Source organism: Mytilus trossulus, chromosome 8, assembly GCF_036588685.1.
Source record: "Mytilus trossulus isolate FHL-02 chromosome 8, PNRI_Mtr1.1.1.hap1, whole genome shotgun sequence".
NCBI classification, from domain to species: Eukaryota; Metazoa; Mollusca; class Bivalvia; order Mytilida; family Mytilidae; genus Mytilus; species Mytilus trossulus.
In genome coordinates this window covers 55,042,158-55,186,336 of record NC_086380.1, presented here as the reverse complement: position 1 = coordinate 55,186,336, position 144,179 = coordinate 55,042,158, and the positions used below count along the sequence as shown (strand labels likewise).

At 32.2% G+C, this 144,179-nt stretch overlaps 1 protein-coding gene and 1 long non-coding RNA gene across 2 annotated transcripts; both read left to right on the top strand.

Moving 5' to 3' along the window:
• Positions 1–38,546: 38,546 nt before the first annotated feature.
• LOC134681986 (uncharacterized) lies at positions 38,547–41,255 on the top strand. Its single transcript, XR_010100743.1, has 2 exons — positions 38,547–38,738; positions 41,080–41,255. It is a non-coding gene; the product is annotated as an uncharacterized LOC134681986 (long non-coding RNA).
• Positions 41,256–79,234: 37,979 nt separating this feature from the next.
• On the top strand, positions 79,235–139,211 carry LOC134727776 (uncharacterized). The gene is made up of 11 exons (XM_063592164.1): positions 79,235–79,348; positions 79,695–79,832; positions 81,085–81,263; positions 82,889–82,958; positions 83,816–84,139; positions 126,724–127,035; positions 129,122–129,157; positions 133,939–133,983; positions 135,007–138,255; positions 138,304–138,552; positions 138,799–139,211. Exons 1-11 carry the CDS (start codon positions 79,249–79,251, stop codon positions 139,209–139,211), a joined length of 5,115 nt encoding a protein of 1,704 aa, XP_063448234.1. The 5' UTR covers positions 79,235–79,248.
• The last annotated feature ends 4,968 nt before the right edge of the window (positions 139,212–144,179 follow it).

Here is a 144,179-nt window from a genome sequence, read left to right as displayed (position 1 = left end):
GGAGGAATCTTTGACCGTCAACCCTTTCTTGTTTTTGAGATGTATGAGCCATCTGTATTTAGAAAACACATCAATTATACATAGAATGATTTAAATCCTTTGTTATCACGATAAAATGAACTCATATCAACAACATCGGCAGTTCAAATCTCATCTACACCTCAAACGATCACACGTCCTTTCTTGAATAGACGTCGAACGGGTTTATGTAATTCTTCTGCTAATTGATCTGTCCAAAGATTTTTTTGTATGTCCCAAACCAAATCGTATTTTAGTACCGATGAGAGGTTTAACGATACCACGATCTATTTTTTTTTCTCTCTCATGGTTGGATTGTTAATGGAATCTAATTGTAAGAACATATTTTTATCACACATAGAATTACGTGTTGGTGTTTTATCTGAATTGAGTCGTTGATGTAACTTTGTTCCAGGTCCCGTAAACTGATGTCCCGAAAGATGCATTTCTACGGGTAGATGGTGAATGAGTTTGTTTATAAAACCTTTACCGGTAGACCTTACAAACTGGGATATGTTTTATCCACAAACGGCGCAGATTCAACCTTTTCGTTGTCGTCCGTTGCTAGTAATCTTTTCGTAGAGACCCTTCGTTGCCATAGTACTTTTACATTTCAAACAATAGATGTCATTTATTTAAATAAGTGGATGTTGAAGATATCTCATACAATATAACGATTGTGAAAAGAAAGAATCACTTCCTTCTTCCACAGCGTTCGATTCGAGGACTGAGTATTGGTAAGTCAGACTGTGGTAAAACAACAATACTCAACAACTTTCTCCTTAGATTACGATTGATAGCATGTGTTTTCATCAACCCATCTATTAACTTTTGCAACACGCATTAGAAAAAGGATACACCAACAAGGACATAATATGTAGTGGTTATTCGTTAAAGGAAAATGCCCTCACTCTTTAATCGATGTTGTAAAAGACTCGTGGCCTTCTTTTATGAACAAGGAGACGAGGAACCAGACCCTCGACAACTGAACTCCCATCGTAAAAACTAAATGGTGTTTGATGATTTAATGTTAATGGTTACTAGTAAGTAAACTTTTAACTTCCACGTCAAACGATTCATGAGAATAGTAGCTTTATCTGCTTATTTTCACAAGACACTAAAAATCTTGAACACATTCATCACGATCATTGCTTAGATATCAGATTTGAGGAGTTTAAGACATTGTGCAATCACTGTTGAGAAAGGCCTTACGGATTTGTGACCATCGATCTGACTAGCCCTAAGAAAAAGAGGAAATACAGATTTAAATTAAAAGACTTCTATGTCACTTAATAATAAAGAAGATTTAAATTAAAAGACTTATATGTAACTTAATAATAAAGCAGGTTTAAATATGAAGACTTCTATGTCACTAAATAATAAAGCAGGTTTAAATTAGAAGACTTCTATGTCACTTAATAATAAAGAAGATTTAAATTAGAAGAATTCTATGTCACTTAATAATAGAGAAGATTTAAATTAAAAGACTTCTATGTCACTTAATAATAAAGCAGGTTTAAATTAAAAGACTTCTATGTCACTTAATAATAAAGCAGGTTTAAATTAGAAGACTTCTATGTCACTCAATAATAAAGAAGATTTAAATTAGAAGAATTCTATGTCACTTAATAATAGAGAAGATTTAAATTAAAAGACTTCTACGTCACTTAATAATGAAGAATGGATAATATACCTGAAAATTTTAAACCTTACGTTGAACTGTTTAGTAGTAGTAGTAATAGAAGTAGTAGTAGTAGTAGTAGTAGTAGTAGTAGTAGTAGTAGTAGTAGTAGTAGTAGTAGTAGAAGTAGTAGCAGTAACACTGATGATGTGTGCGATCATACCTTTGTACCGTTTGACGACAGAGTAAAATAATGTGTAAGATGTAGTGTTGAACAAATCTACAATCGACTTAGTTATGGTGATGACTATAAGTGTTGGAATTTAGGTAAAACTTTACACAAGTCAAAACACCCACCTCAACAACCACAATGCACTTCTTCGAACAGAGGACATCTATGCACTCATCCGTGTCAAACCAAGACCTATGCCTCAGACATATAAAACTTAAAGGTGTGTCCACAAAGCCTCAGCAACCAAAATGCAGTGTGACGCAGTGTAAAAATGAATGTTATCCTAACCAAAACATTTGCTTTGATCACATAGATCCTAAACCTAGGAATTGGATCTGGTAAATGACACCTTGTTATTTCCATCAACTCAACGCTCAACGCTAAAAATGTTTAAGCTTAACAACGTTCAATGTTAAACGCTAAACAACTTTCAACGCTTAACGCTGAACAACGTTTAACGCTAAACAACGTTCAGCGCTCAACGCTGAACAACGTTCAACGCTCTAAATAAATGACGTTCATTAGCATTACCGATCCTAAACAACGTGAAGCTCATGCTAAGTAGTTGCTAGATGTTAAACGTAGCATTCAAGCTAACAACTTACAACAACGATTGGATAAACAAGGATTGAGTCGTGACCTAAACATGTTTTTTTAAACCAGTCGTAGAAGCACATGAGAAAACGGCTTCTAAAATCACCAAAACGATTGAAGATCTCCAAACGATCCTACCTGCATTGCCTCCTCAGGTTGTAAACCCATTACCACCTTCTGAAGTTGTAAATCCACTTATGAAGATGATTTCTTTGTGGATGAAGTAAGGTATAAAGGAACTCCTGGTTTATGGGAACTTATGGTCATGAAAGAACCAGTTAATTATGAGCCTGATGATTTGAATTACTATGCTACATTCAAAAAAAGTACTCTTGCCATGTATACAGATAACTCAACCCTTTCAAAAACTCCTAAATCGAATAAATGGTATAAATGGGAAAATATTGTCTCACGCATTTAAAAGCTAGATAAGTATGGTAATGGATTAAAAACCGTATTTCTACCCTCAAACTTTGTTCAACTCCTCGATCGATTGAAGTTGTGTGCTGCTTCCTATCAAGCTGGGAACAGTGGTTTACGTAACGAAATTGTAGTCATTAAAAAGGGTGGCTTCATCAACAGCAAAGATTACAATCAAGCTCATCGTAACCTTCTATAAAATAAATGTTAACCATTAAGAAAAAAGTAAAATCACAAAAATACTGAACTCTGAGGAAAATTCAAAAAGGAAAGTCCGTATTCAAATGGCAAAATGAAAAGCTCAAACACATCAAACGATTGGATAACAACTGTCATATTCCTAACTTGGTACAGGCATTTTCGTATGTATACACTGGTAGATTGAACCTGGTTTTATAGCTAGCTTAACCTCTCATTTGTATGATAGTCGCATCAAATTACATTATATTGACAACGATGAGTGAACAAAACAAACCGACACAATAAGTAAAAATGTCAAAAATAGGGGTAAAGCAGTCAACATTGTGTTATCATCTCAAATTTTTAGAACTGATACACACATAAATATGTGCTTGGTGGTCGAGGTCTGTTTGACACAATCGCCAATTAAGCTGGACGCATGTTAAAGACCTTGCGGAGTAATGCCATGACTGCTGCCACCAATGCTACTCTTGAAGGTTATGAAAAAGGAGCTACCAAAGCTGTGGATCATGTGATTCATAAAGTAGGTAAAAAACCCAAAACAAAGACTCTTCATCAGCAAGCCCGTTTTAACAACATCAATTTATCCTCTTAAAGCAAAAAGTTGAACAATATCATTTCAGGCAATGGTATTGCAACCATTCACGACTTCGTCAATCGTTATAAATAAATGAAGGACATACTTAGTTTTACAGAACCTTTGTCTTTTGATGAAAGTATTCAGGAATATCAAGTCCATGAATATTAACTCCAAACTGGAGCATCCTAAAATAATTCCGGTGCTAAAATAAGAATCAACATCAAAACCCAGGATCTGTTTGTCCATCCGGCTGATAGTTATCTTTTAGTGGAAGGACGACTTTTAAAGAATGACAACCCAGCATATGCTGATGCAGATTTAGTGTCCCTTGTTAACAATGGTATCATGTTTCTGTTTTAAAAAAGCATATAAACTCTCCGGTCAACAGATTGAATACATTAATGATCCAGGTATAGCGACTACCATGTTAGGGTTGTTGACGTATCTCGATGATTTTAGTAAATCTCAAGGTATAAATCAATTGTGGTTTAAAGATTCAACCACGGATGCCAAAGCTGATAATACTGGTTTCATAGCGAGACGTGATTACATTATTACTAAACCTGACATCAAAGGAACATTCTCATTTACTATACCTTTAAAATATATTTTTAGTTTTGCATTAGACAATACCAAATCATCTATGGGTTTAAACTCACACTGGTAAATTCAAAATGAGGATTAAACTTTGTAAAATCATATTTACGATCTTCGTAAAGTTCTTTAAAAGCTTTAGAATCAAAATGATGAAAAAATGTGGAATCATATTTAAATGTATCACAAAAATCATCACTTTCTAACAACCATTCAAAAGTGTTTAACACTTGCATAGCTGCCATAATTATCATACATAACATGTTTTTATTGTCATTCATTTTATAATTTATGTTTCATGTGATAAATGTTTTGAATAAAGGTATGATTCACATGAATTCTTGTTATTGTTTAAGTACATTTTCTAAATTAATTAAACAAATACAAGTGTTATGTTAGTTCTAAACGGAAAACCTGCATCTAATGTTAGTAAATAATTTAGTTGCCACCCTGTAAAGTAATGAGGTTAAAGTTCTGTATACCATTTTTCACCCGTTTCTTCATCATAATTAATATCACCATACGATGGTTAATAACATGTGGTGTTAAAAACAAAAAAGGTTTTTGTAGACTCATAATGGTGAAAAGGTGAATTTTCTGTAATTAGATAAAAATGGAAAGTTATGACATGTATAATAGAGTAAAAATTCATAAAAAGTAGAGTTATATAATACTGCATCAGTATCATCTTTTAATAATCATTGAAATGCGTTTAACACTATTGCCATAGTTAGTTTATTTTACTTTCTTTCTTTCTTTTTATTATCATTTTTTTATATTGTAACCAAATCGTAAGAAAAATACTCCTTCCCTTGTTTTCACAAAAAGTATTTTACTCTTACCAAATTTATCATCTACTTACACTTCCGAAATTTATAACATACACCAGTTGGAAGGTTCTTCCATTTCAATGTTTCTTCATTTTGTTCTTATACTTTCTCTTCCAAAGCACTAATACTCATAAAATCATTATCACAAGAAGCCATCATATAATACTATACTATTCATGCCTTTTTTGTTATTTTTTTCAATTTTAACTCTTCCTCCTATTCGGACTTTTTTTTTAATAATGTGACGTCATCATCAAAATGCTATACACTTCCTGTTTTTAACCATTTCAGGTTAAACTACTTCCGGTATAAAAGGCATGCGTAAATAAAACTACTTCCCGTTTAAACCCACTCTTGTTTTTTTTCTCGTGAGAATTACCATCGTTGACTCATGTCAAATCTATTCTATACTAAACATGCTATTTACAAAAAATGTACTTTCAGCTGCATTAAGCAAAAGGTCAATACAAATATTCTTCTGCGTTGTTAAGATCACTTTGTGACATAATATCTGTAAGATATATAATTTCAATTTCCGTATTTTATATTGTCTGTTTTGATATGAAAACGCGATGAAATTAAATTAGATCGAATGATTGTGTTATCAAGATTGGCTTAAATGTATTAATACTTACAAATATAGTAAAGCCTGCAAAGAACTTAAATAAAATTGAGAATGGAAATGGGGAATGTGTCAAAGAGAAAACAAGCCGACCAAAATAAAAAAACACAACAGCAGAAGGTCACCAACCGGTCTACAATGTAGCGAGAAATTCCCGCACCCGGAGGCGTCCTTGTATATTTCAAATGAATAACTTGGATGGAGAGTTGACTCATTGGCACGCATTCCAAATCCTTCTATATCTAACATCTAAGTTTTTAATTAAAAATTAAAAACTTGCAGCCAATGCAAATGATTTTCTGTCATGCGACATTTTATTTGTGGAAGGAAATTGTTGACATTTTAGTTTCCGTACATAAATAAATAATATTTAGATATACATGATTCATAAAAGCCATCAACGTAATCTATTCTCATGAAATCCAGGGGAAAATTGACAGCCAGGAAATGATTTAAAATATTGTCATGTATGACAATTTAAATATATCTAATGCATGTATGTGTTATGTGATAAGTCCTTAAACGATTCATATCTAAAAGTATTTAGATAGATTTATTATATAGATAGATATTAAACTATAATAATGATAATAAATATTTGTTTGTTAGTTCGTTGTTTTACTTTATTATTATTGACATTTTTCCAAAATATAGTTTGTTTTCATACAGCTACATGGAACATGCAACACAGCTACATGCAAGTTATAAAGAGAACAATAACAACTTGATTTTTAATTGCTAGCAACAACAGATGACACCCTCGTTCCCCATTGCCAGGTGAACAGCAGCCATTTTGAAATTTCTAAAGTCAAAGAGCGCATGAACAGATATCTATCAACATTGTTGTAAAGTTTCATCACATTTGAGCATTTTGAAACTTTTGAAATTTGTGTTGTTTCCATGGAAACAGCGGCCATTTTTGAAATTCCAAAGTCGAATACCAACTCTTGATGTGCAACTAAACATGTCTGTAAATTTTCTGAAAGTTTATAGCATTTTGAAAATTTTGGACATTTCTGCTGTTATCATGGTAACAGTGACAATTTCCCTAATTCCATAGACACCTAACACATTGGCACTTGGAAAGGAGTATACCATTAAAGTTCAATAGTTTGATATACCATGCTAAGAGTTTAAATACTACTTTAAGATTTTTCCCATGGGGTTTAATGCTAAACATATTTAGTTTCCATGGCAATATAGTAATTCCAAAGATTCCCAAAATCATCTTTAACCTGTGTATGTTGGACACCGACAATATATAAAAATATGATGATTTTCAGTTCAGGAATTTTCAAATTATTCAATATTAAAAACCCAATAAATAGTTTACATTTGTTCTGTTTCTTTGGTAAAGGCGGTAATCTTGCACATTCCAAAGTCAGGTGCACAACTTCACATGGTGGTCCATATTATTATATCAATCAACATTGGTCCATTGAATTCCAAGACAAAATGTGTGGAAGAATAAAAATAACTAGAATTGCCATTGTAAGCAATAGATGATGTCACCCTTCCCCCATTGCCACTAAGCGGCAGCCATTTCAAACCAACTTAACAGTGAATACAGATCTATGAATTGCAATATATCTTTACATTTCTGCAGTCCTTGGCAACGGCAGCCATTCTGGAAATTCCAAAGTCAAAAGTCTTATGTATACATGCCAGTTAACAATAAAATCAAGTATCATTAAGTATGGAGCATTTTAAAAATATTTTAAATTTGTGCAGTTTCGATGGCAACGGTGGCCATTTTGGAAAATCCAACTTCAAAAATCTAATGCAAACTTGACAATCAACAATCCTTTAAGTTTCAATAATTTTAGAGCATTTCGAAATATTTGATTTTTTTTACATTTTGGCAGGTTCCTATGGTAACAGAGACCATTCCAAAATTTGATAACAGGTGCCACAAAGCAAAAAAAAAAGAAAACATACACAAGTTTAATTTAAAAGGGATGATGTGTTTTATGAATACAAATACATTTTTTATAGTTTGTTTTATACAAAAAATAAAAATAGAAAAGAAAGTACGACGAAGAAGAAGTAATGAATCACTCAGTCCGTTGATTTATTACAAAAAAAAAATTGAACGATTTTGAGTTGACAGTAAAAAAATTCAATAATAAAAAAACAAAAAAATCGGGAAAATTTCCTGAATTTTTCATTGTACTAATCAACTCAAAATCGTTCAATTTTTTTTTTGTCGAGTTTTTGAATTTCCGGATCGGCGCAGAAATCTACTTCCGTTTCCGGTCTTGTTTACATGAGACTTTGAATAAAATGTATGAAAAAGGAACTAATACTAATTCGTTTAAAAAAAATTGTTTGTTATTAAAATAACGTTACATGATGACAGCGTGTCTTTGTTTACATTGAATATGACGACATAACTTAAATAACGTCAAAACTAAAATCCCTAACAACAGAACCAAAATCGGAAACTTTACGGTATTTCCGTTTTTCTCTTTAACATTGTTGATTTAAAAAAAAACATAGACTTCGTCCCCATTCACAGGTAATTCCTGCCTCATATTACTGTTGATGTTGTCAGTTTTATTTACTTCCTCTTTTTTGAGATCGATAATTTCCTTATAATATTATTTATGAAATTCGACGAAAAAGAAGCAGACAAAAACTTTTGTTATTCAATTGGTGACAACATATACATTGATGACGGTAAATATGTTTGTAAAAAAATCAAGAACTTTTGTTCAATTTAGGATGCATTATAGTTGGAAGTGTCATGTTTATTTTTATAATGTATCATGAAGTTGTGAAAACACCAAATTGAAACCTAAAATACGTGTTAATAATGATATGTAAGTAACACAATTGAATGAGAGTTCATTGAGTAAAATGTATGTTGTTTTTCGTTTTTTATTTGTTACATAAATCAGGCCGCTTGTTTCTCGTCTAAATTGTTTCTTATTTGGTCATTGTTGGGCTTTATATGGCTTTGTATGTTATTTTTGATTGCTAATTGTTATAGGTATGGTGACTTTTAGTCACAAGCGTGTACACAATTTTGTCTTTGGTATACATTTATCTCAATGACAATCACATATTATTTCCTTACTTCACATGGACATGTACAATTGTAAGCTGAGCTGAATATTCCATGTAATAATCGTTTCTCTCAAATAAAAAATGTCGCAGCTAATAGTATGTAACTTATCAAACCTGATATTCATTTAAAAAAAAAGGCTATTTTTTTTTATACTTTCAGGAAAAGAAGATTAAACATTTTTTTAGAAATTGACGAACTATCTATTTTCTGATGTTCTGAAAAAACGGTTATTGACTACAACTTCAAAATGATTGATAAGTTGAAATAACATATAGATTAAAGGCGTTTATAAGCATCTAAACAAGACTATAATCTTTGATTTAAGGAATGTCAATGCAGTCCTTTAAAGGAATGATTTTTCCATACTTAGAATTGATAACTTCTTTGGTAACAACGGTAGTGTAAATTTTGAAATTAAGTTTATCTTATACATGTTGTGAAAGCTGAATGATTAATACCCGAGCTCGTGATTATAGAGCTATATAAGTCTAAGTTTTTGAAAATCCTACTTATATAAGAATGATCGGTATAAAGTTATGCTTCTAGCATCAAATAGTACGAATGCTAATTTTCATAGCCATATGAAATTAATTGTAATTGATTTAACGTTTCTATTCCGATTTAACGTTGCGGCCTATTTTTTCGTCTATCTTTGATCTTCTGATGAGTATGTTTCCCATTTTGATAACTGCACATTACACGTGTACAAATTAGGTTCAATTATGGAAAACGTTTTATATTGGTTCACTTACTTGAAAGTTCAATAATCCAAATTTCATCAGATCCCCATCCAGTCATTATTACTACTCCCTGTATAAGTACTTGAATAAAAACTGTCCCTTCTATCCCTGTTTCTGTTCCAACGGCAGAGACTTTGACAAGGTGTATTGTTCCGTCAAGTTTCCATCGTATCTCAAATGTGCTTTTCTCCGTACAGCCTCAAATATCAGGTCTTGACATAATAAGATGGTTAACATCATTATACTTTCGACGCAAAGATGAGTTTGTTACTTGATTCACCGATACAAATTTCATAAAAGTGATGTGACTTCAGAATAATGGCAGAAGACAAAAAAATAAAGGCGTCATGACAAGCTTCAATTTCAAACCTGAAGAAGGTTTTTTACTGAGGGAAAACACTGTAGTCCGATAGACTGGTGAAGTCATCAAAACCATTTGTTTTTTTAAACGATTCAGTTTTTCCACTATTCAAGGTTTCAATTCGAATTTCGTCTACAATTCAAAAGAAACATCGTCAGATGTAAAACCATTTTAAATAACCAGAAGTCAAAATAATACGATATTCCCGTGCTTGCATTTCCTATCATGATTTATCTTGATTGAGGGTTGCTGCTCACAAGGAATCTATCTATTAAACCAAGAGTTCCAAATGGTGAAGTTGAAATCATCCCTTCGTACATTTTACGGACCCCATCACGAATGATTATGGAATAACCGTTTCACAAATGTTATGAAATATGCTCATTACGTCGTAACTACAATCCATTTCCTTTTCATGAATAAACTTCCGAATAATAATAAAAAGAAGACGTGGTATGATTTCCAATGAGACAACTGTCCACAAAAGACCAAAATGACACAAATATTAACAACTATAGGTCACCGTTTACCGGATTCGATATCACTTAAGCAACATGACGGGTGCCTCATGTGGAGCAGTATCTGTTTACCCTTCCGGATCATCTAAACCGAGTTTGCATTCGCATATTTTACCTAACTACGAGGGAACATCCGATTATGGTAAACAAAATACTTTGAAACTTTATAGCAACCTAAAATCATGAATTAAATTATGAACATAAAACCAACTGATGATACACAAACTCCTATTAAAAAAAATGTTTAACTGAAGATAGATATAGGAAGGTGTGGTGTAAGTGCCAATGAGACAACTCTCCATCCAAATAACAATTTAAAAATTAAACCATTATAGGTTAAAGTACGGCCTTCAACACGGAGCATTGGCTCACACCGAACAACAAGCTATAAAGGGCCCCAAAATTACTAGTGTAAAACCATTCAAACGGGAAAACCAACGGTCTAATCTATATAAACAAAACGAGAAACCAGAAACACGTATATATTACATAAACAAACGACAACTACTGTACATCAGATTCCTGACTTAGGACAGGTGCAAACATTTGCAGCGGGATTAAACGTTTTAATGGGCCCAAACCTTCTCCCTTTTTCTGAAACAATAGCATAACATCACAACATAGAAAAACATACGAGAAAATATCAATTGGCAGACTTAACTCCCACAAAAGTCATCTAAAACGCATACTAAGAATGAATGTGCCTCTATTATATTTAAAAAGTGTTGTAAATATTTATAAATACATATTATCAATATTACATAATTGGTTATATTAATAATGAATGTCCACCAAAATAAGGAATGAAGCAGTATTTACTCAGGTTTTCTTTTGTGGGACAGCTCTATGAAAATATGTTTCTGCGTCTTCGAAAGGGGAATGAATCAATACAATTAGATAATGAGGATTTTTCTAGTTCTTTATCATTTCATGTTATAGACTTAAAATAAATGTTTTATTATCACTTTATCTGTATTAGAAACATATGTCTTCGTCAAAGTACATAAACATTAATAAAAAAAAATCAATACTAATAATGACTACAATAGTACTATTTGAAATTCTTTGTTTTGGTAATGAAATACCAGTACATATACATGTAACAACTTACTTACCACCATAAACATACATCTTAAATAATGTAAAAACGAACTAGTTAACATTTTCGATGGCGATTCGTGGCCTCATACATCTAACAAAGTCCTCCTTTTCTTTAAAATACAATGAAACATTAAAAAATAATGCTTTGCATCAAAATTCCCCTTGGAATATGTACTAAATGGCCTATCTATATTATTCATTATATCTGTAGTTTTGATACAATTTAGGTTTGAAAAGTTCGTAAAAAATGACTACAGAAGGGTACATAAACCTTAAAATTATGTGCAAATAGTTATCAAAGATGCCAGGATTATAATTTAGTATTCCAGAAGCGCGTTTCTTCTACCTAAGACTCATCAGTGATGTTCATATCAAAATATTATGAAGCCAAACAAGTACAAATTTTCAAGTGCATTGAGGATCCAAAACAACGATTACGTTATGTGCAAATGATATTACGTTATGTGCAAATACCCTTAACATTATGTGCAAACAACGATTACGCTATGTGCAAATGCGTATTACATTATGTCAAAATGCCTATTACATTATGTCAAAATGCCTATTACATTATGTCTAAACATCTTTTACATTAGGTGCAAAAACCTTTACGTTATGTCTAAACAACAGTTACGTTATGTGCAAACACCTATTAGGTTCTGGTAAACGCTTTTTTGAAACAGATTAAAACAAAACGCATCAGTGATATTTACTTTGAAAATAATTTTTTTTTATAAGTTTTAGCTTTCTAAATGGCTTGGCATGCCTTAAAACCAGGTTCAACCCACCACTTTTATTCCCCTTTAAAAGTGTCCTGTACCAAGTCAGGAAGATGGACATTGTTATAATATTGTTCGTTTCTGTTTTCTCTTATTTTTGAGATAAGACGTGGCACGGTACTTATCTATCCCATATTCATGTATTTGGTTTTGATGTTATATTTGTTATTCTCGTGGTGTATTGTCTGTTGCTTGGTCCGTTTCTGTGTGCTGTTGCGTTTCGGTGTTGTGTCGTTGTTCTCCTCTTATATTTAATGCGTTTCCTTCAGTTTTGGTTTGTTGCCCCGATTTTGTTTTTTGTCCATGGATTTATGAGTTTTGAACAGCGGTATACTACTGTTGCCTTTATTTCTGAACTACTTCGCTGTATTCATTTTCAAGGTAATGCCCATTGGATGCTGCATGTGAACTGAAGGTAATATGTGTGCATCGCGTTGTCGATTTAGTATTGGAAATGTAGAAGTTGTATATATTGTTTGATATAAAAAGGTAAAATAGATATTTGATTTTTTGTTCTGCTTAAAGAGTGTTTGTCAACATCCGTTCTTTTTTATATTTTCTTCACTTTACTTGTTCAACATTAAAATATTTACAAATATTAAGACACGATTCTCGAGTTGTGTCTCTCCGAAGGTGGGCCTAGATTGATAAAGTCATAAAATATATTTAATGCATTTTTTAAAACATTGTACAGGAACATTTTTAGCAAACATTGCAGATTAGCAATGCAAAGTAGACGTATTAATTGTTGATATTTCAATTTTCAATTTCAGTGTGTAATATATGCATAATAAAACGGCCATGAATTAATAACATTTGATCTTAAATGTAATATACAATTATGGCCCGTTGAAGAGGTGAATATCCAAAAGTGTCAACACGAGGAGGTTATTCCAATGAGGGCGAAGCCCGAAGTAAAATAAATTTTAAGGGTTGACAATTTTGGATATTCATCGATTCTAATTAAGAGGCTACATTTTTTTTTTAATTATACCGAACTAACAACGGGGGGCATTTTGAACACTTTCTTTATTTTTTACATAATAAACACAAGCTCACGTTTGAAAATATCTCCGGAAAATACATTTGTGTTCTAGAATTTCCTGGATGTACAATAAAGGTAGATTTTTTTTGTAAAATATCAATGGCCCTGAAAAGGACCGTTTATAAGAGAAATCATCGGCTGAAGGCACTCTTCATTTTTAAAGCCTTATTTCCCCGTCTCTCACGTATAACGTGAACGCTGCAATCTTGTTTATTTACGTGTGTGACGTCATTTTCACAGGAGGTAACTAGAGTGCAAATTTACACACTAAAAAAGTTATTCGCCGGTGAATAATATAGTAATTCACCGCTGGTGTAAAATTTGAGGGTTATTCGTCCTCTCTTGCAATTAAATGAAAATTAACCGAATTATTCCATGCCACATGATAAGATGTTATCCAATACAATTGTTTGCAATATATGTAAGGTATAATAATACACATTGGTAATTTTCCATTTGATGGCTTAATATCCTCAGAAGAGAATAGTCTGTAATTATTTATCTCCTTTAAGCCAATAGTTGTAGCTGAATATCAGCCACATCATGAAGCAACCAAACAGATATTATATGTGAAAAGTAATTATATCAAGATGGTGTGTATATCGGCTAAAACTGAAAGTTCTGCCTTGTTATTCTGACTTATTCGAAACATTTAAACAAAGCCTACATGTAAAAAAAAGTGCAAAGTACAGAAAAGTGTGTTACAGCATGCGGAGAAATATCTTAAGAACGTTTGCAGTCTCCCATGCAGAGTTATCTGTCTTTGTTCCCTATCTCTGCGTGGGACATTGAATGTTTTACTGGAAAATATGAAGCCCACTCAAATTTTATCTATTAGAAAAATCAAATTATTACAGAAGAGTGCACTTGCACAGCACTATAATTAATATAATACAATAGAATAATATACAAATGAGTGAAAATTATATATACATGTAACTATAATTTACAAATATTAAAATAATGTATAACAAAAAATAGAGTTTACTGATTTGTATTACTTCTACGATGAGGTTGAGTTTATCATCAATGCACAGAACAATATAGATCTGTACCTTAACAGCACTTTCAGGTAAAGGGATTTGATTTACTTTTCTGAGACAAGTGCTTGTGACCATCTTCACGAACTTGCGGTCATCCGATCTTTAATACTTCAGCACCTTGATTCATATCTTAAACATACAGATTTTTTGATTTAGTTAAGTCTGCCAATTGATTTTTTATTGTAAGTTTTTCTATGTTGTGATGTTATACTATTGTTTCAGAAAAAGGGAGAAGGTTTGGATCCATTAAAACGTTTAATCCCGCTGCAAATGTTTGCACCTGTCCTAAGTCAGGAATCTGATGTACAGTAGTTGTCGTTTGTTTATGTAATATATACGTGTTTCTGGTTTCTCGTTTTGTTTATATAGATTAGACCGTTAGTTTTCCCGTTTGAATGGTTTTACACTAGTAATTTTGGGGCCCTTTATAGCTTGTTGTTCGGTGTGAGCCAAGGCTCCGTGTTGAAAGCCGTACTTTAACCTATAATGGTTTACTTTTTAAATTGTTATTTGGATGGAGAGTTGTCTTATTGGCACTCACACCACATCTTCCTATATCAAGATGTTCTCAAAAAGTATTTAAACATAACAAGGGTTTTATAAATTTTTTTACTTATCTCTTATTATCCTTATTGATCTTGATTCATTTGGAGAATTCCAATCGTATCATTGACATACTGCACATTTAGATATTTTTGAAAACTGAGAGTCGGCTGGAAATTGTTTCATGGTGCTTTAAACGGATGAACAAAATGGTACCGAAATTCCAACAATACAAAACATGACAAGTTAACTTTCTTGATTTATACTTTGTTATAATCAGTAGCAGGAAAATTACAGAAAAATGTAAGCATCCCCTTTCGTGCTAAAGTCTTTCACAGTTTTCTTTTCGTTAGATATTTGATTTTTATAAAGAGTTTTGACTTAATAAGTTACGTCGATTTCAAGGCGAACAAGATTGCATCAATTCAAGATTATTTCTACACTTTAAGGATAATTTGGATTGAATCATATGAATTTTATGCATTGCTACCTTTTCATAAAAAAAAACAAAACTTCTCGTTTAATCAGTAGCCGAGAAAAGGAGGACTGATATATCTAAAAATGGCAATACTAAACGGAAACTGTCAAACCATATTTTAAAATGATAACATTTAGACCCAATAGGATATATTTGTATGAAATTATATATGTTTTAAAATTAGAATTCTCAGAATAATGATGTGCAGCAAATCCCTTTAAAGAACAATTGGCTTAATTGTGAGTTTACTGATTTGTATCACTTCTATTACTCAATTTATTTCCCTTGACTGGGCGGAGTTTAACCGGTTCGCTCATAATAAACTAGTCCATCTATAGATAGGTATTTTAGAATAAACTCATAAATGAAGTGTCCAGTTATTCTTTTGTAAATTTCTTTGATGGCACTGATAGGTGATTAGAAATCAGTAATAATTATAACGGCAATCATCCTTATCACACACATCTTCAAATAGACTGTCCTTATGCAAATTAAAACGTAAGCTCCGCCCGATCAGTTGAAATAACATAAGTAATACGATGAGGTTGAATTTGTCATTCACGCACAGAAAAAAATATAGATCTGTACTTTAACAACACTTTCAAGTGAAGAAATTTGATTTACTTTTCTGAAACAAGTGCTTGTGACCATCAATTAGGACTTGCGGTCATCCGATGTTCAGTACTCCAGTACATTGTTTCATATCTTTTACATACAGATGTTCCCAAAAAGTAATTAAACATAACAAGGGTTTTATATTTTTTACAAATCTTTTATTATCCTGATTTATCTAGATTCTTTTTGAGAATTCAAATTGTATCAATGACATACTGCACATTTAAAAAAAAATTAAAACTGGGAATTAGCTGGAAATTGTTTCATGTTGCTTAAAACGGATGAACCAGAGGGTTCCGAAATTCCAACAATACAAAACATGACAAGTTAACTTTCTTGATTTATAATCAGTAGCAGGAAAAAATTAAGCATTCTCTTTCGTGCAAAAGTCTTGCACAGTTTTTTTTCGCTAAATATTTGATTTTTAAAAGAATTTTGTCTAAATAAGTAACGTCGATTTCAAAGCGAACAAGATTGCATCAATTCAAAAATTGTTTCCTCAGTTTGAGGATAATTTGGATTGAATCATATGAGCTTCATGCCTCGCTACCTATTTATAAAAAAAGCCACGTATCGCTTTAACAGCAGCCGAGCAAAGGGAAACGATATAACAACAAATGGCAATATTTAACGGAAACAGTCAAAACATATTTCAGAATGATAACATTTAGACCCAATAGAATATATTTGTTTGAAATTTTATATCTTTAAAAATAAGAATTCTCAGAAATGAATAATGATTTTCAGCATATCCCTTTTATGAACATTTCGCTTGATTGTATATTTAGCTATATTAATCGAACCATTCGCGTTCATAGCTAACGCATTGAAGCTTACCGTTTATACCGTATACGTATATCCCGCAATAATATTCATTAAATTTATGACTTTCCGTTCAAAAAATAAGTTGATTTTTCTAATTTAAACGACGCTGCTCGTTGAAATATTGAACTAAAAGAAAAATTCATTTCAACAACTGTGGAATTATGTATTGATTATAAATGTAGATTGTCGGAAAACGTTTTATTCATTTCTACGAGCTTTAGAAACAGGACGAAAAGCGAGACTTGCATTTCTGAAATTCAAAGGGAAAATTATGTTATGATGACCATTTTAGAAACGAAACTATTTATTTATTTTTACAGACAACACACGAAACGATATGCACATTACTTATAAAAATCAATGATGGAAGAAAACAGTAACAATTGACTAGATATGTATTGTTTTGTATCGTTTTTTGGTGACACGGTTCGAAAAGTTACCGGACCAAATACGGATAAATTAAAGTACTTATCTTGGGTTTCAAGTTGCGGGGTTAAATTTCGAGTAATTTCAGTGAAGGTGAAACAAGGCTAATAACTTTTCAATCAGAAGTAATATGTGAATGCGTCATTTTTTCTGGATTACAAAGAAGATGTGGTATTATTTCTAATGAGACAACTTTCTACAAAATACCAAACACAGACATTAACATCTAGATGTCACCGTACGGCCTTCAACAAATAGCAAAGCCCATACCGCATGGTCAAGTGTGATTGTTTATTTTCGATATTTTTTCTCTATAAGTTGGCAAGAGCAATGAATAACCCTTGCAAAATGTAGCTTCCATGGAACAATCCCTTTTTTCGCTGGTGAAAACCCGACAAATTTGAAGCATTCATAGAATAACCCTATTATTCAACGGTGAATAACCATTGTCGTACTCAATGATCAGGACTTCCTATAAAGTATGACGTCACTTAATGTCAGATGACCAAAAAAAAATCTGACAACGGCCAGATTAGACGTCAATAAAGGGATGAAGTTCCAAGTCTTAACAAGACATGACAAATCATCTAGTGTCGACGATATATTTAAAGTTTGTGAACGGCCTTTTCAGGGGTATCTGTATTCAACAGAAAGTATCTTCCTGTGTTGTGCATACGCGAAATGTTAAAAGACACAACATATGTTCTAACGTAAGTGTTTTGACAATCTGTAAATATATTTGACATTTAATGGTAATATGTTCGTTTGGTTTAATAAAACAAAAAGGCCTTTGATACGAGGATTATCCAGAATGGTCAACCCAAGTAAGGATTTTTCCACAAGGGCTGTATTAGGTGATTATTCAGTGAAGATTCTGCTCATAACGGAATTGTTTTACATCAATTTGAATATTCATTAAAACTTATATACATTGTAAAAGATCAACCGAAGCTTTGCTCCGCAATATGCATCAAATATTCTAACGAATCAATGACTGGAATGATAAAAAGTTCTTCTAGATATTTCCCCTCCTGTTGAGTCTGCTAGACAATAGAGAGCACCAACCATATATCCCTTGATAGTTTGCTGGTCGGTGTCAACAAAGGCTCCGTGTTGAAGATTGTATTTTGACGTAAAATGATTACTTGCACAAATTGTGACTTTGATGTAAAGTTGTCTGATTGGCACTCATACTACATTTCTTATATCTATAGTACATAGCTCATAAAAAGTAGTAAGATGTTCAAATATCTTAAATGGACGAAATTAAACCAGTTGTCTTGAAATGTCTAGTCTGGCTGTATTATCACTGTACCGTACATTTGGGTACCTTCCTATGTTTCGTGGCATGCTTTGTGTACTGATTTCAGTACAAGAACCACTATTAATATCTATAATTTTTAGGTATTTGACATGTTGTATTACAAGTTCTTTTTGAGTAGCGACTAAATGGGATTTGCACAAAAATAAATGCATGATTTTAGGAACTGATAGGTTGAAAATTAAGTTTTTATGAACAGATTGTTTAAAGAGAAAAAATATAATGATGTGTTGTTACCACATGGGGAATATGAAAGTTTTTGTGTTATTGATATTGTTATTTTCTTCAGTACATCGAAATTTTCCGCTAAGACTTTATTTAGATTAAGACAATCTGAGCATGAATTTATTGAATATTGTGTTAAAATGTTGGATTCGTCGATGTGTTGTCCTTCATTTACAAGCTTAGCATTATACATCGTTCAACATTTTGTATATAATGACCAACCGGAACGGGTGGACTGATCGATGACTTGTCCTACAGACACACGTTCACATTCATTGGTTTCCTCATTAAAGTGGACTCCATGACAAGCACTATTTGGTGAACATTTAAACAAACATGCAATTCTGCTGCGCTTTACTGATATCGGAAGTAAGTTCATACTACCGAACGTTGAAGGAACTCCACAAAAAAGTCCGCCAAACATTTCTAGAGGATACAAAAATAGACCACGTTAGAATTAAATACTTACAGTAATTTTTTATGTATATGCTTTAATATGTGTTTACTTCTGAAAGTGTTTCGATGCTAAAAAGGAATAACAACGGCGAGGAATTTCATCTAACTAATTAATATTGTGTTAAGAAAAAGGCTGCAATGAGCTTGTGTCGATCGTTTTGCGACAATCTATAATTTGAAGATAACAAACATGTTGGTTGAAATAATCATTTAAATCTGTTTGTCAAAGTTCTGATGAATAGAAGGCATTTTATGTTATCCAGGTATATGCGTCTTTCTCATATAATGTTTATTGGGTTAGCAAATGAACTTGACGAATAACTTGTTGAAAAATCATTCACATGTTGATTATAAAATGGACGTTAACAATAGATTGTATGAGTATTTACTAATCATGTTGTTTTTCGTTTGTTTTTTTTCTACATAAATCAGGCCGTCAGATTGTTCGCATGATTTAAAAAAAAAATCTTTTTCATAGTAGGGATTTTGTGGCTTTCTATGTTAATCGGGTTTTAATCATTGTCGAATATACATATATATATATATATATATATATATATACAAAAGTTTTAAATACGTTCTAAAAATTAAAACACTTCAGACTATACGCCCTAATGATAGAACCACTGACAGTCTCAGTTTCTTAATAATTCTGGTACATATTTTATCTTGAATATTATTTATTATACAAACAGAACGAAAGTAGCTTTGCTAATCAATCAACCAATCAATATGTGAGAATATTACCGACTACATTCCAACGTCAAATAAGTAAGATGAAGATGATTTGACTTATCGTTTCCTTTTTATTTTCAGTGTAGTATCTATACAGCGAACGAAACGTTTCATTTTCTTTTTAATTTCAGTGTATTATCTATTCATCCAACATACTCAAATGCACTACATTAAATTACTTTATCTCGTTTTTAAGACACATTTAATAATTTGCATAATTTGTCATACACAACATTCAGTTGATAAGAAAACATAAGATTGGTTTACTTACTCGCAGATTCAAAAATCCAAATGCCGTCGGATCCCCATGCAGTCATGATCCCGACCCCCTGAATGAGTAATGGGGTAGAATCTTTCATGTCTATTATTGTTTCCATCCCAACTGCTGACTCTTTGGCGAGATGTATTGTTCCTTCCTTTGACCATCTTATTTCAAATGTGCTTTTCCCTGTGCAGCCCAAAATGTCAGGTGTTGAAATCTTGAATGGGTTAGCATCATTATATTTTCGACGTATATATGTCTCTTGATTATTTGATCCACCGAGACATATTTCATAAAAGTCATGTGACTCAAGGTCAATTGCAGCAGATAAAAGAATAAAGGCGTCATGACAAGTTTCAATGGTAAACCTGACGAACTCTTTTTCTGAGGGAAAAATATGGTAATCGGATAGGCTTGTGTAGTCCTCAAAAATATGTTGATTCGTATTCGAATCAGTGTTTCCCGCGTTCAGGGTTCTGATTCGAATTTCATCTACAATTAAAAACTCTTAATGTGTAAGAACGGTTTTCAAAAATACTATGAAATAAGTAGATGCACAATTAGTGTTCGATAATTATAATGTATAATATACACGCATAGGAAGATGTGTTATAAGTGCAAGTGAGACAATTCTAAATTTACGTCACAGTAAAGGTAAAAGTCAATGTACTGTCTTCAACACGGAGCCTTGGTTCACACCAAAAAGCAAGATATAAAGGGCTCCAAAACATTACTAGTGTAAATCCTTTTAATAGGTAAATCAAACTGTCTAATCAATATAAAAAACCGAGAAATGAGAAACATTTATAAACAACACCAACAAACGACAACAACTGAACATCATATTGCTGAATTACACCTTTTGAATATACTAAACCGTCTTTATAACATGAAACAATAGTATAACATCACAACTTAGAAAGATGCATTATCAAATATCAATTTGAATGGCTTCACTCAATCAAAAGACGTTGTAACATATACATTGAACGCATAAAAGAGGGACTAAAGATACCCAACGGACAGTCAAACTCATAAATCTAAAACTAACTGACAACGCCATGGCTAAGAACGAAAAAGGCAAAAAACAAAAGGCTTTAAATGAAATGCAGGCAGGAGCAGAAAATGGTTCGTAGCTAAAAGTGTCATTCGAACAAAGAAACGGAAATAAAATAAAACGAAAGATTCAAGTCCCAAACAGTTTCAATCATTGGGTGTGGAGGTTACCAAATTATGTAAATCAATGCGAACAAGAGGGCTAAAGGATAAGATGATCTTGGTCCATAGATGAGCTAACCAGTGTTCGGAACTACAATACGTACGCCGGAAAAGCTTTGTGCGATAATTAAAATGTCTTGATTTATTACTGTTTTTGACATTTTGAAAGTACCATTCAATTATAAGCATTTTGTTTCGTTATATCAACATGATCAAGTAGCGATACTTTTCTTTTATTCAGCGGCTTGAGATGAACCTGCTATGTAATAAAAATACACAATATCAGTAATTTTCTTGTGCCTACAATATTAACCTTCTGCAACATGATAGGCAAAAAATAAAACCGATTGGTCCCAACTTGGTCCTGAGTGGAAAAGAAGCGTATTACATGACTTGGTGTTGTGAGCAATTTCTAAGGTGTGATATGACAAAAACGAGTTACTAGTATATTTGATAACATAAATTGGATCCTACTTATTAACCCCATCAGTGACTCCAATTTGTTTCTCCTAAAATTCCAAAATAAGTAAAATTCATTTTAACCAAAATTTCTATGATTTATTATTAGTAGACCAACTTTAAAAGTGAGATTTCCCATTTCTCCCAGCCACCCTGTATATTTTCTGATCCCATATACTATTTGCTAATATAAGCGAATGATTAACCTCTTTGGTTAGACCTGAGCAGGAATAAAAACCCGATCAGTCAAATATGAGGCTAGCATGCTAGCCACTATACCTCTACAAATATGATTCCAACCCAAGACCGTCGCATTTAGCTTGTATAAGCAACGTCAAATAAGCCCATCGCACTTCAGCGTATCCACGAATACACTTCAGCGTTTCTTACAACAAGTAAGCGTCACAATGTCACTATCGCACTTCAGCTTTTTCACCAACGCACTTCAGCGTAGACTATCGCACTTCAGCGTGACCATCGTTAAGGAGTACCATCGCAGTTCCAATTCCTACATATATAATCAAGATTTCTCTAAATACTTATCATACATGTCACCCGCAATCAAAATTTACAACAACTCATTATAACGATTATGACCAATCTTTCATCGCCAAATATAATCATTTATGATCACGAATTTAATACGACATGAACTACTAAAAAAAAACATAAAATTATCTCAAATTTACTTCTTAATCAAGTATCATCAAATTCGCTAAAATGAGTTGGTGACTGATTTCTGAAACTTTTGTTCCCAAATGTAACAGTACACTTTTTTTTTGTTAAGGAATGAATGCGAAAGGCTGTGCGGCGTTTTACATTTGATATCGCTTTATACATGTTATAGCAAAAACATTTAATAATGAAAGTTTTTAGCAAATTTATTGGACCATAATTTGCATGAAATACTTGTCAAAAATGAAATTAAAATATGATAATAAAGATATTTATAAGATAACTATAAATAATGAATTGTTTTTATCAGATTCCTGTCAATAAACTCATCAATTATACCAGGATTAAAATGCGTGTTTCATCTACAAATTCACTGAAATACAGCATTCTGGCGAAAATTCAAAACAGAAAGTCACTAATCAGATGGCAAAATAAAAAAGCTCAAAAGAATCATCAGTGACACTCGATTCAAAAAAAGGAAAAAAAAAGAAGCCGAAAAAAGTACGAAGCCGGAGAGCATAAAATATAATGTATGTCAAATACAACCAGGTAAAGTCTTCCTAAGATAGAAAGGCCTAATTATTTCATTTTTTTGTGTGAACAGTCAATTATTGTTTACTTCTATACCAATGATAATTTCTGGCACAACACTGAATATGGAAAATCACTTACCACCATATGCATATACATGAAACACGATAACTATTATAAAAACAATATTCTTCGTCATATTTTGTAGAGCAAATGTATGGCTTATAAATCTCATCTCCTAAAAAATGTATTTACACGGAATATTTGTTATGTATAATTGATAACGATGACGTAGAAAAGATTCAATTAAAAATATATTAATATTGTTCCGATTTCAAAATTCCGATTTCAAAATATAATATTTCGATGGTTTATTTTTCAATTAAATATTTGTTATCCTTTTAATTTTGACAAAGAAGATACATATAATGTTAGATTTTGTTAATTTAGTTATTACTTGTGAACACTCTAGGTTATATCCGCTATTACATGAGCAAATATCAAAATGACTAGTCATATATTGTTTAGCGCAAAAAAGCTTTTAACATTTAAAACTGCATAATTATTAACAATATGATAATACAATTTGAAATAATTTTTAAAACAATTTCCAGGCGTCGAGACAAATACTAGTAAAAGTATTGATTGTATCGACTTAAACTTTTGTTTCAATTCGATATTAAAATGTATAGAATCTTCAAATTCTAAGATTTTTATTGAACAAAATCAATTAAAAACATTAATTTCGAGATTAAACACCAAAATAAACAGAAACTAATAAACTGACACAAACTATATAGATCTAAAATGTTTTGACGTGTTTTAGTAACGTATGCGTCGATTAAATACGGGTAATTCATTTTCATTTGCATTTGAAAAACAAATGATTGTCATACTGTTATAAACTCGTACTGTAGCAAACCCTGTAATTTTTGGAAATTTTCAAATCTTACTTTTTGCATTTGTGATGCATGTAACTAGTTTAAGATTAGTGAACACATTTTCTACAATTGTGATTTTGAGATGATATTTTATTTTTATTTTGTCCACTGTTTATTTTTTAGCACAGATAAATCAGTCATAATCAAAGCTTTATACAATTTTATCGAAATTGATTTCTTAATAATTTTCATTCCTATTATCATCTCAATCATTCACGAGCCTGTTTGGTTTCAACATTAGTTAAGAAAGTTAAATTACAAAAAAAAATACTGAACCCCGAGGAAAGTTCAAAACGGAGAGTCCCTTAGTAAATGACAAAATCAAAAGTTTAAACACGTCAAACGAAATAATAACAAGATCTGTCATATTCCTGACTTGATACAGGCTATCTTATTTAGAAAAAGGTGGATCAAACTTGGTTTTATAGCGATACACATCTTACTTGTATGACAGTTGCATCAATATCCATTATATTGAGACCGATGTGTGAACAATACAAACATACATCTTCTTTTCCATTACACTAAATAAGTTGTGATACATGTCTGAAGGAGCACAAACAATTCAATAACGACATATTCCAATAAAATACTTTTGAAGTAAAGGTATCGAGAGTTTACTACATATTATTCAGTTCTCATTTTTTGTTTTAGGAAGCTGGCTTGTCATGTTTTTTTTTTGTCAGATTGTCGGAATCCTCTGGTCCATTTGAATGCCTTGAACAAATTTGCCCGGTGTCCCCCATTTTTCTTTTTGAAATTCTTTAACATGTATAATAATAAGCCATCTTTATTAATTCCTCATCAATATAAACTAGTGTTTTGAAAGTTAATTACTTTGAAACAGAGTTCACTTAACACTGGAACAAATGGTACATATTTAAGATGAATTGTTGTGTTGGAAATGTTGCGATATGTTTAATGATCACATGGATCGATTATTCATACTCTACTCGTACGTATCTTGTTGAAAAATGTATTTATGTTGATTTTCTCCTGTTATGACCTCCATTGTTTTGTATTGCTTGTATATATGTAATTATTGTTTTCCTCTTGTTACATGTATGTTGGTGTCTCAGTGATCAAATAAAGTTGTAAGTTTATGAAAAATTAGGTTGAACATCGATACTATATTTAAAAACAAAATCTATCAGGTTGTTCTTATAAACTATTTATTAGTGCGATTCAATGCTAAAGTGGAGTTTGAACTTGAAGAAGTGCGCATTTTTGAACTGATCGAACCTAATTAAAACATACTTAATTCATTGATAAACTTTCAGATTTTCAAATTATTATAACTTAAGCAAATTCACGAAACGTTTGGATTATAATGTGTCAACTTCTTCTTCAACTAAACTCTCGTGAAGAGATGGCAATCATTTATATTGAATACGTTTAACATTTTTTACACATACGTGGGATGTATTTCATTTAAATGCTTGCCATTTGTATGTGTAACTCATATATATTTCTTTCTAATTTATTAATATGTTTAGTAATGTTTAATTATACAGTTCTCAGTGTCTTTTTATGTATATTAAAATAAATAGGTCTCCTTTTCTCCCCCCCCCCCCCTAATATATCTATACTATGATTAGGAGGTCACAAATAATTAAAAACCATTAACATTCGATTTGATGTTTTTATTTTTTAGAACAAAGTCATAGGTATCACACAAATAAAAAAAAACACTCTGCAAAAAAGGGATAGCATTTTATTTTCTTAGTCACAAAGGTCGAATTAAATAAACTTTAATATTTTTCCATGTAAAAATACAATAATAAACGAACGCTATAATTTCATCTTTTACAATTTAAACTTATCTATTTTTTTTCACTTGTACAGAAGATAAAACCTCCAATAACATGAATAAGCAATGTTTACCAATGTTTTAAACAATAAGGCTAGACTAGGTTTAACATTTTGTATAGAATGACCAATCCTGACGACCGATGGTTTGGATTATCTGTCCACCAGACACAAGCTCGCAATCATGTGTTTCCTTATTAAAGTTGACTCCAAGGCAAGCACGGTTCGGAGAACATATGGACACGCAAATGATTCTACTGCGTTTAATTGAGGTTGAAAGTAACATCATATTACCATATGTAGTAGGTATACCACAGAAACGTCCGATAAGGAAAGCTAAAAAATGAAATGATACACCTTTACATGATTGCATTGATTTCCTCTTACCATACATATAACGTTTTGGTAAAATATTTTTTTTTTATAGATCCTTAATTTTCTTTCAAATATTCGGATATGAGGTTCATAAGAAAGATAACCTGATAGTCTCGTTTTAATGTTTTTCATATGAAATAAACCAAAATCATTAATAAAAGAGGGACGAAAGAAACCAAAGGGACAGTCAAACTCGTAAATCTAAAACAAACTGACAACGCCATGGCTAAAAATGAAAACGACATACAGAAAAACAATAGTACACATAACACAACATAGAAAACTAAAGAATAAACAATACGAACCCCACCAAAAACTAGGGGTGATCTCAGGTGCTCCGGAAGGGTAAGCAGATCCTGCTCCACATGCGGCACCCGTCGTGTTGCTTATGTGATTACAAATCCGGTAAAGAGTCTAATTCGGTAGGTCAAATTCTTGAAAGGGGAGGGGATTGTAGTTACGACGTAAGGAACATATCCGATATCATTTGTGAAACGGTTATTCCATAACGGTCAACCAACTCGTAATAAACTATCCTTATTTCTCTTATACAGATTAGTATAGGCCTACCATAATACATAACGAATTGTTTTACACCCGTCAATGAAGACAACAACGTATATGCTCTATTTTTGATTGAGTTCTTCCAGTCACTGAACAATATACAGCTGATGGTGATGTTATAAACCGATCATTGTGAACCAAAACACGCTGATTAACTTATATACGTTAGAGAATACCAACAATTGAAGGTTTGGCACTGATACTTTATAACTTACTCGAACTCGATGAATTAATGATACAATTATACAAATTAGTTAACTTACACGGATATTCTATAGTCCAAAGTCCGTCGGCTCCCCATCCAGTCATGATTCCGACACCATGTATAGGTATTGGGTTGGGATCTGTCCATGTCATTACTACTTCCGTTCCGCCATTAGTTTCTTTAAGAAGTGTTAGTTCTCCGTTGAATGTCCATTTCAAAGTTATTGTCCGTTTTTCAGTGCAGTTTAAAATTTCTGGTGTAAAAATAAAAAGAGTGTTCCCAGTGTTGTACTTCCGACGAAAGCTGGACGCTGTGTTATCTGTTCCACCGATACAAATTTCATAAAAGTCTTGCGACTGTAGATTGACTACAGATGATAGCAGAATGAATGCATCATGACAAGCTTCGACTCCAAACCTGAACATCTTGTTCTGTGACGGATACAAGTGGTATTCGGACAGATTTGTGTAATAATTAAAAACATCTGGTGTTGAATCAGCATCAATATTACCACTGTTAAAGGTTTGTATTAATATTGCATCTGCACCATTTGCTGGAATTATATATCAATTTAAAGGAGAACAGTAAGTTCAGTAAGACCTTTTTGGTTCTACAAATAGCAGTCTGTAAATAAATGTTTCAAACTTTTAGCTATTCATTGGAAAGAAGAGTACTTCTGCTATATAAATATGATCTTTTTTTGACAATACAATTGACATATTTCTGGTACTAACTGCGTGCAATCAGTTAACTTACTGAAATTTACACAATTTAAACATTTCAGTGTAATTTTCGAGTTTCCGTTTTTAATGAATTTGGTAATTTTTACTATTCAAATATAACAATATAAGTTGTATTTGATGATGATATATACCATATGTAATGCTTAAGGATACACACGGGTCAATATCATTTTTCACAAAAAAAACCATCTGAAAAGTGAGATTTTTCGGCATATTTGATAGATTTGTCCTATCTACGCTTGAATCGGACCACTTTGAATTACTACATCTTTCGTCAGACGAACCATGCAAAAATCGGCCCATACCAGACCTACTAATTTCCCAAATATAATAATATTCATTGAACTTGTTTCGGCTTTTAATTGATTTGACTGTAGCTAAACTGATGAATATGTCTTCTTGAAAATTAATAAACATCTTGTTTCCTGATGATTTTTATCAAGACAAACACATTGATACTTAATTTACCTTGCGAAGGGCAGATTTCATTGTTAGAATAAGATGTATTTAAAGTCATTTAAGCAGGATATATCTCTTTGGTATACTTAATCCGTCATTATGGAAACCCGATATAGTATCCAAACATCGAAAAGTGTCATAATTAAAGTTGTGTATCATATGTTGTTTTGATTTGTCTTTGATGACATTGTTACTCTCAATGAAACAGAGACAAATTTGCATTTAGTGACGCATGAGACGTCCCCATTGAAAATTCAAAAACTTCATAATATATTGAAACTCATATGAAAGTGGGGCGAGAGATTATAGCTGTACATTTAATCGTTGTATTTTGTCTTACTATATGCAGAATCTGACGAAAACTAATGTTTTTTAAACATCAACATAACATATCCAATGCATTTTCAAATCAAGTCTCCAAAAAACCATTAACAACTGTAGTGTTAAACTCGGAATAGTCTGAAATAAAAATATTGAAAAACAAATACCAGCATATTTTACTATTACAACCATAGCATTTGCACTAAATAATTTGTATTATAACCATTAAGTTTAACTTAACACAAACGTCTAAAACACGTATACGTTAAACTTTTTAATTCTTTTTTTTTTTCTGAAAAGAGATGATTGTCGGCACTAAATGGTCATACTCCCTAAAACTCCGTCGACAAATGAAATGTATATGCATCCTTATCAAGTAATAACTATTAACCAATTAGTGGCAAACAAAGATGAAGAACATGTATATGTAACATTTGCAAATTCTACAAAAAAAAACTTACCACTATAAATAAACAACAGAAGTAACTTGATCGAAACAAAATAAGCAGTCATTTGAAACTTGAACATTTCTCTTTCTAGAAAAAACAATCTATTCGTAACCATGCATATTCGTTCTATAAGAACTATTTATTTTTCATAAGCAGTTGTTACCATGACGAAAAAATCGAATATTCCCAATACAAATTTAATTGATGGCTCTTATGTTTTGTTTTCAATGTATACAAATGAGATGTAAAAAGTATTATCCTATTGTAAAAAAAAAATATATATCCATATAAAATATAAATTCAAAAAAACGCATCTATTTAATTATTACTTTTAATATTTTCTTCTTTTGACACTACAGAAACACACCTGAACGTTTGAACTTTTAACTATGTATATAACTTATCGTTTCATAGTGTGACATAGCTTTAATTTTCAAATCTATACTTATGCTAATAACCAGTTGATAACATTATACTTAAATCTTTAATAATACCTTTCAAGTAATAATTTGCAATAATTTGAATTTGAAGTTGATCGATTGAATATCAGTGTTGTTTTCATATCTATAACCGATTATTCTGAAAGAAAGAACAAATAAGTATTGTCATTCATATATTGTCGCTAAAACAAGCAAACAGAGCAAATAACAAGCCCCTGTTAGAAAATATATTTATATAAAAAAAGCGAAAAACGCGGCAAATGAACGTCATAGAAGTTATTGTATCCAAGCGATGTAATTGTTGGTTCAATGTTGTAATTATTCCAATGAAAAAGGCCGTAAAGGCCGAAACGTATGGAAATTTGTCTTATAGTTTTTATTATGCAATCATTCAGAGACTTTACATATTTTTAATTTTTGAGAAAAGATGTCAATCGTTGCGATGATACATTCACCAAATAATATCGTATGCAGTACAAAAAAATTAAGCCCACGATCAATACTTTGATTTTCTTAATTTTTTCTTCATTTTCTGTAATACAATACTGATGTCAGTGGGAACAAGTGTATGCATAACAACTCAATATGTTGTCATTCGTGATATTTCCAATAAAAAAGTACCACGTTTTGTGTTTTTAAGGAAAAAAACTCTTTGTTGTCAACAAAACTATCAGTCTATAATCCTGAACGTGAATTTAATGCCTTGGTAAAATATAACTTCTGCCGCAATTATTTGCATAAATCATCTACCTCTTCCGTATTGTCAGATTGTCTGATTGATAAACTCAATTGAAATAAGTCATACTACTTATAATCGATGAGTTTTGTCCTTACATCTTTCTCATTAATTTACATGGGTCTCTCTCGTGAATAAAACTGATTACGGCGTCCCTTCGTTGAACTATTATTCGGTATTGTTGATTAGAAAGCTGTCTGATTTGAGATATGCTCTTGTTGTGTTGAATATCTATTTGCACTTACCGATGTAAATTTAAATAACAGCATAGTTAAGATTTCCATAATTAAGTAAAAATAGATCTTCAACGCACTAAGAGCATATCTCAAACCTAATTAGCAGTATAATGACTTCCGGTAACATGGCGATTGCATGAAGTGGTGTTTTTCTACTCTCCGTCTTTTTTTAAATTTGTTGAAAACACAGTTGATAAACACGATTGATGATTATGTCCGGTTTTTCTTTAAAAAAAACTCTCGAGATACCAAAGGAGCGTATGTTCCAGGCAGTGCATAGGCTACCAGGAAAGGATTGCATGTCAGTAAATATTGACCCTGCGCTTCCAATAAGAACTCGATTTTCAGCTGAAACTGTACTTCTTTTACTAAGAAGTATTGCAAAAAAATCTTAAACTAGAATTGAAAGTTCATATGCACCCCAATGTTTTTCAAAGGTCAAAATATAAGGCTGTGCGGCATATTTTCAACGTTTATATGCCTTGAACTTCTCAGATTACCATCAATTTCAAAGTAAACAATATACACATGTTTACTTATTGGTAACATTCCCATGTTATGTTTCTGTGAAATGGATCTCAGAGAGCATAATTGGGAACCAGTATGTAAACAAAATAAATGTCCTATGAATATTCAAGATCTCCCCAAAAGAGGAGTGTTTTCAAAAACAGCTGTATTTACAAAGTGCAAACTTTAATAGTCTAATTGTTCGAGACAAAGTTTTGGCTACTGGAACAAAATTACTACGTGAAAGTGGTTATAATGGCATGCCCGATGTGCCGCCGTCTGTTGCAAAACTACGATTTAATCTTTTTAAGAAAAATCGTGCATTTCCTTCATCTGAACAGAGAAAAGTTCACATAGTATAAATTACAAATATATTCGTTTCTTATGCTGAAAAAAAAGAGATCATCATAGACTTTTTAGCAGACCTTCTCATCTTAAAAAAACAACAACTTTTATTACTCACTTGACTGAGCGGAGTTTAACCGATTCCTTCAAAATAAACCAGTCCATCTATAGATGGGTGTTTTAGGATAAACTCATCAATGAAGTGTCCTGTCATTATTTTGTAATTCCTTTTTTCAAACAAAACTCATTAGAACATTCAAAGTACATTTTGTTAAGTTCTATTTTATGTAATTACTTTGTTTTTTTTTTGTTTTTTTGCCATTGTGTATTTTTAAAACATCTCTCAACTCTATGTTGTTAAATTATAGGTCCTGGTGAATCAGCACATGGTTTATTTGCATATTAGGTAGCCCAGGTAGGCATGCGCAAATAAACCGGATGTTTTGACTCAAGCTATTCAGACAAAAACACTGATAGATCCATTACAGTAATATTGCAAACTCTAAACTAAAGAAATACATAATATGTGCATTTCACGAGTATTAAGACAAAATGTATTCCAGATACGTACCCTTTTTGAACATTTTATTTGATAGGTGACAATAGTTTTCATAAGTTTTAAACGTAGTCACTGGTGGTCTATCATAAAACGCACATGTCATCAGCCTGAACAGGTCATGATATACACATCATCACATGTTTTTTTTTTCCTTCTTAATCAAGAGTCTGACATATAAATAACATGACACTAAAGAGTATTCAAAAACTGTAGTGTCTTAAAAGAAACGTGTCAACCTGAGAGACAAGACATAATCAAATAATTATCTGCTCTCCACAAAAAATGGGAACCCCTGTCAAAAAAAGAAAATAATTTAAACTTCTGACCCTGAAATCAAACACTATAAAAATTTAACTGGGAAATAAATTTAAATCTAAACTTAAGGTTAACAAATCGTTCTTTTAGGGGAATGGAGAGAAAAAGCCAAACAATTAATTGTTTTATAGATACAACTAGAATTTGTTTACACAAATGGCTGGGGAAGAAGGAAACCTACTGTATCTAATTAGTTTGTTTTTTTTAATTTGAATTGTATTACCATATCGTGAAACGGGAGAATTTTGGTAGTTATTGTTTGAATTATTGGGAAAAAAAAACACTTTTATGTCACTTTAATTCCCTATTTATCTGTATTTTATTTTTTTGTATTGCTCTGAATATGTTTATTGACTGTAGAAATTAAGAACATCTATCCATCACATTTGTTAGCGATCTAAAATACGGGTAGTTTGAACATTGGTTGCAAATTTGGTGGGTTTCGTGTTGCAGATTTTTACATTTCTATGTTGTGCAATGTGTACTACTGTTTGTTTTTCTATTGTTTTTCCTTTTTAGTCATAGCGTTGTCAGTTTTATTTTTCTATTGATGAGTTTGACTGTCCCTTTTGTATCTTTCGTCTCTCTTTTGCAGAGGCCTGTCTACTGATAAAATAAAAATGAAGAGATATATGAAGTAAATGTAGAGAAAACTATGATATGGTTTTCTTGGTAGTTTCTCATTGTAAAAAATAACTTGAAAAGTATTGGCAGGCAGATTGGGGGCATACCAATAATATTTTGGTCGCATACATCGAGCAGTATGGGTGTGGCGATCTTGTTTTGAAGCAATTTTTTTTGACATTTTTAGACAGAAAGTGGATCAATACGGGAAGTATGCAAGTCTAGATATAACATTTATAATCATAGAATGACAATAGCAGTATATGGACACAACACGGCAACAGTAGTATACCGCTGTTCAAAATTTCATAAATCGATACAGAAAAAAACCAATCTGGGTTACAAACTAAAACTGAGGTAAAATTAAGAGAACTACGACACAACAGACACAAACCATTTTTTAATGAAATACTCAAAATATAAGTTGTGTAGTTTCTATAATAGCAGACAATTCTTCTAATAAAAGTTCATTTTAAATCAATTTAGAACTTTGTTTACTTTTTATTCAATAATGATAAAGGAATACACAAATGTGAAAATTTTGACTGAAGTTTTCTATTTGTATTATAACATGAATACCAATAACTTTAAAATGACACTAATTGTTTAAGATTTTTTTCAGTTTATGTATGAAGATGACTTGGAGGCAATGGTGTTTTATCTAGCCTAACTGAAATTTATAACAGAAAGTAATCAGAGAAAAAGAGTTACCACCTGAGATCACCGCTGGTTTTTGGTTGGGTTCGTGTTGTTTATTCTTTAGTTTTCAATGTTGTGTCATGTAAACTATTGTCGTTTTCATGTATAGCCATGGCGTTGTCAGTTTATTTTCGATTTATGAGTTTGACTGTCCATCTGGTATCCTTCGTCCCTCATTTGTTTCTTTGAAGATCAACACATACAAGGAAATTTTCAAACAATTTGTGACCATATATGGTGATAGTTTTAGATCCTTGTCACATGCAACTTTTGAAATGCAGCAATTGTGACAACACAAGACAGGATTACATTGCTGTCAAAACTATCTAAAGAACATTAAAGACAAAAAATAAATAAATGTATAACATCAGAGGAAATGTCTTTGCACTTATTACTTGAAGGATCAACACACAAATGAAATGTTCATATCATTATGCATCATGTGCAGTAGTTGAGATTTGTTTGTATATTTACATAAAACATTAAAACATTGAACTGAGTGAGATATAATACAAACATCATATGTGGTACATGCGTGTACTTCCTGGTTTATATTTATATATATTATAATTCACCACATTTTACATGAATATAGGAATATTTTTTGCATGCAACATAAATAATTTAAAAGACAAGTTTAGGAATAAAAAAATACAACATTATTATATGAAAACCAGCAGGGTGATATTTGTCTATATTTATTATGGACCATGGAAACCAGCAAGAAAGTATTGTTTGCATTGTGATAAGGATTATCAGTTATATGCAATGTTTTTGGTTTTAATTGTAGAAACCTAATTGAAATGGATGAAAAAATTTCATTTGTTTCATTGAAATTTTGAAATAGACATGTTTGTATTTGATAGGCAAATAATACACATTATGAAACCAAGGCTTTCTCATGTATACATCTTTATTGAATAAACAAATAGTTAAAAAAAAAACGAAATTTCTTTTTTTGTAATGACTTTTTCTATGAGTATTTACTGTTTTATACTAAAGACTATAACTAATAAAGGATAACATTGAGTATGGAAATGGGTAATGTGTCAAAGAGACAACAACCCGACCAAAGAAAGAAAAAAAAAACAGCAGAAGGTCACCAACAGGTCTTGTATGTTTAACAAATGAACAAGCTCTAGAAATTCGTTTTAACAGCTGGTAAAGTTTAAAAAAGACCCATTCACACCTGTAATGTGACAGTTTCTGATCCTGACAATTCAGTGAACTAAATAAAATGTTTAAAAATAAAAACATTGAAAAAACTTTAACTGGACTGAGCAGATTAATAATTCTTATGAAACATGAGTTTGAAAGAAGTTGTTTCATACTTTTAATTTCAAGCACTAGTGTTTTTTGCCTATCAGGAATTTTAGAAATACTGGTTCGTCGTCTATGATCATCTCGTTATTTTACTATCCCAAACCGTGGTAATGTTCAAGTCGTTAAAACCCAATGATAATCAAATTCAAATTAGTAAACAAGAAAATTGTATTAGCTATCGGCTCATATAAGTATGGACTCGTCAAAGATACCCTAAATTTTGAATATACGCATATGTGCAGTTAGAAGTGAACATTGGCTTACGATAGCTCTTACAACGTATTACGTAATAGTGCCCCCTCCTTTCCTCTTCAAAGACTATACACGGTGGTTCTTTAAAGATTTATAAACATCTCAAGTATAACAATGAAAATAATAACATTATTTAATGTCCTTAATATGTCTACTTCTAGTACAAAACTATCAAAATGTCGATTATTTCTCTCCCATCATTTTTATATCGAAAAAGGGAATAAACGATCTACATCAATGCAGTGTTAAATGTCGCGGCTTAAGTATTTGAATACCATTTATCCATATGATAATTCACATTGGCACACCCCGTTAACATTTATTGAACTCTGAAAAACTTTGCATACTTATTCTTGTGAAGCTCATGAATATCAAGATTGCTGTTTTTATTTTTTAAAAGAAATATAACATTTTAAAAAATGACAAGATAGTTGACTTTTGCTATGGCCAAAGTTTGATGTCACTTCTGTTATTTTTTATTATAAAAAAGGCAAATTAAAGAAGCAGAATACATAACATCTTTTTCGACTAAACAAAACTTTATTTTCATTTATTTGTTTAGTTCTTTGGGGTGCGCCAGGCTCTTGCAATTGAACGTTCACATGTCATTTTAGAATGATGACCGTCACCATGGTAAGTAGGTGGGGGTCTTGAGACACAAGAAATTAAAACTTTGGATACTATGCGGGATGATAAAAATAAATTCTGGATATAAACACAGAAGTTGTATACATAAACCGACATTGTTTGTTCATTTACTTTAAAATATCTTGAAACCATTTGTTTTTCAATAGTGAATATTTTGTAAGGTATTTATATTTCGCGATGGTGTATTGCTATTGCTTTGTTTGGATTTGTTTGCTTTTTGGCCTTAAATGTTTGTCCTGAATATTTTTTTTTAACTATATATTTGCATTGAGGTATCGCAGATCAAATTTATTCGTTCATAATGGGTTAATTTATGTTTCTTGATTGAGTTAAGCCTTCCAATTAATATTTTATCGTGTGTTTTTCTATGTGGTGATGTTATACTATTGATTCGGAAAAAGCGACAAGGTATGGTACCATTATAATAACGTGCAATCCCGCTGTAAATGTTTGCACTTGTCCGAAGTCAGGAATCTGATTAACAGTAGTTTTTCGTTTGTTTATGTTATTCATACGTGCTTCTCGTCTCTTTTTTTTTATATATATATTAGACCATTGGTTTTCCCGTTTGAAAGGGTTTACACTAGTGATTTTGGGGCCCTTAATAGCTGTTTGTTCTTTGTTATCGACGGTTTCGTGTTGAATGCGTACATTGACCTATAATTGTTTAGTTTTATAAATTGTTATTTGGATGGAGAGAGACATTCCTGGATCTACCATATGTCGATACCTGTATTCGACATTGCACAAGGTCCTGTTTGCATATGATTGTTTTGCCTTCTTTATAATCAATTCATTGGCTTTTTTATATGTACTGATTAATTAGTAAGTCTCAGATGCAGGATTCTGTTATAAGTTGAAAGTGGCTTTGAACTAGCTCTCAAGTACTGTGCGTACTGTCAAAAGTTTGCCAAATAAACTAAAGTTCAATTTCCTGATGGGATATAAAAGTAGGGACTCTGTAGGAACGTCACGTTGAAAAACCTATATCTGCCGCAATGCATTTTTCGCATTTGCAACGTTTTTGTAACTGCAAAATAAACAACTTTTCCCTCACTGTAAAAAATAAATAAAAATAGCTTGAGAAACTACAGTATCTGCGCTTTTTAATTCAGTAATAATATTTTTTTTTTTTTTTTTTTTTTTATTTTTTTTTTTTTTTTTTTAAATTTCCTTTTTTTTATCTTTATTATAATTTCACTTCTATATACATATCACAGATTACAATTACACATATATCAAACATTTATGTCAATTATTGTCATTTTCCCTGAAAAGAAAAAAACAACAACAACAAATCGCTCATTTACTCTAAGTCAACAGCTCGCTCATTTACTCAATTCAACAAATCGCTCATTTACTCAACTCAACAAATCGCTCATTTACTCTAAGTCATCAAATTCTCATATACCAAACTGATTATATTAATGTCACTTTTTTAATCAATCTATCCTATGATAAACTAATTGTATGAATATACTTCCTTTTTTTTAAATTTTCTTTTTTATATATAAAACAATAAAATAGCCTTTGAACTATTACAAGAAAAAAATACACAAAATGTTAGCATACGCAAATGTTATATTTAACTAATATTTTTAAGTCCTAACAAAAATAGGTTGGTTTCCAAACCTAAGTTTTGATACATAATAAACAATATAATTAAAGAGTTAATTCACGCATGAAACGGATCTTGGTTTTTCCCCAAATAACTGTTCATTCCAAAAAACACCACGGACAAAGTTTGTGAACTTCCGCGTATCTTTCTAATTTCGGAACATGAAAAACATAACTACTTATTTCTTCATCGTCCGTTTTTCTCAAATCTTTATATCTATTAATATAATACATTGTGTCTTCATAACCTGATTTGTTCGTATCAAGATTCACATGATATATTTTCTTCTTTGTTGTATTACAAATAACTAATGTATCTCTCTTTTTAATTTTTCCTAACACGATATCACCTTCTGGTCGTCTATTAAACACTATTTTCTGATAGTGGCTGTCATTACATGGACTGTTCCCGGTTATTATCGATTTGGATGCGACTGTTTTTATTTCGTCATCTATTTCTACATGTTCACATTCCTTTATATTTGTGTGTACACTTTGTTTTTGAACTTCCACACTCGTTCCATATATCGAACAACGACACACTCTTTTTTCTGGTGGCGATTCATGATTGTTTTTATTGATTGACTTATTAATAGACACTCGTACCGGGTGAGTAATTTTCGTAACCGGTCTAATGTTTACTTTTTCGGGGGTTACCAGCGGGATATCTACCTTGTCGATTTGTTGATTTTCATCACTTGATTCGCTCATATCTTCCTCTGAACTATCAGTATCTATATCACTAGTATCTATATCATCGTCGTTATGTAAATTTTCTTTCTTATCTTGCCACGTTTTTAACCGTTTAGTGTCCCTGGCTTTACTTGATTTCGACTTGTGTTTTACACCTTTGTTTGTATTCACATATTCACCTCTGGTCCAAATCAACGAAATTCTCATTTTATCACCTAAGTAATTCGAATTCCAATTAAAATGTTCATATTCGTCTACAATACTGTTAATAAGCGCAACTAATGGTTTTGGTAATTTCTCCATTACAATATCCCTCTTCGTACCTCAATATTTACACATGAAGAAGTAAAGTTCACTCAAATATCAAATTAAGGCATTATTTTTGCAAAAATGTCAGTAATAAAACTTACATTACTGTTATGAAAGCGTTTTTAACTATTCCGGCTGGTAATATCCAAATCCAATAGAAAAATATAACTTCAAAACAGGACAAGCAAAATATACGTCTATATCCGTTAAAGGTGTACTCGACTTTTTTTCAGTAATAATCTTATATTTCAACGTGTATATTAGCTTGCAGTAAATCTTTGAACTACGATAAGAGTTGCCGTAAACGTCAGTTTTCAGCTATCGAGACAGACAAATGCTAACCCTTTCCGTTCCTCGCGCTATTTATAGAAAGGTAAACAGACAACGAAAATTGACACACAAATGCAGAAATAAACCAGGAATCTGATTTTGTAAGTATCTCGAGTAAAATTGTAGAAGAAGGTAAGGAATTATAGATATTTACGACATTTTATTAATGTTTTTGCCAAAAATAAGTGTTATTTCTAAAAATAACGGGGGGATCCATACTTTTCCAAAATCCAGAATATTTTCTCCGTAAAATCATGTTGGATATGTGTTGATCTATTCTACATGAGCAAGGCGCGACCCTGGTAAAGATGGTATGTTTCGTCTAAAAAAAGGAGAAAAAAGATAGCCGTGAACGTTCACGACGTTACAAACCACATGAAATATTTTCTCATTGGAATTATAAAATCGGCGCTCCGTAGAAGTGCCTTCCTATTTTACAACTTTGATATCGGTGATTAACAATTATTTTCTATTTAATACTGTGTTTCAATTTCTTCACGAAGAAAAATATAGTATTATACTCTTCACACTGATAATCACTCACTCGCAATCACTCGAGGATAACTATTATCGACAGTGTAGAATTTCTGTTGGTTTGCAATTCAGACATATGGGTTAATTCCCTTTCCAGGTAAAACTATTGAGGCACTTTGCGGGATAATAAATAAAAATAGCTTTATTCAGAGTCGGCAGGACAATTAAAGCTATATAGTTCCATATATTTGTTAACTACCATAATATAATTCCCAATGAACTGCATTATATAATAGATGACAGAAGGCGTAATGTTTATATTATTTGCTAGGCAAATCAGAGAAAAGAATATAATTATGTAAATTGTCAAATAACAATTTAATATTAAGAAGTATTTTTTTTTTATTATTATTTTCTTGTTTGTAATTAATATGTACCGAAGGGCCCTTTAATTATTAATAGAATTATTTTTTTTATTTGATTTGTAGTTCAAAAATTGTAAAAATATTTATTATAAAAAGGAAGATGTGGTATGATTGCCAATGAGATAACTCTCCCAACTAAGTTAAGAGACACAGAAATTAAAAACTATAGGTCACTGTATAGCCTTCAATAATGAGCAAAGCATGTACCGCGGCATAGAAAGCTATAAAGGGCATTGAAAAGACAATGTAATTAAACGAGAAAACTAACGACCTAATTTGTGTACAAAATGAACAAATTCAAACATGTATGTCATAGACAAACGACAACTATACTGAATAACAGGCTCCTGACTTGGGACAGGTACGTACATACAGAATGTGGCGGTTTTTAATATTTTAGCTGGATCTTAAGTCCTTTTGCTTCCATTTGATATCGATAATTTATTGAAAAAACATATAATATGTCTCAATATATTTGAGTTAGATAAATTATTGATAAATAAATGTGACCAAATTTACAATGGCAATTGCTGGTAATCATTTGATACCTCTGTTGCATAGATTTATATTTGAAGTACAACAGTGACCATCAAAATTACAAACTTATTAATTAAAAGCAGCAACCTTTCCCGTAAATACATTTAATTTAAAGAACATTTGTAAAGGATCAAATCAAAGAAATTGCACATATGTAAATTAAAAATATGCATGACACAAACTTTATTTCTCCTCCCAATAAGTTTAAATTACCTTGATTTCAATCGTTCCATTAGTATTAAAACCCACTATAGAGAGTGAGGTGTCTTCTGACTGTGTTGGGTGTATAAATACGCAGAAACGACCAGTGGGGATGGAGACTTAATTTAATTATAATGCATTAGGTTGAAACTGATTTGCTTTCTGAATTAAAAAAAATCTTTGCAATGACTCATGCCAGCCATGTTGTTGTTCTCTAACAAGCAAACCTCAGGCCAATTGACAACATAACATCAGCATGTACTCAACCACACATGGTTGAAGCCAGGCATATAAGCAAAAAAAAAACATAATTCTACAAGGTACATGTAAATAGGATTTTTAAATGTCTGAAATATTTTTGGTATTTAAACCTTTTTATGAAAGTAGGTTAATTAAATACATTGTCATATTGACAAAGTTACATCATATCAGTTTGCAACTACAGAAAACTATACTGGACATTGTTTTTAAATTTTGTATTCATCAGATCTAAACAGTATTTCATATATTTGTTTTGAATCCTCCTGAATATAATGAAATATTTGCCACTTGACATTAATCAACCAATCTATATCTTTGATCATCCTGAATATAATGAAATATTTGTGACTGGACATTAGTTAACAAATCTATATCTTTGATCCTCCTGACTATAATGAAATACTTGCCACTGGGCATTCATCAACCGATCTCCTATTCTTTACAAGGAAGATTCTCCTTTCTTTGTTTTCATATTATAAAATGAAAAAGAGTTTATATAGGTATAGAACAAATGGTTTTTATTTCTACTATTTTATACTTTCAGGCTGTGAAACAACTGCTGAGCAATAAGATGGAACTAGCTGTTTGATGGTGTTTGATGAAGGATTTTTTTTATTCAGACTTAATTAAGAACATTTTGAAAAATTAGTCTGTCTTGTCTTTGTACTTGTTACATAAAGCCAACGTAAAAAAACCCAAAATAAAGCATTCTATTCTTGATCTTTTATTATGATTTAATCTTTTCTTGGCTAACATGGCATTCACGATCTATGGATAATATAAGAAGATGTTGTATGAGTGCCAATGAGACAACCTTCCATCCAAGTCACAATTTGCAAAAAAGAAAAACCATTATAGATCTTAGTACTGTCTTTAACACGGAGCTGAAGTAGACTGACACTGAACAGTAAGCTTCAATCGCTTTAATGAATGTGACCTACAGAATTGTACTATTCGCTGGATTTGTTATAGCATGAGCAACACGATGAGTGCCACACGTGGAGCAGGATATTCTTACTTTTCCGGAGCACCTGAGACCCCAAGTTTTTGATGGTGTTCGTGTTGCTTATTCTTTAGTTTTTTATGTTGTGTCATGTGTACGATTGTTTGTCTGTTTATCTTTGACTGTTCCTCTGGTATTTTTCGCCCTTCTTCTTTAAAAGGCCCTAAAATATGACTAATATAAAACCATTCAAAATTGCATTTATATTAAAATTTTTCCTTTTGCACTGCTATAAGACCTGCTCCATTATGATGGGTTGGGGTTCAGAGGGGTACAATTCCTAAATTCCGAGTTTACTTTTGTCCATCTCGATTTCCAGGGCCTTATTTGACAATATCTCATCTCAAAATCCCGATAAAATTACATGTTTTTATATTTTTTGGAAACTACATTGATTGATGAATGTGCACTGTTCAAAGCAACCAGTCTGAGTGTCTGTTGTAAAGATTCCCTGTATCTTAAATAAGTTTTCCAGTTTGAGCTAAAAAAAAAGGTAAAAAATGTTCGTCGGTTACTTGATAGTGCATTGTACACGTTATTACTCTTCGTAACTCTGCAACTTTTGTTGAACTAGTCTGCAGCCAGGATACAATGTCAATAGATATAGGATGATTTATATTTTTTTTTTATATAAAGTCTTTTTAGCTCTGTGTTATCGTTGATCACCGCAGTGACGGATCCAAGCGGAGGATTCTGGGGGTTGGAACCCCCCTCCTTTTTTGGACGATCAATGCATTTAAATTGGGACATATAGACCGTTGGTTTTCCCGTTTGAATGGTTTTACACTAGTAATTTTGGGGCCCTTTATAGCTTGTTGTTCGGTGTGAGCCAAAACTCCGTGTTGAAGGCCGTACTTTTAACCTATAATGGTTTAATTTTTAAATTGTTATTTGGATGGAGAGTTGTCTCATTGGCACTCACACCACATCTTCCTATATCTATATATATATAGTTGGAATCCTCACGCCCTCCCTTGTCCTAGTTTAGGAACCCATCTTTTTAAAATTACTGGATCCGCCCCTGCATGCATGGCGAACAGTAACTGACATTATTCTGTATATAACTTTGTGGAGTGCTTTGAAACAAGATTGTGTAACGCCAAAATCAAACACATTTTTGGGGATTAACGTCAGAAGCTTTGGGAGAGTTACTTTTATAACAATACGAATACCCGATGAATGAAAACCCTGATTTACTGGACGTATATACACATAAATCCAGAATTAATTACATTATATTATACTTCGTTTCCGAAATCGGAAGTTAAAAAAAGTGGTCCGACCCCCCCCCCCCCCCCCCCCCTTTTTTTCCCTCCCCCTTTTCTCTTTTATGTTCTCCAGTTTTAAATGCTTATTTGTTTTGTCATTTCCACCAAATCAGTTACAATCAACAACAAACTTTAAGTAATAAAATAAAAATTGTCCTGCTAAATATGTTCAGTTTTAGTCAAATCTATTTTTTCCAGTTTTACAATCTAAATACTATTATCTCTGTTTATTTCCTTTTTTAATCATTTGAAAAAGCTGATAACGACAACATAAGCTTTAGTAAACAGAAAAAATACTTTTAAAGACAATGTATCTAAGTTATCAACATGTTTACACTTTTTGTACATGTATATTCAGTTGGCATTAAGGATAATCGGGATGAAGAAACTTTGGCAGAAAAAAATTGTATTGTCATCAAATTCCGACACGTGCTAGGGGTCAAAGGTCAAATGATTTTCTGAAACTATGTACGTTAAATTTCTTCTGCCATATGGTACATTCAAATAATACATTGATATTAATTACGAAATACTCCTATAAAAATCCCACAGAGTCCCTAATAAAAGTACCTGGTCCCTTCCACTCTGTATAGTATTTCTATTTGTATCTATCTGCTGAGTTAATACAAAAAAATAGATTTAATACGATTGCAAATGAGACAACTCTATACAGGAGACCAAAATGACACATAAATTAACAATTATATGTCGCCAAACATCGTTCAGCATCAATGAGCAAAACTCATTGATCTTGTGTGGATAGTTGTCTTATTGGCAATGATACCATATCTTCTTTTTGATATCATACCACATATTAGATGACCTAAAATGGCAATGCAAAACATTTTTAACGAGAACAGCTACGACTCAATTTAAGTACAAAAAATGAGAAAAAATATATCCGCTAACATGTTTAACTCTGCCGTATTAAGTACTAGTACTATATATACATATATGTGTAACTGGATTGATGGTATTTGTTAATCAGTGACATATTTGTACTAAATACAATGATGTTAGGGGTATTATATGATGTCTTATTTAAGTTAATCAAGTAATAGGTTTTTTTTATTAAAAAAAAAATATTAAAGTAGAAATCATCACTTTATAACTTTTCCTGACACCATCACGAAAATCGGATATGCTCCGTAAGCGTTTCTACAATCACGTTCCCTTTTCAAGAATGTGACCTACTGAGTTAGACTATTTACAGGCTTTGTTTTAGCATGAGCAATGCGAAGGGTTAAACATGTCAAAATGAATCTGCTTAGCCTTTCACTTGAGATCACCTGCACTTTTTGGTTGGGTTCGTGTTACTGCAATACCCCTATAGGCGATTTTTCACATATTGTATCTGTTTATTGTGTTCATTCATTTTTGTCAATATTGGAGAGCGTCAGCGCTATCAAACCAAGTTTAATCCTCGATTTACTACATTTAAAAATGCCTGTACCAAGTCAGGTATCTGACGGTTGTTGTCCATTCGTTTGATATGTTTCATATTTCTATTTTGCCATTTGATTAAGGACTCCTCATTTTAAATTTTCCTTGGAGTTGATAATTTTTTCGATTTTTGTTTTTGCATTTTTTTTTAATTATCATACTCTTCGACGACATTACATTAATTGAAAAGCGGAGTTTTATGATTTTTAAGAAAGTGATATAAGGCCGGTATTATGTAAATTATGGTAATACTTTCCAGTTAAATGACGAATATTCGCTATCAATGAGATTTTTAAAATAATGATATTAATTGCCTCTGGATATTTATTCAATCCAAATTTAAAGAACAATACATAAATCTACATTATAGCAAGGCAAACTTTATAAATTATATTGCTCCATCTTCATGAATATTTCCGAATAATCTATAAAAGAGGGACCAAAGATACCAAAGGGACAGTCAAACTCGTAAATCTAAAACAAACTGACAACGCCATGGCTAAAAATGAAAAAGACAAACAGAAAAACAATAGTACATTTGACACAACATCGAAAACTAAAGAATAAACAACACGAACCCCACCCAAAACTAGGGGTCATCTCAGGTGCTCAGAAAGGGTAAGTATAATACATTGGATTTGCCTATAATAAATCCAATATTATATCTGTTTTTATATATCTTCATTTTGTAAATTATTTGGTCTTTCATTATCTCAATGTAATGGGTTGGTTTTTTTCCTCGTTATGAGGGTAATTAATTCTAGTATCTATATCTTTATGATTTTATGTTCTCAAAGTAACGATTAAAAACATCTGCAGCAACGTTTTTTAGGTTGAACCAAACAGATATATACCTTGCAATTGAGAGACCATCAATACCCGTTGTTTTATTAGGTTTTTATACATTCCTCTATTGTCAGGTTTCCGTCTCTTTTACGTTTACCTTATTACTTACAATGTTCTATATTTTTCTACCTAACTTCTATTTTAAACAGATCCCACACACATGACACAATTGCTTTGCTATTTCTATTTCCTTTTTTCTTTATCCTGTCTATCTAAGTATTTATTTATAGTTTTTATGATTTCTCGTTAAGAATACTGTTCTTAAATTTGAAATATTATTTTCTTTAGTTTCATTGACAATGATGAATTTTTAATATAATCATTAAGTAATGTGAATATTGAAATATAGCATTAGTTTCATCAGTGTTGAATATTCTTGGTCTCACATCTAGACTATTTAGAAAATAATCATGTTACTAGCTACCTTTTCATTTTTATTCCATGTATTTTGCATACAATTTTAGTATATTGTTCTCCAGATACCAGAAAGGTTTTCCTTTTCAAACAAAGAGTTTCGCTTTTTTTACTTATTTTTGTTGATCTTTTAATTCTTCTATCATTCATAATCAATTCAATTAATATCCCCATCTATGATAATTATAACAAGACATTTGAATCACACTGAAGGCTTAACTAAAGCTTTGTTAAATAATATATTCCTATATTCACATGTGTTAGGGCAAAAAGGTTCACAAAAGTGGATATATATTTGTCAATTTCTGTGTAAATAAAAACTGTTCTGCATACTCGATCTACATATTTGATCTACATATTCATCAATGGCATCCAGCTTATATTTTTTGTTTTGTGTAAATCGAAACACTCTTAGTCAGTGTATTTTTAAAACCCTATTATACTTTTCCTGAAATTATATGTGTATTGCATTATCAAAAACAATCTGTTTTTTCTTAAAAACATAATGTTGCTTTTCTGTAGTTTGACCCACATTTTCTTCATAGGTTCATTTTCTCATATTGATGTCTCTTACCGGAGAACAAAAAGTTTAGTCAACAAGTGTAAATCAGAACAATACAAAACCCCGTTCGTAAAAAAAACGCACAATAAGTCCCCATTAGAAACCACCAACTTTCATGTCATAAAACAGTTATTAACTTTGAAAAACATATATATTTGACATTAGACCTATGACCTGTAAGTTATATAATTTAAACGATTTTTCTGTATTCTAGATATATATCTTATGAATTAAACAAGCAACAGGGAGTATAATGCTAAACATATAGGGTCATCATGGTTTACATTGTTTTATGGCCTCTATTTACAAGACAATGTCTTTGCTTTATAATATGAAATAGTTCAATCAATATTTACCGATATTTATAAATTATAACATTGATTCAGGACAGACCTGTTTTAACACTCTGTAAAGAATGACCAATTCTGACGATTGAACTTATGAATAATCTGTCCAACAGACACAAACTCGCATTCATTCGTTTTCTTATTAAAGTTGATTCCAAGACAATCACGGTTCAGTGAACATTCGAACAAACAATTCATTCGACTGAGACTAATTGAAGTAGAAAGTAACACCATTTTACCGTATGTTGTAGGAATACCACAATAACGTCCAATAAGGAAAGCTGAAATAAAAAACAGAACACCTTTAAAGTAATGACATTGATAAAATATGACTACACATATACTTTTTTTGTTTAGGTTTACATTGTGTAGTCAGTACTTCGGTGTTGACATATATATTAATTTTATGGTTACTTTTATATTTTCTATTTGCTAAATTATGAATTATTCCAAATACTTAGGATTGTTTTGTATCTCAGGCATATATCATTTGAGCCCTATGAAGCACAACTTTTAAATTGTTGGCATATATTGGGAGAAATCTTGAGTTTTCCTATATTCCGTCTGCAATTACACAGTTATTGAAAGGAAATATATTATTTTAGTCCTATTTAGCACAATTTTGTACTTGTTTTTTGTTACAATTTTAATCTGAGCGTCACTGAGGAGTGTTATACACACAAAACGCGCGTCTTGCGTATCAGCTTAATAACCTAGTACATTTGATAACTCATCAAATATTTCTTTGGTCAAACAAATTCAACTACATTGTATTTCTTGTTTTATAGATCTTCACTATAATCATTTTTAATCATTTGCTTGAAGTGTGAGAGCATTTGAATTCGAAATTAAACTGATTTTTGATGTTCCACTTTGAATATTTTTTTTCTTCAATTTTTGTTATATACATTATGAATCAATAATGCAATCTTATTTTGAATGGATCAGCTTACATGAATGTTCTAAAGTCCAAAGTCCATCTGCTCCCCATCCAGTCATGATTCCGACACCATGTATGGGTATTGGGTTGGGATCTGTCCATTTCATTACTATTTCCATTCCGCCAGTGGTTTCTTTAAGAAGGGTTATTTCTCCATTGAGCATCCATCTCACGATCAGTGTTCTTTGTTCAGTACAGTTTAAAATATCAATTGTATTAATCTGGTGAACGTTCCCAGTGTTGTATTTACGACGGATATTTGTCACTTTGTTGTTTGATCCACCAATACAAATTTCATAAAAGTCTTGAGACTGTAGGTTGACTGCAGATGATAAGAGGATAAATGCATCATTACAAGCCACTCTAAACCTCATCAACTGGTTTCGGGACGGGAACAAGTAGTATTCCGACAGGTTTGTATAGTAATCAAAAACATCTGGTGTTGAATAAGCATCGATATTCCCACTGTTGAATGTTTGTATTAATACTTCATGTGTACAATATACTGGAATTACAAAAATAGTTATTTTCTTTTTTTGATATTCTTTAAAGAATGTGTTCTAGTGTTCATTTTGCTCGAGCAAATTCGACGAATGAGTTATCTAAATATACTGATTTTCGTTTAGCTTATGCTATTGATAAACACTAAAAAATATTCAATTATAATTTAGGAACTATAAATGATATATTTATTTTAATATAAAATATGTTGACGAAATCTTTGTACTGTATTATATACTAGTGCCTACAAAGAATGAAATTAAAATGTGTCCTTTTTCACTTTCGATACTTCATATCTGGGCGTCACTGGTGAGTCTTGTGTGGACAAGACGCGTTTTTGGCGTATTGAATTTTAAACCTGATGCTTTTTATTATCTATTAATCATGCTTTTCTTTGTCTAATATGTTCTCCTTTTTATTTGTATTGTAGTCCTGTAATATTATGTTCTCATTTCAATGTTATATTTAACTTTGCCATTAAAGTGCGAGGTTTGGGATGCCATAAAACCAGGTTCAACCCACCACTTTTATTCCCCTTTAAAAGTGTCCTGTACCAAGTCAGGAAGATGGCCATTGTTATAATATTGTTCGTTTCTGTGTGTGTTGCATTTTAACGTTGAGTCGTTTGTATTTTCTCTTATTTTTGAGGTATTGAGATAAGACGTGGCACGGTACTAGTCTATCCCAAAATCATGTATTTGGTTTTGATGCTATATGTGTTATTCTCGTGATGTTTTGTCTGTTGCCTGGTCCATTTCTGTGTGTGTTGCGTTTCGGTGTTGTGTCGTTGTTCTCCTCTTATATTTAATGCGTTTCCTTCGGTTTTAGTTTGTAACCCCGATTTTGTTTTTGTCCATGGATTTATGAGATTTGAACAGCGGTATACTACTGTTGCCTTTATTATTCATACGCTTTGATATTGTTCCAATTGAATGTACTAACGTTTTGTAATTAAAAAAAAAGGTAGTATGAAAGATACGGAAAAGGGACCAGAGCACATTGAAATGTTTCTAAAATAATATCTATTATTCTAAAGAATAATGATGTTTTTAATCCAAGGCAGGAACATAGCCGTATTTGTTACAACCTTTTTGGAATTATTAGTCCCCTTTGACGTTGTACTTGTTTTGACTTTCAAACTTTTTAGATCTGAGCGTCACTGGTTAGTCGTGTATGGACGAAACGCATTTCTTGCGTAATCAAATTAAATCTTGAAACTTTTGTTAGCAATCATTTGTGTGTGTTTCTGTCCTAATGTTTCTCCCATTTATTTGTATTGCAATAGTTTTTTGTTCGCTTGGTGTGTTTAAGCATTTGATTTTGTCATTTGATCTAGAATATTTCCTTTTAAAATTTCATCGTTCAGTACTTTTGTGAAGTTACTTTTCAATTAAAACCTCATGAAAATTGAAAAGCAAACCAAAAAAGAATAAGCAAGTGTGATGAGTTGCAGGTAATATGCCGACATATTGTGCTTTGCCAACAAAATTTTAAATTTTAAAAAGATGTAAACATTAAGACCAAGTAATTAAGTTTGACTGTTTCTTTGGTATCTTATGTTACACTTTTGTGGTATTGAAAAACCATGATGTTTTATAATGTTTAAGTAATACAGAAATTAAGTTGTTCAAATCATAAACAATGATAAATATTTCAAATACACAACCTAATCGAACAATCAAACTAAATGATTGTAACAAAGAAACGTCATCATCTAAAAATTGACAATTAACAATTGGAAAATATACAAAACAAATAATCTCTTACCAGTAATCATTCTTAAAATCAGGTTTATTTAAAGTTGATTTAGCAGTATACATCTCTTTAATGTGAATACCGAATTCGTCATCAGTGAGAGCCATTTCAAATGCAATTATTTGCATGTCTTATTAAAGTTTTGTATTAGATGTTGATTTGATGGATCTTTACTGAGTTTATACATTAGTAGTCATAAATTCAGGACAATACAAAACAGATTCGCAAAAAATGACGCACGATAAATCCTCATTCGAAATCCACTCCTTTATGATATTTGTAATCTCTAATACAAACTTTTAAAAAAACAGCTATAATGTAAAATTCACAAGGAGAACAGTTATAGTATCAAAAGATTTTCTAATGACATAGTTATTTGTTTTGTAATTACTAATTTGAAATAGTTTTAAATTATATACACATTATAAAGAAAAATCTTTTTATTTGCAAAATCATAACTTTCTGTTTTAACATAAACCTATTACAAACGACAAATGAACATTTTTCTCAGAGGATTTGTTTTGTTGGAATCTTGACAATCTGCAATGAACAAATTTGTTTACCAAACAATATAAATATCCAAACTTTGAAGTATAACAATAATGTTGTTTGCATCAAACATATAAAAAGGCATAAAATATAAACACAAACTTCACAATCCCACTAACAAAAAACTTAATGAAAATAGTTCATATTTTACGCCAAATATTAATTTGTCGTCAAATTGATCAATGTTTTCATCTTGATTTATTTAATAAATCACATGTAGATTCATCCTTTGGGATTAATTCATCTGATATAAAAGAAAACTTACCACTATCACGACTATGAATATACAAGACAAGTAACATGCTGTAAACAGAAAACACTTTCATTTTTTTTTATCTCGAGCAGTTCTTATTCCAAAATATAATCTACTCATATTCTTACTTATTTTTAATACACATTTTATTGTTGATGCATACCAATTTCCATGACAAAAAAAATGAATAATGATTTTTTTGGTAATTAATGGTTTTAAGATTAGGTCATAAGACAAATTAAATGTTTACCATGTTTACAGTATTGCCATTATTTATCAATTATTTACAACTTAATATTTACAGAAGGTATGAATTCAAACAAAACGTTTTTATTTGACTGTTCTTTTTATTTCGGTTTGTGTTTTTGACATAGTGCAAAAATCTTTAATTTAAAGTTTCAATTATGTATTCCACTTATCCTATCGCAATTCGGTATATTTAAATTTATAACTGGTAATTGCACCTTCTTAGTATTTATTAAAAAATTATCTTGAAGTGTATCGATTTTGAGTGTTGTTTTCAAATCCAACAAACGATCAGTTAATCGGAGGGAAAGTAGGTATTGTCATACTCCTAATCAATATACCCACCTATTTCAAACTAAACCAATCTTAAAATTTAAAATAGAACTTTCAAAATAGGCTTTCAAGAGGTTGTATAACTCCCCTAATTCTACTTTAAACATATATTTAATTTTGTAAATTGAGTAGTATTCTCTATAAGGTATAATATGAAATGATCTTGAAAGACAGTACAGCAACAAAGTACAAATGTTGACCTTTGTCAGTATCTCATTAAGTGCATTCAAAGCATTACTTGTTTACATTTAGGAATTTTTAAGAATTTACATGGTATTGAATGTTAAACCACCTCCTTGCTGAAGCCTACTTAGACGTCAGATAAAGAACAAAGTAACAAACAATTGTCTTCACCTTATTAGAAACAATAAAAAAGACGATTTGGTAAGAATGCCAATGAGACAGTCATCTTTTAATTCACAATTGATTTAAAGACACATTTCATGTTAAATAACGGCCTTCTACAATTTGCCTTGTTGTTTTTACATACATTCATCTGTTCTTTAGAAGACACTTTGATTAGTGTAAGCATTGTGAATATGTCCTTTGATTGCACCAAGCCCACCATTTGGGCGGCCTTTTATACTAAAAAAACTATAACAAAGCAGAAACACAAATTGGAACGCATTTCATGAGAAACTTTCATGCAATGTTCGACTTCACTCCTATCAGTAATACGCATAGACTTATTTAAAAGAATAACTGTAAATTTTAAAAGGTTATACATTCACTATCAGGTCTTCCTAATTAGCATTTGTCCATTTGGTTTTAGTAAATTATTTTATATAATAATTTATCATTTCAATCTTATGAATTGCATTTTGTATACTATATGTTTGTACTATTATTTCATTCTGTGTACTAATCTGTGTACAGTAGTTTTAAAGAATATAATTGTCTTCTTTTGTGGTCCATATATTCAAACCTTTTTTGTAATTACCATAACTCAGTTTCGTAACTGGCTTTCTTGGAAGATAAATCAGTAACAAAGTAAAAAATTCTTGGTTATCACCTCCTACAGAACATACATATGATGATTGGTTGAAATCGATTAAATTTTTTTTTTTTATGAAGAAGACATTAGTTTAAACATATTTCCCTATAGTGTTAGATATTAAACGCCTGTCCTCCTGTTGTCCATCTTACATCGACAACAAAGAAGCAACGCTTTATCGACACCTAATGATAAATAATTACTCCAAGTATTTCTATAAGTAGCAGTTGTATGCATTTATCATATGGTCGTATGTTAAATTATGTCCCCTCCTAATAGTCATCTAGGATTATGGTCCAGTTACAAGGTAATACATCTTGGTCAGCATATAAGTAGACACTTTTCTGTTATGTTTGGTTTCATTCGTTTCAATAGTTCGTTTGAAGGAAAAATTGTGTGTTTTACACCCTAGGGCATATGTCAAACCTCCTCTCGCTGCTGGCAGCCACCTTAGATGACGAACCGGATACAATGTGAAAACAATTTGGCAACTCCTCAGAAATCATCCATGCCTTGTTTTTTTTAATTTGATAGTGATATGAAAAGACTTTTGTATGCGTTGGTCATACTGTCCTTTGTTAAATGGAGTGCTCCTATGGAAACGATCTTAGGTGATGGATCAGCTTCAAATTAAAAACACTTGGTCTGCTAAAAGGAGGGGAAATGAACAGGGCCATACTAAAGCTAAATCAAAACATTGTGGACACTGTCACTCCATATAAAAAATAAGCCATGTTGTACCATAAAAACCCAGACTTTAACCAACGATTACCACTGTATTAGTGGATCCTGAATGAAGATTATGATGGCAGATTTAGACCCCTTTTTTATAAGAATAAAATCTCTGACTATTTACACAACCTTAACCGTCTTTGCAGAACGTTTTATTATTTTGGGTCTCAATGCTGTTCAACTTTGTTTGGCTTTATAACTATTATGATCTGAGAGTCACTAGAGAGTCTTACATAGCCGAAACGTAAGTCTGGCGTATAAAATGACAATCCTGGTTCCTTTTTTTTTTTATTGAATGGCATTTTCAAACTACAGTCTCCTCTCTTTATGCCAGAAAATATACCAAATTTCTTGCATTGTCATGTTTTTACTTTTACTGAAATTGTTATCTATAAGGCTTACTCGACGATTTTCTGAATTAGTTAATATAGTATGTGAATATTCTACTTAAGAAAATGACTATACCAAGTCAAATTATGATAGTTGTGTTACATTCGTTTGGTGTGTTTGAGCTCTTGGTTTTGACGACTGATAATGGCCTATTTGTTTGAAGGTTTCTTGTAGTGATTATTATTGTGAAGTGCTTTCTGTGAAGAAACTTTATGAGTGTTTGTCTTTTATGAAATTTGAACTGTAGTTTTTTTTTATGATTCATTTGTTTACTAAAATAATGAATTAGCGTTTGTTCTCACGTATACGTATATAAAACCCAACTGCAGAGCAATTGCTGACAATCGTGAATTCGAAAATATTAAAAATGTCAGCATTTTGATTTTGCCAATTGATAACAGACTTTCTTTTTTGAAGTTCGATTCTTTTTTTTTTATTAAAGGGAGTTGTTAACTTGATGGCAAAGCGATTGAAGCAAAAAAAAAACAAAAAAAAACAGGGAAAATCAGTTTTAATTCATATGTTTGGATATACGACATTTCAACTGTAACAATTAGTTTGGTGTTTTTCTTAAATTTATAAAATTCATTTTTTAAAAATGCATTCTTAAGGCAATAGTTACTGTTTTGAATAAGAAACATTACTTCTTGTTTAAGTTTCAGAAACAGGAGCGCATGTTTTAATATTTTATTTCAGATTTAAATTCTTCTGTTATAAGGTAAAAGGGACAAGTTTACACATAACACATTCCATCTGCTTTATTTTTTGATTTTTTTTTAAAGAAAGTACCAAGTCTTTTGATTATATGTCTACATTACCAAGTTTAAGAACACACACTCTTTTTTTAATTTGTTTCATTTTTATAATGATGATATCACAATGATATTATCATAATGAAACTGAATATAATGTAATGTTTTGTAGATATGGACGAAAGATACCAGAGGAACAGCCAACTCATAAATCGAAAATAAACTGACAACGCCATATCCAAAGATGAAAATGACAAACAGATAAACAAAAGTACACATATCACAACAAGGCAAACTAAAGGATAAACAACACGAACTTCACTAGACACTATGGGTGATTTCAGGTGTTCCAGAAGGATGAGCAGATCCTGCTCCACATGTAGCACCCGTCGTGTTGCTTATATAATACAAATCCGGTAAATAGTCCAACTCGGATAACTTCTGTCTTCATTTTATTTTTAATAAATCATTCCAATAACGAAATGATGTACTTCTTTAGTAATTCCAGATTGATAACATTCAGTCAAAATAAGCAATACTGCTTATTTACAATGAAATTATTTGCCCTTTAATCCTTCTGATAAACTTGATAAACCTGTGTCGATCTCTCAAATTTACTTTAGATATAATTCATTAGCTAACTGCGTCCCTTCGGCGAACTTATATACATCGTTATTTAGATAAAGTGGCAAGCTGAAGTCGATTCGTTTTAAGAGATGTTTTAGCTGCGCTGAAGACATTTGTTTGGCATTTTCTTTTCTTCAAACAGATCGTGATCTCCTTGACATATATCTCGTTTCCATTCTAAATTACATTTATTAGATTCTATATAATTAAAAATGAATTCGGAAGGTGTGGTGATTCTGCATTACATACGAACACAATTATATAGATGTTGACTGGTAGGCCGAACACTTACTAATATAAAGATCTCCGCAACGTTTTTAATTTTCCAGTAAATGTTTGTAGATCTATAATGGTTTACTTTATAATATGCCCTTAGCTTTTTCTGCATTCTTTTTACATGGGTTACACTCTCCAGAGTATAATAAAGTATATTGGTGCTCAACGTCGAAATCCGTACAGTATATACACTAAACCGTTGGTTTTCCCGTTTAAATGGTTTTACACTAGACATTCATGGGGCATTTTATAGCTTGCAGGTCGGTGTCTAAATGATTTATTTTGTATGGTAGTAATATATACTGCAGATGCTAATTAGTGCCCCTATGACTATGAAAAATTACTTAGTAAGGAATATCCATACATAGTATATGTTCCTGATCAGCACATGACTACATTGAACGATGATGTATTTTAATGATGTATTTGTTAAATCAAGGATGTTTATTATGCTAATTAATCGACTTATTGCAAAGGTGTGTGATTTCATTCATTTTCGCTGGTATCAAATTTACTGGTTAGCTACAAACTTCTATATTTAATATCCGATTTCGTGGTTTTGCCAATCACTGCATACAAAGCCTCGTAAAATTATATCATTCGTTAAACATTTGAGTTGATGATTAAACTATATCCATGCAACAAACGACAATTGCTGATGTGAAAATGGGAAATCAAGTTTTCTTTGCCGATGTATCTTAACATCAATATATATTTTACTGTATACATATGTATAGTACGTTATTTTGTTATCATTCACCCATTTGTTTCGTTTTTAAAACTTTAGCTAGAAAATTGAGTCTCAATTATTTTTTTTATACTCAAAAGCAGTAGAATAGTTGTGCAAGCATGTTTTAATTATCTGTTATTGACCGTTTACGGACATTATAGTATTAACATGTTTATTTGGTTTTTTTTTTAAATAAAAAATGGCAACAGTAGAATACAGCTTTTGAAATTATTTATAAATCAATTGAGAATAAACTGTTCGAGTGACAAACAAAATCTCACGGAAACGCATTAAATACAGGAGGAGAACTACGACAAAACAGGAAACATATCACTAAGATGTAATGCACACAGAAACCAACTGTAATATAACAATGGCAATTTTCCACACTTGGTACAGGACATTTTAAGAAGAGAAATGGTAGGTTGAATCTGTTTTTTTGGCATGCTGCCAAACCTCCCAATCTTAAGGCAAAGTTACAAAATAACATAAAAATGACAACATTACATAACAGGACTACCATAAATAAATTGGAGAACATATAAGACAGAGAAACACACATATAATAGATAGATAATTTACCAATCCATAGAGAAAAAGTCGACGATAGACGATTGCGTCAAGTCTTTCGTTGTCTGTGAGAACACTAGAAAGAATTCATTCCTTACCAAACAAATCGGAACTTGTTGACTGGTGGCTATCAAAATAAATAACTAAATCCGATTTTTCATTTTTAAATAGTTCAACTTTTACCTAAAATTATAATAATACCATACTGCATTTTAATGTGCGTATTGTTATGTGTTTACTTTTCTACATTGGTTAGAGGTATAGGGGGAGGGTTGAGAACATGTTTAACCCCGCCGCATTTTCACGCCTGTCCCAAGGCAGGAGCCTCTGGCCTTTGTTAGTCTCGTTTTATTTTAATTTTAGTTTCTTGTGTCCAATTTGGAAATTAGTATGGCGTTCATTATCACTGAACTAGTATATATATGTTTAGGGGCCAGCTGAAGGACGCCTCCGGGTGCAGGAATTTCCCGCTATATTGAAAACCTGTTTGTGATCTTCTGCTGTTGTTTTTTTTATTTGGTCGGGTTGTTGTCTCTTTGACACATTCCCCATTTCCATTCTCAATTCTAATAAATAAAAATTCACGAATAACTTAAGGTTTGGTGAATCTATGGGATGCATTTGTCCCACCAAACGTTAAAAACAAAAAAGGAACATTTGAATTGCCTCATATTTTGACAGAAATGACAATAAGGAACTGATACTGAAATCATCAGTGATTGGTAGATTCTGCTTGATTGTTTGTTCTTAGGATAACGGCGTTTATGTATCAGGTATGGTGACCACGATTCTGCATTCTTTTCTTTTGTGACATGACATTATAAGACTTATCAAGAAAATTGTACTTACGTCATTTTTGTATTTTTTGCAATGACGGTCTAAGATTATAATTTTGTTATTCGTATGATATTTGGCGGCTCTATTTTTGCATTTTTCTTTGTCATTATGATTATATAGTTCAAATACTAACAATGTTTTTTCTTTCCAATTTCTTGTCATATTTATTGTTTGCAGATGACGAATTCCGAAGTATTTGTGGCAAATAAGTAATGGCTATTTTTTTTGCATAGTTTTATTCCGTCTTCACACCAAACACCATGTACAGTAAACTTGTTCATAATTATTTTAATGTTATGAACACTAGTTTCACATTTAATTATTTGTTCACATCTATATACCTAACTCAATCACTTGAACAAAATATTTGTTAACACTTGTAAACTATTTCTCATTTAGGTACATAGAAACAAATGCAAATGCAAATGTTTTTTGAAACAACTTATATTGAACAGGATCTACTTACCCTGCCGGAGCACCTGCGATCACCCCTCGTTTTTTGGTGGGGTTAGTGTTGTTATTCTTTAGTTTTCTATGTTGTGTCATGTGTACTATTGTTTGTCTGTTTGTCCTTTTTTCATTTTTAGTCATGGTTTTGTCAGTTTATTTTCAATTATGAATTTGACTGTCCCTTTGGTTTCTTTCATCCCTCTTTTGTAGCAATTAAGGAACGAACATTTGCTTTCAAAAGGGGAGGGGTTGTTATGCTTTTTCCTTTAAACAGATTCTAATCTACAATTTGTAAAAAACAAATGATCAAAGAGATGACAAAAACAAATTTCTAAACATAGATTTTGATTTTCGACATACATAATAGTGTTAAACATTGAAAAAATGTCGATTAGTCGTGTCGAAAAAACTAAAAACAAAGATTTAGGCGAAAAAAAATTGACTGAGAAAAAACCATAGGTAGCATGTGTACCCTTTCGGTGTGTGACATTTATGAAAGTCACTTGATGATTGACAGTAGTTTGAATATACTAAAGATGTAACGATTACGCATTAGAAAACGTAGGTTGCAGCAGCGTGTTTACAGACGAAGAAAAAAGATTGAGATGTTTTAAAACAATAGTTCATTTCTATCTTTTTTTTTCAGTTGATCAAATGGCATTTCTCATGTTTCTTCTCCGATGAATATTTAGGAAAGACTTATTAAAACATAAAAGATTTTCGACAAATCAAAGGTTATCAACAAGTAAAGTCGGGACAAATTTTGCATATATACGCATACATTCGCATACACACACTATTTTTTAAAGGTATATATAATAACGAGATGATGATTTGAGGAAACATTTTTGTGTTTTTCTCAATTCTTTAGTTTTCCTTTAATGCAACTATTGCGACCCCAAACTCTGAGCAATGACCCAATACTACAATGTAGTTCCTTCATAACAACTACAGTTTTAGTTTGTAACCCGGCTTTGTTTTTTCAATTGATTTATCAACTGTAAACAGTGCTACTGTTGCCTTATTTTGGTATTTAAACAACAGTTCGTACATTGCAAATAAACTATTGTTTCTGCATTTTAACATACCTGAGATACTAGGTAAACAATTTACCGCTATTTATGAGTAAATCGTTGTTTTAGTAAATACCAGTTGCAAATATTTATGTGTTTGTCCAGTTGATTCGGAAGATCTCTTTAAATGAACTATGTGTTCGGCAATGATGCTGCTTTGAGTCTTGATTAAAGGTTAATAAAGTGTTCTATTTTTTTTTCTATAAAAATTAATTATATCAAGTTTAGACAAATATTTCTGTAAAGAACTTCATTAATAATTGTTATAAATTTCAATAATAATAAACATGATAAATATAGTTTCTGCATTAAATATACATGGTAAAAATCATGTTCTACATATTTAGTTTTGTGTACACTTAATCATTATAACCCTACATTAACTATTGACTATATGTAGAGAAAACATGATTTAAACTACTTGTAAACTTTTGATTTTCCCATTTGATTAGGAACTTTTCGTTTTTAATTTCCATCGGAGTTCGTTATTTTTGTTATTTTATTTTTTACATTAAGGCTTATTTGTTCTTATCTAACCTTCACATGAAAGTCAAAAGTACCCTGGTAAACGGGAACATAAGTGAGAATAATCGTTTACTGTACACTTTCCACCGTTTAAACAAGGATCACCAAAGCACAGTGTTTCTATAAAAAAAAAGTGTGCGTCATTCAGTGTATTTCACTTAAAAACAAAAATCCGACCACATTAAAACATTTATTAATTTTCTGCAATAATTGTTTGTTTTTCTTTTTATTTATTTGTGTTTTTTTTACTAGCAGTAAGTTTTAAGTTAAAACTTAAACAGATATCTGCGGAGAAATTCATTACGGACATCTTAATTAAAGGTTAACACAGAAACACAACACACAGAACCGAGCTACAATACAAAAATGGCCAACACAATTTATATAAGTGCCAAGTGGTGAAGTAGAAATCATTTCAGCGTAAAGTTTACTCACGCCATCAGGAGTTGGTTGACCGTTATGAATATCCGTTTCACAGATGATATCAGATATGTTTCTCATGTCTTAACTACCATCCCGTTCCCTTTTCACAAATGTGACCAATCTAATTAGACTATCTACTTTGTTGTTAATCAGTCGTTTAACATGTTTGAGCTTCCGTTTTCCTTTTGATTACGGACTTTCCGTTTTTAATTTTCCTCTGAGTTCGGTATTTGTTGTAAATTTACTTTTAACATAAATGCTTATTTGTTATATTCTAACCTTCACATGAAAGTCCAGTGTAGCCGGGTAATCGGGAACATAAGTGAGACGATCCGCTTACTGTTCACTTCCCGCCGTTTAACAAAGGTCAATACGCTGTGCTGCACTGCCTCTAGACTTCTGCAACATATACATGATTTTTACTGATTTAAACAAGTCCCACCGTTTCAAAAAGGATTACCAAAGCACGGTGTTTCTGAAAATTCACAAGTATGCGTCCTTTATTGTATTTCACTTTAAACAATAAATCCGATTAAATAAATTCATTTATTAATTATCTGCACTGAGTATAGTTGTTTTTTTAAATTTTTATTTGCTTGTTTTTCCGAGCAGTACTCCAGTTTACGGCTGTTTGAAATTCATAAACCGATTGAGAAAGAAAACAGATCTTGGTTACACACTAAAGCTTACGGAAACACATCAAATATAAGAGGAGAATTACGACCCAACAGAAACACACCACTTAAATGAAGCAAATTTAGGAACGAACTACAATATATTGATGGCAAACACAATGTATAAGATTTCCAAGTGGTGAAGTTGAAATCATCCCGTCGTAAAGTTTACGGACGCCATTACGAGTTGGTTGACTGTTATTGAATATCCGTTTCACACAGGATAATGGATATGTTCCTCTTATATGTCTACTACAATCACATTACCTTTTAGCTAATGGGACCAATACAAATAGATTATTTACCGGGTTTGTTAATACATGAGTAACATGATGGGTGCCAAAAGTAAAGAGGGGTCTGCTAACCCTCCAGGAAAACCTAGAATCACTTCCACGTTTCGTTTGGGTTCATAATGCTTATTTTTTAGTTTTCTGTGTTGTGTCTTGTGTACTATTGTTTGTCTGTCTTTTTCTGCAATGGCGTTGTCAGTTTGTTTTCAATTTATGAGTTTGGTTTTAACCCTTAAAGTTACTTTTGCATTTATGTTACAAATAACTGTACATAAATCAAATACTGAAAGTACATCGTATGGCTGAAGGTTCCAAAGCATTATCAATACCATTGAAAGCTGAATTATCAATCATTCACACCGAAAACATTGTAAGTAAGCAAGACTAGCGTTGCCGGAATAATTTTATATTTCAGACCCTTATTCATATATTAGGACTGCATCTAACTAGGACGTTCTGGAGTGGCCAAGTAAACCTTTTGGTCTTTTTTTTATAATGGTTTCCTCAATCTTAGTTAACAGTGTGTATCCGTATTTGAAATGGTTTTTTTTAATGGTTTCATACATGTACATGTACCTTACATTCAAGAGTTTAAGAGTAACAAAAAACCCTGTTTTTTAGTTCTATTTCATGAAAACTACACCGTAAAAAATGGCTTCGACCGTCCAGTAATGTGGGAAAAAGGTGTTGGATTTACCAAAAAATAGTTTTAACCTGCAATTATGGATTTCCATATCTAAACACAGATGTGATTTTACTTGGGTGTAGATAACTATTAGCAGCACAACTGAACGATTGGTGTTGACACTAAAACAATAAGCCGTCAAAATATAATGTAAACTATACGTTTACACCATCATTCTATATCTGTTTGTTGTTCGTAAAGAGAAGTAGATAATATAAAATGGTCAACGTTTTCTTAAACTATTGAGGATTATCTTTTACATATGTTAGGGTAAGAAAAAACTTCATATATTCTTGTTGTACATATGTAAAGTTCATCAAATATAACTTGCATAAACATAATTATAAATTATTTACTAGAGGAGAATATATTACAAGGTTATGAATAAGGATTTAATATTTTAGAGCAATTCCTCATAGTTTGTTGTTTAGTGCAAGTTCAAACATTTCAATTTGACAACAACATGAGAAAGATAATACATGTACCCGTGTTTTGTTTTTATTCACCAAACATACAAAAAAAAGCCTTGCATGTAGTATCACGTGTCACTTGATTTATGTCACAACAACAAAAGACCTTTAAAAAATCGTTTTCAAAGGAAGTTTTAAAACATATTTTCCCGGTAGATCGTATTGCTTTAAATGTAACAGAGCGATAATTACAAGTATAATTGTTTTTATATTGTTTGTATAAAGGCTTTCGTGTCAATTGTGCACAAATGATTACGCACAACAACAGGTGTTTGCTGTAATGATAGTTTCTGACATACTGGATTTGTAGATAGAGTGTTTCGATGAGATAGACCAATATACTTTGCTAATGATACTTTATACACGATAAACAGGTGAGAGCTTTAAATTAATTTCTGTGGATGAAGTAGTTCTTTTGTCGCCAAATTGTTTGATTTTTTATTTACTAAGATAATGTTTTGAACAATGTTTAACCCCGCCGCAATTTTGCGCCTTTCACAAGTCAGGAACCTCTGGCCTTTGTTAGTTTTGCATGATTTTTTGGTCAAGGTAGTTTCTGATGAAGTTGAAGTCCAATCAACTTGAAACTTAGTACACATGTTCCCCATGATATGATATTTCTAATTTTAATTCCAAATAAAAGTTTTGACCCCAATTTCATGGTCCACTGAACATAGAAAATGAAAGTGCGAGTGGGGCATCCGTGTACTATGAACACATTCTTGTTAACTTAAGTTTCCTGTATATTTGACTGTCCCTTTGGTATCTTACGTCCCTCTTTTATTAGGATTTTAGTATTACGTCCATTATTAATGCACTAGTATCACTATTTGTTTAGGGGCCAGCTGAAGTATGTCTGCGGGTGTGGGAGTTTCTTGCAACATTGAGGACCCATTGGTCGCCTTTGGCTATAATTTTGTGCCTCATGGTCGGGTTATTGTTGCTTTGAATAAATTTTTGAATATCGATTTCTTCGACTGACCATTGTCATTCAATACACAGGAGAGTATAATATATCACTTATCCGCCTCTCATTCAGTACTCACATAAAACATGTAAATAAGAATAGCAATTGTCTGTTTACATACATGTTAAAATCATAAAGACTACAGGTAGGATGATATATAATTACATATGATGACATATAGTTAACTAGCAATGTATACTTGAAAAAAAATACTGGTCTTTAATTGTCTTAATGTTTATATTAGACTTACTTCTTGAAGAATATACTGATAAGCAAGACACTAGCTTCATATTAATTGTTTTAATGTTGATATGAATCTTACATTTGTAATTCATGCAGAATATGCTGATTAACAAAAAAAGCTCCATATCCTTCAATTAGGGACTTTCTGTTTTAAAGGTTCCTCTGAGTTCATTATTTTTGTGATTTGTCTTTTTTCATATAGTTTACTGTAAATTCAGAAATTATTGCGATTTTGTCATTTTACACTTGAATGCGATTTTAATTTTTACGATTTTGAGAAAAGTCATGCTTAATTCAGTTAAAATATTACAATATGCTAGTTTTAATTTTTGCGTTTGCAACTCAGTCGCATTATTTGCAATAATAAAAACCTCGCAATAAATTTCTGAATTTACAGTATTGGTATTGTTCTCAGATTTAAGACCGATTGATGGCTTTAAAACAAGACCAATGGTATTCATGATTAAATGAGTTTTTTGTATTTATCAGGTCATTGCATCTCTTGAGACACCAACCCTGTACCCATAACATATCCCGAATTACACATCACGCTGGTATGTGTCCATGAACTAGCGAAGGAATTTAACTTTATACAAATAATAAAAACCAAATTATTGCTATCTTTCGACGAGAAAATGATTCCAAAATCTAGAACATCTTTCAGTTTTACAAATTCCTTCACGAAACCCACACACAGGACGAAAACAAAGTATTTTCCCAAGTTGAAGATATTTTTTAAAAGCAGGGAAAGATCGTCAGATATGTATTGTTAAAACTATTGTTCAATAAAACAAAGAAAGAAATGTCTCCATTGCAAAAATGTGACTAAATACGTGAATAAAGAACAATACCGTCCAGGTCCTTTTAAACTGATTAAATCTCTGCTTTACAGTTACATTGTCATGCCAGAGGTATTTAGTATCAATGTGTATAAGTTTGTGTTTAAAAATACGGGCTTCTCTGGACATATTTTGTAAATATTTGAATATACTTCAAATGACAAGTAGTTCATATTTAAAAGATGTGTAGTTAAAATGTAAAATCACAAAAACTACAGTTTCCGGCTTACAATTATCAAGACAGGAATATGACAGCTGATTTCCATTTGATTGATATGTTTTATCTTCTGATCTTGTAATTTGATTAGGGACTTTCCATTTTGAATTTTCCTCGCAGTTCAGTATTTTTGTATTTTTTTAATATATTAGTATTGTTCTCAGTTTTGTCACAGATTATGGACTTTAAAACGAGACCAATGATAATGATGATATATTAGCTTTTTTGCATTTCTTGTCTTAAATTATACATAACGCTGGTGTGTGTCCATCAAGGAAAATAAGCGAAGGATTTTTTGTCTAAACATAAATAATAAAATAAAATAAAATTGTAGCTATCTTTCGACAGGAAAATGATACTAGAATCTGTTACATCTTCCTTCTTTAAAAATTCTTCACAAAACTAACGCAAGGACGAAAACAAAGTATTTTTCCAAGTTGTAGATTTTTTTTCACAAACAAGGAAACATTGTCATAGGTGTATTTTCAAAACTATTGTTCAATTTAACAATAGAAAAATGTCACAATTACAAATATTTGAATAAAGATCAATATCGTGTAGGTGCTTTTAACCTGATTAAACCTCTACTTTACAATTACATTGTCATGTCCTGGGTATTTGGTATTAATATGTATAGTTTTGTTTTTTAAAAACCCGGTTAATTACGGATATTTTAGTATTTTCTTAAATTATACTTTATGTGACAAGTTATTCAAATTTAAAAGATTTTTAAAATTAAAAGTACAATCACAAAAACTACCGTTTCTGGTTGATAATTACCAAGTCAGCAATATGACAGTTGTTGTCTATTCATTTCATGTGTTTTATCATTTGGTTTTGACATTTGATTAGGGACTTTCAATTTTGAATTTTCATCGGAGTTCAGTATTTTTGTGATTATACTTTTTTTTATTCGGTGTCAACATTATTGAGACAGCTATCTTTTTGAATAATTCATAGTTATAGGTAATGTTTAGCAAGAAAATCAAAATGCTATTTATTAATTCAATTTCATATGAAATGTCATTCTTTCTTATGTAGACGCATAAAACACTCCGGTACGTCATTCAAAAAATACTTCGCTATTTTGTCAAGTATAGTTCTATATTGGTAGTGAGATTTTTAAACTCATATATCAGCTTACTAGTAACCCGAATTTAGCTTGAACGGACAAAAACGTGTTAACGCTATTTAAATGAGATTAATTGTCATTTGATAAAGATTGACAAAAAATAAAAAAAATATTTTAATTCATTTCAATTCATTTCAATTCATTTTAACGCCGGTCAAATAGATTTCTTTGCGGTGAATCACTTGAAATCAAGTTTCTGGTGATGCACGTCAATTTAATAGGCCACGCCCCCGTTAAACTATTTCAAACTGGCATCAATATCGATGAGATCCGAGCTTTGTGCAGGTAAATCACTCAAGCAAAACAATCTTGATTTGTTTATCTTTTTTTCATCAAAGTTTATCGAATTTTGTTAAATGCATGTATTCTTAGTAAAGTCGCATGCTTCACAAAATGTTACTTTACTAAGAATACACGCATTTAACTAAATTCGATTAAATTGGATGAAAAAAAATGACAATTAATCTCATTTACATAGCGTTAACACGTGTTTGTCCGTTCCAGCTAGATTCGGGTTACTAGTGGCTGCGAGTAGCAACACGTGTCGGCCGTCCGATTATTGGATACATTGCTTCCACAAAATTTGTCTAATAAAACTGTGTTACCAATTTAGTAGTTGCGACATCTTTATGTCTGTACTTGTTCTTGTCATCATTATCATTACAATACATCTTCTTCAATTTTTTAAGTTAAGTTTGAATTGGTAATAGAAACAGTAAAAAAATCTATGTAATAATGCCTCCCTGCAGTAAGCATAAGGATACTCTGTTTTTAAGTGATGTATATCAAACTGAATATTATTAATCTTATTGAAAACATTTCCCAATCAGAGCCCAAAATAAGGTCGAAGATACAAACTTTAGATAATCGTGCTGTTACTATATTAATCACAACCCAAACCGCATATAATGACAATGAATGGAGCTGAAATAACCATTGCGGAAAAAGAATTTGGATATTTAAATCATTTTGGGTTTTTTAACAATGCGTTGTTTCGTTTCCTTCTTATATATATATCAGTAATCTGGAAGGTTTTTTTCACTATGGGCCCAGGGCCCCTCAAAAATAAATTCAATGGGCCATTTTAAAAAATAATGGGGCATTCTGTCAAATGAGTGGCCCATTCGAATTGACTTATAAAAAATAAAAAGTATCATTATTTTCTAATGTTTTGGAAAAGAGGTGTTGGTACAAGTTTACCTTTATGATTTTAAATAATATTGTTCCTGTGATTCTGTAATTTCAATGAATATACAATAACTTCTTCCAAAACGGACACTATTAAAGATAAACCTTTATTTACAATGTTTAAACTGTTATTGTTGCATTGGCTTGTTCATGTTCATGTTTTTTTAACATTAAATTTGGGTCTTCGTCGATACCATACTCTTTCCAGACGTTCCGTATTAGAGGTCATTTCAGGAACGTCCTCTGCATTTCTTGTATTATTATTATTACTTCATCAAGATGACAAGAATAACAGTAGAGAGTACCATTAATTGATAGAACAAAACAATAATACGCTGAAGTCATGTTTACAAAATGTCAAAACGAGCCAAAGACCAAAAAATGACAAGGACAGTTAAGCGCCTTTTATGGAGACAAAAACTATATTCATAAAAAGGCTTCAGGGGTTTTCAATCGAAATAATAGCAAGCTAAACTAAATTAAAAGATTATTATTAGAGTTAAATCTTGTCTGTAATAGCCAAATTTCACAAATGTAAAGTTGTTTATAAAAAATTATATCATGCATAATGGTTAATTGCGTTTTTGGGGGTTATCAGTTAAACCGCATGGTTCTATTATTACCATAGGAAAACACCCGAGACGTTAAACCACATGGTTCTATTACCATAGGAAAACACCTGAGACGTCCTAAAATATATAGGTGATCCTATGATTGGAGGAACATTATACAGTTGTGTACACACACATGGCGGCACGGAACACGATCGGAAAACTTTTTGACGATATCTAAACGTTTCGAAACGATGTGAAAAATATCGTGCGCCACGTGGGCGCTTACATTTGTCACTCTATGCGCCATTTCTGGTGAATATGCGCTATAGGCGCAGGTCGCACGTCCTTCCCGATCACTGTATATTAATGATATATTCCGTGATAATTCACATAAGAAAAACAAAGACATCTAAAGATGTCTTTTGATCTTGGCAGACAATCCGTCAAAATAAGAAATGTCTATAGTATTCATGTCATTCGTCTTTAGGGAACTATTGATCATATTGATGCATTGTTAAGATTACCTTTAAAAACCTTTTAATGAATTTTGCAAAAACGGTATGTTTCATTGAAATTTGAAAATGTACTGTACGGACACGTTCTACTTTTGAAATCAATCGTGCAAAAATGAGTTGATAGGGATTTTATCTTTTAATAGATTTGATTTTATGTAAACATAAACTAGTAAAAGTGATCAATTACCAACGTTATTATCTTGAAATAATTTTCTTGTATACATATACATATTTATTTGGATGGAGAGTTGTCTCATTGGCACTCACATCACATCTTCCTATATCTATATATATTCTGTCTTTTTTTATTGAAATATAAACATCAGTAGCATAGGAACTCAACATTTTGTTTTTATTTACCAAAGAAAAAAACATAATCCAGTAGTAGATCACATATATTAACAGTTGTCACATAATCTTTATCACATTCTTCAACAACAGAAAACATTTATAAAGTGTTTTAAAACGAAGTATTTGAAAATGTCTTCCCAGTAGATCGTATTACTTTAAATGCACCAGAGCGACAATTACAATTATAATTGTTTTAGTTCATTAGTGTACAGTATTTCATATTACTTGTGTGCACAGGAATAACCACAACTTTTATTCAAAACCTGTCAGCTGTAATAGTAAGCTATTAAATACTAAATGTGTAAAACAATTTGAACGTTTTGTTAATTAGGCTGCATACAAAGTACGAGCTATAAATTAAGTAATATCTCTCTTGATGTATTAGTTTACTTTTTCGCCAAATTATATAATAATGTATTATAATCAAGTAGTGTTATAAACAATGTATATAGTCTGATGATAACAAAGCAAACATTGGTCTAACAACGAAATATGACACTCCATTTTACATGTTTAACACAGTCCTGAAATATACAAATAGGTGTTCTATGGAAGACCATCTTGTTTCAAAATGACATTGCTATTACTACAAACAGAATGACGAGATATTGATTGATTCTGGTAATACTTACAATATGTGATCACTATTTTGTAATCTAATTTCAATAAAAAACTTATAGTATGTGTGCAAAGTCTACCAAATAAGTATTTTGCTTTTTCAATTTCGATTGATGTTGATAAGCGTTGATGTTAGGTGTCACTTTAAAACAAAGTATGCACTTTGATAAAAAGCTGGTTTGTTCTTCATCAAAGCAATGGCTTATACATGCAATGGTTCAAAACAGAAATGATAAATAACAAATTAACCGTCAAATAAAAACGTGTGAATTGCATGCAAGACAAAAGAAGACCAGATACGATTCAATTTGTTAATCTTAGTGAAATGATCTAATGATAAAAGGTCGGATTGTTTACCAATCCGGTTTTAGCAACTGTTCTACTGTTCTAAACTTTCATTTGAAAACGTAAATTATGAAGAACATCCTCAAAAGTCAGAGAAAAAATAGGTATTTTCAAAGGTTCTTTAATTTTATTCTCAGATAAACGTGATAAAAAATGAGTACGTTGATTATCTGTTGTCTCTCGTGTTCTTGTTTCTATCTCAATTAACAAATTCAGTGAAAATAAAATTGATAGTGAAAAAAATGTGAAGATAGATTATCCTTAGAGGTAAACAAAAGCTGTCTATAGTATCTATATCGTTCGTGTTTCAGAATTATTGACCATATTGATATATTGTTAAAATTACTTTTAAAAGCCCTTTAGTAAATTGAATTTTGCAAATACAGATGTTTTATTTAATAAGCAACAAAATAATCGCCCAAATGTAATGTTTTAAAACTGATTAAATCTTTACTTTACGAGAGTCTTGTCATGTTTATTGGTTTTGTGTTACAACTATAATCGATTTGTTCAACTGTGTTTAAATATACATTGCAGTTGTACTGTACACTATATTTTCGAATTAAAAAATATGGATGTAGATTGAGTGTATTTAACATTGTGCTTCCGACGATTTGTTTGTCTGTGATTAATCGATTCACGGTATATGTAATGTCCAATCTCTACTTATATATGTAGTTTGTAAATGTTAAATCTAAAAAACACTAGCAAACCATGTTAGGTGCCTTAGTTGTAGTGACTGCAATTTTCTTGTGTGTTAACGGCCTAACTTTGGTCAACATTTAAAATTGGCCATTGATATATATGCAAAGACAAATAGGTAACGATTACCAGGTTATCTGCATGTTGATATCGTAAAATATCAGCTGCAAGACATACTATGAAGCTTTTTGACGAGTGAGCGTAGCGAACGAGATCAAAACGCCTTCATATAATGTCAAGCAGCTGATATTTTACAATATCAATATGCAGATAATCTGATAATCGATTTATCACATTATATTTGGGTGTTTCGGAAGTGTTTTCTTTGTTTTGCCAGCACACAAAAGATGACTTGATAAGTTCGGGTCAACGTTATTAACGTCGGTTCAAACATTATGACGTCGCAGATATGTCTGGGTCAAAGTTATTAAGGCCGGGTCAACGTATTTGACGTCAAAAAGACATGATACGGAATAATATTAAGAGCTGCACAGAGTGATATAGACAGAGGGACGACCGATAAGTACATGTACTCGTTTATAATTCATTCACCAACAAAACACAGACACGCAATATATTAACAGTTATCAAATAATCGATGTAACAACAAAAGAGGACCGTTAAAAGTGTTTTAAAATGAAAAATTTACAAATAACTTCCCAGTAGATCGTATTGCTTTCAATGCAACTGAGCGATAATCACTTTAGCTAATTTGTATAACGCCGTTTATATTATGTGTGTACATTGTCTTCTCGGGGCCTTTTATAGCTGACTATATGCAGTATGGGCTTTGCTCATTGTTGAAAGCCGTACGGTGACCTATAGTTGTTAATGTTTATGTCATTTTGGTCTTTTGTGGATAGTTGTCTCATTGGCAATCATACCACATCTTCTTTTTTTTTATAGTCAGCTGAAATGGTATATCTACTTTATGAATACTGAATTTGCAGAATGTTTTTTTTATGAGATAAACCAATACGTTTTGCTAATGATACTTTTGAAGGTAAAAAGGTGTGAGCTTTAATTTATAATAAGTTGAAATGTATTTTAAGACATAAGTTTGCTTATCTTTAAATTGCATCACGATGAGATAAACCTAAGTAATGTCTGTTCTCTAAGTATCTATAATTACTGGGTTTTATCAACCATATTATAAATGCCCGTTGATGCTTTCAGAATTGAAAATATTTTTAGTGCATCTTGTTTAGGACTCAATGAATGTTTATCGATATGGAATCTGGAAAATACTGTGTTTACTATTGAATTCATCGATTGTACGTTGTCATTCACCAAAGAGGATATTATAAGAAAATCACTTATCTGTCTCTAATTCGGTACTTTCATAAAACATTGAGAACAATACAAATTGTGTGTATACTGGATACATGATAATTCCAATTATGTAAACATTGGTTATCTTCTCTCACTTGTATGCATCTCATCAATTCTAGTGAATCTAAGATTAGGAAAACAACTAACAACTAGCTTCATACATTGAAGTTCTCGATTTTGACACAAATTGAGGACTTTAAAAAAAGACTAATGACATTCATGATAATATGTGTTTTAATTTCATTAGCTAATTATATCCATGGGGATACCTTCACGCACCCTGTAGTCGTGGTATGGCGTTATATGTCTAAAATTATACATTACACTAGTCAATGTCCATTAATAAAAATCTGCAAAAAATATTTTATTCATTATGTATAATAATAACCTAGAAAAGTTGTTTCTATCGCTAAAATAATGATACTGAAATCTGTTAAAATTCTTTATACAACACCTACACAATGGTGGAAAGGGATTATATTTCCAAAGTTGATCATTACTTTTTGAACGAGAAAAAATACTGTCAGTGATGTATTGTTAAAAAATATTTTAAAGTAAATAAAGAAAAAAATGTCCCCAATACAAAGATTTCACTAAATATGTGTTTAAAAATACTACCATTTAGGGCCTTTAAAAACGATTAAATTACGACTTAACAATAACCGTATCATGCGCGAGGGATTTTCTGTCATTGATTCTATGGATATTATTCAGTAAATTACTGAGTATACTTTATTTGACAAATAACATATTAGACAGAAACGTTAGGTTGTTTAATTGAAAAACTACTGTTTCTGGTTTACAATTATAAATTTACAACATTAGTGACACAGTGTTCATTTGAATAATCCATAGTTATCGTTGACGTTCAGCAAAAATATAATAATGCCCTGTCATTTGGTACTTACATTAGAAAAACAATGACACTTGTTTGTAGGCTAAATACATAAACTTCTCAAAAGTTTCATAAAGAACGAAGTATAGCTGAAACAATAATATGTAAGGATAAGCGTAGGGCTAAGGTTCTAACTAAAGTATTTTTTGCTGTAGTAGATTGCTTGTATTTATGAAAAAAATGCCCTACTTGTTAAACATTCCCACCCAAGACAATATTTAATTGTTTTTTTGTATCAACAACATTTGTAAGTTCGTTCAACCAATGCTCTCTTTTAATTGCCTTACTTTCTTAAACTGTTTTGTGTTGCCATTCAATTCTGCCCATGTAGGTGATTGTTAACATCTGATCAATGCCAAAGACCAGAAGATTAATGAAATGTCTAAAAAGAAAACAGCTTTATATATTGATCTTATTCACTATGTTGACACATGTACTACAAGACATAAATGATTTTTTAAATATCGAATTATCAGTTTACAACATTTCTGGAGCTACCTTTTCTTTACCCGATTGTATGGCGTTACATATCTTAAAATATGCATTACGCTCCTGTATGTCAATCGAGAAAATAAGAGGCCAATGCATAATAGAAACAATTTCAATAAACAATTGTATATCGATACAAAAATGATACGGACATCTGTTCATTCTGACATATTTGGAACTTTCTTCAACCATGTACAATCTAATAAATTTGTTTAATATTGACAAAAAGTTATTCTAAAATCTGTTTAATCTTCCATATTTTTAGAAATCTTGAAGTACACCCACACAAGAGATTAAAATCATCAAATTTCCAAATTTCAACATTATTTGTAGAACCAGGACATATTGTTATTGATGAATTGTTAAAACTGCATTCCTTTAAAGTGATGGAAGAATTTTTTCATATACAATTGTCAAATTGCGTACGTGAAAAAAGAACAATACCGTTCAGAGTCGCTAAATCTGATTAAATCTTACCTTTACAATAACCTTGAATAAAAGTTGTAAACTCATGCTTATAAACAAAAGGTTGGTATAGATTTCTTTTGTGATTTCCAGCTGAACAATGTGTGACAATAAACTTATGATATCATATACCATGATTGAGATTTTGTCGCGCGTTTCGTCTTCAAAGTGTGCATTTTTTTACCTTATATACAAACTTTGTTTAAACTACTTTTTTTTGTTATCAGAAGGTAAATTCACAATTATACTGAACTCCGAGGAAAACTTTAAACAGAAAGTTCCTTATCAAATGTCAAAATCACATCAAACGAATAGATAACAACTGTCGCATAGTCTGCTTCTACGTATGCTAGAGTTTGTTTTATGTATCAGTTAGGTCTTTATGATATTTTCCTCTTCTATTTGATGTGTTTCCTTGGTATCGGTTTTGTATCAGTTTATCACTATAGAACAGCGGTATACTTATATTGTCTATAGCTCTAACCTTTTGTAATATATGTACAAAGGGGGACGATCACAAAGCTATAGACTAACAGTCTAATGATATTTGTTATCTGACAAAACAAATGGCAAAAGTAACAATGTGCATCATGAATAGTATCTCCACTTGTCCTGCACGTTGGCGACCTAACTATCGTTTTTCAGTGTGAGTCAAAAATGTTAAAATTTCTGAAGCATATGTGAAAAGTAATATAGGATCTCTTTTCTTTTATTTTTGACAAAAACATAAAGAAGGAATATACAGAAACAGTTGCAGCATAATTTATGTTACATTAAAAGAAGAATTTGAAAAGGCGTTTTGATGAGGAAGTTTTTGTAACATATCTTCCCGGAAGAACGTATTGTATGAAATGTAACAGAGCGACATTTTCAATAAAGGCTTTAAAGATTATTTGTGTAATACCTTTCATACTATTTGTCTCCATAGGATTTTGCACATTCAAAACATGTCAGCTATATGGCAACTTCCGCCATACTGCATTTTTAAAATGGTTGTTTAGATGAGATAAACCAATACGGTTTGATAATTATACGTCATACAAGATAAGCATGTGGGTGTTATGAGTATGTGATAATTGTTCAAACTAATTAGTTTGTTTTAGTTACTAAATTGTGTGATGATGTATAAAACTTGAGTAATGTGTTAAGCAAGACAAATATTTCATGAGTAAACGTTGGTATAAAAATAAAATTTAGCATCACTTTTTTCACTTTTGTTGTGACTAAAATGATTTTTGTCACTAGATTAAGAGTCTTGAAATATACAAATTAGTTTTGTAAGAATGACCAGCATGTTTGAAATGACTATGATATACTCAAAAAAGAATAACGAGACATAGAACGATCATTGATGTAAGATGTTTTGTTATTAATCAATGTATTTGTTAATATATTTAATGGTTCAGAAAAGAAAATGTGGATTACAAATTTACTACTTGAAATGTGTTCGGGAAAAATCAGTTAGAGCACGTGAAATCATTCTAGTTTTGGTGGGTGGTTAGTATTGCTCAGTCTTTAGTACGTTTAGTGATTTGTGTACTGGTGTGTTTCTTTTTTATGTGACAGTTTGTTTTGTACTGTTGAGAATGATATCTGGAAATTACGTTTTGAATAATAATTTGCTTGATTGATTGTTGTCACTGACCCATCACTCATTTGGTACTGACATAGCACATGTGAGTAGGAATAACAATTGTCAGTTTACTGGAAAGAATATACTTCCTGGCATTGATACAAAAAACGATGTCCATGAATAGAGTAAAATCAAAATGTGTGAATAAATATTCTTAACAAAACTTTTAGGAATTTTGGTCCTTAATGCTCTTCAGCTTCGTACTTTTTTTGGCCTTTTAAACTTTTTTCGATTTGAGCGTCACTGATGAGTCTTTTTTGGACGAAACGCGCGTCTGGCGTATACTAAATTTAGTCCTGGTATCTGTGATGAGTTTATTTAATTCGAATGTCAAATGTTGACTTCAGAAAGACTACATATGCACGATGACTTATGATGATATATATCTAGCAAAAGGAAGTCTGTATAAAATATATTCTTAACAAATAAATAGTCCTATATTAGCTATTTACTCACATTTTATTCAATTCTATAGATTTGATATGTTCACTTTAGATTATAATGTATCTTGCTCAGTTGCGAATTGACTTTATGTTTTGACACGACATAGTTGTATTATATCTTTTTTTTTAACATTGGAAATAATCGTAGATACCTACAAAATCACGATATCAGCAATTTTAAATTGTTAAAACATATACCAATTCCAAAAGATACATCCAAGACAATATCAACCCTTTTCTGTTTTACATCGGCAACATTGAATCTAGAACGGAAACAGGAGTGTCCAACAGATAATGATCCATCCAAAGAGCCTATTTCCATCAAAAGATTATCAAAACAAACAAAAAAAGGCGGGCTACAACCCTTCAGCTGGTAACTAACCAACAATGTGTACTAGTTCATCGTAAATTGGCGTCATTAAGATTCAAAACAGATTACATTTTTTCAAATATAAGGTTTCGATTAATCAGCTTACAATGTATTTGTAGAAACCAATCATGTACTTACTTTTTCGCGGTATATGCAAATTTTACATTACACTTGTGAATTTCCATCAAGGAAAATTAGCAAAGAAATTGTACTTAATATAGGTAATAAAAACCTAAAATGTGTGTTCTCTATCGACAGGAAAATGAAACTAAAATCTGTAACATCGTCCATGTTTATGAATTCGTTCACGGCAATCACACAATGAACAAAAACAATTTCATTTCCAAAGTTGGACATTTGTTTACGCTCAAGGACATATTGTCAGTGATGTATTGTTAACATGTGTTTCAATTAAATAAAGAAAGAAATGTGTAAAATACAAAGATTTGACTGAATACGCGAACAAGAACAATACCGTTAAGGCGGCTTTAAAATGACCTTCTCATGCCCGATGTATGTAGTATCAATGTGTATAGGTTTGTTTAAAAAAAAACTTGTAAAACGTTTTGTCTTTATAACTTCAAGCTTATTTAGGACAGAAACAAAATTAGATTTGCATAAACAAACAAACTTACACACACACAGGAATGTAATACAAATACAACTAAACTAGCAAAGCAGTGAAAATACCGTACAGCTAAACCGGACATTGTGATAATTTTAAAATATAAATTAAAAAAATTGATAACTAAGATTCAGCAATAGCTGTTTAATAAAAAAAACACAAGGAAATTATGATTTAATGTCAATGAGACAACTCTCCATCAGAGTTCATATTAGGTAGAAGATAAAAACTATAGATAACCGTGCTCAATTCATTATAAATAACAACTCAAACCGCATTGCAAGCTGTAATGGAGCTGACATTACCGTTTTAGAAATAGGATTCAAAGGAAAAGGTATCGACCTTTAGTAGCTATGTAAATAATACAAAATTATCACACTGGCTTAGAAGATAACATGCTATATCTTCCTTTTTTACCGAAATAGTTTTAAAAAAATTCTAAAATCATAATTAGGATATTTAGATTATTCGGGTTTTATTACACAGTGTTCATTTGTTGTCCTAAGCTTACAAACTATTAGAAATGACAACTTCCAGGAAAATGCACGTACATTAAAAATACAGAGACATTAAAGTATAACATGTAAATTGGTAAGCTTATCCTTCAAAATAAGGAATGTCTATAGCATTCATGTTAATCGTCACAACCCTTTTCTGTTTTATATCGGCAGCATTGAATCTAGAACGGAAACAGGAGTGTCCAACAGATAATAATCCATCCAAAGAGCCTATTTCCATCAAAAGTTTATCAAAACAAACAAAAAAAAGGCGGGCTACAACCCTTCAGCTGGTACCTAACCAAAAATGTGTACTAGTTCATCGTAAATTGGCGTCATTAAGATTCAAAACAGATTACATTTTTTTCAAATATAAGGTTTCGATTAATCAGCTTACAATGTATTTGTAGAAACCAATCATGTACTTACTTTTTCGTGGTATATGCAAATTTTACATTACACTTGTGAATTTCCATCAAGGAAAATTAGCAAAGGAATTGTACTCAATATAGGTACATGTAATAAAAACCTAAAATATGTGTTCTCTGTCGACAGGAAAATGAAACTAAAATCTGTAACATCGTCCATGTTTATGAATTCGTTCACGGCAATCACACAATGAACAAAAACAATTTCATTTCCAAACTTGGACATTTGTTTACGCTCAAGGACATATTGTCAGTGATATATTGTTAACATGTGTTTCAATTAAATAAAGAAAGAAATGTGTAAAATACAAAGATTTGACTGAATACGCGAACAAGAACAATACCGTTAAGGCGGCTTTACAATGACCTTCTCATGCCCGATGTATGTAGTATCAATGTGTATAGGTTTGTTTAAAAAAAACTTGTAAAACGTTTTGTCTTTATAACTTCAAGCTTATTTAGGACAGAAACAAAATTAGATTTGCATAAACAAACAAACTTACACACACACAGGAATGTAATACAAATACAACTAAACTAGCAAAGCAGTGAAAATACCGTACAGCTAAACCAGACATTGTGATAATTTTAAAATATAAATTTAAAAAATTGATAACTAAGATTCAGCAATAGCTGTTTAATAAAAAAAAACAAGGAAATTATGATTTAATGTCAATGAGACAACTCTCCATCAGAGTTCATATAAGGTAGAAGATAAAAACTATAGATAACCGTGCTCAATTCATTATAAATAACAACTCAAACCGCATTGCAAGCTGTAATGGAGCTGACATTACCGTTTTAGAAATAGGATTCAAAGGAAAAGGTATCGACCTTTAGTAGCTATGTAAATAATACAAAATTATCACACTGGCTTAGAAGATAAATGCTATATCTTCCTTTTTTACCGAAATAGTTTTAAAAAAATTCTAAAATCATAATTAGGATATTTAGATTATTCGGGTTTTATTACACAGTGTTCATTTGTTGTCCTAAGCTTACAAACTATTAGAAATGACAACTTCCAGGATAATGCACGTACATTAAAAATACAGAGACATTAAAGTATAACATGTAAATTGGTAAGCTTATTCATGTTAATTGTCTAAGTCAAACTATTGTCCTAATTGGTGTATCTATTACTTTTAAAGGTTTTTTTATGAATGAAATTTAAAAATACAAATGTTTCATTGAATAAACAACAAAATAATCACCCATATGCAATGTTTCGAACCTGATTAAATCTAAACTTTAAAATTGTCTTGTCATGTTAATTGGTTTCGCCCTACAACGTCAGTACAACTATAATCGGTATTGTTCAAATTTATTTAAATTTGCATTTCATTTATACTTGACACTATTTGTTTAATTGAAAACAAATGTTAATAAATTGAACATTGTTGCACTACGGACGTTTTGGCTGTCAACGATTCATCATTTGCTCGTGCTTCCTTATTTGTTCATACTTCCTTAGACTAAGGAGTAAATATGCCCAAACAAATGGTAGTGACGCGGATCATCTAAAAAAACAGGATATTCCTATCCTAAACGATTTTACCATTCGCTTCATGGAATCGCGTTTACAGGTCAAAGTATAAAGGTTACGCTTATGCATATGTACACTATACTAAATTTCACAAATGTCCTCTTTATACAAAAACTGCTCCATCGATGTCATTGTGAAAACAAAATTGTAGAGGAAACGCGCGACTGGCGTTAATACAAATTTAATCCTGGTTTCATTGATAAGTTTATTTACAACCACTGGGTCAAAGCCACTGTTGGTGGAGTTTTAATTCCCTGATGGTATCACCAGTCCAGAAGTAAACACGTCTGTGCTGACATGAATTATTATTGATATGGTAATATCTTTAAATTAACTGTTTACTAAAATAAGAGTTTTTGAAATACTAAGGCTCTCACACCTCAGGAATAGATAACCTTAGCTGTATTTGGCAATTATCTTAGAATGTTTTGGTCATCAATGCTCTTTAACTGCGTACTTTATTTGTTGTTTTTTTTTTTTATCTTTCTTTGGATTCGATCGCCACTGATAAGTCTTTATAGACGAAACGCTCGTTTGGCGTAAATATAAAATTTAATCCTGATGAGTTTATATACACAACATGCACAATACAGATTTGTTTGCTTGATCTTCAGGATGTCAGTTTCATCATTTACAGACACTCTGTTTAAATTGTCTTTTGATTGTTCGATATTAGTATAATAATGTCGTCCTATTTCTTATTGTGACATTTTGTTAAGTGTAACTTTATTAGGTGTGTTATGTATGCATAACATGACACTTACCTATTTGACGTACATGTACCTAATTTAAATCCTTTTTGGTGTAATAGGAGTACTTAGTTAATGCAGGACATTTTGAATAGAAATAAACTAATCTATCTACAAGATTTTCACATAAAAAAAACGATTGTCACTTTATATTTGTTACCTTTTCATTATTTTTCAATCGATTAACGATATTTTAACAGATGTAAAGGACTGTTCCATTTGTCATTTTTGTATGAAAACTCTTTCTTTATCTACATTAAAATAAACTAAATAAGAATTAACCATTAAATGCTTGTCGAGTAAAAGTGTTAACAAGTTCTTGCCAGGACAGGGCATTGTTTCACATATTTTATTAAACTATCCCAAACAAGTCATAAACAGATGAAAAATAAGGATCATTGTTTCAAAACACTTGATATAATTGCTTTTTAAATGTTCTTTGCCTATTTCGTTCTGGCACAGCTGGCCAGGTTATTTAACTTTGAGTTTGTAAGTTGACGCTTGTTTAGAAAAACAAAAGTTTATTTATTAATCATTAATTAATTTGATATATTATAAGCTTGTAAGTGTTTATAACTTTTTTTTTTCATTTCAGATAATTGGTTAATCAAAATGGCGATTAATGAACCTCCGAACTTGTTAGAATGGCAACTGCATTGTGTTTTAAAAAGAGCGAACCTTCTGCAGTATTATGACAGTTTCATTAGACAAGGTACAGTAAAAAAAAATATTGAATCAATTGAATCTATTTCAACGGTTACATGATTAATTAAAAAAAATATATATACATAGTTCACAAGGTATATAGGGGTAGTTAAAATAACAAGTGGGAAATAATTGACCTAGTCGGAACTAAACATTCAGCTTTCGGTGACCTAGTGTTACACTTTCTCGTCAGTAGAATCTAGAGTTGTTACACAGTACGGCATGAACATGGAATTGATTGCAGATGAGCATTATCATATATCGTAAGGAATCGTGAGATACCGTCACGTATACATATATATTGAAGTTCGAGCACAAACTTAATTTTCTATTGCTTATAAACGTTGTTCCAGGTGAATGCAATGTACTGCAGTTATCTGAATCAGACGATGATAAATTCAAAGACGTCATGGAGAAAGTTGGAATGGCAAAGAAATCGATACATGTGCGACAGTTCAAAAACTCGCTCCTTGAATGGGTTAAAGATCCAGGTAAGCCATGTGTGTAATACTTTGAAATCATATGCAACAGTATGTGTTCGTTTTAAAATTAAGTCATGTGTGTGTTAATTTACATTCTAATGCAACAACGTTTGTAACGTTCATTTTGATTGGATAACGTCACTTTCTTACATGGCATCAATTGACAATTGATGCTATGAGAAGTACGCGCAAGCGCAGACGGCATATGACAGGTTTTAAATACATGTTTTAACGTTGTTTTCTGTCAGTTTCATTAGAATGGAGATAACAATATTGTATTTTAAGCTCCGACGGCATCAATTTTGGATTTGATGGTCGCAAATACCCGTTTACTGTCTCCGCTAACGCGTCGCCAGTAAACTTAATTTGCGACCATCAAATCCCCAATTGATGCCGTCGGAGCTTAAAATACAATACAGTTATCTCCTAATTCAATAATGTCATCATATTTTTGGTCTTAACTTTTACTTGTGTTAAAGATTCATTTGGATAACTTTAAACACAATGTTCTTGTATTTCACGCAGTCTTCAGCATCCTCAGCATCCATATTTTTGGGGTTTAGAAGGTAGGAAGACATCAATATTTTAGAGAGTTACAAAAACATAAGGCCGTACTTTGACCTAGCATGGATTACTTTTACTAATTGTGACTTTGATGGAGACACACAACATATATAGTCGTATATCTGTTAAAATAATATCAAATTATTATACTGTAAACTGTAAATAAATAAAGAAAGAAAGTGAACTAACAAATGTAAGATGTTTTAGTTAACTTAAGGGGGATAAGCACTATAATATTCTATTGTGATGTTTTATCAAAACGTTGGAGATTTTATAGTAATAAATATCAATTTGACAGTACGTTTAGAGTCATAGAAAACAAATACTGAACTCATACATCCCATATCACAAAGGTGGTCTAGACTGTGTTCTGTATGTACTACTAATCTTTATTAATGTTATTTGGAGATTTTGTTTTCATTCCCATAAGTGGAACTAAAGTTTTATAAAAAAAAAAATCAATTGTTGATAATATTAGATAAAACAAAAAGAATACTAAGGACAAATGATCCTACTATTTCGTTGGTGTTAAAATAATCTGTTTTTAAAATTCATCGAATTTCATATTTTAAAAAAAAATGGTATATTTGGCATTTTTTTGTTTTTTTGGATTCGAGCGTCACTTAAGAGACTTTTATATTATTTTTCAACAACCGATGCTTTGGTTTTTATTTGGCACGTTAATTATTTTTTTTAGGAAAGGACACGCATGTACCTAGCTACATAACGAAAGCTGTTATTTCGACAATGTCACCAGCCCCATCTGGCTCGAAGCCTGACAAAGTGTCACTGTCACAGTCTGGGAAGTCTTCTGTGGTACACAATTCATCCCTGATTCAACGGAAGGACACACAAAAACAAGAAGGACTAATGGTTGTACGGCTTCTTTTTTAATCAATAGAATGTTAAAAAAAAGTCCTCTGTATATGTAATAATATCATTGAGATATCATGTATTTAAAAAAATCATCAATTGCATTGATTATAGAAAACTCGATTTCTAAAGATTAGACATAGTTATAACTGTATGTCACTTCCATTTAAATCAGTGCTGCAATTTATCAGTATATGAATACAAAATAAAGTTGTATAATATGATCATTGAACGAGCTATATGGTAGACAATTCAACAACCTATAGCTAACTGCAATATAAATAAAAATTAAAACAGGGAAATGTTAACTGGAAAATATCCACATAGCGTACGTGTTCATTTTTCCCCCATAGAGACGTCCGAATCACGATTATCATTGCGTTTTGTTACGGGACACCACTCGAATCAAAGAAACATATCCAAAACGGCCATTAATATGAACGACTCTGTTTATGACCGGTGTTAAGGTCCGATCCAATTAACTACTGAAGAATATAGAATGTCATGTGGCCCTTTGTTATTCATCTTTTACAGGACTGGGTTTATACCTCTTCTTGTGGTCCACGAGGATACATACTTCGTTGAGGATGTTCGCTTCTCTGTTTAAAAAAACAAGAACTATTATGGATTGATAGTATATATTCATAAAGAAACTAAAAAAGTTAAAAAAAATAGAGGGTCCGTGTGCTCGTTTTCGAGATAAAAGCCATTGAAAATTTGGCGGGAAATAATTCTCTTTTGATTTTTCATATATTTAACATTGGCACTTTATTTGTTTCAAAAGCTATGAAAACAACAAGAATTTTATGAAATTTTAAAATATGGCTTTTAAAACTTTATGCAAGAAAATAATGAAAAGAAAAGTAGGGGTTAGTTGGCAAATTATTTTAATAACAATACATAGATAAAACCAGAAGATTCCGAAAATCAGGCAAAAAAATCAAAACATCCTTAATATGATGATATATAACATATTTTTCTCAAACTGCCAGTTTATGAATCTTAGAAATAAAGTATCAAGAAACTAATATTAGGTGCTAAGATTTGCACAGAAAGATTAAGCTATCATTTAAAGTCGTAGCTGTTCAACGGTTTTTTTGTTTTACGTTTACAAAATTCATAGTATGTTGTTTTCAAGTTTACATTGATATTTTGCCCCTATATCTCTTAGTTTCGTGGCCCGTTTAATATATTTGGATATATAAATCAAGCAGCATAAAACCTCTTGCATGATTCAATAAATAAAGTAAAGTCTGCTTTATGTTATGCCAAATATCAACATGATCCATACATTGAACAAAACTTTCAACAAGAGGGATGATTGCAACTGTTGATTGTAACTGTTGATTGCAACTGTCATTATGTAATTACGTAATAATGTACATTTCAAAGTAAAGCCAGATCTCCCAGATGAAAATATATTCTAGAGTTTCCGCTTCTAATTATGACTTTCGCGTTTTTACCAATATTTTACAGTTGACTGAACATGGAACTAATATAGTGTGTCTTGTGGACACATATTCTTGACAATCTTGTATTTGTTTATTTATCCGATTCATTACAATTCAAATAACAATATTAATTCAGCATGTTAAGTAAAAATAAAAGATGCAACTACTTTGTTTTAGAAATCCGAGAAGATACAAGTCAATCTGAAAGAAGAAACCACGCAAAAACAAACACAAAGTGAAGTCAAAGGTAAAATTATTTCAGATCTGTGTTCATGCATAACTTGACATTTGATTTTCCGTGCTTTGTACATGTTATTCATTGTAACGGTAATTTGTTTCTTCAAAACTTGTGAACGAAGACAAACATACATACATGTATGTGCTCAAAACGCTCAACTGGGTTTTTCATTGGTTGAATTCTGAGTCGGAAAATGATAAGCAAGTATTACTGAGCATAGAAAAATTGTTTTAGTGTTTTAATTCACCGTTTTGTAAACCGGACATTACATAAAAAGTATAAACAAATTATGTTTCATGGCAACAAAAAAGTGCTGACTACTGCTGACTACTGCTGATGATAATGTTATACATATAGTGCACCAAAAATGTATATAAATATATAAATATGTTACACTGAAGGAAAAAAACAGTTATCATAAGAACTGGTGAATTGACAACCTTGCAATTGATTTTTTAAACTCTCATGTAAGGTCGGGAAGGCAGTTAAAAGTCATTAGATTATAGAAAAAGAGAACACATCACATTAATTTTGTACATGTCAACTGTTTTTTTCATTCCCCTTGATATTGTTTTTTTGGTTGTGAAATGGGGTATTGCAAATAAAAGACATACACATCATTTTAACTTACTTGCTAGGTATTCCGTGAATATCTTTCTGTGATAATTTTAAAACATCAGTTTATATGTATTTTAGATCAGATGTCAACTGTTTTTGTTTTTTTCATTCCCCTTGATATTGTTTTTTTGGTTGTGAAATGGGGTATTGCAAATAAAAGACATACACATCATTTCAACTTACTTGCTAGGTATTCCGTGAATATCTTTCTGTGATAATTTAAAAACATCAGTTTATATGTATTTTAGATCAAGAACACCATGACCTTACTGGTTACTATGATGAGTTATTAGATAACACAGTACTTGACAAGATGGTTTTAGATAGCCTCATTTCCAGATGTATTATTATGATAGAAGACAGAGAAGAAATTATCAAACCAACAACACAACGTGAACGTAACAAGGTGCTACTGGATATATTGACTGAACGACCATATCCTACCTTCCATTTGTTTAAGGATGTCTTACAGGAATCTGAACCTAACAATAGTTGTGTGCAAGAGATTCTAAAAACAATGATGAGAACTAAAAGCAGAGACGAACACATTAGTTTCCAAGAACAGGATATTGGTAAGTAGTTTCACCTCAATATTTTTTGAAATAGATGTAGAATAAGTCATGTACACTAACTTGTAATATCTGAATATATAGTTTCAGGCAAGTGATTATCCTTAAACCTTTATCACAGAGAATAAATTTAAGTTTTTTCTTTGTCTTTATCTAAATGCAAAACATGGAAGTTGTACAAGTTTTTGCCGGAAAAGAACAAGTGTAAATATCAATTAGATATTCAGAAATATCAATCTAATTAAAATTAAATCCTTCAGTTGCTCCCGTTCTGATATATCGCGCATCAACTCGTTTAAGGAATCAATTCTGATTGGACGAACAATAAAACGTTCGTGAATCTATGTCACAAAGTTTGACCTCTCTATCGGGTTTTGTTAGATCATTGATGCGCGATGTATCAGAACAGGAGTAAGTAATAATAATAATAATAATAATAATAATAATAATAATAATCAAAGCACCAAAGGCGCTGTAGGCAGTTAAGTAAAAAAAAGCAGAGGCAAACTTGGCAGAAGTTAAGACGAATATTGTTGAAAAATTGGTGAAAATATTGTCTCGGCTATTTTTCAAGTATTGAATAATGTTTGTACCCTAAAATTTTAACTATCCAATCGCGCCACTTTCAATTACTTTGAATTATTCGAAAAACTAAGGATTTTCTTACCCCAGGAGTAGATTACCTTAGCCGTATTTGGCACAACTTTTTGGAATTTTGGGTCCTCAATGCTCTTCAACTTTGTATTTGTTTGGCTTTTTAACTATTTTGATCTGAGCGTCACTGATGAGTCTTATATAGACGAAACGCGCGTCTGGCGTATAAAATTATAATCCTGGTACTTTTGATAACTAATTTCAAAAGTGATGTCCAATTATTTTTTTTAATATTTAATATCTGCGATTATACACATACTGTTCACTGTCCCATGGAGTTTGTGCCTGACTATATTGAGAACCCAGTAATTTGGTAATTGTTGCTGTATATCATATCTATTTTTCATAATTGTTTTGTACATAAGGCCATAAAAAAGAATAGGTTTGTTTGCCCATACGCTACCTACCCAGAAAAAAGCTGCCTACTCAAACTCTTTTATTGTCCTGATTTGAAGAAGTTTTTTTTTAATCAGATAGGCATGAAGACTAATAAACACCCGATACTTCAATTTCTCTTTTTGAAAAAGAAATAAAAAAAAAATGCCCACCTACCTTCCCACTGTTTGGGCAAACCAAAATATTTTTAATTGTGGCCTAAATCAGGCTGCTTTAGTTTTTATTGTTTTACATTTGTAATTCCTGGTCTTTAAAAGCTTACTATGCAGTATACATGTAGGCTTTGCTAATAGTTACAAGCTGCATGGAGGAATATACAACTGCTTACCAAATACCATTGACTTTTCATAAGTTGTCCTCTTTGAACAAACCTTTGATTTACTAGTTTGAATGGCTTTATACTAGTAATTTCTAGGCCCTTTATAGCGTGTTGTTCGGTGTGAGCCAAGGCTCTGTGTTGAAGGCCCTACATTTAACTATAATGGTTTATTTTTTTAAATTGTTATTTGGATGGAGAGTTGTCTAATCGGCACTCACACCACATTCCTGTCAGAACGCTGAATCAAAACTTGTTGTATTAGTCGATATGATTAGACCTAGCATTAACAATCTTCAAAATTGATCATATATGTAGATGTACATGTAGGTACAATATGTAAATATCTTCATAACATCATACATGTAGTAGTCTAGAGTTTCATTGTTGTTGTGGAACTATAATAGGGGTGAATAGACAATCCAATTGCTACAGAGAAATCATGTATTGTACATGTACATATACATGTACATGTATGCCTTGCCTCTTCTTGTATTAGCCATTGCCAAAGAATGGAATCAAGCTGAAATAAAAACAAATACAAATAGGTATATTTTCATTATTGCTTTAAAATTTTTACATATACAATGTAGCAAAAAGGCTTCACGTAACGTCCACTTGTATTTTTGTCCATCTGATGAGTTTTAAAGGCATTTTTCAGCTGATTTTATAGTTCGTTCTTATGTTGTACTGTTATACCACTGTCACAGGTTAGGGGTAGGGTTGGGATCCCGCTAACACAGTTAACCCCGCCACATTATTTATGTATGTTCCTGTCCCAAGTCAGGAGCCTGTAATTCAGTGGTTGTCGTTTGTTTATGTGTTACATATTTGTTTTTCGTTCATTTTTTTTTTTATATTAATAAGGCCGTTAGTTTTTCTCGTTTGAATTGTTTTACATTGTCTTATTGGGGCCTTTTATAGCTGACTATGCGGTATGGGCTTTGCTCTTTGTTGAAGGCCGTACAGTGACGTATAGTTGTTAATGTCTGTGTCATTTAGGTCTCTTGTGGACAGTTGTCTCATTGGCAATCATACCACATCTTATTTTTTATATATTCATGTCTAAAATATTTATGTATTAGTTTTGTCCATGTTCATTGAGGCCCTATAATTACATTTGTAATGCTTAAATTCTCTAGGTTCCCAAGTTAGGATCGTCTGGCCTTTGTTAGTCTTGTATGATTTTCTATTATAGATTCTTGTGTATAATTCTAACTTAAGTTTAGTATGACTATGAAGTCAATAATCACTGAACTAGTAAATTTTGTTTAGAGGTCAATTGAAGCAAGCCTTCAATTATGAGAGTTTCTCCCTGCATTGAAGACCATTTGGTGGCCTTCAGCTGTTCTCAGCTCTTTGGTCGGGTTGTTGTATTTTTAGCACATTCCCCATTTTCATTCCAATTTTATTTGAAATTGTTAGTAAAAATCTTGATCACGGATTCGCTGACATCCATTGCCAATGTTATAATAAAATGATATATCTGATCTATAAAGAATTGATTTAGGAATTAAGAAAAAAATGTTTTTAACTTGTTAAAAACGTAACTTCGTTAGGCACAACGTGACCTTCTATAGGGCTTCTTTTCGTACCATGCGAGTTATTTAAACAGTTATTTCATAGAAAAGTGGTTTCCCAGTATCAAGTTGCTGAAGAAAACGCAAAGTTCTGATTCTTGAAAACTTCACGAGTGTTAAAATATGAAAAAATCACAGAAAGAAACATCGAAAAAAGATTTGTTTACATTTCCAGAAAATGAAAAGTGCTTGTAAATCCATTTCAATGGGCAAATCAATTACGGCTTGGGACGCGTCACAAATTTCGTACTTAATATTTTACAATTATATGCGACTTTTGAAGTGAAATAATGCTGTTCTTTAGCAAATTATTGATAACGTAGTAATCTTAATATTGTTTGAAGCGCCATTGGCTATATCAAAGCACATGTAGCATTCTGTAACACCAAAGCCTTAACTAAAACACGATAAAGGAAACCATCTTGAAATGACCTTAATTGACATCGACAAAATCTATAAATACGTATTCAAATGAGGTCCCGATTGAAATTGCAATGGCCCAGATCGAGTATAATGTTTGGGGGTTTACACGATGACAAATAATAACATCAGCTTGCATTAAATAATTAAAATAATACATATCTTCATACAATGTAGAAATAAACTAATCAAGTATTCTTACAAATTCAAGACTTATACAGAGAGGAAGTAAGACAATGCTTTTAAATATTTACCTTTAGTAGGATGGAATCCACCAAATTCAACGGCGTCACTGATTAAACATAGCCGCAAAATAATATCCATGCGCCATTCATGCCATTTGGCAAATTTGAATGCCTTCATTACAAACATTTTCGGCGATGAAATTATTCTTACAATAGTTCACTTACATTTTCATCAAAAGCACAGACGATAAAAAGCTATGCTTAACTTTTTAATTAGCACTTTTTCAAATGGGGAACATCAATTGTTTTGGGAAAATCGACTATCATTTAAGGTAATCTTCCTTATATTTATTGTTTTTCATAACAAAAAGTGTGAAACAAATGTCTTATTAGTTATAAAGATTCTACCAGACCTGCCAGATCAGAGAAATGGCACTTTTTCAAAAATTACCAGGGGGGAACCCAATTCCAGGGTGCTCGCATAAGGCAGCTTAACTGCCTAATACTAATACTAATAATAATAATAATAATATTAATAGTAGTAGTAGTAAATAATAATGACCTCATTTAAAGGGGATGACTTTATTTAAAGAGGATAACTCAATTAGCATTCACTAATCTATATTGAGGTCCTCACAAAAAACATACTGAAGAACATACTGAAAATTATAGCGGTAGTGAGGCTTATACAAATTGGATTAAAACATAATTTACATAAAGCTCCTTTTTTGTTTACTATAAATGATATGTAATAGTCTTTTTAACGTTTTTGTATAATGTATTGTATTGTTTTGTTTTTCTTGTTGTACAGGCAATCCTAAGGAATGAGTGGCTTGTTCCTAATCCGGATTGTGCCTTGTGTAATAGTTTATATTTTTACAGATAAAGATAAAAATGATTGGCAACATATTTTTCAAATACGTTAGATATAAGTATTGTTGTGTTTACATTAATTCCATTATACTTGACACAGCTACCAACTTACACACTGTTAACCCCAATTCGCACGAGTACACGTGATGTATGATCGTAAGGCAGTGATACCTCAAGTATCGTTGGTGTACTACGGTTGTAAACGGAGAGCATGATTTTCAATAATAATTCGCATCCTCCGGAACCTCTGTGTTACAGGTCAGCATCCGAACCAATTGAGCTAAAGAAGTACTTTGAATCCCTAGCTTAATCGATAACTGCTTGTTAAGTATCTACTACTCTTGTTGAGTTGATACTTTAATTTAGCCACTGTTAGCTTTCTCTAGTCATGAAAGTGTATAAACCAGCTGATAAACATATTTTCGTGTTATTTGTTGTGATTTTTTTTTTATATTTCATGAAGGATTTTTTGTTCAAAAACACATATTCCTTTAACTGTCAGTTGATAAGTTTTATGTTAATTAATAAAAACATATGTTTACACTGTATAATTCCTTTTCCTTGATTCAACAATAACATTGTACCTACAAAAACTCGATATAGAATTTGTGAAAGTCATTAAAAGTTATCTTTCGAGTTTAAATGAATTATAGTATTTACTTAAAAAAGTAAACAAAAATAAGGGATGTAATACAAACAAGAACTATCTTTAAAAAAGATATCCGACGTATTTACATTTGAGTATATGTTTAAAACTATCATTTCGATAACCTTCAGAAGCACAATGAATTAATGATGCAGGACCTCTTTAATAAAATCTCCATCTGAATGTAACTACAAGAAATTCTTTACTAAGTCTGGTTATATCAAATTAAGGCAATAATATATAAGAATATTGTGATGACACCTAAAATTGTATTTGTCAAAAAATCCAGTGCAAATAACAAAAAACAAATATACATTGACTACTGTTTAAATTAAACTTAATTCATGGTTAGAAACTATTGGTAGTATAAGTAGTATCTTTCTGTTTACATTCACCAAAACCCCGCGGAAATCTCACATGCGTAGGTGCGTTCTTAAAGTCATGTACGTTCGTACAACACAGTTTACATTAAAATTATATAATTGTCCCGAATAAACAGCTGTCATGGAGGCAAAGAGCTATTGGAGAAACAATTATTTTTATAAAAATATAAATCTTTGTTTAACTAAGATCTAGTTAAAATATTTATAGTTTTTCACTTGCTTTCCATCACGATATAATTTTCGAGACGTGTTTTCAAACACAACCAAATCACCCATCATGACAGCATTTTCTCCAATCACAGAAAGGATTTTCGAAAATGCATATTCTGTTGTCATAGTTAAGCGTCCTCAAGTTTAAAGGGCACAAACCGAAACTATACCGACTACGTCGGAAAAATCAAAAAGTGTATCAGGAACATATATGTTGATCAAAAAAAAAAAAGGAGATGATCCAGAGTACTTTTTTGTTACCTTTTTAGGTAAATTAAGCATAGTTGCAAAGGTAAAATATTTGTACCTGTCGAAGTTATAGGAAGTTTACACAATCAGGTAAATAATACTTACTTCTGCCAGTGAAACCCTTGACTGAAATTTAAGTCACGTATTTTACGCAACGTTTATGCTAGCAATAGTTTAAGTTGACTAGATAAATTGTTTAACGGAAAATATAACTCGCAGAAGCCTATTTTGGTTCGCTAAGCTTTATCAGTAGTGAATCCGGGAACTTTTGATTTAACAACATAAACAGTTCCAATTGTATTGCACCATGAATCACAGAGAATGAGTGGTAACATGCGAATAAGAAGAGGAGGAAGGAGCCAAACCTTATATTATATTTTAATGCTCAAGACATTCTTGATCTTGACGTATATAGCATAGACACCCCTCTATTTTTGAAGACCGTGTGTCTATTGCGTGACTCATGCGTTTGTACATGCGAATTCATACTAAAGATATAACTGACTTTAAGATCACAGAGGTAGTGCCAATATCACCTGAATTGATCAGGACCATTTCAAAAAGTATGTCAATCTTTACGTAATTTGCAACAGTTGTCCACGTTATAAAAGCCTGACGATAACCAAAAACCGAAAGTTTGACAGAATTTGGCGACTTATGTTGTCAGGTCATAAAAGATTGCATATTTTGGCGTTGATATTGATTCACGTATAGGGTATTTGCATCGGAACTAGTGTTGACAACGGTAAACCGGTTAACCATTCGAACGAACGAATACCGAATATCAAAAACGCTAACCGGTTAACCGAACTTTTTTCAATTGTAATAGCTTTGATATAAATATGTATTGAAATCATTATATAGTTCTGGTTTTTTTAAATTGTCGACGTGGTAATTAATTTGACGGATCAATTGTGCAGTATATTGATTGCTATTGTTAATCCAAAAATAAAAAAATAATTAGAACTGTCTTTCGGCTGGGGGCAAGATCTTAAGGAAACATAATTGGTTACATGTCTATTAACACTAACTTTAAATCAGTAATACGATTAAATTATACGATTTACTTCATTTTTTCGTTCTTGATCTAATATTGTGCAGATCGACATCTGAATGTGCAAGTAATTGCCATACTTAAAACGAAATGCTAACTCAAAAACTGTAAAAAGCAAACCAACGTGAATATAATCAATGTCTACTTGATGGTACGAGTATCACGATTAATCAATTCAAATTAAAACACTCCACATTATTTTTGGAGACAATAAGAGAAAATGAAGGAATCATTGGTTTCAGACATATTTAATTCTACGAGACCTTCACAGACAAGCCTTATAATACCAAAGTACAAACTTCAATACATCGTATTATAAAAACGTAAATGTATGACGTGGATGGAAAGTAGTCACATTGACACTCATACCACATCTTCTTATATTTATGTGTAGTGTACGTTTAATAAGGCCTTTAAACATCAACTTAAAATACCGGTTAACCGGTTAATTGGTCGAACGATTACCCGAGTAAACGGTTAGGCAAAAGTGTACGATTTGACAACACTAATCGGAACTAAACACATTTATTCAAAAACAAGTTCTTGGCATGACACAAGTTATGTTCATGATGGTATGATGCTAAACCCTTAACGGGAAGGATTGTGCCTGATATTCATATGATGAAATCATAATCTTTTAATCAGTTTAATTGAAGTCTGGAGCTGGCATGTCAGTTAACTGCTAGTAGCCTGTAGTTATTTATGTATTATTGTCATTTTGTTTATTTTCTTTGGTTACATCTTCTGACATCAGACTCGGACTTCTCTTGAACTGAATTTTAATGTGTGTATTGTTATGCCTTGGCTTTTCCAAATTGGCTAGAGGTATAGGGGGAGCAGGAAATCTCATAAACATTTTTAACCCCATCGCATTGTTGCGCCTGTCCCAAGTCAGGAGCCTCTGGCCTTTGTTAGGCTTGTATTATTTTCATTTTAGTTTCTTGTGTATGATTTGGAGCTTAGTATGGCGTTCATTATCACTGAACTAGTATATATTTGTTTAGGGGCCAGCTGAAGGACGCCTCCGGGTTCAGGAATTTCTAGCTACATTGAAGACCTGTTGGTGACCTTCTGCTGCTGTTTTTTTCTATGGTCGGGTTGTTGTCTCTTTGACGCATTCCTCATTTCCATTCTCAATTTTATTATGATAAAAAGTCGCTATAGGTATAATTCAGTCCAGTTCAGTTTTAACATCGTTTTGTTTAATCATGTCAGTTCAGTTTTAAAATCGTTTTAGATTAAAAAGATTCATACGCGTGCAGTTTTAATCCGTTAGATTTTAAGGAAGTTCGATACTCCTGTTTTTGATATAGTGTCAGATACTCGGAGTCCGCTAGTTTTATCCATGTGGTGCTGATAAATATTTTGCTCGGTAAAACCCTTCTTTTCTTTTCATAATTTTATAACATATAGTTTAAAAAGCCATATTTGAAAATCTTATAAAATCCATGATTTTTCCAAAGTTTTTGAAAGAAAAAAAGTGCAAATGTTAAAGGTATAAACAATCTAGAGAGAATCATATCCCGGAAATTTTTCAATGGCTTATATCTCGAAATAGTTATAAAAGGTACCAGGATTATGATTGAATACGCGAGACGCGCGTTTCGTCTTCATAAGACTCTTCAGTGACGCTCAGATCAAAATATATATAAAGCCAAACAAGTACAAAGTTGAAGAGCATTGAGAACTCAAAAATCCCAAAAATTGTGCCAAATATGGCTAAGGTAATCTATGCCTGGGATACGAAAATCCTTAGTTTTTCGAAAAAAAATCATAGTTTTGTAATCAGGATATGTATAAAATTACCATATAATTGATATTCATGTCAACACCGAAGTGCTGACTATTGGGCTGTTGGTACCCTCGGGGACGAAACGTCCATCAGCAGTGGCATCGACCCTGTGGTGTAAATAGTTATCAAAGGTACCAGAATTATAATTTAATACGCCAGACACGCATTTCTTCTACATAAGAATCATTAGTGACGCTCACTGAAAACAAGGTTACGGACAATTGATTTTTTTCTGCTTCTTTAGTTCCGTTATTTATATACTATTATTTATAAGTCTTTTAAAGAGCTTGTTTTTTTTAAATAAAGTAGCAAACATCATCAAGGTAAACGTCGCATTAGCTATGTGTTTTGTTTATAGTGTGTTTACATACCAATTTTAATTTTTTTAGTTGACATAGTTGTTTGTTTTAATAGCTATTAAGATTATTACACAATATTGACTGCTATACATGTATATCCAATTTTGGACATTTTTACCTATTATTGTCTGTTTGGTTTGGTCACACATTATTGTCAATACAAGGAATTTTACGCGACTGTCATATAAGTGAGAGGTTTAGTTCAATCCACAAGTTTCTAACTAGGAAAATGTATGTACCAAGTCAGGAATATATCAGTTGTTTTTCATTCGTTTGATTTTGATTTTGCCAATTGTTAAGGGACTTTCCGTTTTGAATTTTCCTTGGAGTTCGGTATTTTGTTATTCTACTTTTTGCATTCCTTATATCTTTTCTTTTCTAAATATGAAAGTTTAAAATATGTAAAGATTTGCTTATGTATCATGGGAATACCACAGACTTAAACATAGAATATCATATGGTCTTATTTACTTTCCACCCTCAAAGGATTAATATTTTTGTTTAAAATGCTGAATATAGTCCACCGTAGAAAATAAATTGAGAAGAGTGTTGACAATTTATAGTTGCTCTTTCATCATATGGTAAACCATGTGTAAATGGGAGAAATCTGACAAAAAGTCTCTTAATGCCTATTTGAATAAAAGAGGGACGAAAGATACCAAAGGGACAGTCAAACTCATAAATCTAAAACAAACTGACAACGCCATGGCTAAAAATGAAAAAGACAAACAGAAAAACAATAGTACACATGACACAACATAGAAAACTAAAGAATAAACAACACGAACCCCACCAAAAACTAGGGGTGATCTCAGGTGCTCCGGAAGGGTAAGCAGATCCTGTTCCAAATGCGTGTTGCTTATGTGATTACAAATCCGGTAAATAGTCTAATTCGGTAGGTCAAATTCATGAAAGGGAAGGGGAGTGTAGTTACGACGTAAGGAACATATCCGATATCATTTGTGAAACGGTTATTCCATAACGGTCAACCAACTCGTGATGGCGTCCGTAAAATTTACAAAGGGATGATTTCAACTTCACCATTTGGAACTCTTGGTTTAATAGCTTCCTTGTGAGCAGTTACCCTCTATCAAGAAAATCATGATAGGAAATGCAAGCACGGGAATATCGTATCAATTGGGAGATATATACCCCGTATGCAGGTGCTGCTGGAAATTTGCTACTTAGAAATGGAAAGTTCACAATTGGAAAGCTGAAATCATCTCTTTTGTCGTAAAGTTTTGTCTTCAACCGACCCCCATTGTCAATTTCTAGATGTAAGTCAAGATATGAAGCCGACTTAACTGTATCTGTAGTATCCTTTATCTCCAATTCGATGGGATAGATTCGTTCCACATAGTCACCAAATTTTGAATTGTTTAGTGAAAGAACGTCATCTATATAGCGGAAAGTAGAGTTAAAGGATATTGCTAACTTCTTATCTTTCTTCCTAAGAAGTTCCTGCATGAAGTCAGCCTCATAATAATAAAGAAACAAGTCAGCAAGTCAATCAAGAAATCAAGCATCTTGATAATATCGGTTTTCAGAGAATTTTTTGTTTGAATCAGAGTGATTCTTTACAAAGTAGGATTTATCCCTCCCTAAGCCAAGATACTTGTATCTACGTTGGCCATTTTTTTTTATGAAGCAAAGTAATACCAACTCTTTTAATTTGTCTTTTAGTTTGGAATGTGGAATACTTGTGTAAAGAGTAGAAAAGTGAAATGTTTTAATACTATTACAAGATGAAAGAGAGTTAGATTGTATGTACTCTAAAAGATCTTTGGAATTTTTAAGTATCCAGATCTGATTCACGCCACCTCTAGAATAGGCAGTTTCACAATAACTTTGAAGCCCGTCTTTGATTGCTGATAAAATAGATGTTAATAATTTAGAAAGGGGTTTTGTGGAGCACTTGGAAGACTCAGCAATATACCGTTGTTTGTAAGGACACTTATGTAGTTTAGGTATCCAATACAGTGATGGAAGATCCAGTTCTTCATCTTTGGTTGAAATACCAAAGGAACAAAGAACAGACCTATGATTATCCAGGATTTCCTCTTTGGTAAGTGTCGTGAGGGTATATGTTGAGTTTCCAAGTGAATTGTCTATACCTAATTCGTTTATCAAGCAATTAATGTAATGACTTTTACAGACAAAAAAGATGTTATTTGGGGCTTTGTCTGCGGGTACAACAACATATTTATCATGGAGGTCGGATAGGTGATTAGCAACATTTGGGTCATTAAAGATTGACGTAGCATGGGCATTGATGGACCCATTCAGTTTCTTAATTCTGATTTGTATTAACGACCTCACTGCCTTAATCCATTCGGATAGAGTGTCTACGTCTTCCTTCTCGCGCTTAGCCCATTGCCTGGCATAATCCTCGACTGAATCCATCAAAATTTTAAAGTTGTATTTCCAATTGATGGATTTAGGCTCACGATATTTCGAACCTTTCGATAACACATTTCGTAGAGAAGTGTTATTAACAATATTAAGGTCACCGGTAATAACGTGGCCAGCAGGATTATATGTGAATTGGGAACTAGCACAAGTGCAATCAGGAGGTTTAGACTTGAAGTCGTCAATATCGAGATCCTGCAAAATGCGTTTGTAATTGAAAATTTTGAATAAATGTCTCAATATTGTTGATATTCGCATTTCACATTTTAAAAAATAATTTAGAAACACATAAAAGAATAAGTAATACGTCCATCTCTAGGATTGAAAACAAAATGCAAGTAATTAGGAGCGTTGTGTGTTCGTACCGGCCAACGAAGCAGCCAACAATGTGGTGATACAATGAATGACGTAAATGCCACACGGAAATTAAGAATTAAATTATACATTCAACGACATTTATTCTGTTACGCCATTCCGTTATTTATATAGTTCATTTGATTATATTCGCAATCTGTTTATATGTTCCAGTCTAGGTGGATTATTCACCTTTAACCTTATAAGAACGTTAAAACTTTGTATCGTCGCTACTTTTCCCTCTCTCTCGGGTTAAACTAATGTCCTGAAAATGTCCTGACAATGTCCTGACAGTGTCCTGACAGAAATGAAAATGCTTAATACTTTTTTATTATTGGATGGATTTACTTGAAATTTGGAATCAAGCAAGATGAGATTTTATATTTAATAAAAAGAAAATTTTAAAAAAAATAAAAAGATATTCATAAGAGTTAGAAAACTTGACCTGACCAACTTGACTTTGAAACTACAAATGTCATGACCGATATGAAACAGCTAAAAAATGTTTTATTATTGACAGGATAAACTTTAAATTGGATACCAAGGAAGAATAAAACATTAAATAGAAATATTAAAAAAAAAAAGAAAAAAAAATATTTTCAAGAGTTAGAAAACTTGACCTGACCAACTACGTCTTTCCCATGACTAAAGTCCTGACCGATGTAAAATGCCTATAACTTTTTTTTATTCTTTAAAAGGATCGATTTCAAATTTGGTGTCAATGAAGATTATAATACTAAATATATAGATACAAGAAAAAGATTTAAATAAAAATAATTTAAAGAGTTAAAAAACTTGACCTGACCAACGTCGACTCTGCTCGTCTTACTAATGTCCTGACCGATGCAGAAAATGTTAACTTTTTATTATTGAAAAAAATGAATTAAGTTCCTTTCCAAGGAAGATGATAGCATTAAATATAGGAATTTATGAGAGAGAAAAAATGTCTCTTTAATTTTTGAAATGTTAGAAAACTTACCTGACCAACTTGATCTTTGTCATGATGAATGTCCTGACCGTTATACAAATGCCAATAACCTTTTTGTTATTTATTTAGATATTACCAAGTATGGTATCAGGGAAGATAACAACACTTAGTATAAGTATGTAAAATAAAAAAATATTTTAAACTTGACCTGACCAATGTTTACCATTGTCCTGCAATGTCCTGACTGATGAAGAAAAGACAAATATTATATAACTGTTTGTTTCTCTATCTTAAGACAGAATAGACTTAATTCTTTAAATTATATTGATATTATGTCCTTTTTTTTTATCTAAACATAATTTAGAAAGAACTTGGATGCAATTTTTATTATTCGTAATATATGTGTATAAGAAAGCCAAAAGACAGTGACATAATAAAATTATGTTTATTATAAGTTTTTATATTTCTATGTGATTCTAACATAATTCTACTTTGAATGCTTGTAAAAACATTATATTGAAATCAAAAGAAGCCCATTTCCTGTCCTTATTTATGGTATTTGACATGTTTAGTCCCTCATTAACTAAACAACAAAAAATGAGTGAAATAAATAAGAAAAATATAGGTAAGTAAACACTTCAATTTGTGTTAACTTTAATTAATGTAGGTGTGATTAAATTTTAATTATTCATGTCACTGTCTTTGGACTTAATTGCATTCTGTACATCTTTATAATTCTTTCATATTAAATGTAGAAATGGTGCATTTACTTAGTATCTACAGCATCTCTAATCACATACTTTTCTCAGTGATATAAAACTGTGGTTATATCCCTTTCAATAACAAACAAATTATTGGCAATGCAATTTTATAACGGTCAGGACATTCACCATGATAAAGATCAGGTTGGTCAGGTCAAGTTTTCTAACATTTCAAAAAATAACAAACAATTTTTTTTCATAATTTCTTATTTTAAAATTCTTATTTTAAATATCCTTGGTAAGGAAATTTAATTAAGACAATCAATTCTTTCAATTACAAACAAGTTACTAACATTTTCTACATCGATCAGATCTGGACATTAGTCAGGGCAGAGTCGACGTTGGTCAGGTCAAGTTTTATAACACTTAAAATTAGTTTTTTTAATATTTTTTATTATATCTCTGCAATGTTAGAATCTTCCTTGATATCAAATTTGAAGTCGATCATTCAAAGAACAAAAAAGTTATTAGCATTTTACATCGGTCAGGACATTAGTCGGGAGGTCGTAGTTGGTCAGGTCAAGTTTTCTAACTCTTGAAAATATTTTTTTTCTTTTTTTTTTCTGATATTTTTGTATTTAATGTTTTATTCTTCCTTGGTATCGAATTTGAAGTCTATCCTGTCAATAATAAAACATTTTTTAGCCGTTTCATATCGGTCAGGACATTAGTAGATTTAAAGTCAAGTTGGTCAGGTTAAGTTTACTAACTCTTATAAAAAAATAAAAAAATAAAAAATTTTATATATTAAATAAAAGTTCTCATCTTGCTTGATTCCAAATTTCAAGTAAATCCTTCCAATAATAAAAAAAGAATTAAGCATTTTCATTTCTGTCAGGACACTGTCAGGACATTGTCAGGACATTAGTGTAACCCCTCTCTCTCACGTACACAATTCGTGGCTAACCACAGAGTGAGTTAATTCTACAACATTGTATTTGAACCCTTCAAATTGCTCTCTACATATTTGAACCTTTTCTCCGTAAAATACCTGAAATTTAAGGCAGCAACCATTTGATTTTCACGGTTGAAATTCGAAAACAATTTTTTTTTCTTTCAATTTTAGCATTACGTATAGTGACAGCTGAGGGTGAAACAAACATTGTTTTTTTCTCAGGGTCAAAAACAAATTATTTTTTTCTCCAAAATATGGAAATAAACTTTTGTTTCCGAAAAAATCCATATATCCAGACAAGGAACGACAACGTAACAACGGTCATACCTTTACACTGACAGTGGACTACATAACTTGTGTGTACTATGCAGCAACCCAACAACGTTGAGTCAACATGGATCCCAGTCATGTGGAACAACAAGAAGAGATACAGCCCCCAGAGGGAAATGTCCCAGATCTAGAACTATTACAAAATCCTCTAAAATCCGTCAGACTCGGAATTCTCTTGAACTGAATTTAAATGTGCATATTGTTATGCGTTTACTTTTCTACATTGGTTAGAGGTATAGGGGAGGGTTGAGATCTCAAAAACATGTTTAACCCCTCCAAAAGAACTCCAAAAGTTAACAGTACAGGATAAACTTGTAAAAGCCTGTACGAATTATCGTAGACTCACAGACGAATATCTGGACATTGGAAAATCAAAAAAAACTAGACGCGTGTAATCTCTCGTTGGATTTTCGTCTGTCCAGAGTGGAATTAGTCATGGGAACCTTACATGAGCATCGCCTTGCCCTTACAAAGGCTAAATCTACAAAAACAAAGACATCTAAAGGCAAGAAAACATCACACAGTGGGAGCTCCAACGTCTATGACATGTCAAGTCTTGCACGGAAGAAGCGTAACAAAGCAGAGGCTGCCAGATCTCAGATAGCCTTTGCTGAAAAACAGGCCTTGCTCCTAAAGCAGGAGGCAATGATAGAAGAACAGACTCTTTTCAAGCAAAATGAAATAAAGGCCGAGGCGGAACAAGAAGCCATCAGAGCAGATCAAGAAGCTACAAGCAGAAAAGCCAAGGCGGAACAAGAGGCCATACGACGAAATGCTGAAGCTGCACACCAGAAAGCTGAAATAAAACGTAAGGCCATACGCAGGAAAACTTAAATGGTAGAGGAGGCTGTGCGTGCAACACGGGGAAAAATCGAAATCAAAGCTGCTATGAACATTCTAGAAGCACAAAGAGAAGCTGCAGCCGCAAAAGCCGAGGCTCGTATCCTGGAATACTACAGCAGCCAAGCATTTAGCGATCTCCCTACTGAAACTGAAGACTTCTCCAGCGTGTGCAAGAGTTCGTCAATAAGCATCATGTACCAAACGCTGTAAAGGAAGTAAAAGAACCTCAAAGGATAAAGCAAATTTCTGTTAAGATTGAGCTGAGTCATGAAGCACCAGCGTTTGTACCATCTGTGGCACTGAACTTACCGTCACAGACATCTGTTGTCGTGCCTTCCGATACGAAGTCTCCGGAAGTTACCTTAATCCCAGATCTGGGAATAGTAACTGTTATACAAAAATTAGGCCTTTCAGATGAAATCCCTGCTGAACTAAAAAAACAAGGTGTTAAAGAAGAGATCCCTGTCTCACACATGAAACAAGGCGTTATAGAAGAGACCCCTGCTGCACACCTGCAGCAAAACAATCCTATGTTAGAGATAACCAGATTTTTTCCTTCGCAAGGACTTGCTGTTCTCCCGGCTTGCAAGCGTTAACGACCAGGCAGAATCCTTTCATACATGGAAAGCCAGCTTTAAAAACGTCATAGACGAACTACAAGCTTCAGACTCGGAACAGATAGACCTACTAATCAAATGGCTTGGACCAGAGTCTGGTAAAAATGCCTGGAGTAAAAGTGCATCAAATGCCAACAACCCAACAAGAGGCCTACACAGACTATGGGAAAGACTGGACGATCGATATGGTGATCCAATAATGTTGCAGACGTCTCTCGTCAACAAACTTGACAACCTTCCAACACTGACAAATAAAGACAACTCACTCCTGTACGATTTGTCAGATATCATCTCAGAAATAGAATATCACGAAGAAAATCCCAAACTGGGATGTTTGCTAGCTTACTCCGACTCTTCGAAGGGGGTAAATCCTATTGTGGAAAAACTGCCATACGGACACCAAGAAAAGTGGATAACAAGGGCTTCAAGATATAAGTCTAACTATGAAGTTGCATTTCCACCCTTCCCAGAATTCTCTACTTTCATCAGGGAAATATTCAAAATAAAGAATGATCCTTGGTTCATCTTTGGGTCAAAAGTCACGCCTAATACAAAGGCCGCTACGCCAAGTTTCACACCTCAGACGTACTCTAAAGTCAACGTCCATAAGACGGTTGTTGAACAGCAAACTGAAGACAGCAGTCAACAACAAGATCTGTGTATCCTACACAAGACAGAGCATACCTTGAATGAATGCCGAGCATTCCGAGCCAAACCAATCGAGGAACGCAAGGAACTGTTAAGACAAAACAATGTGTGCTACAAGTGTTGTGAGTCAACCACACACAGAAGTCGGGACTGCAACGCAAGTATCAGTTGTAACGAGTGTGGAAGTGAATGACATACCACAGCACTTCTTATCACTAGACCACAACAATCTGAAAGTTTACAGTTTAGCTCACCCAAACCAGCCTACGGCGGGGAGCAGACAGAGTCAGCTGAAACAAAGTTAACCTGTGTGGGTTCGATCTCTACAAAGATCATAAGTGCGAGAAATCTTATGCCAAGATATTACCTGTGGACGTGTACCAAAAGGACAAGACAGACAAAATTATCACGATGTACGCCATTATTGACGACCAAAGCAACCGGTCTCTTGCCTCGCATGCATTCTTCATTCTGTTCAATGTTCGGGTAAAACCTGAAAACTACTCTGAGACTCTTAGATGCTCCGGCAGAGTAGCTACTTCCGGAAAAAGAGGAAAACATTTCGTCATAAAATCTGTACATAGTGACGTACAATTTGATCTGCCTACAATAATTGAATGTAATAATATTCCCAATAATCGAGACGAAATTCCTCCTCCTGAAGTCGCAATGCATAATCCTCATCTGAAAGAAAGAACTCAGAGGAAGCATTCCAACAATAGAGGAACGTTGTCAAATTCTACTGCTAATTAGAAGAGACCTTATAGAGGCACACCACGTCCTTGAACAACGCCTAGGACCATCCCGAACTCCATTTGTCCAAAAGTTGAGACTTGGTTGGGTCATAATTGGAAATACATACATTGACAAGCAAACTGTTGAAGTCAACACATAACTAACGTTTCAATCACGGAATCAGAACAACGTCTTGCCTCAAGACCAGAAATAGCCGTCAAGGACAAAAATCCAATTGTTGTTCAGGCTTACAACCAATACGTTCATTCGAATGCCAAGGTTGCAAAGTCGTATTCCATACAATCCATTGAATGTACAGGACCTAATTCTAAGCCTGGTAAACGCACAAACTCCTCTAAAGGGACAGCACTCTATATAAAAATCTATAGATAAAGAAAGTTTCAATCCGAAATCAACAGGACCTAAAGTTCATGGAGAGGAAATCAATAGCATTCATAGAAGGACATATTGCCAATCTCAATCTGCCATTGAACGAGCATCGTCTATTACGAGGAGGAAGCAGTATTGCCAAATCTGACTTGAATTTTAGTGAAAAGGAACCAGTAGTCTTATCTGGACATCGTCACAGAGAAACACCTTTTCTTGGACATTACTACGACAAAATTAAATATAGAGGACGCAACACTACAGATAGAGCGACTAGATCTGCAGGATTGAACGATATGACGAAACGCCTTATTTCGTCTGATACTCACAAAGATGTGTCATTTGAGCCCAATCGTCGGTTATACTTAGTGGTCAGGCCATTACAATATTCAAGGCCGTACGCTCCACAAAGAGTCATATAGTAACTATTCATGTCACAACCACAGCTCAGCTTATATAGGCCTCTTCTGAATATTTGAAGGTCCCCACTATGTATAGGCTACCTAAACTACACAAAAAAAAACCGTATAATATCGTTTCATCTTGACCTGTATTTGGATGGTTTAGATAAATTGTGTGCTTTTGATAGTCCTTATGGTTCGGTTGACAGTTTTGACTTTTCAACTCTTTACACTTCACTTCCACACAATTTTATCAAACACAAGTTTTCCTATTTAATCAACTGGTCGTTTGATAAATCTAATTGCAAATTCTTTTGCTGTAACTCATGTAAAGCCTTTTTTTCTCAAAACAAAAATGTAAATGTCCTAGATATACTTACTGGAGGTGTGGTAAGATGATTCAGCCATGGATTTTCTCCGGGAAAACATTTATGTATGTCTCGGCAGTAAGGTTTATCGACAGATTGTATGTATTCCTATTGGCACCAATTGTGCCGCTTTAACATGTTCCTGTACTGTTATGAATAACAGTTTATGGCCAAACACAGTAAAGATACGTCTAAATTTCATTTAATTGATAAGTTCAACAACACTTACTGTTATCTTGATACTATTCGTTAAATAATCAAGAATTCTCTAAGTATACTGCCGAAATTAACCCACAGCAAATTATTTTAAATAAATCAAATTTTAACAGCAATACATGTAAGTGTCATTTCCTAGATTCAGATATTTCAATTTTTCACAAGAAACTTAACACAAAAATTTCCAACAAAAGGGATGATATGTCTTTCACTATTGTTAATTTTCCTTTTTTGGACGGTGATGGTCCTCTGACATTGCACAAGGTCGTGTTTTTTTCTCTGACTGTTAATGACGTCTTTACCAGAAATTCATTGGATGTTGGATGTGAACTGACGTTTTAATCTTAGAAACATGTTTTTATTTGTTAGTTGTTATAGCATTTAACTACATATAGCTGTCAGTTATTGTGAGTACTTTCAGATCTGCACTTAGTGTGCTATTTGTTCTTAGGGATGAGGGATGGATAAATACCTTACCACATCCGGTCTGTGTTTATGTCTGATTGTTTTCGTCTTTGTATTGATCTGATGCGTTAAGCCTTTTTCAACTGATTTTTTAAAGTTTGTTCTTATGTTGTGCTGTTACACCACTGTCCCATGTTAGAGGAGGGTTGAGTGCTCACAAACATGCAAAACCCCGCCAACATGCAAAATCAGGAGCCTGTTGTTCAGTGATTGTCGTTGGTTCATGTCTGTCATATTTGTTTTTCGTAGATTTTTTTGTTATAAATTAGGCCGTTAGTGTCTTCAAATTGAAATGTTTCATATTTTTCATGCCGGGGACATTTATAGCCGATTATACGATATGGAATTTATCGCTGTTGAAGGCCGCACGGTTGCACATAATTGGTTACATCCACTTAATTTGAACTTTGGTGGATAGCTGGTCTCATTGGCAATCATACCATGCCAAGAAGACTAACCAATAATTGAAAAACGAGATTAAATTTCTCTCAATCTGTGAGAGAGGAATTTTTTTTTTCTTTAAACATGTTCATATAGATTAAGAGGTGTCTGTTGTAAATTTTTGAAACTACCCCGATGTCATGGAGAATATGTGCTCACATTAAGTGTGGGAGGTAGTGGTTTCGATCCCTGGCAGGAGAAAACCAGATTTGGTAATCGCCTTGGAGGATATGTGCTCGCGTTAAATGAGGGAGATAGTGGTTTCGATCCCTGACAGGAGCAAACTAGACTTGGTAATCGCCTTGGAGGATATGTGCTCGCGTTAAGTGAGGGAGGTATTACATGTGTTCGATCCCTGACAGAAGCAAACCATACTTGGTCATCACATGATATTTGTTGTTTATTAGCTACGCACGTTGTACGTATTTACTAGGCAATGGCTAAAAATTGTGCACGCATTGGGGACATGTCTTTGATGCCCCTCATGGGGGTGTCCATGTAATCACATAATCATAAATTATGTGCAATATAATCACATGAGGAGGCTCGTCTTTCTGAAGGCTCTTACCATGCTTATCATAGTTGACCACGATTGCCTTATGAATTCCTACCCAGCGTGTCGATCATGCAAAATCAATATTCATATTGATATCAAATTAACTCACGTTCTCGTCCTGATTTACATGAAATATTTGCCACTGGACATAAAACACTTATACATCCATCCATGTTATTTTCACGTTTAAATACTGATATTCTTTTATTAACTGTTATTCGTTTTGATAATTTTAATATAATTCAACTGAATAGTTTTGGCACACTAGTACTTTGAATCGAGTTGCATCGGAATATGAAATCAAAAATGGGGGTCACCATTTTGTTTTTTTGGTAATTTTTATAAGAAAACGTCAATTATGGCGACAAATTTACATAGATATATAGGGAAAATGCATTTTTTGAAACTAAGTGTTTTAGATTTTTCAATGGCTGGCTGCATGTGTTCTTATATACGAAGAAAGACTAAAAACTAACATAATATCCAGGATTGTATACTGAATCCATGCATGTATAGAAACACATATGTCACCATCCTTGTTTTTAGATTGCATTGCTTCAATGTTGATCGATACGCTTAGAATTTGACAATAAACGTGTGATGTTACTGAATACAGAATAACGTTATTTAATTATAAAAAACCCTCTTCCTTTATCCAAAATCCGATATTTATTTCCTTTCTGTTAAATTCAATTATTTTCGTGTGTCTGGCCTCAGACCACAATTATTCTCCCCCTTTGCCACAATGCTTGTTTTTGTAAAAGTCAAATCAAATTAAAGATTTGCACCGTTTCAAACATGAAATAAATGTAACTGCTTATATATAGACCATTATTAGTGAAATAAAATATGCTTCTAGGTACGGGGCGCCGAATGGGACTCTTGTGATTTTGTACTCAAAATTCAATTTTGTACGGACAAAAGTGACTTTTGTTCAACAATAATGAGTTCAGTTTAACAAAATTTGTATCATACTACAAATTTGAAATTTTGTCATACAAAATTATCTATCAGCGGACAAAAGTCACTTTTGTCATGACAAAATCATTTTTGTTACACAGACTTGACTTTTGTTACCTAATTTGAAAATTGAGCGACAAAAGTCAATTTTGTATTTAAATTAGTTTAGTTTGGTTTCTGTGAACTAATTTGCATACAAAATCGACTTTTGTTACACAAAATTGACTTTTGTTACACAAAATTGACTTTTGTTACACAAAATTGACTTTTGTTACACAAAATTGACTTTTGTTACACAAAATTGACTTTTGTTACACAAAATTGACTTTTGTTACACAAAAATACTTTTGTTACTCAAAATTGACTTTTGTTACACAAAATTGACTTTTGTTACACAAAAATACTTTTGTTACACAAAATTGACTTTTGTTACACAAAATTGACTTTTGTCTCAACAAAATTGACAAAATTGACTTTTGTCTCAACAAAATTGACAAAATTGAATTTTGTCTCAACAAAAATGACAAAATTGAATTTTGTCTCAACAAAATTGACAAAATTGAATTTTGTCTCAACAAAATTGACAAAATTGAATTTTGTCTCAACAAAATTAACAAAATTGAATTTTGTCTCAACAAAATTGATGTTTTTTTCACGAAAGTCAATTTTGTCTCACGAAAGTCAATTTTGTCTCATAAAAGTCAATTTTGTTGTTACAAAATTGAATTTTGTCATCACAAAAATCAATTTTGTCGTCACAAAATTGACTTTTGTCTCAACAAAATTGACATAGTTGACTTTTGTCTCAACAAAATTGACAAAATTGACTTTTGTCTCAACAAAATTAACAAAATTGACTTTTGTCTCAACAAAATTTACAAAATTGACTTTTGTCTCAACAAAATTAACAAAATTGACTTTTGTCTCAACAACAATGACAAAATTGAATTTTGTCTCAACAAAAATGACAAAATTGAATTTTGTCTCAACAAAAATGACAAAATTGAATTTTGTCTCAACAAAAATGACAAAATTGAATTTTGTCTCACCAAAGTCAATTTTGTCTCACAAAAGTCAATTTTGTCTCACAAAAGTCAATTTTGTTTCACAAAAGTCAATTTTGTCACACAAAATGGAATCTTACCGTACACAATTGACTTTTGTGATTTAATTTCCATATCAGGTAACAAAAGTCAATTTTGTATGCAAATATGTTTATATTTGCATACCTTTAAGACAAAATTGACTTTTGTCATGACAAATATGAATTTTGTCTACAAAAATGAATTTTGTCATGACAAAAATGAATTTTGTCTACACAAATGAATTCTGTCATCACAAAATTGAAGTTCTCACAAAACAAGTCTGTAGCACATAGTTTTGTAAGACAAAAATTATTTTGTTATGACAGAATTGAATTTTGTACAAAACCACAAGAGTCCCATTCGGCGCCCCGTACTAGGACAATCAATCAGTGCTTTTTCTTTTTAGAGCTTTATTAACATGCCAAGGGTAGGATATGAATCATGTATAAACGACTATGACCGACTAAGGCTAATATGAGGGGTGGTCGGAGGGGTCCTGATCCCGAAATCCCGGGCTTAAAACCATGAAATCCCGAGATGCAGAATTTAAAGAAATTCATATCCCGAAATCGAAAAATATATTCCCGGATCCAGTAAGGATCATTCCCCAAACCCAGAGCTTAAAAACACCCGATCCCGACGCCCCGATAAAGGTCCTGCCTCCCTCTAATCTCTACCTTACTTTCATTTTTGCCAAATCACTATTTTCCCTTTCAGCAATAAATGTGTATGCCCCATTTATTGGCATTATGTTTTCTAGTCTGTGCATCCGTGCGTTCGTTCGGTCGTCCGTCTGTCCCGCTTCAGGTTAAAGTTTTTGGTCGAGGTAGTTTTAGATGAAGTTGATCATGTTTTACTTATTTTAATATATATGCAAGAGGTATGACCCCTTAAATAGTAAACATTTCAAATGAAACAGTAGACAGAATCAGGGACTTGCTATTTAACATAGAAACCCAAACAGAAAAATAAATGAACAAATTGCTTTCAAATCGTATTCAAATCTCTTTCAAATCGTGATTCTGCGATTTGTTAATACCATTTGCTTGCGATTCATTAAACAAATCATAGACAAATCAGAATTTCCCAAATTCCCTAAATCTGATTTCGTTGTGATTTCTTTCTATTGTATGATTTGTAAGCCATTTGTTTCTGTTTTTGTGTGATTTCTTTATGATTTGTTTACTTAGATTATCGTATGAAATGATTTGAAAGAGATTTGTTAACTTTGTCAGCTAGAACGGTGTGTTGTTAACTTTGAATATCATATGAAATGATTTGAAAATGATTTGTTAACTTTCTTAGCTATCTTGGTGTGATTCATTGATGATTTGCTACAATGAATAAAATGTTAATACATTCCTATTTTCTTTGTTTATCTATTTCTCTGACTTCCTGTTGAGGTCAAATTCAAATTTCAAATACTGTTCTATATTAATTGAACAAAGAAGGAATTACAAGATGAGGAGTTTTATTCAGTCTATTAAAGATGAGAGTGGTAAGGAATCTTTATATTTATAATTTCACATATTTAACTTATACTATTCAAATGTTAACCTTTAAAATTCAGAAACTGTGCATTTCAGTATCTCGTTATAATTATGATAGTTTAGTGCTGTTAGGATTCATTTTAAAACTAATCATTTCAAGACTAGCTTCCCGAGCCAGCAGATAAAATTCACTGGCAAGTTTAATGTTTTAATTGTTGTTTACTGACCAGGTCCCAGGCAAAATGGACAAAGCTATACATATATATATTACAATGCAGCAGATTTGGACCAAGACTAAGACCCATCACCTATTCGACATTATTCTACTAAGTACACGTGGTTGCCTAGGTTTTTTCAAATTTGGGTTAAAAGTAAGAGAAACTTCACAAAGAACAATTTGTCCCTCATCGCAACCAAAGATAGTACTTCTTTTTACAATTAGTGGAGTAGCTATTAAAGGTAAAATGAGCACACTTGCGCTTCAAAGTTTGGGGGTTTCAGGGGCAGAGCTTATTTTGATATGGATGTTATTAATGATATAATCTGTGAATTGATGATTGATGCCAATTTATTTACGATTTGCTTGTGATTTGCTAGAGGTAGGAATATGATTTACTTCTGATTTGTTAAAGATTTGATAACAATTTCTTTACGATTTGAAAACAATTTGCTTCTGATTTGTAAATGATTTCAAAACAATTTCTTGACAATTTGTTTATGATTTGCTTATGATTTGTAAGCAATTTGTTCATGATTTGTTATTGTGATTTGTTAGCTCATTTGCATGTGAAATTTTATCACTTTCAAATCACAAAGAAATCATGCGATTTATTTATCATTTGTTACCCTGATTTGCTTATGATTTGTAAGCAATTTGTTCGTGATTTGTTATTGTGATTTGTTAGCTCATTTGCATGTGAAATTTTATCACTTTCAAATCACAAAGAAATCATACGATTTGTTTATCATTTGTTACCATGATTTGTTCCTCAAATTTTTTTGTTTGGGAAGCTATTAAGTCCCTTACAGAATACACCGAATGATCAATCTCTATCTATTTTAAGTAGTATAATCGTAGTTTACATGTAGATAAACGCGAAAAATAATTGTCCTCTCTAAGGAAGTATAATAGTTGTGGTTCTTGCGATCTAAACACATTGATATGAAACGCGAAAAATAATTGTCCTCTCTAAGGAGGTATAATAGTTGTGATTCTTGCGATCTAAACACCATGATATGGAGAACGCACTGAATGGCTTATTTATTTTTCCTTTTTGTTATCCATCATACGATTGGTTGTACTTGTGTCACATGTTTTACTTATTTTGATATATATGCAACTGGTATGACCCCTTAAATAGTAAACATTTCAAAGAAAACAGTTGACAGAATACAGAGAGTCTCTATATATTAAAGTAGTATAATCGTAGTTTACATGTAGGTAAACGCGAAATATAATTGTCCTCTATAAGGAGGTATAATAGTTGTGGTTCTTGCGACCTAAACATCATGATATGGAGAACGCTCTGATTGGCTTATTTATTTTTGATTTTTGTTATCTATCATACGATTGGTTGTTTTTGTGCATGTTTCAAACCGGAAGTCTTATCTATGACTTAAAGTCAGCCCGATGACGGAATCATATCCGGACTCCTTTTTTTAGCTCACCTGGCCCGAAGGGCCAAGTGAGCTTTTCTCATCACTTGGCGTCCGTCGTCCGTCGTCGTCCGTCGTCGTTAACTTTTACAAAAATCTTCTCCTCTGAAACTACTTGGCCAAATCAAACCAAACTTGGCCACAATCATCATTGGGGTATCTAGTTTAAAAAATGTGTGGCGTGACCCGGTCAACCAACCAAGATGGCCGCCACGGCTAAAAAAAGAACATAGGGGTAAAATGCAGTTTTTGGCTTATAACTCAAAAACCAAAGCATTTAGAGCAAATCTGACATTGGGTAAAAATGTTTATCAGGTCAAGATCTATCTGCCCTGAAATTTTCAGATGAATCGGTCAATCGGTTGTTGGGTTGCTGCCCCTGAATTGGTAATTTTGAAGAAATTTTTCTGTTTTTGGTTATTATCTTGAATATTATTATAGTTAGAGATAAACTGTAAACCGCAATAATGTTCAGCAAAGTAAGATCTACAAATAAGTCAACATGACCAAAATGGTCAGTTGACCCGTTTAGGAGTTATTGCCCTTTATAGTCAATTTTAATCCATTTTTCGTTAATTAAAGTAATCTTTTACAAAAATCTTCTCCTCTGAAACTACTTGGCCAAATTAATCCAAACTTGGCCACAATCATCTTTGGGGTATCTAGTTTAAAAAATGTGTGGCGTGACCTGGTCAACCAACCAAGATGGCCGCCATAGCTAAAAATAGAACAAAGGGGTAAAATGCAGTTTTTGGCTTATAACTCAAAAACCAAAGCATTTTGAGGAAATCTGACAGGGATAAAAATGTTTATCAGGTCAAGAACTATCTGCCCTGAAATTTTCAGATGAATCGGTCAATCGGTTGTTGGGTTGCTGCCCCTGAATTGGTAATTTTGAGGAAATTTTGCTGTTTTTGGTTATTATCTTGAATATTATTATAGATAGAGATAAATTGTAAACAGCAATAATGTTCAGCAAAGTAAGATCTACAAATAAGTCAACATGACCAAAATGGTCAGTTGACCCCTTTAGGAGTTATTGCCCTTTATAGTCAATCTTTAACCATTTTTCATAAATCTAAGTAATCTTTTACAAAATCTCCACTGAAACTACTAGGCCACAATCATCTTTGGGGTATCTAGTTTGAAAAATGTGTCCGATGACCTGGCCATTCAACCAAGATGGCCGCCACGGCTAAAAATAGAACATAGGGGTAAAATGCAGTTTTTTGCTTATAACTATGAAACCAAAGCATCTAGAGCAAATCTGACAAGAAGTTAAATTGTTAATCAAGTCAATATCTATCTGCCCTGAATTTTTCAGATGAATTGGACAACTGGTTGTTGGGTTGCTGCCCTTTAATTGGTAATTTTTAAAGAAATTTTGCCGTTTTTGGTTATCTTGAATACTATTATAGATAGCGATAAACTGTAAACAGCAATAATGTTCAGCAAAGTAAGATCTACAAATAAGTCAACATGACCTAAATGGTCAATTGACCCCTTAAGGAGTGATTGCCCTTTATAGTCAATTTTTAACAATTTTCATTAATTTGGTAAATTTATGTAAATTTTTACCAAATATAGTTCTCTGTTACTAATGGGCAAAGGTCATGATAGATATAATTGTAAGAAGCAAAATCGTTCAGTAAAGTAAGAACTTCAAACACATCACCATCACCAAAATACAATTTTGTCATGAATCCATTTGTGTCCTTTGTTTAATATGCACATAGACCAAGGTGAGCGACACAGGCTCTTTAGAGCCTCTAGTTTCGTTTTTTCTCCCAAAATAACTCAATCTGAATAATCATAAGAATGGATGACAAATGCGACTATGCATGTTACCTATAGGACAAACAGGCACGATGATTGATTTATTGTGGAAGGAAGAGAAGCGACACACAAAATGAGGTCTTCTCGTTTAGATATATACTTACACCAGGTACATAATCTAAAAGTTTAAGTTTAAAAACTGTAGTCATAAGAATCTGACATATAAACCCTATACATACAAAGTGTGGAACGGACTGGCGAACGGACACGGGTAAAACAATATGCTTCCAGCATTTTTTCAAGGGAGCAAAATATATATTACCGTGTATGATGGTTTTCTATTTTGTAAATCATTTGGTGACAAAATATATTTTTGAAGAAGTAGTTCATAGTGGGATGAGTATTGGGAGATCTCAAATGTAGCAGCGTAGGCATGCTAACATCTACGTCATGTGGTCTCTGGTGGAAATTAGGATGGAAAGTTGTCCCTTTGGCAATCATACCACATCTCCTTATTTCATAATGGATTTGGTTTTCTTCTGAAATACAAGAAGTTTAGAGACTAACAAATACGTGATAGGAGACTGAAATATGTTGCTGTTTTATTTATAATCTGACATTTGTTGTGAACATGTGATGTTATAATTTGATTGATTTAATACTTGCCATACTATATATACTCATTAAATTTTCAATTTAAAGGACCAATGAATCTTTACTAAAACTACAAATTAGCAGTAAAACAATACTCGTCTATCCTACATTAGTCACGTGTTATCTAGATGTTTTTGGTTTTGTGTGTCGTTAATTCGCCAGTTGTTGCTTTATTGTATATCCAACATTTCAATTTATGCACACACAGAAATAACAACCCTTTTAATTTACATAAACACTTAAAATTGAGAAAGGAAATGGGGAATGTGTCAAAGCGACAACAACCCGACCATAGAGCAGACAACAGCCGAGGGCCACCAATGGATCTTCAATGTAGCGAGAAACTCCCGCACCCGGAGGCGTCCTTTAGCTGGCCCCTAAACAAATATGTATACTAGTTCAGTGATAATAGACGTCATACTAAACTCCGAATTCTACGCAAGAAATTAAAATTAAAAATCATACAAGACTAACAAAGGCCAGAGGCTCCTGAGTTGGGTCAGGCGCAAAATTGCGGCGGGGTTAAACATGTTTTTGAGATCTCAACCCTCCCCTATACCTCTATCCAATGTAGAAAAAAAACCGCACTAATACGCACAGTAAAACTCAGTTTAAGAGAAGTCCGAGTTGATGTCAGAATATGAAACAAAAGAAAATAAGCAAAACGACAATAATACATAAATAACAACAGACTACTGGCAGTTACTGACATGCCAGCTCCAGACCTCAATTAAACTGATTGAAAGATTATGTCTTCATCATACGAATATCAGGCAAAATCCCTCCTGTTAGGGGTTTAGTATTATACCATCATGAAATATATGAGAAGAACATAACTCGTGTCATGCCAACAACTGGTTTTAGAATACATGTGTTTAATTCCGATGGAAAGACCCTATAAATGAATCAATATTAAAGACAAAAAATGAAATCTTTAATGACCTGACAACAGTATCGTAACTATATCCCTTCTTAATAAGCCTGTTTAAAGGTTTTGTTAGCTTTTGAGGTGAATACTCACATTTTTGTGCTTTGTAAAGAATATTACCATAAAAGATTGGATGTGAAATACCTGAACGTATAAGATGTCTGCATGTTGAGGTATATTTATGAATTATTTCCTTATACCGATGATAAAATTTAGTAAATGTTTGGACTAGTTTGTGATATCGAAACCCTGGTGTAATAATTTTTCAGTAATACATAAATTTCTCTCGCTAAAATCTAATACGTTGTTGCATACACGAGCGAATCGTACAAACTTGTCCTTATAACACTGCGAATACTCTTTGGCTTTTCCCGAAGCCTATGTGAGCAATATGCCACTCCCCCTAAAGGCACTTTTGCTAATCGTCTGTGAGTCGTTTTGGCTCCCTACTTTGTACAAAGGTGCGATTTTTTATCAGCTGTACCTTTTCATCACGTCGAACTCAAAACACCAAAAACACACACATCCCAGAAGACCAAAGTGGAAATCGTTGGATTTTTGTTCCCCGCGCGATGCGTGGTGGGGGACAAAGAAATACCGGGCGTCCGTCCGTTTGTCCGTCCGCGGTCTTATTAGCTCTCTCACGTGTACAATTCTTGCCAGACTTTTATAAAACTTATATATATTAGGTTTATATCAGCATTGTCGCTGTTTTTAAAGAGTTATGTCCCTTGGAAATATTAATTATACGAAAAATTTCATTTGTAAGCGCTCTCGTGTGTACAATTTTTGCCAGATCTTTAAATAATGTATATCATTTATATTAAAGGTTTATATCAGCATTGTCCTGGATAATTTCGATAGTCGGTACGCCGATCAAATGTTTTTAAAAGATTTATGCCCCTATGTAATTATATCGGAAATTGCATTGCATTTGCTCTCAAGCCTACATTTCTCTATTGACGATGTTTTAAAAAAAGTAATCCAAGAACAAGCAAATGTGTTTAAGTTATAATGGCCATTGATAGATACAATATGTACAACGCGGGAAAAAAGGGGGCGATTCGAACTCTATTCTTTTAATCTTTTTGCCGTTTGAATAAATAGGTTAATGAAAATATTTTTTTTGTAACTTGTTTGCGTTCCAAGCGCTTTTCTGGATTTACCTCCATCGAAGCACCGATCATTCGTTTATGGTGGGGCCACAGGTTTTTAATGAATCGTTTGATTGTAAATTTCGAGAAAATCATTTTTTTCAGAATGGAGATGAAAGAAAAAAATGTAACCTGGTACGGGATCTGAATGATTTAATTTTATTACGTACCAACCGGGTACACATTTAGTGTTGATATCCCATATGTTTAAGCCTTTGTTAACTTTCTCCTTATTCCGATGTTGCTGTCCTGTATAGACTGTGCTTATACGATTACAATGCTTGTAGTTTAATTTTAACAATTAAGCTTCCGAAACTTTAACATATAAAAAATACAGCTGTGTGTTAGGTGGGTGCATTAAAGTCACTAACTAAGCGTCTTTTCTGAAAATGTCACTCGCCTAACAATCCAATAAATTTTAAATACAGTTTACATATTTGAAACACAGGGAAAGTTGTTCGGCCAAATAGCCAAGTTCAACTACCCTTCTTTTTTCATTCCATGCAAACAAACCATTGTCGTCTGAGTTTATACGTCTGCCTGTACGGTGGTTCCCCTCCCTCCCACTCCCGCAAAATTCTGTCGGTATTCTTTTACAAATAAATTTCCTTTTTCTTTTTTGCTAGCGACGTTTTTCGGTAACGGATGGGCTTCTTAGCGGAATTGCATTAATTGTGGTACAATTCCCCGTATTGTCACACATTGCATTTCTAAAATTTCGATTTCTACTTTCCAAACAAAATTTTCACCGGGGAACGGCCTGCATCATTAATAAGAATGTATTGCAAAAAACAAAACAAAAACAAGAATACCCCCCCCCCCCCCTCCTTTTTTGGGCCGATCAATACATTTGAATGGGGACATATAGTTGGACCCCCCCCTTTTTGTCCTGGGTTGGGACCCCCCTCCCTTTTTAAATGGCTGGATCCGCCCCTAGTGAGCATCCTTAACTAATAACGAATATCTGGCAAAAATTCAAAAACAAGAGGTGCGAGCATCCTTAACCCCTATACTTTTCTTTCCAGAATTTTATTACCTATAGTTTTAAATGTTATCTTTGAAAATCTTATAAAATACTTGTTATTTGTTCATCGTTTTTGAAAGACAAAAAGGTGATAATGTTAAATGTCTGCAAAATCTAAAGATAATTATTTCCCGCTAAATTTTCAATGGCAAGTATCTCGAATAAAATCACACGGACCCTTAATTTTTTCTGCTTTTTTAGTTATTCTATTTACATACTATCAATTTAGAACAGTCTTTAAAAAAGTTGGTTATTTTGAAACATAGTAGCGAACATCCTTAACAATGCTTTTCTGCAAAACATTTATTATGGTTTTTACCTGGAGAAAAAATTTAAGCATAGGCTACGTTTCACTCCCCTGCGTCTATTGATCCCTTGGTAGAAAAGGCGGGATACATCACACATGGAGTGGAACTTCCTTTGTACTGGGTTTGTTATACATATAAAACATATTGCTAAAATGGTAAAATTTTCATTTCATAGTATGGGATGTATATTAGGTATGAATTATTTGATTACCAAGCTAAATGATATCACATCATGCTCTGATGAGTTTATATTGGAACCTTGTACACCATGTCCACCAGTACACAGGAGGTTCAATGGTTACTTCACACCACAGGAGTTTAATTTTTTTGAAAACGATTGAATTCCCAATGTAAAATAAAATATAAATAACTCTTTAAATTTGTATCGTATAAATGATAAGGGTTTATTAAAAAGGGGGTGGGGGTGGAGGGTTGCTGTTTCAGAATGGTTTGAGGTGATGAACTCAAAGCAGTTCCATTCTATATTTAATTGGCCACATCATACATGTAACAAGAGAATGCCCATGCTACGTCAGCAATCTATTTATTAGTACATTTTGGTTGTGAACAAAATAATTTTGAAAGTTGCTCTTTCAAAATTTCTAAATTTCCATTTAAGGCGAAGTGTACGTAATTAAACTACACAATGGATTTTTTTTTAATTTCACATACGAATTCTGCTTGTAAAATTACATCAGAAAATGAAATAAAAGAAGGGGGTAACCGTTTTTGTTTTGAGATACGAGCCGTTGAAATTAACTACATGATACACCAAAATTACAAAGGATATTATATAGGGAAAATCATCAAAATTAGCAGATATTGTTACATTATCAAGATTTTCTATTTTGTTGGACAATGGATTTTTTTCTAAAATTGATATACGATTTAAAAATGAAAGACGAATCCATTGGTGCAAAGAAAGTCCTTAGCAACCGTATTAGTTTTTACGCTACTGTCTGTTGAAGTTTAGTTTTTTGGCCGGAACATTAAAAATATCTGGCGACGTCATTGTCTGCAGTAACGTCGCCACAACTTCTACGTCGAAACTCTATTATACCGAACAATCTCGTAGCAATGGCGTGCGTGTGTATTACCCATCTTCCTATTATTACAAATGATCTAAGGCTATAAATTGATAAGGAAATAAACTAACTAATTTTGAAGAATATTTCTGTTGGAAAAGAAAATGCAAGTTTGTAAATTAATTTACCGCAAATGAAAGAAATTTACCGTAGACTCTAATTTCATCTTTTCTATATTAGAGTGATTTCCGAACATTTTTCAATGCTGGCATGGATTGTTTAATTCTTTAATGAATCAAATATCGAGTTTGAATTTTTCCCGGTTAACACAGAGTTGTCAGAATGAATTGATCGGCTTTAATACTAAGATCGGGTATGCACCTCGTTTTCAATCTTACTTCTGCATGTTTGTATTTAAAAAAGTAGACCTATTTTCTACATATTTTCATGTTTGTCATTTCTGCATGTTGTTAATCTGAGGATATGCACACAATATAGTCTACATTATAAACCTATTTCATTAGTCATGTTTACACACATGCTCAAGACGCATCTCTGCCAAAACATATTTTATTTTACAAAATTTCCAATCTCGATCACTTTCCCTTTTCTTTAACTAAATGACAAAGAATGATGTAATGTTTGCTGAATGAAGTTTCAGTAACATAAGAAAATATTTGTTTGCTCCATGCATTATTTGTTAAAAATCCACATTTAAGGATTTAAATTGATTGATTGATTGTTGATTGCTTAACGTCCAGTGGCAAATATGTCATACATGGTCAGGACGAGAACAAGTTAATAATAAATACAATAGAAAGTTTTTTTCATAACAGAGGCCACCCCCATCCGGGATGATGGTCTGGGAAATTTGGAGTGCCACTAGAAAATGAGGGTATAGGGACAAATTTTGCCGCGTGCAACAGTCCACATACTCAACCCTTAAATTACAGTTGTTGCAATGGTTTTTAACGGGCATAGAGTGTGGCACTCTCTTTTTACACGAGGCATCGGGTTTAACGTTCCCATTCTGACCGGACGTGACTGCGAGCTTAATAAATCCTTCACAGCCAAACGGGCACTCCTCTTCGGCAAATGTTTTACTGCCGGTCGGAAGAAGACCAAGCGACCATAAGTCGTTTTCCCAGTCACCCTTGGGTAACACGGATTTAAACAATAAGCATAATGCATACTATGGCTTTTCAACTATTTTAGTTCTTATACATCCGTCGCTTTAAAATATTCTGCCTTTAGTGTCCCTTATCTAGGTTAATCCAAAAAAAGCGCTTCATTTCATTTAATCTTCAGAATTGTTTAGACAGCAATGAGGGTAAAAAGAAGGTCTCGCTTATGTATACATTTTTAAAAAAATAGAAAAGATCGGAGTATTTGGTATAACTACCTGTCGCAGATATTTAATACATTTATATTCAAAATGAAAACATTAGACCATATATGATCCTTTTGAGATCGACGTACCTAGTCAGTGCAATAACGAACGTAACATACCCATACAGTGTTATGCAATAAAATTTGTGTAGGGGAATGCTTTAAATAGCGACGAAAATAGAGTAATGCTTTAAATTAACTGGTGTAAAATTAATTATGTAAGAATGCGACCTCATGAGAATTATCATTTTCGATGCTTTAAAAATTTACCTAATAAAATGTGACAAGAATGTACTCAGTGTAATGCACGGAGATTATTCATACTGTATTGCTACACGGGTTTACCTAGCGAAGTGCCGTACGAATATAGCCTCTGCATAATTCAAATGCATAGCTTTCCTATTTATATCATATAAAACAATAAGGAGATGTGGTATGACATCCAATGAGTCAACTACCCGCCACTGGTTAAATAAAGTGGATGTCAGCAATAACTATTAACAACCAAACTCTTTTCAACAATTAAAGGGACAAAAACATAATATGTAGGCCACAAAAACCCCGATATGAAAAATGCAAAACATTTCCAACGAGAAAATCAACAGCCGTATTAATGAAAAACCTAGTTACGAAAAACAAATACATGTTGTGAAGCGACAGACTTGAACCAAAGTGAATAACAACCAGTAAACTATTTGTCCAATAATACAAAACTTTGGAGTTTTTAATCGGATACAAGTGCCACAAAACTTTCCTGACCTCTTTTCTTTAACCGTAATGATATATTCTTCTCATTCATAATCTTGAATTGAGACTTGGGAATAAAACGTTACTTCAAAATTACATTTTTATTCTCTAATTTGAAATGATGCACACAGGCACAATAAAAGAAAACAAATTTGCTATCTCTTCGAAATTGGAATTTGAAAAAAGAAGAAATGACGTGTTATATTTTTATCATACATGAATCATGTGTATTTGTTCTTTCAATTTCAATTTGACATAGTTTTTACATATTCTAAGATAAATGTTTAGAGTTATCACTTTTTAGTTTACTATGAGTATTTTTTGGGGGCCTAATTTGTTATTTTTCGTCTTAGTTCTTCCGACTTGTAAGTGTTGCCCTAGACTAGTGGTCAAATTATATTCTCTTGGTATCGTCTTATTTTCTAAATGGATATAAAACATGTCCTAAAATTTTCATTTGCACAAAATACCAACATGTCAACATTTTTTTAATCAAATAATTAATTTAACATGTCATTCATTCGGTAACCTAAAACTTTATGTTGACGGTAAGTACTGTGTGTTTTCGTTCAAAACTACGGCTTTTAAAACGATATTGTTGGGTCAATTAAGGTTTCATTTTAATTAATTTGATATCAATATAAGTAGAATCGTCACATGTTTATTTATTTATAATTCTGTTGTGAGGCGTTTTTACAATCTGTTGATATCATAAGTTTTACACGAAATGCTTTTCATGTCTCATGCGTCTAAAAAAATCAACTGGTATTAAAGTCAGGCTGCATGAAACAATAAAATGCTTTGATTTCTAACTGCAGTAATTGAGATAATTTCTCATGATTAGGTTTTTTAAGACAGCACGGGCGTGCTTGTTGGATATATGATAAACCGCACGAAGTATTTTCTCTTTCGTCTGTCCATTCTTGGCGTAAGGGAGATAACTTGCGTAACTAACGTCGAACGTTATTTATCCCGTATTCCGCTAGGGGCGTGCAATTACGTACACATCGCCTTAAGAACTTTCATTTGGGAAAATCCCCCGCAAATAATGACAGTAAGCAGGTATGCAAATTGTAGGACAGAAAGTAACAGGACATAAATCATGTTAATACGTGTTATTTTATATTTTTTAATTTGATTTTTTTTTTTATACAAAAATAAGGCATGGGGTATGTGACGTCTCAGTTCAATGATAACTTGATATTATTACATTGGTTGCAATAAATTACATTGGTTTCCCAGTTAGATAAAAACCGATAATTTCACATGTGAAATAAACGTGGTTATTTCACTCTCTGACGTCATACAACAATAGGCGTTCTGACGTCATACAACAATAGGCGTTGTCAAGACGTCGATAACGTCGGGTCAAAACAAATTGTGAATGCGTAGGAAAAACATATAGTTCCTTAAATTTTCTACATTAATTTCATAAAAAAAAGCCATTAGTCAAACTAATAAAAAGTATAACTAATCGCCGTATTTGAATATAAAAAATAAGACAACTTGTGATCGAACGCTGCCATGCGTCATTCGGTCACGCGTTGTCTTATTTTTGAAATTCAAATACGGCGATTAGTTATACTATAAATATCATACATATGAAAATAGAAACAAACGAAAAGGAAAAAAATATAATCATAATTGTCGTTTTCTCTAACAAAAAAAAGTTAAGCGTCTGTCTTATTTTGGAATCAATTAGGTATTTTTTACAAATTTCATTTAACAGTTATGGGCTTATGTATTTTTAGTTGAGAAACTTAACAAAACATGAACAAAGCCTTTTTTATCATGTTTATAGTTGGTTTGGAATACTGCTTCAAGTTGGTATGCAAAATTGAAAATTGGATAATTATTTCTTTGATTACGTTTATTAAAATACTTTGATTGGTAATCATAAGCATATAATAATAAATTTCTACTAAGAAAATAATTTGTGATCAAAACTATTTATAATACTTATTTTCTACTAAGGAAACAATTTGTTTTGAAATCTATTTGACAACATGTTTGATGAAGTTATTCATTTTTAGCTCACCTGGCCGGAAGAGCAAATTGAGCTTTTCTCATCACTTTACGTCCGTTGTCTGTCGTCGTTGTTGTCCGTCGTCGTTAACTTTTACAAAAATCTTCTCCTCTGAAACTACTGGGCCAAATTAAACCAACATGACCAAGCTTGGCTACAATCATCATTTGGGTATCTAGTTTGAAAAATGTGTCCAGTGACCGGGCCAACCAACCAAGATGGCCGCCATGGCTAAAAATAGAACATAGGGGTAAAATGTAGATTTTGGCTGATATCTCTGAAACCAAAGAATATAGAGCAAATCTAACATGGGATAAAACTGTTTATCAGGTCAAGATCTATCTGCTCTGCAATTTTCAGATGAATCTGAGAACCTGTTGTTGGGTTGCTGCCCCTAAATTGGTAATTTTAAGGAAATTTTGCCATTTTTGGTTATTACCTTGAATATTATTATAGATAGAGATAAACTGTAAACAGTAATAATGGAGTGGAACGTCCTTTGTACTGGGTTTATACATATAAAACATAATGCTAAAATGGTAATGCATCAGTTGTACAATCCCAAAGAAAGGGTGTCATGTGAGAAATTGTAATTTCACAGTATGGGCATTATGGCATGTATATTAGGTATGGATTATTTGATTACCAACAGAGACATATTGTATTATATGTCTCTGTTACCAAGTAAATCACGCACAGGCACTTGTTTCTGTCAATGGGGGGTTTACTATCCACACTCTTTTTTTTGTTGCTTTTGCAATATATATATGATGGAAAATTATAATAGATAAAGATACACTTTAAGGGGGCTCGCGGATCTAAATCAAATTTTTTATTTAATATAAGAATTCGCTATATTTTTCTATAAATACTAGAACACACCCATGACATCGCGGGTCTGTGACTGATATAACTATGCGCAAGCCTTACCTTAGTATTAGTATTGTCATCTGATAAAATCATGCCGATTAAAAGATACACAGTTTTCTCTGCTTTCAAATCTTTCTGTTTGAACCCATCGAACTGGAACTTATCAATTATTGGTCATGATAAATACTAATTATTTGGAAAAAAATACTCCTGGAATGGAGTTTTTTTTTAATCAACAGCATTGTCCTATATTAGTTATAAATTAAGTTGAATTCTTTGATTCGCTGTTTTACGTCACTCATGCCCGCTAACAAATTGAAAACTGTACCTATACGCCTTATTTTTAGTCCAGATTTTTAGTATTCGTATTGTTATCTCAGAAAGTCTTACTGATTAAAATACTACAATAGGTAACAATTTGATAATTTAGTAGTGTCAACCGTGTGATTAAGACCCGTGTATACAGCATATTAATCCTGCATACACTGTTTGGTGGTGCCCCTGTCAGATGGGGAACGTACAGATAAGGTAATAAGTAACAGGTGGTTATACTATTGGTCTCGTTATCGGACTCGACCCGGAACTTCTTAATTATTGGCAATATTAATTACGTGGAAAACAAAAGGGCCTGGAGTGGTGTAATTTTTAATCTACACCTTTGTACTATATAAGTTGTATTTAAAAGTGAATTCTTTGATTCGTCGTTTTCACGTGATGACGGCTGACAAATTGGACCTCGTAAGTTTAGTATTATAGATATTTGATCTTATACTTAATAGAAAAATGAAATAAAAAAATGGGGTCACTGTTCATTTACGCTCACAATCTGCCTTCGAAAGAAGCATACATTTTTGTTATTTAATGTCCTTTTTTTCTAGGAGAAATAGCGGTAATATCAAAATAAAAAAAGAACTAAATTACAGAAATCGCTTAAATTTTACAATTATTTAGGTTATGTACAGCTTATTCGAAAACAGCATTAAAAAATATAGGTCACCGATGAGTTAGAAAAGATATTTCAATTTTAATGCCAAAAAATGGGATTTTTGCACCAAGGGGAGATAATTTGGAGCTTTTTCAATGATATCTACATTTTAAAAGTCACCTGGGGCCAACACCAATTGATTTTTTGGAATGATTTTTGTACCATATGATAAAGTACGTAACAACTACTAAAGGCAATTAAAAAAAATTCTAATGAAAAATAAATGTTTAATTTTTTTTTGAAAATCTTATACCCGCGAGCCTCCTTCAATCACAAAAATGATCAGCAAGTCAAGATCTACAAACAAGTCAAATGTTGCTGATATAGTTTAGTAGACTGTCACGCTTTACAGTGGCAGATCCAGAGAAAGGTGGGGGGGGGGGGGGGGTTTCCAGGGGTTGGAACCCCCCTTTTATTTTGACAATCAATGCATTTGAATGGGGACATATAGTTGAACCCCCCTTTATCCTGGGTTATGAACCCCCCCCCCCTTTTAAAAATGGCTGGATCCGCCCCTGCTTTATCTATAGGAGTGATTGCCCTTAAATGAGAATTTTTTTAATCCACTTTTGTCTTTTGAGCAAAAACTAAAGAAGATAGAGAGAAACTAAATAGGCTAAATTATCAGCAATCCAATACAATACATTTACAATACAATACAACATTTTATTGGCACAAACACATTTACAATAAATGGTAATGACTGAATGGATTTATAAGCAACTACATGGTAGTAAAATACAAACAATTTTTTGCGCCTGTCCCAAGTCAGGAGCCTCTGGCCTTTCAATTTTTTGTTAGTCTTGTATTATTTTTAATTTTAGCTTCTCGTGTATACATGTAATTTGGGGTTTAGTATGGTGTTCATTATCACTGAACTAGTATATATATTTGTTTAGAGGCCAGCTGAAGGACGCCTTCGGATGCGGAAATTTCTCGCTGCAGTGACGACCTATTGGTGACCTTATGCTGATGTTTGTTCTTAAACTGTTCTATGGTCGGGTTGTTCTCTTTGACACATCCCCCATTTCAATTTTCAATTTAAATTGTATATCTGTGAATTAAAAATTAAAGGTATAATGAAAATCTATTGAAATAGATTTATTTAATTTTTATCGCACAATGTGGTTATATTTTTTTTCTGTAATTTTGAACATTTTTAATACAAAAATCTCTAATACTGGAGTAACCTCTGCAGTGTAGCAGCATGTGCTGTTTATTTTTAATTTCGCCACTTTAACAGATTTCACAAATTCTTTGATCTCTGGGCACTTTTCAATATCTTCCTCTTTCAATGGCAAGGTTGTAAGCACTAACTCTTAATTTATACAATGATGATCGATTCTGAGCTATTTCTTAAAGCATCAACATAACCTGCCCGTTCACTCATTTTGTAAATGCTCTGGAAAAAATTAATTTGAGGATGCTGAAATATTTGCATGTTGTTTCTGAATACCCTGATCAATAAGTCAATCTGGTTATTATTTATTAATTTGTTAAGTTATAACATTTATATAAGTGAGTAATCGAGAGAGGATTATTTTATTAAACAATTTTCCCAGGTTCGAAGTAATATATATATACCTCTGTAATTACCAGGGTTTAATCACTTTTACTTTCCTTTTGATGTAGAAGTACTAAAAATGATTCATTCCAAGCTTTTGGAAAACTTCTGTTATTTAAAATAAAGTTATATAGCTTTTGTAATGGTTTTGTTAAGGCCAAAAAAAAAAGATATGTGTTTCCGGTAACATCATTTTGAAAAATAGGTTCGGTAAGTTGGAATTCTTTTTTTTTTTTTTTTTTTTTTTTGACATCGTAAATGAAATCCGGAAAATTATCATGTTTTTTCCAAGTCCGGATCCGTAATTAGTTTCAAAAACCGGAAGTGTGCCATTTGCAATGTTTTTGAAGCACCTGCTGTGCAAATTTCTTCGATTTTAACCTATTTGGAATACCTTTTGACATTAATAAAATGTTTTACTGGCTTTCTATGCAAGAGGAAGCAAGAGAGAAAAAATATTACGTCTTCTATCAGAAGCCTGTGTCAAAAACAGGGTCGGTTGATAATTTTTTTTTTTTTTTTTTTTGAAGATCCAATAAAAAAGTTAGGGTCGGGGCTAAAAAAACAGGGTCGGTTGGGTTACCGGAAACACGGATCTATTTTTTCTCGGCCTATGACTGATATTCCATTTTTCAACATTTCATTTGAAATAAGGGACTTAATTGCCTTTACAATCTCACTTGTTTTATTTATGTGTTCCTGAAAGTCATTTGTCCTGTTGTTTTTTTGAAAATCATCAAATAATGTTTCAAATTTTTTGCGAATTTTTTCTTGAAATGGATTAAAACTCTGGTCGGTTTTGTTTAATTTTTTTAAAATAACTGATAAATTTGTCTTGTCACAAGATTAACAAAACAGATTTTTTTCATGAATTATATTCTTGTCTACAAAGTCGGAGAGTGTTTGTTGAATATGCACATAGACCAAGGTGAGCAACACAGGCTCTTTAGAGCCTGTAATTTTAAAACTTATACTATAGGTTAAAATCAGCAATATCTTGGACAAGTTCTATAATCGTGGCTGATCTCCTTTTTTTAAAAGAGTTCTGCCCCTTGCAAATATTACAGTTATTGAAAATGGCCTCGCTAAATGTGCTCTCACATGTACAATTCTTGACAGATGTGTATAAAACTTATACTATAGGTTAATATCAGCAATATTTAGGACAAGTACTATAATGGTTGACGATTGACTTTTTAAAAGAGTTATGCCCCTTGGAAATATAAAATATGTGCCAAGCGGGGCACATTGGAACTGTTCTTTTATTAATCTTATTATCAAATGTCTGCCTACTATTTGGAAAATTATCATGACTATAATAGATAGGTAGAAATTGCAAACAGCAAAAATAATTACATGTATAAGATCTACAAAATAAAAACCCAATGAAATTCAAACCATCAGACTAGTGACTCCTTTCAGGAGTTATTACCCTTCAAATGTCATTTTTGACTTATTTGTAAATTTGTGCCTTTTATCTGGAAAACTATTATAGATAATTAGACATGTTAGATGAGTAGAATTTGTTAACAACAAAAATTATCAACACTACAAGGTCTATACAAAAGAATTAAATGTCTGAAAACATTGGTTGACTCCTTATTAGAATTATTGCCCTTAAATGAAGATTGTTGACTTGTTCACCATTTTTTGTCGATAATCTTGAAAAAAACGAAAAGTAGATACTGTGAAAACAGCAAAAATGATCAGATATATTCAAGGTCAACAAAAATTCATACATGACCGTAGCTATTAGATAACTACTTATAGGAGTTTTTGCCCTTTAAAGACAAATTTATTTAGAATTTTAGAGTATTTGCCTCTCATCTTGAAAACTATAAGAGATATATAGAAACTGTTATCCTAAAAAATGATTGGTACAAAATGTATATATAAGAATGCCAATATGACAGAAACCATTGGCTAACCCCTTATCATGCTTAAAAAAGACAATTTTTTTACTAACTTTTAAGTTCTTGACATTTATTTCAATTTTGGAATCGATAGTACATGTATATTAAATTGTAGTCTACAATGTTGGAGAAAGGTCATTTTCATGTTTTGCATAGCTCCAGTTAGTGACACAGACTCTTAAGAGCCTCCAGTTCGCCATGGCATTGTCAGACTTTCAGCCTTATGAATATTGAATATCCCCTTGCTATCTTCCGCCTTTTATCTTAAAAATACTGTTTTGTTCATTCATTGTCTAACATGCATGACATGTGTAATTTGATATATATACATAATGTAATTCTATTTATTACATATATATTATTCACTCTTGGTACATTTTTTTTGTTCTGTGTATTGGAATAAAACCAATATTTCAAACACAAAAAATTACTCCTACAATTGATATTTAATGTAGTAACTTTAACATGTTTAACAAAACAGCCTGAATCACAGTTGGAAAAAAAAAATTATGTGTGTGAAAAAGGGAGAGAATATTTCATTCATACCTTTCTTATATTTCAGTTTTAAATAAACCCAAAGTTAAACTACAAAAGAATTACATGATGTTTGTCCATGGTGTTGACTCCAAAACAGACATAGCTGACCACCTGTATCAATCTGAAATTATAAGTACTGAGGAAAAAGAGGAAATTTGTAATTCTTCACTCACTCAACAGGAAAGTAATAGACTTTTATACAACAAATTGATTCGCAAAGGTGGAGATGCATACACACACCTTCTTGAAGCTGTAAGACACGGAAAATACCAGGATGTTGCTTCAGAAATGGAGAAGACAGAATTGTCAGATCAAGATATACAATTGTGTCAAATAGGTAATTATAGCAGATTCTGAAATTAATATTGTACCTGATGTACTCAGATGATTCCAATATATCATAAATTTTACATAATTATAAAATTATTATAAAAATCTGCCCATTTTCTTATACACCAGAGCATATTGAGTGTACATATCTATTCAGAGGCGGAATTTAAGGGGGAAGGGGACCAGCCCCTACTCCCCCCTTTTGTGAGACAAATTTGGTTGATTATTTAGGGAATCACTGAAGCATGACGAGTGGGCTCCCTCTCGGGCAGTCAGTGCCCCCTCCTATTATATTAATCGGACACATAATATGCAAAAAAAAAAAGTATGCAATATAAAAAAAAAAAGACACGTTTTCATCAATATATGTTTAACTGTAAGATGAATGATCTAGTGTTGGAAACAAACATATTGCTAAATCAGAAAAGAGAGAGGAACTATTAAAAAACTGGTTTTTAATTATTGTGGAGCCTGCGACTTCTGTTGCAGAAAGCTTGACATAGGGATAGTGATCTGGCAGCAGCGACGTTAGCTAACTTCTTAAAAGCTTAATATTTCAGAAAGTAGAAGACCTTGATCCTTCCTACTTTGTATATAGATGCCTTATAATGTTACGAAGTTTCCGTCTGTCATATGTCCATTGTCCTTGACCTCATTTTCATGGTTCAGTGACTACTGGAAAAAAAAAGTTAAGAATTTTAGTATTCTTAATTTCTCTCTTAATATGAGTAATTATAGTAAAACTATATTTGGTATATGTATGTGCATTCCTTGCAAGGTCCTCATGCCCTTCAGACAGTTTTCACTTGACCTCGACCTCATTGAATGGATCAGTGAACAATGTTAAGTTTTCGTGGTCAAGTCCATTTCTTAGATACTATGAGCAAAAGGTCTACTATATTTGGTGTATGGAATAATTGTAAGGTGTACATGTCCAACTGGCAGGTGTCATCTGACCTTGACCTAATTTTCATGGTTCAGTGGTTATAGTTAGGTTTTTGTGTTTTGGTCTGTTTTTCTTCAACTGTATGCAATAGGTCTACTATATTTGGTGTATGGAATGATTTAAGGTGTACATGTCCAACTGGCAGGTGTCATCTGACCTTGTCCTCATTTTCATGGTACAGTGGAACTTATTAAGTTTATGTGATAGTTGTAGTTGAGCTTTATATTTAGGACTACCAACATAAAATTAATGGTTAGTAATTAAATAAAGAAGGCGAGTCATTTCAGGGGGTGCACTCTTGTATTTAAAATTTTGTGGAAAGTCCATTTAAAATCAAGGACAAATAATTATATTGAATTTGAATGGACAAGTTTTGTTTTATACCCCCACTTTAAAAAAAAAGTGGGGGTATACTGTCCGTCCCATGAATATTATTCGTCGCATCTTTCTCAGGAACTACATTACAAGGATTTCTGATATTTGGTTTCAGGGTTTATATGAGTCAGCTATACCGTGTGATGGGTTTTCAGATACATCACTCAGCAACTTCCTGTTTACCTTATACTTTTAGTGTGGCAGGGGTATCATTAGTGAGCAGTAGCTCACAGATTCACTTGGTTTTTTTCCAAGAAAATAAAGTTGTGACCCCCTTATTTTATTTGATATTTCGAAGGTATTTTGAAAAGCAATCACCTCATTGAATTTTAAAAAAATATATTGTTTGATGTTTCCTCAATAAAAAAAATTAAGTTGCCGGAATATACAAACACTTATAAAAGAACTGTGATTTCGTCAAATTTCAATGTATTATAACGAAAAAATATGGTCCCTAACTTCCAGTTTTTATACTAAATTTTGAAAGTTCATTGACAAAGAAGTGTTACAGAAAATTAAGACAAATTTATTGGCCAATATTTAGAAACCCCTTCTGCCTTAACTCCTAATAGTAATTTATTAATTCTTTTATCATTTTCGTCAGTTGTGTTCAATTTGTTAAATCTTCAATTTTGTAAAATTATTGATAAACAAATGACTTGCGATATAAATATTGTTTTTTCTTTATGACAAAATTATGTTGTACAATGTTGGGTTTCAGTTATAAAAATATTTAGACTATGAAACATCTAGACAGTTTGTCTTTTTTCAGGAATGAAGAAACTCAAAGACAGACATGAGAAAAAAGGTAGCCATATAATATAGTTCACTTAACTTCACGCAAGACTGAAAGATGTTTATTTTTTCAAATTGATGTTAATTGTCTTATAGCAGTTTTACCCTTAGTGTGATAATCTACAGCTATTTCTAGTACCCTACTGATGAAGTCGAAGGGGACTTATAGTTTGCACTCCATCCGTCTGATGTCTGTATGTCTGTCTCTCTGTCTGTCTGTCCGTCAAATCAGTTTTACACACTTTTTTCATAGTGCTTGAAGATATTTTTTGATAATTGGTATATTATAGTTTTATCATGACAAGTTACAGATCCAAGTTTGAATTTTGTTCAGGTCTGATGATTTTGTGCAGAGCAATAATGGTCCTTGGAAAAAAATCACTTAAATAATCAGTTTTTGTCTCGCCTTGACGGAGTCAAAAAGCGAGACATAGGTATGCTGTTTTCGGCGACAGAGGCTTCAACAATGTATTAGTTTGTGATTAGGTCTAGTTTATGGTGAACCACTACTGTTAGGTCAATGATATTTGGTAAACAGTTGTATTATCATTGGCACATCTTATTGCCATGGAAATTATTTGGCCCTGCCCCCTTAGTCATGGTATGTTGACTTTGAAACTTTTGTTTAGTTTACATGTATTAGTTTGTGATTAGGTCAGTGTATGGGGAACCCCTTGTGGAAGGTCAATGCTATTTGGTATGCAGTTGTATTTATAAGCATTGGCATATATCTCATTGCAATGGAGATTGTTTGGTCCCGCCCCATCAGTCATGGTCTATTGACTTTAGAACTTTTACTTATAAAAAATAAGATGTGGTGTGATTGCCTATGAGGCAACTCTTCACAAGAGACCAAATAACATAGAAATGAACAACTATAGGTCACCACACAGCCTTCAATAATGAGTAAAGCCCATACCGCATAGTCAGCTATAGGAGACCTTCAAATGACAAATGTAAAACAATTCAAACGAGAAAACTAACGGCCTAATTTATGTACAAAGAATTGAACGAAAAACAAATATGTAACACAGCATTAAACAACAACCACTGTATAGTTACGTGTATTAGTTTGTGATAAGTTCTGTTCAAAGGGAACCATTAGTCGTAGGCCAATGTTAATTGTATACAGTTGATTAAGCATTCGTACATCTCATTTTTAATGAGAACATTTGGCCGCGCCCCCTCATGCATGGTCTATTAACTTTTAAACTTTAACTTAGTTTACATGTCTTAGTTTGTGGTTAGATCAGTTAAAGATGAACCGCTACTGTTAAGTCAATTATATTTGGTATGCAAATTTATTGGCATTGATATTTGGTATGCAAATTCATTGGCATTTGCAAGTCTTGTTTCCATGGAGATTATAAAGCCCCACCCTCTCATCATGGTTCATTGACTTTGAGACTTTTACATGTATGGTTTGCAAGTTAATGTTTGTGTTTAGTTTTGTATAAAGGGAAGGACTTCTAAGTCAATGGTATTTGGTATGTAGTTGTATTAGCATTATGGCACATTTCATTTTTATGGAGATTGTTTAGCTATGTACCTTCAGTCATGGTTCATTGACTTTGAATATTTGCATAACTTAAATCATAAAGTATTACTATGTTAATTAGGGCCCCGCCTTTGGATGTCAAGTATAAACTTTGAAATCATAACGGTTCTCAAGATATAGAGCGGACACGATCTTCACCACAGGACACAGGGTTGTCAACTGAAACCAAAGTTTTTTTACCTTGACCTTTGACCTAGGAAGTTATACATACAAGCGGAGCCCTATAGTGATCAGTCTGTCCTACCGTTCGTCCGTAACACTTTAACTTTGTGTCCGCTCCATATCTAGAGAACCATTATGATTTAATACTTTATAGTTTACATGTTTATTAACCACCACCAGAGGGCGTGTCATGATGTATTACAATTTCCTAGGTTAAAGGTCAAGGTAAAAAAACTTTGGTTTCAGTTGACAACCCTGTGTCCTGTGGTGAAGATCGTGTCCGCTCTATATCTTGAGAACCGTTATGATTTCAAAGTTTATACTTTAGGTCACACCAATTTAATTTCTTGTTCTACGGATTTTTGGACTCCAAAAATTGGGGCGAGCGAGCGATTTGAAAATTTAAAAAAAATATATTTAATTTGCAATTTTTCGAGGCGAAGCTTAAAAAGTAAAGGCGAGCGATTATAATTTTTTTTTGTAAACATAAAATAGTAGGTTTTGACTATATTAAAACTTGATTTATCACTTGTACCTTGACATTTCTTTAATTTATGAAGTATTTTTCCCCTGATCAACAAGAAATAACTTGTTATGTACCACTTCCTAGGTCAAAGGTCTGTCTGTCTGTTGGTCTGGCCATCGCTAACAAATTTGATCCACACTATATTTTGAGAGGACAGCTGTTATTATTTCATACTTTATACCTGAAAAACATTTTCAACTTAACATATATATTAACCAACACCAGAGAATGTGTCATAATGTATGCATCCTAGGTCAAAGGTCAGTCCGTCGGTCTGTCCATCCGTTCGTTGTTCTTGACAAATTGTGTCCGCTCTTAGAATAAAATCACGCATGAGACTATAGCTATGTAATAACTTCAAATAATGCTTCATATCAGATTATCCATACAACTTATTTACCCCACATTATTGACAGCGGGGCCCACAGAGATGGCTCCCATCTCAATGGTATCTAGTTTCTACAAATTTGCATTATCAAAATTACAAATAGGCGAGACATATCTCTGTGTTAACAGTTTATTTTCTTTTTGGTCATGCCTGAAGATATTGACTTGATATTTGTTATATAGTTTACAACATGACAACTTATAGATAAAGTAGCATTTTGTATCAGTACAATAGATATAGGAAGATGTGGTAATGAGACAACTCTCCATCCAAATAACAATTTATAAAAGTAAACCATTATAGGTCAAGGTACGACCTTCAACACGGAGCCTTGGCTCACACCAACCAGCAAGCTATAAAGGGCCCCAAAAATAAGATTTGTAAAACCATTGAAACGGGAAAAACCAACGGTCTAATCTATATAAAAATGAGAAACGAGAAAAACATATGAACTACATAAACAAACAACAACTACTGTACATCAGATCCCAACTTAGGACAGGTGGAAACATTTGCAGCGGGATTAAACGTTTAATTGGTACCAAACCTTCTCCCTTTTCTGAAACAATAGTATAACATCACAACATAGAAAAACACATTATTAAATATTAATTGGAAGGCTTAACTCAATAAAAAAAAAGGCAAATTAACACACAATGAACGAATAAATTTGAATGCAAATTCATAGTTAAGAAAATTTATAAGGGATGAATAATTAAGGTCAAAAGTAAATAAACAGGTTTAAACAAAGTTAAAGTAAGATACCACTCTGAAATATTAAACAATTTATAGAAAATCATCACTTTTGAATCCTGGTATCTATGATGAGTTTATTGAAAAAAGCTGTGTCATATCCTACACAGGTAAATAAAAATAATTTTGTCATTAGGTATACTTGATCGTCTGTGTGTATAAATCTTTCGTTTAGGAATACCAAGAGATTTCTTTAATATCAATAAAACTAATCTAACACTTGGTACATTTGGGGTGAATATCAACAATAAAACTATACAATAAGAGCTAGATAAAACTTCCTGTACAGGTACAAGAACAGTATTTAAGGAGAAAGGAAATAATTTTGATGTTCATAGTACGTCGTGAAGAAGTGAAAATTGGCAGGAGTTCCAAATACTCAAAGCTGGTATATAGACAAGATCCATATTAACATAAATTAACAAAAAGCATTACAAATAGTATCAACAGGTCAAATTAACAAGGAAGTACGATTTGAGAGTACTCGCAGTTACTGACTGCTAGTTAAAAGCCAAAACAATTAATAATAAAAAATCATGCATCAGAGACTAAAATCAACTAAAACACATCCCAGGGATTTAGTATTTTAACGTCATGAACAGCCAAAGAAGACATGACTTGTGCAATGCCAAAAATAAATGTATCGACAGGTAGTAGGATAGTTAAGAGTGACATCTTTATAGATAAAAATGAATGTGTGTGAATTTTAACCGTTAGGGGACTATGTATTGCTATAACATTTCTTGACATGTGCAGTTATCTTAGACATTACTTGGGCCTGTCAACAAATTATTCAATAATGATTGATTTATCAGGTGATACATACATTTCAGTGCACTCTTTTAAGTATATATTAGGCCATGTATTTTTGGTGTAAGGAAAAACTTATTCATAATTTTTAATACATGTAATAGGAAAAAAGAATATGTGGTAAGATTGCCAATGAGAAAACTATCCGCCAAAGACCAAATGACGTAAAAGTTAGTAAATATAGGTCAACATACATCCTTCAACAATGAGCAAAATTCATAGTTCAAAGTAATTAAGCTATTAAAGGCACTGAAATGACAAATGTGAAACAATTCTAACAAGACAACAAACAGCCTGATTTATTTATGAAATATGATACACAGCAAAAAATGACAATCACTGAATTACAGGCTCCTGATTTGGGGCATGAGCATACATAATGTGGCAAGGTTAAACATGTGTACCGGTGTCAAACCCTCCCCTAACTTGGGACAGGGATGTAACAGTACAACAAAAGTACAAACTATAAAAATCAGTTAAAAGGGCTTATCTTATTTCTATTAACTCATCAGATCGATACAAAACACAAAAGACAATAATATTAAAGTTCGAATCTGAGAGTACCATGTTCATAATATGTTGTTTTTATATTTTAAGATATTCTGATGGATCACGATGACGTTATTCCAAAAAATATACTTGGTAAGTCTATTGATGTAGAATATTAATCCTATAATAAGGCATCTTTAGTACATATAACTGGAAAATACATATGTTTTGATTGATAAGGGCTTAAATTGTATCAAGAATAAAATCGCTTTATACTTTTCGTTTTGTCTGTCCTTCTATAAACTTTTATAAATGCAATTATTCCAAAAGTATTGCTCAAAGATAGATACAAACTTGTTGAATTGTTGTACATTATGTGTAGACCGTTTTATATTATAAATACAAAATTTTGAGGAACATCTTTCAAGCTACCATTTAATTGATAAGTATATTGTGCTATTCTAAATTGGTTCTGAGAGTCAAAATTATCTGTTGGCTGCAATTTTCAGTTTTTTAATTTGCTTCTTAAGTATAACTTGGAATTTTGCATTAATTTCTGGTGTAAGAATTCATTTGATGGCCTCAATTTTCAAGAATACTACCAGAATACTACCAAAATATGTTAACCTTCAAAGTTCTTGGAATTAAAAACAGGGCCTCGGTGGATAAGTGGTCTAAGTAGTTCAAGTACTGTATTATTAGCCTTTTAACACTGAGGTTGTAAGTTTGAACCTTGCACATTGCAGATGTGCTTTACTCTAATCTAACATGTCTAAATTGACTAGGATTGTCAGTTCTCCTGTCGAAGGTCAAATTTTTCTCTCTGAGCACTCCAGTTTTCTCCACTTATAAAACCTGACCACCACGAAATATCCAAAAGTGCTGTAAGAGGAGTTAAACATGTTAAACTACTAATCAATTATCAAATAATTTTAAAAAAGACAATTATAATATAAAAAGGTAGACTGATGTCATGAATTGATATTTGATCTTATCATCTTAAGTTTTAAAAATATTTTATTAAAACACTGAATAAAACAAAATATGGTGCTTCAAAACACACAAAATACATGAACATGATGAAACTGGATGTCACATACTTCATTTTTGTGGTATTACATTTTGAAATTTGAACTTAAAATCGATAGTTAATTTATTGAATTTCATTTTTTACAGAGCAGTTCGAAAAACGCTTGGAACAGTGGAAAAAGGATGATCAACAGTTTGTTAGCACTGAAGCAGAGAAACATGTAATGCAAAAAGTTTTGACACAAAGTTCCGTTACCCTGGTTGGAAATTCTGGCACTGGAAAAAGTTTTCTTTCTAAACACATTGCCCTCATAATGAAGAAACATGGCTATACTGTAATTCCATGTAGTAAACCAGAAGATATTGGAAAATGGTTTAAACATGGGAGGAAAACTTTGTTTGTATTTGATGACGTCTGTGGCCGATATACTCTTAATCAACAAATTTACACTGACTGGAAACAAAGACTTGATCACATAATATCTCTTCTTGAAGACAAATGCTGTAAAATCATCTCTACATGTAGATTGGAGGTTTACAAAGATGAACTATTTAGCAATCTCTCTATTTTCAAAATGTGTAACATGGATTTAAGTTCAATAGAATTCAAACTTAGTGCTGCTGAAAAATTTGCTTTAGCTGAAGTTTACTTGAAGAAAAATACTGATGAAGTAAAGGAATTGTCAGACAAATATGACTTTTTCCCACTTTTATGTAGCTTATATCATAAACAGAACCTCCAGAAGAATGTTAGTGTTACCTCTTTTTTTAGCAATCCTTTTGAAGTTTTCAAAGATCAACTTGTACAAATGTATGGAGAAAGTGATGCTGGTAAGATGCAGTATTGTAGCTTAGTCCTTTGTGTAATGTTTAACAACACATTAACAGAAGAAAACTTGTCACCAAAAGATAAGAAGATAGAAGCAATGATAGAAGATTTACTAGAAGAATGTGAACTGAATAAAGGAACATCTATCAAACGTTTAAGGAAATCCCTGGAAACACTTGAAGGTACTTATGTGGTCAAGGAGGGTACTACATACAAAATAATCCATGATAAGTTGTTTGATTTCCTTGCCAAGTACTTTGGGGAGAAGATGATTCAGATTTTTATTGATCATGCTAATACTGGTTTCATTAAAGAGAGATTTCTTTGGAAGATAACAGATAACATGGGCACAGAAATAGAGTTTGTTATTATAATACCTGATAAATATATAGATAGATATATAGAAAGATTGATGAAAGACTGGGAGAATGGTTATGTAAACAGTGTATGTGATAACAGAAACATGAAGTCTACAACATTTACTGAAAATTTCATAACACGTTTAAACCAACTTGATTTATCAAAACAGGAAGAACTTGTTCGTACTAAAGATATTCACAAAAAAAATATAGCACTAGGAGGAAGTTGTTATATGGGTACTATTGACCTTGTCAAATGGTTGATAAGTAGGAACAGTGACATTAATTATTGTATAGAGGATGGTTATTTCCCTTTATTATGGGCAAGTCAGGAAGGACATGTTGATGTTGTTAAAGAACTGTTACAACATTCAGCTGATGTCAATAAGTGTAACAAGAATGATATATCACCTCTGTATATAGCAAGTCATAATGGACATGTTAATGTTGTAAAAGAACTGTTACAACATTCAGCTGATGTCAATAAGTGTGACAATAATGGTGTATCACCTCTGTATATAGCAAGTCAGAATGGACATGTTAATGTTGTTAACGAACTGTTACAACATTCAGCTGATGTCAATAAGTGTAACAATGAGGATGCATCACCTCTGTATATAGCAAGTCAGGAAGGACATGTTGATGTTGTTAAAGAACTGTTACAACATTCAGCTGATGTCAATAAGTGTACCAATAATGATGCATCACCTCTGTCTATAGCAAGTCAGAATGGACATGTTAATGTTGTTAAAGAACTGTTACAACATTCAGCTGATGTCAATAAATGTAACAAGAATGATGCATCACCTCTGTATGTAGCAAGTCAGAATGGACATGTTGATGTTGTTAAAGAACTGTTACAACATTCAGCTGATGTTAATAAATGTAACAATAATGATGTATCACCTCTGTATATAGCAAGTCATAATGGACATGTTGATGTTGTTAAAGAACTGTTACAACATTCAGCTGATGTCAATAAGTGTTACAATGATGATGCATCACCTCTGTATATAGCAAGTGCGAAAGGACATGTTAATGTTGTAAAAGAACTGTTTCAACATTCAGCTGATGTCAATAAGTGTTACAATGATGATGCATCACCTCTGTATATAGCAAGTGAGAATGGACATGTTGATGTTGTTAAAGAACTGTTACAACATTCAGCTGATGTCAATAAGTGTGACAATAATGGTGTATCACCTCTGTCTATAGCAAGTGAGAAAGGACATGTTAATGTTGTAAAAGAACTGTTTCAACATTCAGCTGATTTCAATAAATGTGACAATAATGGTGTATCACCCCTGTTTATAGCAAGTCAGAATGGACATGTTAATGTTGTAAAAGAACTGTTACAACATTCAGCTGATGTTAATAAGTGTGACAAAAATTGTGTATCACCTCTGTATATAGCAAGTGAGAAAAGACATGTTAATGTTGTTAAAGAACTGTTACAATATTCAGCTGATGTTAATAAATGTGACAATGATGGTACATCACCTCTGTATATAGCAAGTGAGAATGGACATGTTGATGTTGTTAAAGAACTGTTACAACATTCAGCTGATATCAATAAATGTAACAAGAATGATGTATCACCTCTGAATATAGCAAGTGAGAATGGACATGTTAATGTTGTTGAAGAACTGTTACAACATTCAGCTGATGTTAATAAATGTGACAATGATGGTACATCACCACTGTATATAGCAAGTCAGAATGGACATGTTGATGTTGTTAAAGAACTGTTACAACATTCAGCTGATGTCAATAAGTGTGACAATAATGATGCATCACCTCTGTATATAGCAAGTCAGACTGGACATGTTGATGTTGTTAAAGAACTGTTACAACATTCAGCTGATGTCAATAAGTGTGACAATAATGATGCATCACCTCTGTATATAGCAAGTCAGAATGGACATGTTGATGTTGTTAAAGAACTGTTACAACATTCAGCTGATGTCAATAAGTGTGACAATAATGATGCATCACCTCTGTATATAGCAAGTCAGACTGGACATGTTGATGTTGTTAAAGAACTGTTACAACATTCAGCTGATGTCAATAAATGTAACAAGAATGATGTATCACCTCTGTATATAGCAAGTGCGAAAGGACATGTTAATGTTGTAAAAGAACTGTTTCAACATTCAGCTGATGTCAATAAGTGTTACAATGATGATGCATCACCTCTGTATATAGCAAGTCAGAATGGACATGTTGATGTTGTTAAAGAACTGTTACAACATTCAGCTGATGTCAATAAGTGTGACAATAATGGTGTATCACCTCTGTCTATAGCAAGTGAGAAAGGACATGTTAATGTTGTAAAAGAACTGTTTCAACATTCAGCTGATTTCAATAAATGTGACAATAATGGTGTATCACCCCTGTTTATAGCAAGTCAGAATGGACATGTTAATGTTGTAAAAGAACTGTTACAACATTCAGCTGATGTTAATAAGTGTGACGACAATAATAAATCACCTTTGTATAAAGCCAGTCAGAAAGGACATGTTGATGTTGTTAAAGAACTGTTACAACATTCAGCTGATGTCAATAAATGTAACAAGAATGATGTATCACCTCTGAATATAGCAAGTGAAAATGGACATGTTAATGTTGTTAAAGAACTGTTACAACATTCAGCTGATGTCAATAAGTGTACCAATAATGGTACATCACCTCTGTATTTAGCAAGTCAGAATGGACATGTTGATGTTGTTAAAGAACTGTTACAACATTCAGCTGATGTCAATAAGTGTGACAATAATGATGCATCACTTCTGTATATAGCAAGTCAGACTGGACATGTTGATGTTGCTAAAGAACTGTTACAACATTCAGCTGATGTCAATAAATGTATGAATGATGGCACCCCACCATTACAGATTGCTTGTTACAACAACATGATAGAGGTTGCACGTGTACTTCTTCAGTGTGATGATGTTGATATTGATCTATGTGATGATGATGGATGTTCCTCACTTTACTGGGCCAGTCACAATGGACATGTTGATATTGTTAGAGAACTGTTACAACATTCAGCTGATGTCAATAAATGTGACTTTAAAGGTAAAAATTCCCTGAATGTAGCACAGGAGAAAGGACATATAGAAATTGAATCATTGTTGAAAGAAAAAGGAGCAAATCAACATTGATGTCAAAATGATCAATTCTAGTGAAGGTTGTTTTCTTATTGTTTGTATTTGGACAAATTCATACATTATAATTAATTTATTCAAAGCCTCATACATGTCATATACCGGTAACTGAAATTAGTTTATAGTTGCTAACGAACTATTACAACATTCAGCTGATGTCAATAAATGTATGAATGATGGCACCCCATTACAGATTGCTTGTTATAACAACATGATACAGGTTGTACGTGTACTTCTTCAGTGTGATGATGTTGATATTGATCTATGTGATGATAAAGGATGTTCCTTACTTTATATAGCAAGTCAGGAAGGACATGTTGATGTTGTTAAATATCTGTTACAGCATTCAGCTGATGCCAATAAATGTGACTTTAAAGGTAAAAATCCTCTTAATGTAGCACAGGAGCAAGGACATATAGAAATAGAATCATTGTTAAAAGGGAAAGGAATAAATCAACATTGATATCAAACTGATCAATGCTAGTGGAGGATGTTTTCTTATTGTTTGTATTTGGACAAATTCATACATTATAATTCATTTATTCAAAATCTCATATAGCTGACATTAGTTTATAGTTTGAAGTATCGGCACTAGTCAATACTTCTATTAACATTTAGCTGTGTTTTTGTAAATCTTTATTGGGCAAGTCACAATGGACATGTTGATGTTGTTAGAGAACTGTTACAACATTCAGCTGATGTAAATAAATGTGACTTTAAAGGTAAAAATCCTCTGAAAGTAGCACAGGAGAAAGGCCATATAGAAATAGAATCATTGTTGAAAGAAAAAGGAACAAATGAACATTGATGTCAAACTGATCAATGCTAGTGGAGGATATTTTCTTATTGTTTGTATTTGGACAAATTCATACATTATAATTCATTTATTCAAAATCTCATATAGCTGACATTAGTTTATAGTTTGAAGTATCGGCACTAGTCAATACTTCTATTAACATTTAGCTGTGTTTTTGTAAATCTTTATTGGGCAAGTCACAATGGACATGTTGATGTTGTTAGAGAACTGTTACAACATTCAGCTGATGTAAATAAATGTGACTTTAAAGGTAAAAATCCTCTGAAAGTAGCACAGGAGAAAGGCCATATAGAAATAGAATCATTGTTGAAAGAAAAAGGAACAAATGAACATTGATGTCAAACTGATCAATGCTAGTGGAGGATATTTTCTTATTGTTTGTATTTGGACAAATTCATACATTATAATTCATTTATTTTAAAACCATATATAGCTGACATTAGTTTATAGTTTGAAGTATCGGCACGAGTCAATACTTCTATTAACATTTAGCTGTGTTTTTGTAGATCTTTATTGTTAGGTTGATGTCTGTATTAACAAATCTCTTTTTAAGCATATATGCATATCTTGTTTTGCTGAACAATTGGTATGATTTTACTGAAAATACTGTTAAATCAGATCGGGTAACTAACTCTTGGCTTGTTTTTCAATTAACATGATTAAAAAAATACAGCAAATTATTGGGAAGTGAAAGCATTTAAAGATATACCAGCAGTATGCAAGATAGTTGTACACCCTCTACAAACAGTGATGGATAGATATGCCAAAAACAATTATATATATAAATCACAAAGTTTATATTGGAAAAAAATGAAGATGAAAAACATTGTATATATGTGAATGTCCTCATTATAATCTTTTGAAAAAATAGTTCTATCATTGTCTATAATATCATTTGTAAAATTGCCAAAATGTTAAACTCAAATGCCAATTTCAATTTGTCTTTTTATTCAAGAAAACCTAGAGGTATTAGAAATTTTTGAAATGTACATGATAAAATTGAGAAAAGAAATGGGGAATGTGTCAAAGCGACAAGAATCCGACCGATGATATATATATTAATGAATGTCTTGAAATCAGAAAACTCTAGTTAGTACAGATATGTTTTATATGTAACCCCTTAAGAATATTTGCCTGTTAATATTATATATTCATGATATTATCTGTTTTATTACTGCATGTTTGCACACATGCTTATGGCTCTGGATTGGCTTTGACTTAAGATCTTAACATTTAGTTGATTATATTCATATTTGTATTTGATTGTCAACAATAAGTTTGTCAATTATGAAAAATTATCTATTAAACTACATTAACCTTTATTAGCTATTTAATTGGAATAAAGATATCTTATCTTATCTAAATATCTTGTACATAAAAAGTAGATGGTTTACAATGTATTTTTTACATCTGAGTTAAACTTTATATCTCCATGATTATAAGTACTAGGGTCAATAGTGATGAAAGAGGCGTTCAACACCAATCAATCAAATCATATCTCCATAATTATAAGTACTAGGATCAATAGTGCTGAAAGTGGTGTTAAAAATCAATCAAATCAAATCATATCTCCATGATTATAAGTACTAGGATCAATAGTGATGAAAGTGGCGTTCAACACCAATAAAATCAAATCATATCTCCATGATTATAAGTACTAGTATCAATGGTGCTGAAAGTGGCGTTAAACACCAATCAATCAAATCATATCTCCATGATTATAAGTACTAGGATCAATAGTGCTGAAAGTGGCGTTAAACACCAATCAATCAAATCATATCTCCATGATTATAAGTACTAGTATCAATAGTGATGAAAGTGACGTTCAACACCAATCAAATCAAATCATATCTCCATGACTATAAGTACTAGGATCAATAGTGCTGAAAGTGGCGTTAAACATCAATCAAATCAAATCATATCTCCATGATTATAAGTACTAGGATCAATAGTGCTGAAAGTGGCGTTAAACACCAATCAATCAAATCATATCTCCATGACTAAGTACTAGGATCAATAGTGCTGAAAGTGGCGTTAAACACCAATCAAATCAAATCATATCTCCATGACTATAAGTACTAGGATCAATAGTGCTGAAAGTGGCGTTAAACACCAATCAAATCAAATCATATCTCCATGACTATAAGTACTAGGATCAATAGTGCTGAAAGTGGCGTTAAACACCAATCAATCATATCAAATCATATCTCCATGATAATAAGTACTAGGATCAATAGTGCTGAAAGTGGCGTTAAACACCAATCAATCAAATCAAATCATATCTCCATGACTATAAGTACTAGGATCAATAGTGCTGAAAGTGGCGTTAAACACCAATCAAATCAAATCATATCTCCATGATTATAAGTACTAGGATCAATAGTGCTGAAAGTGGCGTTAAACACCAATCAATCAAATCATATCTCCATGATTATAAGTACTAGGATCAATAGTGCTGAAAGTGGTGTTAAACACCAATCAATCAAATCAAATCATATCTCCATGACTATAAGTACTAGGATCAATAGTGCTGAAAGTGGCGTTAAACACCAATCAAATCAAATCATATCTCCATGATTATAAGTACTAGGATCAATAGTGCTGAAAGTGGCGTTAAACACCAATCAATCAAATCATATCTCCATGACTATAAGTACTAGGATCAATAGTGCTGAAAGTGGTGTTAAACACCAATCAATCAAATCAAATCATATCTCCATGACTATAAGTACTAGGATCAATAGTGCTGAAAGTGGCGTTAAACACCAATCAATCAAATCATATCTCCATGACTATAAGTACTAGGATCAATAGTGCTGAAAGTGGCGTTAAACACCAATCAATCAAATCATATCTCCATGACTATAAGTACTAGGATCAATAGTGCTGAGAGTGGCGTTAAACACCAATCAATCAAATCATATCTCCATGATTATAAGTACTAGGATTAATAGTGCTGAAAGTGGCGTTAAACACCAATCAATCAAATCATATCTCCATGATTATAAGTACTAGTATCAATAGTGATGAAAGTGACGTTAAACACCAATCAATCATATCAAATCATATCTCCATGATAATAAGTACTAGGATCAATAGTGCTGAAAGTGGCGTTAAACACCAATCAATCATATCAAATCATATCTCCATGACTATAAGTACTAGTATTAATAGTGCTGACAGTGGCGTTAAACACCAATCAATCAAATCAAATCATATCTCCATGATTATAAGTACTAGGATCAATAGTGCTGAAAGTGGCGTTAAACACCAATCAATCAAATCATATCTCCATGACTATAAGTACTAGGATCAATAGTGCTGAAAGTGGTGTTAAACACCAATCAATCAAATCAAATCATATCTCCATGACTATAAGTACTAGGATCAATAGTGCTGAAAGTCGCGTTAAACACCAATCAATCAAATCATATCTCCATGACTATAAGTACTAGGATCAATAGTGCTGAAAGTGGCGTTAAACACCAATCAATCAAATCATATCTCCATGACTATAAGTACTAGGATCAATAGTGCTGAAAGTGACGTTAAACACCAATCAATCAAATCAAATCATATCTCCATGACTATAAGTACTAGGATTAATAGTGCTGAAAGTGGCGTTAAACACCAATCAATCAAATCATATCTCCATGACTATAAGTACTAGGATCAATAGTGCTGAAAGTGGTGTTAAACACCAATCAATCAAATCAAATCATATCTCCATGACTATAAGTACTAGGATCAATAGTGCTGAAAGTGGCGTTAAACACCAATCAATCAAATCATATCTCCATGACTATAAGTACTAGGATCAATAGTGCTGAAAGTGGCGTTAAACACCAATCAATCAAATCATATCTCCATGACTATAAGTACTAGGATCAATAGTGCTGAAAGTGGCGTTAAACACCAATCAAATCAAATCATATCTCCATGATTATAAGTACTAGGATCAATAGTGCTGAAAGTGGCGTTAAACACCAATGAATCAAATCATATCTCCATGACTATAAGTACTAGGATCAATAGTGCTGAAAGTGGCGTTAAACACCAATCAATCAAATCAAATCTCCATGACTATAAGTACTAGGATCAATAGTGCTGAAAGTGGCGTTAAACACCAATCAAATCATATCTCCATG

Coding starts and splice junctions, on each gene's coding strand:
- LOC134727776 (XM_063592164.1), top strand. CDS start 79,249: ATGGCGATTAATGAACCTCCGAACTTGTTAGAATGGCAACTGCATTGT. Junction 79,349..79,694: donor TGACAGTTTCATTAGACAAG/GTACAGTAAAAA, acceptor ACGTTGTTCCAG/GTGAATGCAATGTACTGCAG. Junction 82,959..83,815: donor AACACAAAGTGAAGTCAAAG/GTAAAATTATTT, acceptor TATGTATTTTAG/ATCAAGAACACCATGACCTT.